This window comes from Calypte anna, chromosome 23, assembly GCF_003957555.1.
Source record: "Calypte anna isolate BGI_N300 chromosome 23, bCalAnn1_v1.p, whole genome shotgun sequence".
In the NCBI taxonomy this organism is placed as follows: domain Eukaryota; kingdom Metazoa; phylum Chordata; class Aves; order Apodiformes; family Trochilidae; genus Calypte; species Calypte anna.
The window spans coordinates 4163653-4295968 of record NC_044268.1 but is presented as its reverse complement, the minus strand read 5'-3'; the positions used below and the strand labels follow the sequence as shown (position 1 = coordinate 4295968).

At 51.5% G+C, this 132316-nt stretch overlaps 11 protein-coding genes across 20 annotated transcripts in view; 6 read left to right on the top strand and 5 right to left on the bottom strand.

The window, feature by feature from the left end:
* DCDC2B (doublecortin domain containing 2B) overlaps positions 1–3090 on the top strand; it is a 3596-nt gene extending 506 nt beyond the window's left edge. Inside the window, exons 3-7 of the mRNA XM_030464247.1 lie at positions 382–491; positions 865–938; positions 1105–1230; positions 1660–1806; positions 2993–3090. Of these exons, the coding sequence (XP_030320107.1) occupies positions 382–491; positions 865–938; positions 1105–1230; positions 1660–1806; positions 2993–3071 (536 nt within the window). The 3' untranslated portion in view covers positions 3072–3090. The remainder of the gene's footprint in view (positions 1–381; positions 492–864; positions 939–1104; positions 1231–1659; positions 1807–2992) is intronic.
* On the bottom strand, positions 2520–6014 carry TMEM234 (transmembrane protein 234). Of its 5 annotated transcripts, XR_003988501.1 has the most exons (6): positions 5615–6014; positions 5161–5227; positions 4888–4980; positions 4106–4206; positions 2850–2942; positions 2619–2738 (listed from the first exon to the last, which is right to left on the bottom strand). XR_003988501.1 is itself a non-coding variant. In XM_030464319.1 (5 exons), exons 1-4 carry the CDS (start codon positions 5852–5854, stop codon positions 4145–4147), a joined length of 462 nt encoding a protein of 153 aa, XP_030320179.1. In that variant the 5' UTR covers positions 5855–6014; the 3' UTR covers positions 2619–2738; positions 4106–4144. The 5 variants fall into 5 exon arrangements, 4 of the variants coding, with proteins under 4 accessions (XP_030320178.1, XP_030320179.1, XP_030320180.1 ...); XM_030464319.1 differs by lacking the exon at positions 2850–2942; XM_030464320.1 differs by lacking the exon at positions 2619–2738 and having other exon boundaries at positions 2754–2942.
* Positions 6015–6203: 189 nt separating this feature from the next.
* Positions 6204–10586, top strand: EIF3I (eukaryotic translation initiation factor 3 subunit I). The gene is made up of 11 exons (XM_030464313.1): positions 6204–6284; positions 6642–6734; positions 6843–6930; positions 7470–7535; positions 7904–8053; positions 8145–8272; positions 8716–8826; positions 9215–9304; positions 9486–9559; positions 9754–9846; positions 10190–10586. Exons 1-11 carry the CDS (start codon positions 6282–6284, stop codon positions 10269–10271), a joined length of 978 nt encoding a protein of 325 aa, XP_030320173.1. The 5' UTR covers positions 6204–6281; the 3' UTR covers positions 10272–10586.
* A 1-nt stretch (position 10587) lies between these two features.
* On the bottom strand, positions 10588–15394 carry LOC103527649 (myotubularin-related protein 9-like). The gene is given in 13 exon segments (XM_030464311.1): positions 10588–11447; positions 11555–11706; positions 11904–12124; positions 12215–12356; positions 12437–12598; positions 12943–13007; positions 13009–13161; positions 13249–13422; positions 13538–13663; positions 13943–14051; positions 14566–14812; positions 15102–15191; positions 15302–15394. Coding segments are annotated over 11 exon segments (1665 nt in total). The 5' UTR covers positions 14763–14812; positions 15102–15191; positions 15302–15394; the 3' UTR covers positions 10588–11283.
* Positions 15395–15706: 312 nt separating this feature from the next.
* Positions 15707–17697, top strand: FAM167B (family with sequence similarity 167 member B). 3 transcript variants are annotated; one of them, XM_030464316.1, is made up of 2 exons: positions 15707–16651; positions 17064–17697. In XM_030464316.1, the coding sequence occupies exons 1-2, from the start codon at positions 16379–16381 to the stop codon at positions 17412–17414; spliced, it is 624 nt and encodes a 207-aa protein (XP_030320176.1). In that variant the 5' UTR covers positions 15707–16378; the 3' UTR covers positions 17415–17697. The 3 variants fall into 3 exon arrangements, with proteins under 3 accessions (XP_030320176.1, XP_030320177.1, XP_008491047.1); XM_030464317.1 differs by having other exon boundaries at positions 15708–16651; positions 17148–17697; XM_008492825.2 differs by having other exon boundaries at positions 15711–16651; positions 17151–17697.
* Positions 17698–22082: 4385 nt separating this feature from the next.
* LCK (LCK proto-oncogene, Src family tyrosine kinase) lies at positions 22083–26412 on the top strand. Its single transcript, XM_008492828.2, has 12 exons — positions 22083–22184; positions 22283–22364; positions 22451–22541; positions 22679–22777; positions 22896–22999; positions 23111–23260; positions 23447–23599; positions 24276–24455; positions 24771–24847; positions 24951–25104; positions 25529–25660; positions 26088–26412. Exons 1-12 carry the CDS (start codon positions 22083–22085, stop codon positions 26288–26290), a joined length of 1527 nt encoding a protein of 508 aa, XP_008491050.1. The 3' UTR covers positions 26291–26412.
* A 717-nt stretch (positions 26413–27129) lies between these two features.
* Positions 27130–40967, top strand: HDAC1 (histone deacetylase 1). The gene is made up of 14 exons (XM_030464365.1): positions 27130–27240; positions 30985–31097; positions 31518–31635; positions 34258–34332; positions 35480–35618; positions 36304–36445; positions 37564–37656; positions 37965–38073; positions 38195–38335; positions 38800–38908; positions 39014–39144; positions 39905–40051; positions 40176–40224; positions 40501–40967. Exons 1-14 carry the CDS (start codon positions 27192–27194, stop codon positions 40526–40528), a joined length of 1443 nt encoding a protein of 480 aa, XP_030320225.1. The 5' UTR covers positions 27130–27191; the 3' UTR covers positions 40529–40967.
* A 3290-nt stretch (positions 40968–44257) lies between these two features.
* MARCKSL1 (MARCKS like 1) lies at positions 44258–46368 on the bottom strand. The gene is made up of 2 exons (XM_030464375.1): positions 46226–46368; positions 44258–45665 (listed from the first exon to the last, which is right to left on the bottom strand). The coding sequence occupies exons 1-2, from the start codon at positions 46301–46303 to the stop codon at positions 45042–45044; spliced, it is 702 nt and encodes a 233-aa protein (XP_030320235.1). The 5' UTR covers positions 46304–46368; the 3' UTR covers positions 44258–45041.
* A 14482-nt stretch (positions 46369–60850) lies between these two features.
* Positions 60851–68621, bottom strand: TMEM39B (transmembrane protein 39B). Of its 2 annotated transcripts, none has more exons than XM_030464562.1 (9): positions 68569–68621; positions 67192–67392; positions 65254–65473; positions 64886–64969; positions 64102–64256; positions 63188–63524; positions 62201–62388; positions 61555–61675; positions 60851–61229 (listed from the first exon to the last, which is right to left on the bottom strand). In XM_030464562.1, exons 2-9 carry the CDS (start codon positions 67317–67319, stop codon positions 60993–60995), a joined length of 1470 nt encoding a protein of 489 aa, XP_030320422.1. In that variant the 5' UTR covers positions 67320–67392; positions 68569–68621; the 3' UTR covers positions 60851–60992. The 2 variants fall into 2 exon arrangements, with proteins under 2 accessions (XP_030320422.1, XP_030320423.1); XM_030464563.1 differs by lacking the exon at positions 68569–68621 and adding an exon at positions 67962–68181.
* Positions 68622–74207: 5586 nt separating this feature from the next.
* KHDRBS1 (KH RNA binding domain containing, signal transduction associated 1) lies at positions 74208–90674 on the bottom strand. Its single transcript, XM_030464443.1, has 9 exons — positions 90196–90674; positions 83226–83353; positions 82533–82649; positions 81365–81511; positions 79326–79462; positions 78279–78495; positions 77960–78027; positions 77554–77612; positions 74208–75478 (listed from the first exon to the last, which is right to left on the bottom strand). The coding sequence occupies exons 1-9, from the start codon at positions 90521–90523 to the stop codon at positions 75381–75383; spliced, it is 1299 nt and encodes a 432-aa protein (XP_030320303.1). The 5' UTR covers positions 90524–90674; the 3' UTR covers positions 74208–75380.
* Positions 90675–91435: 761 nt separating this feature from the next.
* PTP4A2 (protein tyrosine phosphatase 4A2) lies at positions 91436–113392 on the top strand. 3 transcript variants are annotated; one of them, XM_030464291.1, is made up of 6 exons: positions 91436–91518; positions 100791–101464; positions 103036–103128; positions 107934–108064; positions 109741–109815; positions 110941–113392. In XM_030464291.1, exons 2-6 carry the CDS (start codon positions 101369–101371, stop codon positions 111047–111049), a joined length of 504 nt encoding a protein of 167 aa, XP_030320151.1. In that variant the 5' UTR covers positions 91436–91518; positions 100791–101368; the 3' UTR covers positions 111050–113392. The 3 variants fall into 3 exon arrangements, with proteins under 3 accessions (XP_030320151.1, XP_030320150.1, XP_030320152.1); XM_030464290.1 differs by lacking the exon at positions 91436–91518 and adding an exon at positions 92722–92986; XM_030464292.1 differs by lacking the exon at positions 91436–91518 and adding an exon at positions 99987–100042.
* The last annotated feature ends 18924 nt before the right edge of the window (positions 113393–132316 follow it).

The following is a 132316-nucleotide window of genomic DNA, read 5'->3' as shown; positions in this document are numbered from 1 at the left end:
TGCTTGATGCTGCTCTGCCCCATGCTTGTTTTGGGGTGTGTGGGAGGTTCTGCTGCCTTAACACCATCTCCACTGATAAATACTTTTGGTTTGATGTTTTGTTGTTTTCTGTAATTACAGCTTTTTCAATTCATCCCAAAATACAGAGGGTTAAAGAGGTTTTGTGGGTTTTATTTGGCATCACTTAACTCTTGGGGATCTGACATGCTCTGTGGTTGGCTGGGAATTTCTTAAAGGCACCAGACTTTAATTCAAAATGAAGTTCTGGGAGACCACAAGATGGGGCACCTGCTTTGGAAGTGACCCAAAAACGTGACCCACACTTCTGGCTGGTGGTGCTGCAAGGCTGAGCAGTTGGGTCAGCTCCTCACTGATCTTCAGCTGGCCATGTACCCCCTTGGTGTGTGGCCATGTTCTCATCTTGTTCCTCCAGCTATTCACATCATGGAAGGAAGCAGCTCCGTGGGATGAGGAACAGACAGGGTCTGCAGGTGAGTCCCTGAGCTGTGGGGACACAGGAGTAGGGAGGTGCAAGAGACATCAGGGCTGGTGCTAAAAAAATGAAGTTGAGGTTTAAGGCTACCAAGTGGACGTGAGGCTGCAAGGCCCAAGGAATCAGACGGGTGTGTGAGGCAGCACCAGGTCTGTGAACCTTTGTCCTCTTCAGTGGTGAGGGGCAGGATCCGTGCTCAGAGCTTCTGTGGGGATTCTGGAGCTGTGTGAAGGACCTCTCCAGCACTGGTGTTGCTGACAACAAACCCCACATGGCAGCAGCGAGTGTCCCCAGGGCAAGGAAGTCCTGATGGAGAAGAGGGGAGTGGGTGGCAGGGCTGTGGCTGTTCCTGTCTGCTCACTTGTCTCCAGCTTCCTCCCGCAGCTCCCTGGAAGCCGAAGGCCCCGGGGCGATGGCAGCAGTGCCGACCCCCCTGCACCATCCAGTGAGTGCCCCGGGGAATGTTTTGGGAGGAGGGAGATCCTGGGAATGCTGCCCCACAGGGACAATTCCCAGCAGTTGTTGTAATCATTGCCCAAGGCACCACTGCCTGGGTTGGTTTTTTATTCCCAGGAATACTGATGGCATTCTCTGGGTTGTTCCCACTGCAGTGTTTTCCGGAATGGGGACTTGCTGAGCCCTCCTTTCCCCCTGCTGCTTTCCAGGAACACTCGGCTGCAGTGGGACACACTCCTGGCTCTGGTAACAAAGAAAATCCACAGTGGAGCTGTTCACAAGTGGGTATCCAGACAAGACCCTCCTGGCTCCTCTTCCCTCATGCCCAGAGCTCAGACTGCCACTCCAAGGCTGCTTTTTGCTATCTCCTTTGCTTTTCAGGTTTTCCTGTCTTTAAATGAGAAGGGGGGTGATGTTGCTGATGGTCTGGTGAAAAAGCAATAAGTGAGCAGGAAAGCACAGCATTAAAAAAATGGGGCTTATGTCTAGAGGGGTTTCGTCCCACAGATGCAGCCCACTTCTCCTCACACATCTCTTTACTGACCCCCAAGGAGAGAGATGAGATCTACTGCATCTCCCTGATCACTGGGTGTTATATTTTGTTGTGCTTCATTGACTGATCCTCTATGACTTGTCTGAGCCCTTTTCACCCTGAGGGGTTGTTCACAGTCCCGTGCCAGCTCCAAAGCCTTTGCTGTCTCTCCCTCGAGGCTCTGCAGGCTGGATGGGACCCAGGTGTCTGCAGGAGAGGAACTGCTGAATGGTCATCACTACGTGGCAGTGGGAAAGGAGGAGTACAAACAACTGCCTTACTTGGAACTGCTGGTGCCCCAGGGCTCTGCCTGCAGGATGCTGAGGTGGGTGGACTGAAGCTCTAAGAGTGGTTTAAAGAGTCCTCTCCATGGTGGTCTTCAGCTAAAGCCATCCCTCTGGAGCCCCCCAGTGCTGTGGTGGGCAGCAATGGGAATGTGGGTGGCTGCAGAGGATGCTTTGCCCTTCCTGAAGAACAAAAACTCCTCGTGGTGCCACTGGAATCTCTCGGTGCTGAACGTTCTGCACAGCCACCTCCAGGAGGCAGCCCATGACAGCACAACCAAGAGTTCACAGCCATTGCTTGGGAAAATCCTTCACTTTTCTCACATTTTCAGTCGTACTGGTGTACCACTTCTCTCTACAAAGTGTAAAGATTAAAGTACCCACCAGGGGGAACTTCAGGAACCAGAGGACACTGAAATCTGATTTGTCTTCTGGGTAACCAACATTTCCCTCCTGGAAGGTGGGAGTTACAGCTCCCACTGCAGGAAGGTACCAAAGGCTTTCCTGGATTGTTTTAATTATTGTTTTTCAACCTTAATCCTGCTCCAGAGTTGCAGAAGAAATTACAGCAGAAGCCAAAATGCTACAGCCCGGGAAGGGGTTAATTCCACCTGATGGCTCTATGAAGTGTGTAAAATCCTTCCTGGCTGGGTTCAGATTTCTTACACTAAAAATTCAGTAACTTCTCCAGCCTAACTTGCCTGTAGTCAGAGGAAGCTTAGAAGTTGGCATGGAATAAATACATAATTCCTAAAATGACTGAACACCTTTATTAGGTAGTAATAAATTGATACCTTCTTTTTAAGGGAAACCAAAAAGTTATGTGTTAAAAATGTCTCCAAGATGCTGTTTTAAAATTTCCACAAGACTGTTTACCACTGGTGTAATGGGATGAGGGTGCTGGATTGTAGGTGATTCCCAGCTCTGCCCAGGTAGCCTCTGGATTTATTAGAACTACAAAGGAAAACAAGTCCTGTGAAATTAAATTAGAGAAAGCCCTAGTAAAGAATTAGCTGATGGTTGTGATTCTTGGCTCAGTGTGGAGCTGGGTGAGCACTCAGTCACTGAAATGTCATTAAAATACCTTTTGACTTGAATGTGGAGACCCAAATGTGGAGCTTACCAAAGCTGTGGTAAGGCTGGGAACAGAATCCAGGAATTTAGTCCCAGAATCTTTCTGTAACAGCAAAGTGCTACATTAATTATTGTATTTCTTTCTCCCTGCAGAAAGGCAGAGAAGTCACAAAAGACTGTGGCTGTTGTGAGGAGTTCACAAAGGGACCTGACAGGGACAGTCTGCAGGTAACCAAAGCATCTGAGTCCTCAGCCTCTGCCACACCTCAGCCCAAGGCCAAACTTTTTGATGAACTGAATGATGAATTCTGATGATTGAACAAACTCTGAATTCAAGCACTCTCATGGATTTCAAGGGCTTGAGAAGCAGAGCATAGGTGAGCAATGAACCCAACACTGGTAATAATGAAAATCTCCCTCCTCTCTTCATCTGGCTGTTGTGATGATGTGGCAGAGGAGGTGGCTGCCTTGCTGACACCAGATAAACTGGTTTTGAACGTGACCTTGGGAAGGAGGAGTCCCCACCCAGAACTGTTGCCTTGATGACAAAATCCCTGCCAGAAGTTTGTTCTGTGTAGTTCTGTGTCAGGTACTTCTTATAAAGAAATTTCATCCAATCCTTCTCCCTCTGACTTGGAATGCTGGGATAATATTTGCAGCAATCAAACCTGTTCTCAGAAAGATACACAGTTTGGTTTTCTTGGTTTATGAGCATTCAGGAGAAGTCACAGTAATAAACAGCTCTGTGTGCTCTCTGTTTTCCCCTCCCTGGTGTTCCTGAGTAATTGTAAGGGGAACAAAGATTTTTTTTTATTATTATTTTTTTTTCCTGTGATCCACCTGGTGGTTTTGATCTGATAATTCCACTGAAAAGGAAATCATCCTTCCTAGAGAGGTGCTCTACAGGACTCCAGGGGAGAAAAGGGATGAAATGACCTCAGCATGAGGGGAGAGTTCCTCATCAGATTCCTTCTAGGGAAAAACCAGTTGGCCCCAGAAGCTCCCATTGAACCACTTAGGAACCATTTATTATCCTTCCAGTGCTGAACAAGACAATTCACTCTTGCTTTGAAGCACCCACAGACAAAAAAATCCCTTAACTGAAGATGTTAAATGGGCTCTCCTGGCAATGTGCCTTGTTCCAGGCTGCAGCTTGGGGAACACCATGCGTGGGGGTTTTGATATCTGTATGTCAAAATTCAGCTTCCACCTGAGCAAAGAGTCTGCTGTAGAGCCAGGATCCCTCCTGTCAGCCAGAGGGGTTACCTTCAGACAGGTTTTCTTCCTCTGCTTCTCACCACATCTTCAGGACCCAGCCAGACAGAGTGTGACTCCTAAGGCAGTGAGCAGCATCCCTGCCACAGCCCCTGTGGGATGAACCAGGAGGTGTTGGGAACTACAGAAGTCAAACCCCCCCAGGCAGATCTTCCCATGGCTACACAAAAAATGCTCAGATGTGATGGAGAAAACCAGAAATGTCTGGGCAGACACAAGCTGGAGCAGCTGAGCTGTGGGTGTCTGGAATGCCCCTGCAAATGTTCCTAAGGAAATGCTGATCCTGATCCTGGCTAGGAAGAGCCAAGCAGAAACACCAAACCCCTCAGGTCTGTGCATTCCTACAGCTCCTGTGCCAGGGCCTGGTGGTTTTGAGCTTTCCAGTTTCCCATCATTTCCTGGGCAGAGTAATGCTGCTGCAGGTCACAAGGGCAAGAAGGGCTGGATGCTGACATTTGGGGCTCACAGAGCATTCCTTTTCCATGGTGTGGGAATCAATCAGTGCTAATATCCACTCAGATAAAGGTTCAGGCCTGCAAACTCTGTCACCTTAGAATGCCACTTCTGTCTTGACATTTCCTAGCCCTGCCCACTTACAAGTCAATTTTGCTTTCTTTTCAGCCTCCCTAGCAAGAGCTCCTTCACCAGGGGAGTCCCTCCCATGGGTATTTAACTCTTTTTCAGGGTACCAGAGGATCACTCTCACTGCTAAGTCAGCAAACAGGCAATGGATACAGCAGACAAGGGGAGGAAGCATCTTAAGTGTAACTTACTTTGACCACCAATGTCCTCTCCCAGCATCCTGCCAGTCACCACGGTGACAACCAAAGCCAGGGAGTTACAGAGTGGCACTGCCAGGGACAGATCTGCAGGGGGATGGTTTTAAGACCAACAGTTTAAAGTGGAGAACCTTGAACACATCACCAGACACTCATTTTGCTGGCCCTTATTATTACAAGACAGATAGCTGATGTTGAGCTGGGTCAACAGCTAGGGGATCACACTGCTCCTTCCAAAATCCTCATCAACCCCCTCTGTGAACTCACCTGTGGAGGCCAGGGTGAGGTAGAAGAGGAGGGATCCACCTTGGTTGAGCAGAAGGGGCACCATGTACTGCAGGAAGAAGACAGGGCTGTCAGCTGCTGCAGCCCAGAGCCCAGCCCTGCTTGTCCTGTGCCGTTTGGCAGTGGGATGGTGGCACACTGGTGGCATACTGGTGGCACACTGGTGGCCCTGCTGCCAGTCACCAGCTGCCTAAGGCCTCAGCTCCCCAGTGTGCAGAGGGCAGGCTGAGCTGCCTGCAATTAAAATGTGAAAGTCAATGACCTCCTGTCAGGCTGAGCCAGGCTCAGCCCTGCAGAGGAAGAGCAGTGCTCCAGGCAAGTCAATGAAATATGGATGGAATATTTACCAGTTGAAACCGGTGTATCAGGTCCAGCTGTGAGCAGGTGGGAGTGATCCCCACCGTGCTTTGACCCCCAGGCCCGGACGTGTTCTCACCTTGTAGTTGAGGCCGAGGAAGCGAATCTCTGCCCGCAGCTGCTGCAGGCGGCCTGGGCACCGCAGCTCCTCCAGCCCCGCCGCGCCCGCCCGCAGGAAGGGTCCGGTACCGCCCCACAGCACGGCCACCAAGACCAGCACCGCTGCCTGCCCTGCAGCACGGCCCGGGGGCACCAGGAGGGGGGCCCAGCCCCGCTGACACCCCCGCTTGGGACAGTCCCACAGCCCCTGCTCTCCCATCAGGGAGATCCCGCTCCGGCTCCGCTGTCGCACTCCCCTCAGGGGGGAACCCTACAGCCACCACCCCCCGGGACAAAGCCCCTGGGGCACAGGGCCCCGGCCGCGCTCCCTGCAGGAGACACCATGGCCCCCTTCCCCCCGCAGCGGGCCGGGCCCGTGCCCGTGTTCCCCCGCAGGGAGGACCCCGCAGTGCTCCGGGCCCCGGCCCCTCTCCCCCCTCAGCGAACCCCAAGGGGTCACGATCCGCGCACCACCCCCCCCCAGCCCCGGGCTCCCCTCGGCCGCTGCCTCCCCCCCCAAGGCCGCAGCCCCTCACTCATCCCGGAAGCTCACCCACGGGCACCATGGTGACGGTGACGTCACTTCCGCTTCGATCTCCCTTTCACCCGGAAGTGGTGGCGCTTCCCTCTGGCTGTGCGCGTCCGACATGGTGAGAGCGGGGCTGGGACTGGGAGGTGGATACAGAGGGTCAGGCGGTGCCTGGCCCCGGGAAGGGGATGGTTACAGGCGGTCAGGCGGTGCCTGACCCCCGGGAAGGGGATGGTTACAGGCGGTCAGACGGTGCCTGACCCCCGGGAAGGGGATGGTTACAGGCGGTCAGGCGGTGCCTGGCCCCGGGAAGGGGATGGTTACAGGCGGTCAGACGGTGCCTGGCCCCGGGAAGGGGCTTCTGGGCCGCGGAGGGGATGGGGGGGGGGGTGCTGTGGTTCTGCTGTCCCGGGAGCTCCGTCCCGGGGGCTCAGTCCGCGCCTCCCTGAGGCATTGAGTGTCCCCTTCCCCCCGGCAGAAGCCGATCCTGCTGCAGGGCCATGAGCGCTCCATCACTCAGATCAAATACAACCGGGAAGGAGACCTTCTCTTCACCGTGGCCAAGGATCCCGTGAGTGCGCAGGGCCCTGCCCCCAGCCAGCCCCTGTAGCGATAGTTGGATGTTCAGCCCCGTTAATTAATCCCTCCGGTAAGACCCTGGGTGTTTGTCTTCTCCCAGATTGTCAACGTTTGGTATTCAGTGAATGGGGAGAGGCTCGGCACCTACAATGGCCACACGGGAGCTGTCTGGTGTGTGGATGCAGACTGTATCCTTTGATCATGGAAACCAGTTTGTCTGTCCCCTGTTTCCCTTTGGAATGATTCATTTGAGCTGATTCCTCCCACCTGCTGCACAGTTTGCTCTTGAAGAGAAGCAGGGGGGCCACGTGTTGTGTTTGAGTCTCCTTCTGCTTTTCTCTTACTCCATCTTTTGAGTGTTCCTCCTCCCAGGCTGTTGTTTGGGATAATGTGTGCATTTGTCCTTTTGCTGTGCTGGCCCTGGCAGCTCAGGGAGAGTGTCTGAGTGGCACAAAGGCTTCCATGGGCTTCCAGTGGGTAGAGGAGGCAAAAATGTGCAATGTTTTTGTTAACATGAGAGCTGAATCCTTTTCCTCTTTCAAGAGGAACATTGGGTTTGTAATGGGGGTGCTTGGATTCCCTGTCCCTTGCTGCTCCTGGAACATGTCCCACCTCTGTAGAATGTTTATGTGTGGGTTTTTGGTGTTTTTAAACCTTGTGTGTGAATATTCTCTGGGAATTCAGGGAGCAGTTTGTTGGTGCTGCTGTTCCTTACCTGCTGCCCCAGGGGACACTCGACACGTGCTCACGGGCTCTGCAGACAACAGCTGTCGGCTCTGGGACTGTGAGACAGGTGAGGTTCTGCCTTCCCTGCCTTGGTCACAGCTCTGTCCTGTCCTCAGGTTACTGAGCAGGGCCTGGGGGGTGGCAGCCTGACAAGGGGGTTCCCCCCCTCTGAAAGGGGAGGCCCCACATCCAGGCTGCTGGCAGGGAGGGGTTGTGGATGTGCCTGGTTCTTAGGGAATATTGAGTGAATTTCCTCACTTTACCACCTGAGGAGCCCTTTGTGGGTCACCCAAAATACAACTCAGCAGCACCCAAACCCCTCCACCCCTCTCCAGACCCCTCCAAGCTCCCCACCTCCCTCCAGTCCCCCCGTTCTGGTGCTGGTTCCCATTGATCCCATGGGGATGGGGCCTGAGGGATCTGCTGTGTGTGCAGGGAAGCAGTTGGCCCTGGTGAAGACCAGCTCAGCAGTGAGGACGTGTGGCTTTGACTTTGGAGGAAACATCATCATGTTTTCCACTGACAAGCAGATGGGTTATCAGTGCTTTGTGAGCTTCTTCGACCTCCGGGACTCCAGCCAGATCGGTGAGAGACCCAGTGCTGCCCCAGGGGAGGAGGGGAAGTGTTGATCACTGGTGCCACTCTGTCTGTCTCCTGCCTTCCTTCCTTCCTGCAGAGAACAACGAGCCTTACATGAAAATCCCCTGCAGTGACTCTAAAATCACCAGTGCTGTCTGGGGCCCTCTGGGAGAGTTCATCATTGCTGGGCACGAGAGTGGGGAGCTGAACCAGTTCAGTGCCAAGGTCAGTCCCACCAGGAACAGCCTCTCATGGGGGAGGACAGCACAGGATCATAAAGGTTGGGAAAGACCTCTAAGGTTATCAAGTCAGCCCAACACTGCCACGTTCCAAACTGCCATATTCACGTGGGTGAACAGCTGGAGGTTTGAACACCTCCAGGGATGGTGACTCCACCACCTCCATGGGCAGCCTCTTCTTCCACTCTTTAAGTTAAAAATTTTTCCTTATACTCAGTCTAACCCACACAAGTTAAAGTGAGAGGATTTCAGGACCAGCTCCGGACTGGCTCTAGGTTTTTGGCTCCAGCAGCTCCCTCAAGCAATGTTGAGTTACCAGCAGCTGCCCTGCTCCTGGCAGAGACGTCTCCTAAACAATTTTTAAGGGAGGAGCTGCATGTCTGCTGGCTTCACTTCCCAGCTTGCTGAAACTTCTCCTTTCCCCTCCAGTCAGGGGAGCAGCTGTCAAACATCAAGGAGCACACCAAGCAGATCAATGATATCCAGACCTCCAGGGACATGACCATGTTCATCACTGCCTCCAAGGACAACACAGCCAAGGTGAGGCCTCCCCTCAGGAACATGGAGTCCTGCAGGACCCCTGCTCAGAGCCACTGCTGTCCCACAGCTTTGCTCCTGAGGGATCTGAGGAAGTGGGAAGCTAAAGCTGAGTGGGAAAGGGGAAGCACAGCCCCAATAAATTAAGAGCCAGGCATTGGAAACAACACTGCCAAAATTAAGGCTGCAGTTTGCTCCCTCTGGAAGATTGGAGGTGAGGTTTATCTTGGGCCAATATTTTGGGCTTCTAGGGGAATGTTTTGGGGATTTGGGTGCCTGTGTAGACCAAACAACTGCCCAGGCAAGGCCTAGCAGACAGATATCACTGAGTTAGCCAGGCTGTCAGGCCTTTTGTGGAATAACTTTCTGCCTTTTGCCTCTGTTTTTCCAGCTGTTTGACTGCACAACACTGGAGCACCTGAAGACGTTCCGGACAGAGCGACCTGTGAACTCTGCTGCACTCTCCCCCATTTTTGATCATGTAAGGAGGAGCTCTCTGGTTGTAACAGCCTTGCTGTGATTCCTGCTTTGTTCTGTGTAGCTCAGGAGTTTGTGGGATCTGCTGGGTTGGTCAGAGGCTTCCCCAAGGCTTTGGCTCCCTCCTCTCCTGGCTGAGCATGATGTAAGCAGCACTGAAGTGGTTTTCCTTTTCTCCACTGCAGGTGGTGCTTGGTGGTGGGCAAGAGGCCATGGATGTTACCACGACCTCCACCAGGATTGGCAAATTTGAAGCCAGGTTGGTCTCTTTCCTCTGGCAGAGCTGAATCCTCACCTGGAGGACTCCTACAGCCCAGAGGTGCCAGAGCACTTTTCTCCTGGCAGTGCTGGGGGAGTCACTAAACTTGCATTGTTTTTCTGAGGAAAACCCCATCATGTCCCTCACCAGGATCCTGACTTCTGTGACCATTTCAATCTCTTTCCTTCTCTCAGGTTCTTCCACTTGGCTTTTGAAGAAGAGTTTGGCAGAGTGAAGGGTCACTTTGGTCCAATAAACAGCGTTGCTTTTCACCCTGATGGGAAGAGGTGAGGATCTCTGCCTTTCCTTAGGATACAGCTGGGCTCACAGTAGAACAGAGCCAGCACCTCCCTTAATATTCCTGTGACCCTGAGGGGGGTGGGTCACAGATTCCCAAAATGTCTTTGTTTGGAAGAGACCTTCAAGCTCACCCAGTCCAACCTTTGACTTGGACTTCAGCCTTTCCCTTAGGTCCTGTTGCACATTTTGGCTGTGTCACCATGATCTTTTTTTTTATTTTGTCTTGTGACACCTGTAAGTTTCTGGAGGGGTTTGTGGGCATGGGGTGTGTTACAAAGCAGGGTTCTGGGACACCATCACTGACTCCATCTTCTCTTTCCTCCCCTGCAGTTACAGCAGTGGGGGTGAGGATGGTTACGTTCGCATCCATTACTTCGATCCCCAGTACTTTGAGTTTGAATTTGAAGCTTAAAGGAGAGGACTTACTTCTCCTCTTCCCTCTCCTCTCCCCATCCTGACTGCAGCCCTTCTAAGGTCTGAAGTTGGTCAGCTCTGCAGGAGGCATCAGGAAGCAGTGAGCAGCAAACTTCAGTGCTGGGGGAAGGGAGAAAGTCAGGAGGGCAGTAAGGGCTGCTACAGGAGGTGGGGAAGGCAAGGACAGGGAAAGCTGCCTGCCTGCCCCTGGGGGTCTTTCCTGCTCTGGTGAGCCTGTTTATACATCAGGGGAGAAAAGAAATTAAAAGGAAATAAATATAAATCTTTTATAAACACAAAGAAAAACGCCTCTGTGGGGGTTTGGGTTTTGTTTTGTTTTGTTTTTTAACAAAATTAAACTGAGAGCTTTGCCCTCCCGGCTCTGTTGGAGCTGTTAACTCTTCCCTAGGGAGGATCTGAGGGTCCATCCCAGGGTGTGCAGGGGATAGCAGCTTGTTTCCCAGGTGACATGCACATTCCTGGCTCTTGGTGCTTGACCCTGGGCCAGCTTTCCTCATGGAACAGTTATTTCCTGCACTGGTTGTGTCACAGAGCCTCGTCCTCACAGCCCTTCTCCTGTGTCTGTTTGTCTGGGGGGGGTTGTAGATCTTTCCTTCCTCAGGACTGGGTTCAAGGGCACATTTCCTGCTTGAAATGCTGCACCCCTCCAGCCCACCCACTGTGGGGTGGGTGCTGTGGGTTTGCTGGGTTCTGCTGCTTTGCTTTTGCTGTGCTGAGAGCTACCAGGGGCTGGTGCTGCTGGGTCCATCGACCTGCCCCTGCCTGCTGCTCTGCCAGAGGTTCTGATCCACCCAGAACCTCAGCAGGAAGGAGCCCCGTCTGCTTCTGCCCCGACATCTGAGCAGAAAAGCAGGCGTGGGCTGGGAGAGTGGGTGCTTTACTGAAACAAACCTAGGGGCTGTGAAGGGGTCTGTGCCCCCTCCTGGAGCCATCCTGGGGTATGTCCTGTACAGCTCCTCCCACAGGCACCGAGCTGCCCACACTGCTGCTCATCTTTTGTTCTCTGTCTGGGCAGTGGGGTTGGAGAGGTTTTGGTTCAGGCTGAGCCCTCTGCTCTCCTTCCCAGGGAGGTGGTTGCTCTCCACTAACTGCTGGATCTCTGCCCAGGCCTCATCCAGGTACTGGGATGAACGGATCCATCGGAAGAATAAACCTGGGAGAGACAGGGCTGTGTGTTACTTGAGGGAGGGAAAAGTGGAGCAGCAATTCCTCACCCAGCCCTGCTGGGAGCTGGGCTCTGGAGTGCTGGACCCAGCTTACCCTGCCATAGCTGGATGCTCTGGGGCTCAACAGACGGCCAGATGACCAGGGGGTTGGGTGAGTAGAGGGGGTTCAGGTACTTCTTCTTCTCCCCAGGCTGGTTCAACCAAGCCCAGAGGGAGTGTGTGCTCTCCTTCACTTTACACAGACACCTACGGAAGAGCCCAGACCCTTTTCAGTCTCTGGCAAGGGGCCACATTTGACCCAAGCTGTGATCTGGAGGGCTTTACTCTGCCCTGTCTGGCAGTGTGGTGGCCCTGCCCTGGCCACAGCCCCAGGGTCACGGTGGTGGTGTCCTCAGGGGATGGTGGTGTCCACAGGGGACAGTGCTGTCCCCCACCCCACTCACCTCTCCTTCTCATTGTTGCAGAGGAAGGTGCCATAGGCAGAGGCGTAGGCATTGTCAAAGAGGGTGAGCAGGAGGTGTTCACCAAACTCGAGGGAGAAGGGGAACTGTCGGCTCAGCTGCCACACACAGTCCAGGAAGAGGAGGAAAAGTGGTGCCTCCTGCTTCAGCCGGGCCTGGGGGGTGGCAGAGCGGGCGCAGCGGAGGTGGAAGGGGTGTCCAGCCTGCAGGACCCCAGAGGGGGCAGAAGAGGGGTGAAGGGAGTGATCACCAAGCCGGGAGGCTCGTTCCCTTTGGAACCCCACTGCTCTCACCTCGATCCACTCCCTCTCCAGCAGTCCCTGGAAGCCCAGCAGCGTGCGGCAGGATGGGTCCAGGATCACCTGGACCAGTGCTGTCACCAGCAGTGTGGTGTCTGTCCCCTCTGCCCCGTGCACCAGCACACTGCTCTCCTCCCTGCGGGTGATGCTGGGGTGACTCCTGAGGTCTCAGCCCCACTGAGAGTGGGGGCTGTGGGGCAGCAGCCCCCCCGTTACCTGTCCATGCACTGGGCAGCCAGGCAGGCTGTGCTCAAGGCTGCCTTGATGTGGCTCAGCCAGCGGCAGCTCTCCAGCCGGCTCAGCCAGCGGTCCATGCTGAGGGAGGAGTCATTGCAGGCTTCCACCAGTTTCATGAAGCTCTCCTGCAGTGGGCGGCCTCTGGGAGGGGAGGGAAAGGGGGTGTCAGGGGCCTGAAGAGTCAGAGAATCATCAGGGTCCACCTTAACCACTACATCATCTCCTCAAGCACCACATCCCCCTGAGTTTTGAGTAACTTCAGGGATGGCATCTCCACCACCTCCCTGGGCAACCTGCTCCAGATATCTCTTTCAGTGGAGAAATTTTTCCTAATAACTAATCTGAACTTTTTTTTTTTTTTTTTTTTTTTTTTTTTTTTTTTTTGGGGGGGTGGGGAGGAGAGAGGGCTGGTGTCCCCATGTGCTTGGCAGGGTACTGTGAGCACCTGTGTCATGAGCCTGCCAGGCCTCAGCTCAGCCTCTCACCTCTCCAGGGGCCGATGCAGCCTCCTCCATTGTGGGTAGGAGGATTTGGGCTCTGTTCCCCCCCCCAGTCATCCGTGCCTGCTTTGCTGCCTGTGCTGAGCGTGTGTCGATGACAAAGCCCCGGTGCTCCTCGTCCAGAACCGCCCCCAGCAGCCGCTCGTCCTCCCGGCAGCGCTTTCGGTTGGGTCCGGTCAGTGGCTGACTGCTGCGGAGCAGGGCCTGCAGAGGGAGGAGCAGCTCCATGGGATGGGGGGGTGGGTGGGTTCCAGACCCCTTCACCCCGCTACGGAAGAGAAATGGACTTACGGTGCCGTTCTCACGGTGGTAATAGCTGAGGACGGGGAACCGCCCGCCCTGCCGGTACCGGGACGCCTTTTTCAAAGAGTCGTCGTCCACCCCCGCCGGCACAATGACAGCGGGGGGGTACGTGGGGCAGGTGGTGAAGTCTTGGTTCACCTCACTCAGCCGCCACCGGTTTGTCTGAGGGAAAGGTGTGAGGGGGGGGGTGTTGGGTGGATGTCCCCCGGCAGCCCTGGTGTGGGTGGGGGGAGCTGTTCCCCCCCAGCCCAGCCGGGTCACTCCCCTCCGGGCTCACCTGCGAGGCGATCTGCTGGAAGTACCTCTGCAGGGGGAAGAGGCTCCAACCTTCCTCCAGCTTCAGGCTCTGGGGTCTGTAGAAGAACGGGTACATCATCATCACCGAGTCCACTGAGGAGAGGGCCTGGAGCAGGAGATAAAGGTGGAAGCTGAGTAGGGAGACGGCCTGGAATGTCCCCAGGGACTCTACAAACCCCATCCTCCCACTTGGCCACATCCCGGTGTGGGTTGGGCAGGCAGGCACCAGCACCACCATCCCCAAGGGCTCCTCGTGCCAATATAACCGGGAACTGAGTGTTTGCCCACAGTATTGACAGACCCAGAGCAAACACTGCTTTCTCCTGCCAACCCTTTGTACCCCAGCAGGGCTCTGGACGGACTCTCCAGCCACCCTGGAGCTCACCTCGATGGAGCTGGCGACGTTCAGACACTCCTCCGTGCCCGGGATCTCCAGCTGAAGCACCTTCAGATCTTTGCAGTGGAGCGTGATGGTGCCAGAGGAACCAGTGAGCCTAAAGGGAGGAGGAGGAGGGTCAGGGCTAGCTGTCAGTCTGTGTAGATAGACAGACAGACAGACAGACAAGCTCAGAGCTACCCTCTCCCCCTGGGAGAGCCAAGCAGGGTGAAGCAGGAGGGCTGTGCCATTGCCGAATCACAGGCTCTCATCTGGTGCTGGGGGCTGGAGTTTCCATCTCTCCACCAGGGTGGGTGTCAGTGGGAACCGTGGTGGTCAGCACAAAGCCCAGAGAGTGTTAAAGGCCAAACCTGGTGTCTGGTGGGGAGTCCATGGGGGCTGGTACCAGCCTAAATTCTGCACACTTAGGCATGGAGGAAAAGAGGAGGAAAAGAGGAGGTCAACGCCCGGCGATGCCAGCATCCTCTGGGCCGTGGAGAAGAGGAAGGATGGGGCTCCATGGGTGGGGTGGCTGAGCTCTGGGGTAGGCGAGTGTCAGGAGAGCAGCAGGGAATCTCCTCCAACTCAGGAAGGGGTGAGGCCGCTAAAAGGGGGTGCAGGGCAGGACCCACCTCTTCTCCACAGCATCCACGTTGCGAATGAGCAGCCACAGCTCCAAGGTGCTGGGCTGGGCATCCCCCCCGGGGCAGGAGGAGAGGAGCAGGTGGTGGCTGGTGATGCACAGGGTGCCCTTCACTGCCGGCAGCCCCACACACGACAGAACCACGTTCTCCACCGTTGCTGTCTTGATCAGTTCCGAGAATTCCATGGCGGCAGAGACCGCCGGCAGACCCTTGGCTGGGCACAAGGGATCTGTGGCTGTAGGGAGAAAGGGGAAATCCTGCACGGCCCAGCCTGCAAACCCCGTCTTCCCTCTGTGTCACACGGGGCCCTACAGCCTCACCCCCCTCTTGGTGTTTACTTTGTCACCTCCAGCATATGGAACTCCCTCACTGCAAAACGCAGGGCAGGGGCACAGATTTCCTCTCCTCACCTACTGCTCTCCCCCGACAGCGCTGTCATTGCACATGGGGAAACTGAGGCAAGGTGAGGAGGAGTTGGGTGAGTGACTGGAAGCACTGCCCGCCCCGGACACCCCTGGGCTTACCTGATGGGGCAGTCAAGAAGGGGGACGACACCTCCGGGTGCAAGTGGGGGACCTCGGGGACGAAGGGGAACTCAGGGTGCAAGCAGGGGACTGTGGGGTGAAAGCAGGGGATGTTGGAGTGCAGACCGGGATCGTGGGGTGCAAGCAGGGGACCCCAGCATTCAAACAGGGAACTGCTGGGCAAAAGCAAGGAGGCTCGCGGTGCAAGCGAGGAGCTCTGGGTGCAGGGAGGGAGCTCGGGGTGTAAGCCAGGGGGCTCAGGCTGCAAGCAGGGAGCTTGGGCTGCAAGGAGGGACCTCGGGGTGCAAGCAGGCGAGCTCAGGGTGCCAGCACGGAGGGGGCGATGACCCCCCCAGCCCTGCCTGCCGCCAGGGGGGCGGCTCGGCGACCGGCGGATGTCGAGTTTAAGGTGGCCCGGCCCGGGGACGGCTCCGCTGGCTGCATCGGGTGCCGAGGACGCTCCCCGGGCAGGCGGGAGGGGATGGGAGCGCTGAGGTGTGGGGGGCACATCGCGGGGGGAGGAGGTGACACACAGCGAGGGGACACCTCAACAAGATCTCTGGGGACGATCCCAGAAGGGCTGGAGGAGATGGGGGGGATGTCCCCGGGGCAGGGGGCCGTAGGGCAGCCGGGGTAGGCTCGTCCCATCCCTCCCCTGCTCCCGGAGCGTTCCCGGGCAGAGCTGCCACCCCCAGAGGGGTGAAAAAGGAGCAGCGGAAGGATCCTAACCCGGTTCCACCTTAAGGGCCCGGTCGGGGTGTGGGACTCCGGCTGCCCCCCGGCTCCTCTCCCCGTTCCCCCCACATCCCCCCCACCCCGCAGGGTTATTTTTCCTTCCTTGGGTTTTTTTTGGCACCCTAGCCTCGGGTGCAGGAGGTGATAAATCATCCCCTTGCCAGGACGTCCCGGTGAAGCCTTCTTCTCCGGGAACAGGGAGTCTCCTCCCAGCTGGAGACAACAATGCTAAAAAAAAAGGGAAACAAAAAATAGACATAAACCCGTCACGAACAAAACTTTAAAAAAACCCAACAACCTCCTTTGCACTTCGCTGGATAAGGAAAGTTCCTGACGGTTGGAACTGTCCTCGGCGACCCCGACCTTTATTGTTCCGGGGGTGGATAAATAGCCGGGACTCACCGGGGGGCGATGTGTGTGTCTGTGTGTATATACATATATATATGTGTGTGTGTGTATGTATAGCAGCTCCATTTGCACGGGGGCTTTGAGGGTAGGGACAGGTCACTCCCGGGTTTAGCGCTGTGGCTGTGGATGCCACCATGCCCTTGGACCAGCTGAAGTTCAAGGAGCTGGGTGAGGAGGAGCCCACCTGGGAGGAGGAGAGCCTGGACAGCCTGAAGGCTTTGACGGCCAAACTGAAGCTGCAGACCCGGAGACCTTCTTACCTAGAATGGGAAGCCCGGGTGCAGGGACAGCCCTGGCGCAGCCGGACCCCCGGAGGGGCAGATCAGGGCCCTGGGGACGAGTGGGATGGTGGCATCTGTGGCTTTGCCACCATGGAGGCGGCTCTGGAGTGGCTAAGGACGGAGCTGGTGAGTAGCTGCAGGGGGGACAGGGGGCACCAAGGGTGGGCGAGGACGGAGCCCAGCAGGGGAATGGGGTCACGGGGCTTCTCGGTGCAGAGGGAGCGAGTGCATCCCCACCTCACACCATGGGGATGGGATGTGCTGGGGTCAGGGTGCTCCTGCCTCAGCGCCCTGCTTTGCTCCTTTGCCCGGGACAACTGCTGGACCAGGACTTTTGCAAGAGGTGTGTGTGGCTCTGCCATACCATGGCTCCTGCACCATGCTAGGGGGTGACAGCTTTGTCACAGTCTCACACTTGTCACTCCCTTCTGCCTGCTCTGCTGGTGGCACGGCTGTGGGGGGCATCTGGGGGCTGTCACCTCAGCACAAACCCTGTGCATGGGCTCTGTGCTGATTCCAGGGCCACTTGTGCTCGTAGTCCCAGGTGGGTTTGTGCCCCGACAGACCCGCTGGCCGGGTCAGTGGCTGTTCCTGTTCCATCCCTGATGCCCATCTCCCCAAGCAGCAGGAGATGCAGGCTGTGGACCAGCGCCTGGCACAGCAGCTGATGGGCCTGCGGGCACGGCTGCACCGGCTGAAGGTGGAGCAGGCCTGTCACCAGCACAAGGAGATGCTGGACGATGCTACCTTCGGCCTCGAGGGCTGCGAGGAAGACTCTGACTTGCTCTGCAACATCCCTCCCAAGGCTGCCTTCCTGCTCTCCGTGCCCCTCAAGCACATCGGTGTCACCCGCATGAACATCAACTCCCGAAGGTTTTCCCTCTGCTGAAGGTGCTGGAACCTCTCTGCTCCCAGCCCGGGTGGGTGTGTTGGACCTGATGGGGCTCTCAGGTCCCTCCCAAGATGCCTCGGGGACTGTGGAGCTGCTGCAAGGGCTGAGATACCTCAGGACAGGGGGTGCTGAGTTGTGGTGCAGTGCCACACCACGGTGACATGGGAAATGCCACTGTCCTGTTGGGCATGGGGTGTTTTGGGGCACCCAGTACCTTGTCCCTAGGGATGTCAGGGCCAACCACAGTGGAAAATGTAAGGAACAGCACTTTGAGGTGGAATAAAAGGAGGTGAAGGTGAGAGCTGATGTTTTTCCCCTTTATTGCAATCACCCAGGCACATGCCTGCACCTCCTGGTGTGGCTTAACTGGGAGTGGCAGGAGGGACCATGATGCCATCACCCCTTCCCTGGATGCTCCCCGGGGCTCCTCACAGGCTGGGAAGCTTCTCATCAGTTTCTGCTGCAGGACAGTGCCATGTCTCTGCTTTGGGGACACCATTGCCAGGCTCTCCCTGGGTGCCCTGGCAGTGGGTGGGTGCTGGGGCTGTGACAGAGCAGGAAATGCTCCTCACCCAACCAGCTGCAAATTGTTTTTGAGGCTTGAGACCAGGAGGTGATGGGGATGATGTTCAGGGTTCTGCAGCTCTGGGACCATGTCCTGCCCTATCTTCTGACCCATTGCAATACTTTGTTGTATGTACTGTTGTTGCTGTCCCTCGGGTTAGTGCCAGCCAGGGCTGTCAACACTGCCCTCACCAGAGGGTTTTGCTTTTGACTTTTTCCCTTCCTCTATCCATCCCAAAACATTCACAAAGTAAGTTGTCCCTTGGGGATATGACTTCACACTGTGCTGTGTTTCTTTGCAACCAGTGCCTGGAAAGCTGTGGGGTGACCCAGGCATAATTCTGGAGACTGCTTCTCCTTTCCAGGATAGCATCAGGACCTGGGGAGAGCCCCACAGGCACCCTCAGGCCGTGGCACACCCCAGGGCCTGGCAGCTCTCCCCACCACCCCTTGCTCGAGGCTGGGGAGCACGATGAGGAATGGGCCCGGGAAATGTCCCTGCCAGGGTGGATGCTGCATCCGCCGCTGTGTCCCCTCCTCCAGCACAGCTGCGCTTCCTGCCCCTGGCTCCGCAGAGCAGCCGGCAGGTACCTCTGGCTTCATCTTTGATCGACAAAGCCAAGGCAGTAGCCTTGTGGTTGCTCTGCTCCGAGATGTCTCAAAAAAAAAAATCTTCAGGGCTGGCAGCCGGGCTGGGGCACAACGAGTCCCCTGTGTCCCCTGGGCTTCAGCCGCTGCCACCGTGGCTCTCGGGGTGCTGGGCTCAGGGGTGACCCGGTGCTGACAGCCAAAGTAGGGCTGTGGGTCCCACAAGCTGCAGGGATCAGGGGTGGCGGGGGGATGGTGTCACCAGTCTGCCCACACCCAGCACCAGGGAGGGGGCAGCACAAGGGACCGGGGATCTCAAGGGGTCAGCACTGCCCAGGCAGCAGGTGACAGCCCCCTGCCTGTCACCCACCCCTTGCACCACACCTCCCCTGGGTCCCCACATCCCACCGGCCAAGGGGCTCAGCATCCCCTTGCCCTGCTGGTCCCTGGGGACTGGTGGCCAGGGCACCTGTAGCAGGGACCCTGGGGGCCAGGGATGGCAGGAAGCCATCGGGGTTTGTCACTCGCTCTTGCGGTTGTGTGCGAGCTCTGAACCAACTTCTCTCGAGTTTGCTCATGAGGCAGGAAGCCAGGGCAGGCAGGGAGCAAGAGAGGGTGTTGGCAGGACACAGGGGGCTTGTGTCTGCTCTCCAGAGGGTCCCCAGGCTGTAGCTGGGGATGGTGAGGATGTGAGCAGGAGACAGCACCATCGCTCCTGCTGCCGGGCCATGGGAGTCTGAGACCACCAAGAGGTAACAGGGACTGGGGGAACAGAGGGTTTGCACCCCCCGGGTAGGTGCTGGGGACCCCCCGGCTGCCTGCTGAGGGCAGGGGTCCTGTTGCACTCTCTGAGGTTGCCCCTTGGGGGGGTTTGGGCTCATCACTGCGGGGGGATGTGGGTGAGGGATGGGGGAGCAGGGCTATGATCTCCATTCCTCTGTGACCTCCCAGCAGGGGAAAAAGCTACTGCTCTGATGTCTTCTCCCCACCCAGGGTGGGAGTGGGGGGCTCTCCCTGACCCCCTCTTTCCAGGGCAAAGCAGTTTTGTCCCCAAGGCCAGGCTCTTGCCTGCCCGCTTAGGGACAGGCAGTGGTCCTGCTTCAGGGGACCACTGCCCAGTTTGGGGGGTTCAGACACTGCCATACACTTTGTTTCAGTGCTGTCTCAGCCCCAAACATCCCCCCTGCTCCATGGTGGCTCTGGGGCCATGGTCCTTTGCATCTCTACAAGGCTATGCCAGGCATGGGGGTGACTGTCCAGCTGGGTCACCCCTGTTTTGGGGACACTCAGGGCACCAGGGTGAGCCTTGAAGAGGGACAGGGTCAGCCTCAGCCCTCCTCACACCCACCCATGCCAAGGCACCCAGGTCTGCCCAAAGCAGTGTGCGTGGAAGGGCCAGAACGGGGGCAGCTCCTCCAGGGAGGATCTGGGGGGTCCCCACACGCTCCCGAGCAAAACTGGGGAGAGGCACAACCATGGTGGTGCAAGGATGTGTGTGCAAACCCCACGCACACACACACACGCACAGAGGGAGCATGACAAGGGGTGCCTGTGCCCCTCCTAAGCTGCCTGCACACATGAAATTCAGTTGCACAGATGCAGGCACAAAACCCAACTTCAAACACCCTTTGTCACTGGTGTGGCCCTCAAAACCAGGCAGGTGACAGGGCTGCTGGGTGGAAATTATACTGTGGCTTGGGTACAAAAAAAAGGAAAAAAAAAAGTACAATGGCAGCATCTCCCTCCCCACCCATGCTTTGAGCAGGGAGGAAAAAAACACTCTCCAGCAGCAGTCCCTGTTATTAAAGGTGTTTGAAGGACTGGGGGGAAGGTTTTGGAGTGTGAGGTCAGGTTTTGGAGAGCAGGAGCAGCCTCTGCAGGGCCAGGGTTGTGCTCAGGGCTGGGCATGGGCTCTGCTGCTGCCTGGGCACTGCCTGCTCCTGTCTGTGTTGGGACACTGTGGTGAGGCCAGGCACATTTGGGTGCAAAGTGTGTTCCTGAATAAGCATTACTAGGAGCTGGAGACACCAAAGTTTGTTTGTTTTTTTTTTTACCATTTAAATCCCAAAGCAGCATTACATGGTGTGGAGGAGACTTGCTCATCTGCTCTCTCCTTTCCAAAAATCACCTGCCAGCTGCCAGGGCACCCCAGCGTGGCACTGTGGGGGCAGTCCCCGTGTCCCTGCTCTGGATGCTGAAACAGCCACATCAACCCCAAGGGAAGGGGGCTCCTGGCCTGCCAAACCAGGTGGATGGTGGCACTGGGGCTTGGTGGCAGCTTGAGTAGTCCTCAGCTGGCCATGGGAGTACCCACTGCAGTGAAGCCCCCACTGAAGCATGGGGGAAGGTGGATTTTGGTGGCTGCTTGTGAAAACACAACAGCATGATGGCTCCTGGGTAGGAAACCTAGAAGAAAATGATGGTGGCAGCACTGGTGGCCCAGGACTCCCAGCAAAGCAGCTCCCAGTTCCTGCCAGGGACCTGGGATGAGGATCCTGGCAGCTGCATCTCCTCACTGCCAGATAAAAGCTCCTGCTCGGTGGTTGCCCAAGCAGCTGCTGATTTTGGGTGCTGGGGCAGAGACACCCGGGCTGGCTCCTGGCTCCTGGCTCCTGGCTCCCGGCTCCCAGCCCTGCCTTTGGCACCTGATGCCTGCAGAAACCACACTGGGACCTCCCAGAGAGCCCCCAGAGCTGCTGGGAAGAGGGTTTGAGAGCTGAGGCTCAGTGGAGATAAATCCTGGTGGTGTAAGCATGGGAGGTTCTGTGGAAGAGCTTTTTCAGGCCTGTGGGCTGCCGTTTCCTTGTGACACATCAAGTGGGAAGGTGAGAGCTGCTAGAGTGGTTTGCAGAGCCCATATGACATCGGTGGCATCGTCCCCTCCATGTCAGGGGCCCTGGGACACAGCCCTGTGCTGGATTGGTGTCGGCCAAGGCTGATGCTTGAGGTTGGGAGATGTTTGATATTTCAGAGTGAGCTGCTGAGGATGAGGCTCCCAAGCAAGGGTGAGGGTCCCCGAGCAGGGGTGGATGTTAAAGGATGCAGGAACACAGTGATGGGGATCAAATCTTTGGTGAGAAGCCAGTGAGAGTCCCAGGGTGGGCAGAAGGAAATTGGAGGTGATGCAGCATGGGTGGAGGAGCACTCACACCCACCTCTGACCCCTGGAGCCACTTCTAGGGCTGGGGAGGTGCCTGGTCCAGCCAGACAAGGTGAAACGTGGGGTGCAGGGCAGGGATCCCAATGGGATGTTTGTGAGGGAGAACAATGGGACACCAAGGGAGCCTCAGGCTGGGGATTAATTGTCTTCAGTGTTTTTTAATTAATAAAGTCAGAAGAAAATTAGGAGGAAATATGGCTGGGGGCAGGGAGGCAGGGGGTGCCCTCGGTGCAGCAGAGTCTGGAGTGTGGACCATGAGATGTGGGCAGAAGGATGTGGATATGCTGGAGTGGGAGGAGAGGCAGAGCAGGAGGGGTGAAGCTGCTCTCCCTGCCTCACCCCCTGCAGCCACCATGGGCTGCTGCTGCAGCTCCCACTACGATGAGGACTGGATTGAGAACATCGACATCTGTGAGCACTGCAATTACCCCATCGAGCCCGTCAGCAAGCACCAGGTGAGGAGGGGGAGGGGAGCAGCCCCCCATCCTGGTAGCCAAATGCCTCCAGTAGGTGGCCATGGGATGGCCTCACAGGGCTCCTCATCCCCTGGCAGAGGCTGAACTGCAACAGCTCTGAGGTGCAAGACCCCTTGGTGACCTTCAAGGCCCCATCCCCACCATGCTCCCCACTGCAAGGTAAGATCCAGCTGCAAGCAGGGAGTGGCTGGGGACAGCCCCACATTGGCCACCACCACCCTACTGCTCTCTGCTTGTCCTCCCAGATAAGTTGGTGGTGGCCCTGTACAACTATGAGCCCATGCATGATGGGGACCTGGGGCTGCAGAAGGGTGAGAAACTTCGCATCCTGGAAGAGTGAGCGAGAGCTGATGGTGTCCCAGCACCCACACCAGCACAACCCCACAGCTCCCTGAATGGTGTCCTCGTGCTGCCAGGGAGGGCTGTGGGGGTCCTGGCATCCAGGGGGTTCTCACCTCGCTGTGTTCCTGCAGGAGTGGGGAGTGGTGGAAGGCACAGTCGCTCACCACCGGCCAGGAGGGATTGATCCCCTACAACTTCGTGGCCATGGTGAACAGCCTGGAGCCCGAGCCGTGAGTGGGAGATGAGCTCTACCCTGGCAGGAGCTGTGCTGGTGGGGGTGTGGGATGGAAAGGTGCCAGGAACATCTCCTAAAGGTGTCCTGAGCCCAACCCTGCCCTGTGTCTCCAGGTGGTTCTTCAAAAACATCAGCCGCAAGGATGCGGAGCGGCAGCTCCTGGCATCGGGCAACACCCACGGCTCCTTCCTCATCCGGGAGAGTGAGACCTCCAAAGGTACCGTCCCATGGGTCCCACCATGCTGCCACCTCCTGCCACCAGTACCGGGAAAGGTGCAGGACAAGAACTAGGATCCAAAACCCACCTGCTTCCTCCCGATCTCCTCAGGCTCTTACTCACTGTCAGTGAGGGACTTTGACCAGAACCAGGGTGAGACAGTGAAGCACTACAAGATCCGTAACATGGACCGTGGTGGTTACTACATCTCCCCCCGTGTCACCTTCAGTAGCTTGCATGAGTTGGTGGAGTATTACACACGTATGTGCTGCTGGGGGGCAGGGAGGGACCCAGGCTGGTCCTGCCTGCAGGGGATGGAGATGGAGATTGGGATGGGATGGAGACTGGGATGAGCAGGACACATTGCTACCTGTGCCCCAGCTTGTGCTGGATGTCCCATGCCCTCTGCCTGCACTGATGGTGGCTCTGCCTGCCCCTGCCCTCCAGGCAGCTCCAATGGGCTCTGCACCAGCCTGGCCAAGCCCTGCCGGACCCAGAAGCCACAGAAGCCGTGGTGGCAGGATGAGTGGGAGGTACCACGGGAGTCACTGAAGCTGGTGGAGAAGCTGGGAGCAGGGCAGTTTGGAGAAGTCTGGATGGGTGAGTCAGAGTGAAACTGGGGTGCTTCCTTGTGGATGAGGAGATGTGGGCAGCAGCAACCAGGCCCTGCAGTCTCCTTGGCCTGGGGAGGGGTCTGGCTGGGGTCTCACATGGAGCAACCAGCACAGCCCTAGGTGTGGGACCTCATTTTTTCACAAGGGCCCTGGAAGAAGGGAGAAAACCAGCAGCCCAGAGGAAGCTCTGGTTTATCCAGAGCAGCCTAAGCTTCCCCACTCATCTACTCCTGTCCACCCAGACCCCTGCATGGGTGCTGGCTGTCCCCAGAAGTCCGCTCTAGGAGCTAGGCTTCAGCACACTGCCCAACTCCCCCAGTCACCCCTCCTGTTCAAAGCCCAACACCCAGCAACTTCCTCTCCTTCTGAAAGCCACAGGTAAAGATATCTGCCTGGTGGGTTCAAATGTGGTTATAGATTTTTGCCCAGGAGGTGGCCAGCACTGAGCTGTGATCATCCCAAAAGTCCTCTGTCTCCACTGCAACAATCCACTGGGCTGCAAGGGTCCCTCACCAGCCTTCACTGCCTCTGGGCTTGGTCTTCAGCAGTCTTTGCAACCTCCAATGTCTCTTGCTTGTGCATTCTTGGCTAGGGATGTTCCAGACCCACAGAGCCGCCTCTGTGCTTGCCCAGCACCCCTATTGCCACACATTTCTCTGCAGGTTTCTACAACGGCCACACCAAGGTGGCCATCAAAAGCTTGAAGCAGGGCAGCATGTCACCCAGTGCCTTCCTGGAGGAGGCCAACCTCATGAAGAACCTGCAGCATCCACGGCTGGTGAGGCTCTATGCCGTGGTGACGAAGGAGCCCATCTACATCATCACTGAGTACATGGAGAAGGGTGAGGGCAGTGGGGAGCTGCCCACCATGGGGGGGGGGGAGGCTGTGGTCCCTTCAGATCCTGACTGTCCCTTCCCAGTGCTGGGTGGGTGCTGGTTTGTGTGTCTCAAGCTGCTTTTGGCATCCTTCATCTCCCCATGCTCTGCATCCCGGGTCTGGGAGCTCGGAGGTCAGCCCTGGCAGGAGGCAAAGGACCATGCAGCCAGGGTGGTCTCCTGCCCACCCCCTCTTGCCTGCTTTTTCGGGGTCCCCCCCGTTGGGTGGTGCTTGGGGGAGGGGAGGCAGCTCCTTCCTGCTGCTGAGACCTTCCTTGCAGGCAGCCTGGTGGATTTCCTTAAGACCTCGGAAGGAGTCAAGCTCAGCATCAACAAACTGCTGGACATGGCAGCACAGGTGGGGAGAGGAGGGAGCGAAGCCTCGGGGGGGCTGCCGGGGGCCAGGGATGGGCCTAGTGGTTTCTGCTAATGGCGTTAATTGCAATTATCCCGGAGGGCAGATCGCCGAGGGCATGGCCTTCATCGAGGCCAAGAACTACATCCACCGCGACCTGCGGGCTGCCAACATCCTCGTGTCTGACACCCTGGGCTGCAAAATCGCCGACTTCGGGCTCGCCCGTCTGATCGAGGACAACGAGTACACAGCCCGAGAGGGTGCGTGTCCCCCCACGCCGGGAGCTGCGGGATGCCCCGGGGGAGAGGGACAAGTGAGGGGTCTTCTTTCTTCTCCCCCCTCCATCTCTTCCCCCCCCCCCCCAGATGGGTGGGGGCTGTGGGACCTTGCACACCCCCCATGCTCTATGTTTGGTGGGGTGACAGCCCTACCTGGTGGCTACTACAGGAACCGACGTGCTGGCCCACTGCAGGGTGGCTGTTGTCAAGGGGGGGTCGGAAGGCTGGCTGTCACCTAACGAGCTCATCCCCAGACGTGCAGCAGGGACAGAGGCTGAGCAGGGTTAAACAGAGAGAGACTTTCCCAGCCCAGCTGTTAACATCTCTTCCTCCCCTCCAGCTGTTTTGTTGATTTGTTTTGTGTTTTTTTTTTTGTTTTGTTTGTTTGTTTGTTTGTTTTTTCCAGGGGCTAAATTCCCCATTAAGTGGACGGCGCCGGAGGCGATTAATTACGGCACGTTCACCATCAAGTCCGACGTCTGGTCTTTCGGCATCCTGCTGACAGAGATCGTCACCTACGGCCGGATCCCGTATCCAGGTCAGGATTTCCCAGCAGCTGTGGGTGACAGAAGGGCTTTGGCACCCCACGCAAGCGCACAGCCCCGAGTGTCTGCATGCACTCCTGCACGAACACACACGCGTCCTGAGCTGCCCCGGCTGGCTCTGTGCCCCGCCACGCCTTTCACCACGCCTTCCTCCATCCCTTCCTCCATCCCTTCCTCCATCCTTTCCACCATCGTTCCACCACGGGTTCCACCATGCCTTCTTCCATGTCTTTCTCCACGTTTTCCACCATCCCTTCCACCATGGTTCCCACCGTTTCCCCAAGCAACACGGTCAACCACAGCCCAAAAATGCCACTGGGGGGTTTAGGGTTGAGGTTTACAGGGAGAAAGGATGTTTTTCCCCACGGGATTTGCAAGCGTAGGGTGCGAGCTGGTGGGTGACTCGTGTTGTCCCGGCAGGGATGACCAACCCCGAGGTGATCCAGAACCTGGAGCGGGGTTACCGCATGCCCCAGCCCGACAACTGCCCCCAGGAGCTCTATGAACTGATGGTGCAGTGCTGGAAGGAGCAGCCCGAGGAACGTCCAACCTTTGAGTACATGAAGAGTGTGTTGGAGGACTTCTTCACCGCCACCGAGGGCCAATATCAGCAGCAGCCATGAGGGACTCCGGGTGTTGGGGTGTCTGGGGGTGCACCGGGTCCCTACAGACTCCATCCACATCGCCCTGGGGTGCTTGGAGAACGCTCTCTGGACCTCGGCAGTAAAGATTTGAAGCTCTTCAGGTCTCTGGAGCAGTGGGGTCCAGCTGACAAGTGGCACTGAAGAGCGGAGGGATGGCACATGGGGGGCTCTGGTGGGTGCCCCCCAGGCTGTCCCCCTGCTTGCCAGGGGCCACACCAAACCCCCTCAGCCTGCTGCCTCAGCTCCTGCAGCCCCCGTGGTGGCAGTCACCCCCCCACAGCCATGCCTGCCCCAGCCCTTGGCCAAGGGGTCTGCCCTGGACCCTCCGTGGTGTTTTGGGGACAACAAAGACTTTTGCACCGGTGGCCACGGGGCAAGTGGGGTTTAGCCTCAGGGGATGGACTCACACTGACCCCAGCCCAAGCTCCTCTCACACAACCCTGGCTCAACCTCCCCAGGAGGGAGCAGGTGGGGTCTGGGGTCTGTTAGAGGTCCCCATCATCCCCCCCCCGCCTTGCCCCAGGATGGTTCAGCCCCACCTGGCAACTCCCCCCCCCCTGCCCCCCCAAATGGTTCCTCCCCGCCCACCCGGACCCTCTCCCCATTCCCCCCCTCCGCACAGCGATGGTGCAGTCTTCCCCTTCACCCCCCCCCTCCAGCGGTGGTACAGCCCAGCACCCCCTCACTATCCGCCTATCCTGCTGGCTCCCCCACGGCTCTCTATTGGTCAGTGTAAGAGAGGGGGCGGATAGGCTCGCTCTGATAGGCCAAGGGCCGCGCAGTGGGCGGGACTATCGGGGCGGCGGGGCCGGGGCCCCGGGGCGGGCAGGGTTGGGTTGCGCGGAGCGGCGGCGGGGTCTGTGGTGTGGGGAGGAGGAAAATGGCGCTGACGCAGGGGACCAAGAGGAAAGTCTGCTACTACTATGATGGTGAGGGGCTGGGGGCACTGAGCGAGGCGGCCAGCGGCACCGCCGGGCTGGGGGAGTGTGTGTGTGAGGGGGGGGGGAAGGGATGCGGAGGGGTTGGGGGGTGGAGGGGGCGGTGGGGGGGTGGGGGGCAGAGGGGAGCACTGGGGGGGAATGGGGGGCACTGGTGTTGGGAGGAGAGGGGTTGGCTGAGGGGTGATGGGGGTCACTGGGGGTGAGGGAGTGGCTGGGGGAGGGGAATGGGGGGGTCACTGGAGGGTGTGGGGGCTGCTCTGAGGGGTGTGGGGGCAATGGGGGTCTCTGGGGGTAGAGGGGTGGATATTGGGGGGTTTGGCGGAAGGGAGAGATGGGGGAGCAGGGAGCAACAGGGACATGGGGAAGGGGCAGGGGGGATATGGGGAAACACGGGAGGGCAGAGAGGGAAGAGTGGGGGGAGCTGGGGGTAGAATGGGAGGGGGAGGTGGGGAAAGGCCATGGAGGGTCCAGGATGGGCCATGAGGCTGAAAGAGGTTTTTGGAGCTGTGCTGAGGTGTTCCTCTGGGAGGATGGGGAGGTCCTGGGGGAGAGGACAGACTGTGGGGAGACAAAGCCTCCTTGAGCTGTGTTAGGAGGCAGAGGCACCCCCGAAGCTGCCATTTGGGTCAGCAGCCAGGGGAGAAACCCAAAGGTGTTGGGAGGCAGACCCCCTGCCTGGTCGTTTGTAGGGAGTTCCTGTGTCTAGGAACTTGTTCTGAATCTGGGGTTGTAGGGGCTTGTAGACTGCTTTATTTTTAATTCATTTTATTGTTTTCCTTTTTTTGAGGCTGGGGAAGCACCGATTTGGGGCTATATAATCACCCCACAGGGGTAGGGGAGCAGCAGGGTGTTAGAGCTGGTCAGACCCCAAGTCTTGTGGGACTGCCTCACTTCCACCCAACAGTCTGGGGGAGACATCGCAGTCACCTCAGCACTGCCCTTCACAACTCTCACTCCTTTGGAGGGGTGACTTGATACCTCAGTGATGGGTGAGCTTGTTTTTAATAGCAGCTGTGATTGCTCTCAGGGAGAGGTACTGTGCAGTTCTCTGGTCATGGTTATTAGTTTGTGAAATCAAATAAAAACTTTTATTTGCTGCTTTTTTCCTGGTAAGTGGATGTGCTCAGTGCTCAAGCAGCAGAGCAAGGTCTTTTCAACTGCTCTGTGTGTCAGGCATAGAGTGAGGGCTTCTATTTCTTTGGAGGAGTAAAGCCAAGCAGTAGCTTTGCAATGACAATCCTGATGGGTCTGTCACTCAACCACTGTCTTCTGGAAGGCAGGGCCAGGAGGAGTCTGGTTCAGAGCACTGGGTGCAGTGAAACTGAGCCTGATTTCATCACACAACCCATCTCAGTGCAACAGCCATCTTACCAAAATATACAAGGGGTGCTGGAGCCCTGGGTGTTAAAATGCTTGGTTTAACCTCAAAGTGTGCGTGTAGGGAGGGTCAGAATGCTCATGGGACCTAGGGGCTGGGAGAAAATGGTCTCTGTGTCCAGACTTATCCCTGCCCTTGCAATACAGTGTGTTCACAAAGCAGCTTGTCAGTTTGTCAGCAAGCTGTAATCCTTCCAGGCAGGCACTGAGGCCTTAAATATGAAATAACCATTCATTTGGTTTGAGAGTGCTGAGCAGGGATGCTGTCCTTGGAGCCTTTATTGCATGGTAACTGCATGAAGTTAGCTTTGCACACTCCTGCCTCTGGCTGCCCTCACTAATTTACTCTGTGGTGAGGTTTCAGTGCCTCCTTTCCCCCTGCTCATTTGTGAGCCTCTGGCAAACATCCACAGCACCACATCCTAGGGAGAAATGGTGCTTCTCTTGTCAGGGAAGGCATCATTTGGGGTGGTGGAAAGCCAGCTTGTTAGGGTCTTGATTTTTATTTCCCGTGCAGGGAAGTTAAGAGCAGCAGAATCCAGGGCAGTCATTCCCTGCAGGTCCCTGGGCACTGTTCTGTGGGGATCTTTCCCTTGAGCCATCCATTTCAGGTGGCAGGAGGACATCCAGTCCTGGAGAAGGAACCTAGGATCCTGGAGAAGGATCTAGGTGGGATGCAGAGGATGGGGAAAGGGTAATTGGAAATGATAAGGGTCCTTCATGGAAAGCCTCAGGGGTGCTGAGGGTTTGAACTGAAGCAGTAACTTCTCCTTTGTCAGCTGGGACCTGCTTAGCCCTGGCAGGCAGAGGTGTCTGTTGAGTTCATACTTAATCTGTGCTGCTGTCCAGGAGCAGACAAGCTGAGCTGCTGCACTGCAGGAGTGGTGGTGGGGTTTGTTCAGCAGGGTGCACATGAGCAGGGTTTGCTCAGAGCATTTCACTGACCTCTCCTGAAGTGAGGATGATAATTCCTCATGTCTGGTGCTGTTCTGTGCTTGCATTTTCTAGGCAGGGTCTTGAGCATCTCCTATGGAGTTCCCCAAAGTTTGGTTTATAACCTTATTTTACTGTAGGGAAAATTGCCCCAGGGAAATACAGTGGTGCAGAGAACACAAAGAGGAGAACTGCAGCAGCAGAACTGTTTGGGTGTGGGGTTTGCATCTACTTTGACTGGAAATAGTCTGTAGGAGGAAAGAACTACAGCTGGGTGCTGTGAGGAAGCAGCAGCTTCTCCTGAGTGGTAAGATCAGTGATGAAATATTAATACACCCCAAGTGAGTCACCAGACAGACAGGATTGGGTCTCCTGCTTCCTAAAGTGATCAGAAGTTGTACAACTACATGAACAACTCAGCCTGATTTCCCAAGAAAATGATCCTTGCACTGCATTGCTGGGGCTACCTCTGTGTTTCCTGCTCTTGAGAAGTTTTGTGTCTGTGCCACTCACAGCCCAATCAGGCAGGATGCAGAAATCTGAAAGTTAAATTCTGTTGGTTTCATAAAAATAATTACCCTGGGAGAGGAAGGGGGAAAGAACCAGTTTGCAGTGCCTGCTGTGGGGGAGTGCAGTGTGAGCTCAGCTCCTGACAGGTAGGGGAAAAAAAAAATGTGTGGGGAGCTGAGCTGTGGGATGTGTTTGCAGGAAGGTGACTTTATTAGTGCCAGCAGGACAGCTCCTCAGGCTCTATGTGGGTGCCTGGGAGACTCTTCAGAAGGATTTCAGCTGATCATAAAAACTATGGGAGCTAAAACTCCTAACTACAGCTATGGAGTAAAGCTCCAGCTGGGGGGGTGGTTGCTTATTGACAGAATGGGCTGCTTTGTGTCTCTGTTGGGTGAAGAGAAAGAAACTGAGGTGAAGAAGTGATGTGCTCTGTCTGTGGAGTCATTGTCTGAGCTGGGATTAAACTCCTGTGGCTCCCAGGCTGGGTGCATTCAGGGAAAGCTGTGAGTTCTGCAGATGTGAGGTGTTGGAGGGGGTCTGAATCCCCTGTAGAGAACAGGGGAGGGCTGAGATGTGGTGCCCAAAGCTTTCCTGCCCAAGCAAACTGCTGCTCCCACCTCTTGTCTTCCTCAAGAGTGATGTTAGTTGCTTAGGCTCTGCAGGGATTGTCTTCCCCAGAACTTGCATTAAAAAAATTCCTTATCTGGTCTCAATTTCCAGATGTCTGTCTGTCTCTCTTCAGTCTGGAACAAATTTAGGAGCAGGATGGGGGAAACCCTGTCCCCTGTGGACAGAAGCACTGCAGGACAGATACAGCAGATGACCTAATGGCTCTTGTGCCTTTAGCTGTGATTCTGTTTGGAGAAGTTGATCATTTTCCCTGCTGTAACAAATACCCTTTTCTGCTCCCAGGTGATGTTGGAAACTACTATTATGGCCAGGGACATCCTATGAAACCCCACAGGATCCGGATGACCCACAACCTACTGCTGAACTATGGCCTCTACAGGAAGATGGAGATATATGTAAGTGAAGAGAAATACATAGGAAAGGTCTTGTTTTATTGCTGATGCTTCAGACTCCTCAGTTCTCTGTTGACAAGCCAAACAGGAAAGGAAAAAACAATAAACAGTATTTCTGCTTTTTTTCTGATTGCTTCTAGCAAGATATTCTTTGCTGCAGCTAAGCTTTAGAGGCTGGAAAACTGCATTTCTCCTGTAACTTAAATATTTTCTTTGTCTGGATATATAATCTGTTCCAGTCTCCAGCAGTGGCATTCTTGCCTTTGGAAAGATGTTTATCTTGTTTAAAGCTGCTGGTTTGAGGGCTCTTCGTTGTTGTTGTTGTTGCTGCTGTTGTTTCTGGGAGTAAATCTGAGACTGGAAATGGGAACTGGGGAGGGAGATGTTTCAAAAGAAGCCTTGCTCTTTTCTTTGTCCTTACAGCGCCCTCACAAGGCAAATGCAGAAGAAATGACCAAGTACCACAGTGATGACTACATCAAATTTCTGAGATCTATTCGCCCAGATAACATGTCTGAGTACAGCAAGCAAATGCAAAGATGTAAGCAATGCCTCTAGTTCCTGCCAAGGTTAAAATTTGTGGTTCTGAGCATTCTCAGCCAGCTTTAGGGGTTTGTGATAAAAAGAGTAGGAAGAACCATGGGAAATGGTCTTTCTCCTGACTTTGGTTTTGATTTATTTAGTAAACCAAGCATTTTAAAAGTGCTCACTCAAGCCAAGAGATGCCAGAAGAGCTGAGGAAAAGCTTTTGACCTGGCTGGTTTGTTGTGGTTTTTTTTGTTGTCTTATGTGTTGATGGAAACTCTTCTAAATTGCCTTCCTGGCTCAGAGATAACTGAATTACTCCATGTATCAGCTGCCAGTGGTTTGGTTTTTTTTTTTGGTTATTTTTAACCAGAGGTGGGAAAGGGTTTAAAACAAAGCAAGCAAACAAAAAAACACCAACTCATTTGTAGTGTCCAAAATCTGAAGTTACTCTGAAGGATTTAGAGGGCAATGACTGTTTGGAAGTGGGGAGGGTTGAGATGCACAGTGAAACTTGTCCACTTTTTGTTGGAATGGTTTATTTTCTGAGCTGATCTCTTGTTCTGACCTCTCCAGTCCATGGGAAGGCTCTTTAATACTGACTTTAATATTACAGAAACCTTTTCTTGGTCTCTGCAGCTCAGAGCTGATGTTCTTTGGCAGTGAGTGTGGCAAACTAGGTTTTTAGCAAGTCTAGATGAAAAGTGAGGAAGGCTCAAGGTTCATCTGCAGTCCCCATGAGCAGAGAACAATTGTGAGCCTCTGAGGTTCATTTATGTAGAGTGTAATCTCCAGTTTAGAGGAAATACATCCTGAGCCTGAGGCAGAGGCTCTGGGAAATCTAATGAGCTGAAGGGGACAGATATTAAGGCCCAAACATGTAAGAGGAATGGGTAAGCTGGTTCATGAGTAATATCCACTGAAAAACTTCCTACAGTAAATGCTGTGCCTGAGTATACCCAGTGACATACACCTAAGTACATATTGACACAAACTGAACTGTTTGCCCCTGGAGCAAATAGAAATCATCAACACCCACTCTGCTCTCTCTGGTAGTCAATGTTTTCTGTACTGTACTTCCACAGAACTATTTTTACTAAATATGAAAGCTAATCTTAAACATGGAGAGGACAAAGCTTTTCTTCAAGCAGACCTGCAGAATAGCAGCCTCTGTGTAGCTGTGATTTCTGTAGGGAGGGTTCCACCTGGAATGCTGAGCTCTCTCTGGTTGTGCTCTGCCTGCTACAAAGCTCCTCACCCACCCACTGCAAGGAAGGAGCCTCTCCTCTTCCACCAGAGCTTTGTGCCTGTGCAGTGACAATTAACAGTAATCCAGATGTTATTAACATCCCTATGTAGTAGTCCAGACTGCTTTGAATCTCCTGGTGGGAAAAAGCCCAGTACAGCAGCTCCTGTCTGAGCCAGGTATTGCAGAGGATGCCCTCAAACACTGTCAGTGCTGCCCACGAAGTTCTCAGGGCAATAAAGGGAATGAACAGTCTCAATTTCATTCTGCTGATGCTGTGCTGCCTGCCTGAGGACTTGGGAAGTCTACTCTGTAACCTAAAGGGCAAGAAGTTTAATTTGTTGTAGTGGGAAGCATACAGAAAGCAATGTCTTAAATTCTCCTCACTGAACAGGGAAAGCTTCCAACCACCTCTTTGAATTAATTATTCAAACTCTGCAAGTTGACAGGCCCTGCTGAAACAATTGGGAAGCAGGAAAAATTGCTTCCTTCTGGGTCTCCTGAGGGGTATTGTCCTTTTCAGAGATCCCTTTCCCAAGCTGTGACCATTCACACTCCCTTATCACACACTCTTTGTGGAAACTGCACTGAAACTGTTTTGGGGGCTGCAGGAACTGTGCTGTTTGTGCTCTTCTCATTAAGCAAAAAGAAAACGTTTGTTCTGCAGATGTTAGAAAAATAAAGATTTTGTTTGCTTGTTTCTAGGAGCAAATCTAGATTCAGTACAAGTCAGCTGCAGGATTAAAGATCAAAACAGTAACACCTGACAGCAGGAATTTATCTAGGTGATAACTGCAGTGCTGCTGAGAACCTTAAACCTGCCTGTCCCATGAGAAGCCACAGGAATATACAGAGAGGGGCAGAAGAGCTGTGGGTGTGAACTCCTTTCCTCCAGCACACAGTGAGGGGTGGGGGCTGCCCCCCATTCTGCACAGCCTCCCCGTGCCCCTGGCACCAGCACATGCTGCTGGGAATGTGCCATCCCCCCAGGCACTGCTGGAGCTGCCGAGGAGGAGTGTTGGTATCACAGAGCTCTCACTGACAGCATCTCCTCCCTGCCCACTCATTTTCTTGCACACTTGCCCGGTTTCTAAATCCCTCTCAGAGCACCCCAGCAGATGGCGTGCAGCTCTCACCAGAGCTCCTGGGACCTGCTTCCCTCTTTTCTTACAAATCAGGAGCATCCTCCCTACATCCTCCCCTTTTTGCCTCAGCAGGCAATGCTCAGGTTGATTGCTTTAATGTTTTATTATTCCTGTGTGGTATTTTGTTGTTTAAAAGTATTGATCACTTCCCAGGTTAGCTTTTCAAGTCAGAGTGATGGGATAAGGATTGCCATTTTCTGTGATTTATTTGTAGTTTTGTCTCACTGACTCTTGTGTTCTTTTCAAGTTAATGTTGGGGAGGACTGCCCTGTGTTTGATGGGTTGTTTGAGTTTTGTCAGCTCTCTGCTGGAGGCTCAGTTGGTAAGCTCATGTCATTTTCTTTTCTCTCAAAGTAGATGTATGTCATGGAGTTCTGTTTAGAAAATGCATTTGTTGTAGGTGGGGGGGGGGAAGCCATGTAAACCTATTCCTGGTTTCCTTAGTTGGCAGATCCAGATTGCTTCCCAGGTGAGTGTTCAAGCCTTGCACGTTGACAGATCCCTCTGCATTTGTGAATTTTCACTAGTCTGGGTAACTTCATCAAATATACAAAGGACTCAAAGTCCCATAACAGCGTTGCCAGCAAAGACTTAAAACTGCATCAGCAACAAGGGTTTAATTGAAAAAAAAAATCAATGTGAGATTTACAGGAGGGCTTGTGAAAACCTTGCTCTGGGCCTGCAAAGGAAAGAAAAAGGGTTACTTTCCCTGTTGTTTCTCACAAAACGCCACTGTCTCTGGACACGAGGCAGAATAGAACCTGAAGGGTTGCAGGAAGCTCCCTGGAAACTGGAACATTTAAAATGTTTTCACTCTTTTCAGATTGTTGCAGAACTATTTCTCCTTACAGGTGTTAAAGCTTTGTGGCTGCTACTCCCATCATGACATCTAGGAGTCTTTATTTTCTGTAGCACAGTTCAGTGGTGTACACAAGTACTGACTGCAGCATCTTTTGAAGCAGCTGTCCTCTCTGGTCCCATGGCTGTGGATTCCACAGAATATTTTCATTTGTTTTGGTCCTGGGACTCTCTGAAAACTTGCAGAAAGTTTACGAAGGGGCTGGGGAGAAGAGAACTTCCTTTGCCTAAATGCATAGTCAATGAATGACCTAAACTGTGAATGTACTAAACCCTTTCATTTAAATCTTTTGTTGAGGGTACTGAAAAATCTAAACTGTCTTCAACTGTGACCCCAGCCAGAGTGCTGAGGACTCCTTTGTGCAGATTTTGTGCTCTGTGGCAAAAGCAGGAAGAAAAAGCATGCAGACAAAACAGAGCCTGCATTGCTCTGCCTTTGGTAGTTTGTTGAGATGTCCAATGTTCACCCCTTGGGCTTGTGCTTTGCAAAGTACTCAGATGCCCCCCAGGTAGTGATGTGATGAGAGGGACCCCGTGCTTTGTCCCTTTGTCTCTCTCTGTCTCGGGGCCTTTGCTCTCTTGCTGACATTTTGTAATTCTTCTCCCAACAGCCAGTGCTGTGAAGCTGAACAAGCAGCAGACAGACATTGCTGTGAACTGGGCAGGAGGCCTTCACCATGCTAAGAAGTCAGAGGCTTCTGGTTTCTGTTATGTCAACGATATTGTGTTGGCTATCTTGGAGCTCCTGAAGTACGGGCAGTACTGTTTACTCCTTTTGTTTGTCTGTCCTGCTGCATTTCCTCCATGTCCTTGGCATTTTTTTTCCAGTCTGCTCTTTTTGTTGGCTTGGGGGTTTTGATTTTTTTTTTGTTTGTTTTGGGTTTGTGGTGGGGGTTTTTTGTTCTTTTAATTTTTTTTTTTTTTTTTTACTTTTTTTTTTTTCCTTCTGAGCTGTGGTCTCCTGGGAGGGTTTAATCACCTATCTTTTGTGATGCAGTACTCTCCCTCCCAAAGGGAGTTGTGTCTAACTGTGGCACTGTGCAGGAGGCAGAAGGCTTGGAGCACTGTTTGGTTGCTCTTGGGCCCTCCTCTCTACCATCCACCCTGAAAAAGGAGGCAGTGCTGTAACATCTGTCAGCTTTTGGCTCAAGGCAAACCTTGGTGAGAGGCTTGAACACAAAAATACAGTCTCTTGGCTGAATCTGAATGAACTGAAAAGATCAGTTGTTGCACCAAAGCCACTTTATTTTCCTCTGTGGTTCTCCTTCATGGCTGGCCAAGGCACAGCTCTCTTCTCCACAGCTCTTTTGCCTGGGGGGAGAGCTGGCTGATGTCTGGGGGTCAGCACCACCTTCCTTGCTCTCCTCACCTTTGCTGCTGAAGGCAGTTTTTGCTCTGAAGAGATGCAGTTATTTTGACTCCTTTCTGATCCTAGGTATCACCAAAGAGTGCTGTATATTGACATTGATATTCACCATGGAGATGGGGTGGAGGAAGCCTTTTACACCACAGACCGTGTCATGACTGTGTCCTTCCATAAGTATGGAGAATACTTCCCAGGAACAGGGGACCTGAGGGTGAGAATGAAGGCTTAGCAGAAAATTACCATGAAATTTAGTTTGCTGTCATGCTAATTTTAATCACAGCTTTCCTGGCTTTTCCTGCTCTCAAAGCATCTTCCTTTTTCTGAGGGCAAAGGTATATTTGTGAGGCTGCTGGGCTCTGGGGTGTTCCTGTGACCATGGCCTGTGGAGTTATAAAGCCAAGGCTTTGATACCAGGCTTTTAGCAGCCTCCTGGTGGGATTATGCTCAGAAAAGTGACCCTGAAGATGTTGGTCAGCTGTAGCTCCTTTGCAGGCAAAGTTTGATCACCCCAAGCTGTTGGCTGCAAGTTTATGAGTGAGGATTGGTGTGTGTGTTGCTTTAGCCTGTTGGCATTCCTACTCTGAATCAGTTCTTCGTGTCAGTGAATTGTGGTGTTAACTGTGGCACTCTTTAAAGTTAGATACAGGTGTGGTTCACTTTGGGGCTTCTGACATTGCCAGAATGCTGTTCTCAGGGTGGAAGGTTCTTTACTTTTGTATTTTTTAAAATCTGCTTTTTGGTGGAGTTTCATTTTTCTGATCTAACTTCTCTTGTCTTCCCCTCCTGAGTTGTATTTTTACTCAGCCCTGCCCAGACTTTGGCACTTGTGATGTGAACTTGCATGCAGCCCCAGCATTCTTCCCTGATGCAGTGTAAATGAAATTAGTATTTTTTATAAAACACAAGTATGAGAGAGATAATGGAAAGGTGAAATTATTTATATTATTTTAAAGTAAAATAGAATCCTCCAGTTACTAAACTGCATGGTCAGCCCAAACTGGGCTGTGCATCCATTCAGATGTGTGGAACTGGCATTTTGGCTGCCAGGTTTATTGCTGTGCAAGGGAGTGGATTTTGCCAGTGCAGTGAGAACTTGTGTGCTCACAGCAACCTGGAGAAAGATTTTTCTTTTTGCACTGAGGGCAAAATTCACCCACCAGGGAGTCAGCTGGCTCTTCATGCCTTCTGCCAGGACAGGATTTGTCTGTGACATCCTGGGCTTACATTCAGGTTACACCAATGGAATTCCAGGCTTCCGTTCCTAAGTTTGGGCATCACTGACGTGTTGCTGTTGGTGCTCTGCTGACTCCTGATCTCTCACTTGGACAGGACATTGGTGCAGGCAAAGGGAAGTACTATGCTGTCAATTACCCCCTGCGGGATGGGATCGATGATGAGTCCTATGAAGCAATATTCAAGCCAGTAAGTTAAAAATCTTTGCTGAGTGATTCTTTGTGGCTCATTGTCACTGTGTGGCTCGTGGAGCCCTTCTTTGAGGAGATTGATTCAGTCTTAGCTGATAAGATTGGTCAGGGGCTATGTTCCTGCCAAACAATTGCAGCCTGTCATCAGTAAGCTGCTCTTTGTAAGAGCTTCACTGTCACCAGCACAGGGGAGTCAGCAGCTGTGGGAACACTTGGGATGTCTTCGTGTCACTGCTGACGTGGACATGAGTGTGTGGCTGTGACACTGTCCTGTGGAGAAGCTGTAACAATGAGTTTCTTGTTTAGGTGATATCTAAAGTGATGGAGACGTTCCAGCCTAGTGCAGTTGTCTTGCAGTGTGGGTCAGACTCTCTGTCAGGGGACAGGCTGGGTTGTTTTAACCTCACCATCAAAGGTAAGAGCCCTGTGCAGTGCCTGGGTGTCAAACTAGCATAAATATTCAAAAATTTCATTGAAAACTTTTGTTCTTCTTAATGCCATGAAGCTTTGACCTTTGCCCCCTGCTTTTGCTGCAGGTCATGCCAAGTGTGTGGAGTTTGTAAAAAGTTTTAATTTGCCTATGCTGATGCTGGGAGGAGGTGGCTACACGATCCGCAACGTGGCGAGGTGCTGGACCTATGAGACTGCAGTGGCTTTGGACACTGAAATCCCCAATGGTAATTCTCTGCTGGAGCCTTTGAAGCAAGACAAAGGGACAGTGACACTCTAGTAACAGCTCAGGGAAATGATGTCGTGGAAGAGGGAGCAACCCTGAGGTGTTTCATCAGCTCTTGGTTATTACTGTGGAAGAGCTTTTGGATGCCAGGGTTTGTAGCAGCTGTTAGTGTTTGCCTTCTAGTGCTGTAAGCAAAAGGTACCCAGCAGCCTTCCTGCCTTACTGAAATGAAATGATGATCCCCTGAAAACTTTTGTCTGCACTGATAGTGTTTAACTGCCAAGTAAGCTTTGACTCCACTGTTGCTAAGTTGTCAGCTTTAGTCTGAATTTGTGTCTGGAGGGCTTTAGCCTGTGCCTGGGCAAACACAGTTGTGCTTTTCTGTAGAAGTATGACATGCTTGTGATATGTTGTCACCACTCTAGTGGTAATTTGGTGTTTATTGCTTTTTTAACTTGCCTGCAGAGCTTCCATATAATGACTATTTTGAGTACTTTGGACCAGACTTTAAGCTCCACATCAGCCCCTCCAACATGACTAACCAGAACACCAATGAGTATCTGGAGAAGATCAAGTAAGTGTTTGCTGCTCTTGGGGAGACTGACACCTTCTGCTGGGGGCTTCACAGCTGGAGGTGGCACCTTGCTGACTGAGCTGTTCCTCTCCTGGCTGGCTCTAGGCAACGGCTCTTTGAGAATCTTCGTATGCTTCCTCATGCCCCTGGAGTCCAGATGCAGCCAATTCCTGAGGATGCTGTTCAGGAAGACAGTGGAGATGAAGAGGAAGAGGATCCTGAGAAGCGCATTTCGAGTGGGTGCTTGGTTCTGATGTGGTTGGGTTGCCCCCCAGCCTGTGCTGTTCAGAGCATGGGGGTGCAGAACACAACAGGAGCAGTCAGCTGGAGAAACATGCAGGCTCTGAACTGAGTTCCTTTAGTAAAGAGAGGAGGATGTATGATTTAGCATGCTCTGTCTTCTGGAGTCCCCTCAGTTTGGGTCTGTTCCCACCTGTGTGATTCTTGAGATGAAGCAATGATGGGTAAGCACTGCAGAGCTGACAGATTTCTTTTTGCATGGAGAAACAGCACCTTTGCCAATTTCCATAATGGGAGAACCTAGGCTTTAACGTGAGAATTTAAATAGTTCCTGTGATGCAGGTGCTATAACAGAATGCTTTCGGGGAGCCTGTCAGGTTTGATCCCACAAGTTGTCATCCACAGTGGAGATGCTGTTTTCTCTCCAGATTGGTTGGAGGCCCTTAGATCTGGCAGACAGATTTTCTTGGTGTGAGGCTGGTTAACCTGCTTATGCTGTCAAGTCTAGACATCCCACTGTACCTACTCCAAGTCACACATGTGATCTTGGATCTTGGGCAGGAGCAGTTTAGGAGTGACGAGTTCAAAGCCACAGCAGGTAAAGTGTAAGTATCAGATAAAGTGTTTTTATGGTGGGCTGATTTTGACTCACGTTAGTTAATTTCAGTGTGTAGATGTAACTTGGAGGAGCTGGTGCTTGGTGTGTCTCCTGTGTCTCTCTCTGTTCACACCACCCCTTGTCCTCTTTGCTCTCAGTCCGCAATTCTGATAAGAGAATATCCTGTGATGAGGAATTCTCTGACTCTGAAGATGAAGGGGAAGGAGGGCGCAAAAACGTGGCCAACTTTAAGAAAGTAAAGCGTGTGAAAACGGAAGAGGAAAAGGAGGAAGAGGAGAAGAAAGGTAAGCATGAGAGCTAGGACCAGAAGCCCTCCCAGCTCTGTAGAACTTTTCCTGGCATGTGCTTTCCTACTGCACTATTGTGTGTCTGTTGTGGTTTTTTTTTAATTAAATTTTTTAATCCTAGATGAGAAAGAAGAGGAAAAACCAAAAGAGGAGAAAGCAGAACCCAAAGGGTGAGCCCTGTTTCCTGGTGTGGTGATTAAATGGCTGTGCCTGAATTCCCATCTAACCATGCCCCCAGGGGGATGTTCCACAGCTTGAGGGGTTGGAGGAGAGAGATGGTAGTTTGGATGGCTTTGTCAGGGGCTCTTAATGGGAAGAAGTTACATGTTTTAGATGCAGATGGGCCACATAAGCAGCATTTTTAAAGTTTGTGGCCCTGGCCTGTTACTAAAGCTTGGGCACAGCCTGAGTTTATTGTTTAAATTCATCACTGCTTGCTTCCACAGGGTGAAGGAAGAGACAAAATCCACCTAAGATGGCTGCAGATGGACAGTACCTGTCAGTGTGTAGTTGTCATAGGTTAGCTTCTCTGGTTGCCTCCCATTCCACAGGATTTATATTTTATATATGTTTCTGTATATATTTCTATATAAATATATAAATTACTTGAGAACTGTAAATTATTCGTTGCTGCACTCCGCTGGGAGCAGAGAGGGAGGATTCTGCGGAGTAGAGAGACCTGCACTGCCCAGATTTGGTGACTGGGAAGTTTCACTCTTGCCTTTCACTGCCTCCTTAGTGTGTCTTTAAAAAAAAACCACTCCCTTTCTTGACTCTCCCCTCTGAAATAACCACCCTTGGAAAAGAGTAGAAGTAGTATCTGCATTTCAGGTTAGGTGGAAAGCTCACCATGAATTATTTTTTTTCCTTTTTTTTTGTTTGTTCTTGGTTTGGTTATGTTTTGGGATTTTGGGGGTTTTTTTTGTTGTTGTTTGTTTGTCTTGGTTTGGTTTTGGGTTTGGTTTGTTTTTTTTGGAAAATAGGAATTCCCCAGTGAAGCCTGTGAGAAACTGACTGTTCCTTTGGTCTTCAGTTTGATTCCACCATGACAAGTAACTGCAAGCTGGTGTCACTTCTCAGGGTCAAATAGTGCAGTTCTTGAATAGAGTTGGCTACCTCCCTGCAGCAGACTTGTGGAAAGAGATGAAGCAGCTTAGAAGCAATCTGAAGAGTGCTTTGGTGAATCTGCAGGTGCAGATCTGGAAAATGCAAACTGAAACTCACCCACATGTGGTGGTGGTGAAGGTTTTCCAGTACGCTGCAGATTCAGTTAGCGTGGCAGCGTTACGCACCTCGAGTAAGAGAAGGGATGACATTTTTATACCTTTTTTCCTATGGCTAAGCCCCTTCGTATGGGGGAAAGTGAGTTACTGCCCTTTTGGCCACCTGCATTGCTTTTCCTGCTTATTCTGCCCTGGGCTACACGAGCCCTGATGTTCTTTCTCAGTACTGATCTGTGTCCTGCGCTGAAACCACAGCAGAAATTCCCAGCTTGTCTCAGAGCCTGGCTGAAGCCTTGTGGTGATGTGTATCCTCACTGAAAAACTCTCCTCTGAAGTGAAAATGTTTTCAAACTGAACCTTTCCTTTTGCTTGCTCTCAAGGCCAGTAAACATGGAGAACCTTTTTATCAGCCTGCTGAGCTGTTATCTTTAGGAGGAAACAGCAGATGGGGCTCTGCACATTTTTATAGCTACTCCTCTTCCTGCTCCCACGCATTATCTCACACCCAGGAGCCTTTTGTGACCAGAACTGGCCCATCTTTTGCATCTTGTTTTGTACAGCTAATCATTAGATGAGCTTTTGGTGAAATAAATGCTTTGCAGAATTTTTCAGGCAGTTTTGACTCGCTGCTCTCCTTTCTCAGGGGGATTCCTCTGTCCCTAAGAGGATCTGTACCTCCCACAGAGCGCTGCTGATGGTTTCAACTCTTAATAATGCTGCTAACTTAACACAGGTTATTTTTAAAACGTTTTATTTTTTTAAATACTTCTTTTTTCCCCCTTTTCCACCGTGAGTTTTTTAGTCTCTTTGGATCCGAGTGAGGTGTCACTCCTGCTCTTCGGTGTTTGTATGTGAAGCGAGAGAGATCAGTGTATCTTTGTGTCTCGGGGGGTGGGGGGAGCATATTGTGGTTTTTTAAAGATGCTTTTATTTTGAATTTTGAGAATCTTTGTAATAAAACTGGTACATTTCTATGGTTGGTGTGAGTTTTTACTGCTTTCTACTAAGAGGAAATGCTCGTTGGGAGTGGGAGCTCAATTTGTTTTCATAGCTATGGCTACAAAATAGTGCAGTACCTTGGTCGTGATGGTGATGTGGTCTAGGTCCCAGCAACAAAGCATGACAGCTGGAATAAGGCTTTGGAAAGAAAGGTGAGGTGAGGCATGATTGCTTTTCCACAAAGAGGGCTAAATGTGTTGGTACAAATGCATCCACTGAAGCATTTTATTTGTGGCATACTCAGGGCTGCATGGGGAAGATTGCTTTTATGAATGTTTGGTGGGTTTTTTTTTCCCTTTTGTTTTACAAAATGACTTGGAAATTCTGCTTATGACCTGTCTTTCCAGAAAAGGTAAGTTGAATTGCCATGAGTTTTGTTTGCTCTTTTGCTAAGGGTCACCAGGGCAGTTCTGTCTCCTAAATTACAGCTGGGTTCTCCTCCAGCAGCACTGCTGATCCTGATTGGGTTTGTGGTTTGTGTGGAGCTACAGAATTCGGTGCAGCTGATGCTCTGAAAACAATGCTAATCTGGGAAAGGAATAATAAATTATGGGAAGGGAGTATCTTTTGGATGAATTTAAGTGGTTTTCTTTAATCTGGTGTTCAAGTGAAAAAAAATTATGTAATTAGGAGCAGATTAATTCTACAACTGAGTTGTGGTCACACCTGAAAGATACAAAAGGCTCATGAGCCAGATCTGCCTTTTATGTATTTTATTTAAAAAAGCCATGTGGCACAGTTGACTTCCATTGCTGTAATAACCCTCCAGGGAACTTGATTATCTTCCCCTCCCCCCAGGGGACAACTCAAATCCTCTTCTCCTTAAACAAAACCCAAAGTGCAGAATTCAGGTTAGCCCTCCCAGATCAGACGTGCCAATGTGCATCTGCATGCAGCCCTTCTCCTCCCCATGCTGCTTAAAATGGCTGCCACAGGGCTGTGCAGCAGATGCAGCCTCCCTGGAGCCCGGGCAGGGCACAATACAGCTGAGTCTCACATAACAGACCCTCACCCAGCTTAAAAATAATTTTCAGACCACAGCACAACGTTTAAAACACTTTTTTTTTTTTTTTCCCCCCACACCCTCCCCAAATCGGGTCAATCCCTGCTGCCTCTGGAAGCAGGTCACTGGGTTTAGCTTCCCACTGTGGTTAAGGAGGATGTGTAGCAATGAAACTACAGAGTTTTGGACATTTCCACCTACCTCAAGGGTCTCAGAAGAGCAGCGAGGATCCTTGCCCCAGGCCCTGCCTTGCCAGGGTGGTACCAGTTGGGCAAAGAATGGTCTTTGCTTTTCTCCATCCTCTTTGCCAGCGTTGGGCAGGTGATCTGCTGGGAATTGTTAGGAGCCCGACACGAAATGGAGGGGCTGAGCACCACTGCTGCAGCCTTCAAGCTGCCGGAGAGGAGCAGCATTCCCTCCTGCTGCACGCCTGGCTCAGGAAAGAATCACCTCCATCCCTGTGCAGATCACAGGAGAAACAATAGAGGCAGCCATTGTGCCTTCCTGCTCTCTTTGGAAGGGGACCTTTGTTCCCAGGGAATGGCTCTTGTGCTCTAGCATGTCTTTTCAGGAATCAGAAGCCAATGCTACTCTAAAGCCACTAAAAAATGAAGACCCTGAAATTTTAAAACCCACAGACTGAAAATGGGAACTTCACCCAGCAGCTCTCCTGTGTCTTCTGTGGAAGTTGTTTGGTTTGTATTTTTTTTCCCCTTCACATCCACCACCCCCAGGAAAAAATGGGTTAGATCTCTAAGAAAACAGCTACCAAGCAGCTAGCTGAGCAGTGATCCTAAGGTAGGGACAAGAGCCTTGTGTGAGAAAGTCCTTTGTGGCTGTGCATCTGCTGCGAGGGATTGAGTGTGAGCAGAGCCAGGGCTGGGGTGATGAACTGCAGCAGCTGTCCAACTAAATAACCAACTGCTGTCTCTCTCCCCTGGTCGGGCACCCAGGACAAGAAGAACTCAAGCTCACCCATGAAGGGGTCACCATTTATTCCTTTCAAATGTTACAATAAAGCCCATACAGCTCTCTTTTTTCTTTTTCTTTTTCTTTTTTTTTTTTCCTTAGAAGTTAGAAAATTGCAAATCAAGTGTTTTGGCCATTAAAAAATTATTTACAGAGAAAACAATGTTGCTTCACATTTTACAGCTGGCAGGCTCCCTCCCTCCACCCCGCACCCTAAAAGTTATCCCTTAGAAGCAGAATCAAACACAGCAGACTTACAAGCTTTATGGTTTTAAGCCAATAGTAAGACATGATTAAAAAAAAAAACAACCCAACCAAAAAAAAACCCTAACCAGATTAGCTTTTAAACCATTGATTTCTATAAAAAGCACAAAAGACTTTAAATGGAAGTCAGAACCAGGAATGTAAACTGAGAAAAAAAAAAAAAAAAAAGAATCCCTTGAACAGTCACTGGCTTGCTGGGGGGAGAAGGGACAGTCAGCCAGCAGAGATACCAGAGCAGGCTGGAACAGCTGGGTTCTTACAAACTGTAAATTCCAGTTATGTCCAGGATAGTCTTCCTCCACGCCTCAGCTTTGGGTTAAAAACTACTCCAAGTTGTGGTGGTGGGAATCCAAACCAGCTTTCTAACAGGGGAGGGGAAGAAATAACTCGAGGGAGGGGGCTCTGTGTGTGTGTGTGTGTTGGCTTTAGAAAGTGTTGTCAGTGTGTGGGCAAGGCAGTGAGTCCGTGGTGTGACCAGGATGGAGAGGATGGCACAAGAGTCTCAGGTGAGGACAATGCCAGGTGGGCTCTACTCTTCCTTCTGCTCCACCACTACCGGAGCTGCTGTAGGCTCCGTCCCCACAGGTTTTGAGGGCTCCTCTGGTTTGGCTGTATCCCCGTGGTTTTCCCTCGGTTGTTGTTTTTCTTCCTCCTTGCTTCCCCCTGCTTCAGCATCCTCCCCCTTGGGCTCAGCTCCCTGCTGCCCCTCCCCAGCCCGGCTGCTCTCGGTGGGGCTGCTCTGCTCCTCTGCTGTCCCCTCCTCGGGGGGAGCTGAGGGCTCCGTCCCGCTGGCTGAGCAAGTGGGGGTCTCCTCTCCCTTGGCCTCCCCCTTGCCTTGGTCCTCCACGGGAGAGGACCCAGAGGAGTCCCCAGCTTCTTTCTTGTTCTTCCTAAACGAGATCCCGCTCAGCTTGAAGGATTTCTTGAATGAGAACTTTTTCTTCTTCTTGGGGGTGTCCTTGGGGACCGCTGCACCTTCGGGTTTATCATCCCCCCCTTCGGCGGGGGGTGCGGGCTCGATGGCATCCTCCCCGCCCACCTCATCCTTGTTCTCCTCCTGGAGGGGTTCAGCCGAACCGTTCCCGTTTGGGGGGGGCACTTCGCCCCTCACCTTGGGTGTCATGTCCCCGTTGAACCACAAATGGCCGTTCTCCTGCGGGAAGGGGGGGGGAGCAGAGCACCGCGTCAGACACAGCCCAGGACTCGACGACTCCTCCCCAAAACCCCACACCCTGCTGGGGCAGGGGACTCCCACCCGGGGAAAGGGGGTGCATTGAACCGGAGTGAAAGGGTGCACCCAGGGGTGAGAGAGGATATACCGAGCCTGGGTGAGGGGGTGCACCGGGGGGAGTGGGGTGCACTGGGGGGGAAGGTAGGATGCACCAAGCCGAGGCGTGGGGGTGCTGGGGTGAGGGGGTGCAGCGGTGGGGGGAGTGTGCAATGGGGGATCTGTGCGCTGCCACCGGGCGGCGCCCGCGTTCCACTCCCGGTACCGTGGTTCGGCGGCGGACGGGGCCCCCGCCCGGTGCCGGGAGGGAGCCCGGGGCACGGTGCGGGTGGGGCCGCATCGCTCGGTGCCCACCGGGCAGAAGGGTCCCTCCCAACACCGCCACTGACCCCATCCCCACCGAGTCACCGCCTCCTCCTTTGTTTGCCCGCCCGCCCCAGCGGGGCGCACGGCGCGGCTCCCCGGTGCCTCACCCCGGTACCTACCTGCCCGTTGGCTTTGTCGGGCTCGGTGCCGGCGGCGTTGGCCTCCGCTTTGGCCGTCTTGGAGCCCTGGCTGCCCATGGTGCGGCACGTCGGGCCCTCCCCGCCGGGGCGGCTACGCTCGGCGGGCGAGCGGCGCCGAGAGGGAGTGGGCAGAGCCCCCCGCAGCCCCGGTAATAAAGAGCGGGGCGGAGGCGGGACGCAGCCGAGACCGCCCCGGGGGCGGGGGACGAGGATGGAGCCACCGCCCCGGCGGGGGACGGGGGGTACCGATCGTGCCCTTCAACCTCCCCAGCTCCGCGGCCCTGGAGCCGGGGGCAGCCCCGGGAGGGGCGTGGGCGGTGGGGAAGGGGAGCGGGGTGGTGCTCCCCGGAGCCCAGACACCCCTGAGGTTCCTCTGTCCCCATCGCCGTCACCCCTTGGAGGTGACATCCCTGTCACTCCATGGTGCCACTCGTCCCAGTCCCAGCACCCCCAGGACAGGCTCACGGGTCATCTGACCCAAGGGTACTCCTCACCCCTGCCCCAGCACCCCCCGGGCTTGTGCCGTGGGTCACACCCCGCTCCCAGCCCTGCCCTGGGACCTGCCCGGTAGGTTTTTCCCGTCTGGCTTTTTCCTTCTCTCTCCTTTTCCGGGAAAAAGAGAGCTTAGAAAAAACAGAAAATGGAACTAAACCAAAGGGGATGGTGATGCTGCACCAGTCAGCAGCTGCCATCGAGGACTCAGTCCCGGGGGGACTTCTTGCCACCCCAGCACAGCTGATTTCACTGGGTGCTCCCAAAGCCCAAACCCTTTTGTGCCTGTCCAAGCCCCCAGTGCTCCCTGGCCAGCCCACACCGTGCTGGTGGCTACTATGGGCCATGCTCCTGAGCTCTGGTGCCTTCCAGGCACCCCACAACCACTCCTGCCAGACCCTCCTTGAGCCACGGGGGGCAGGAGGGACCCTCCCTCAGCCCCCAGCTGTGCCCCAGAGCCCGCTTGCAGGATCAAGGCCAGCATCTCCGTGGGGAAAACAATGTGCTGCTGTGTGTGCTCCACCAACAAGGTCATGTTTTGTCTCTGCCCTCCCTCCTCCTCCCCTCAGCACACATCATCTCACCCTCGTTACAGCAAAATTTCTCTGTTAATTAAAACAGGCGGCATCTTCCTTATTGACTTTTGGTTGCCAGTTGATAAAAGCCTGACTGGCTGCTGCTGGCCTGGCTGCCTGCTGGATGGAGAGCTGCCCAAGTGGCCTTCAGGACTGTGGAGGGGCTGTGTGGGACATACCTGGGTTAAAATGAAGCACGTGGATTTTCAGAGTACGGTGAGGCTGTTTGCTTTGGGAAGACAAATGCTCCATTAAATCAGTCAGTAAACATGCTCTGTCCTCTGACAGTTGTTCCCCAGCTCCAGCTCCAGCCCACTGTGCACAGAAGTTCCTCCTGGGGAGCAAAACCAGGCAGAGTCATGGATGGCGAGTCCTTCCCTCTGCCCCAGCAGCCACCCAGCTTCTGTGCCAACCCCACACTTTTCTTCTCACCTTCATGTTTTCTGTCTTTCTGCAGAGGTTCCCGTTGTCCTGCCTCGTCTCCATGGGGGTGTGGACCTGTTTGTTGGTGCTGTTTCATCCCATCCCAGAGCAAGCACCCGCTTTCCCACTGCCTGCCCGAGACCACCCAGCCATGCCGCAGCTCCAAGATGCTCCTGTCCTGCACCAGAGCCATGGGGGGAGCCACTAAGGTGAGCAGCACCGTGACCCATCAGCACCATCCCCGCTGGGGCTGCCACGAGCTGGGAGGGGACTCTGAGGAGGCAGCCTGGGGGGTGACAGTGGCAGTGTAGGTGGCAGAGGGGCAGCTGTGGTTACACCAGGAGAGTAGGCAGGAAGCATGGTGGTGGATTACAAGCATAAACCAAACACCAGCCTTCCCAGTGCAAACCAGTCTGACCACCAGCCCCGCTTGCCATGAGTCCCATCCCTCCACCACCATCTTGGCCATGGGTCGGGGGCCTCTGTCCCCAGGTGTCAGCCAGGAACTGGAGCAGGGCAGGGGATGCTCTGGCTCCACGTGGGCTCTCTGGTGGTTCCTGGGGCTTTGGCTGCTGGAGAAGTGATGGGGATTTGCAGGGGAGAGGCAGACGGGCAGATTAGGGGTCTGGCTGCTCCTCCAGCAGATGGACAGGCAGACAAATCTGCTCCTGCCTAAAAGGCCTCAGAGACATGAGATCTTTGTGGATGTTATTTTCCACTTTCCAGACCTACTTAATCGGTGTGCTGATTATTAATTTATTAGGTGTTAATTGCTAACAGGCTGCATGGCAGAGCAGTGAGTGCAGGCCCTGGGCCAGGGAGTTGGTGTGGGGCAGGAGGGTGAAGTCCCCATCCCCATGCCCTGACCCTGCCTCCCAATGTATTCCTCCAGCCCTTAACGAAGAATTAATGCTATTATTTATTCATGTACCTGGAGCCATTCACAACCCTCATCTACTCAAGGATTTGCACCGAATCAGTAGGGACCCAGCTAGGGCAACCAATGGCACTGGGAGTATAGCAGAGTGATTTCCATATTGATGTATAAATAGCAAAGGAATTAGCTAATTAGGTCTCTCTGGGGAGAGAATTCCAGCAGGGAGAGTGAGGGGCTGGGTCATATGCAGGGACTGGTGGCTTCTACCACCACGGCAGCTCCAGCACAGGAACAGCCCTTGCAAACAGCCCTTGGCTAAAACCAGCAGCTGTGGTTAGGGTCTGGGATCTGCCTCTGCTGTGGCTACCCATGGTTTGACCCGTGTCCCAGCTTCAAGACATGGCCACCTGTTTGGCCCCTGCTCTGGCTGAGCATCTCACCAGGGGCTGGGGGACACCTGAGGTGCTGAGTGGGACCATCCTTGGCTGCAGAAGGAAAATCTGCCGGGGGATTTCTGGGCAGAGTTGGGCAGGCAGGAGGAGGAGCAGGACAGCCAAGGGGGTCTTTCCAGACTGTCAACCAAGCAGAAGTTGGTTGCCACTGGACCTGCTTGTGGCTGCTGAGTCAGTGCCAACCGTCCCTCTGACATTTGCACCAGGAAAAAGTGTCCTGAACCCAATCAAGGCTCTGTCTGGGACTTTGCCGGGAGTCTCCTGGCTGCTCACACAGAGCCGGTGCTGCACTCACCCTCCCCGAATCCTTCCTGCCCTGGGAAAAGCTCCAGCCCCGGAGGCTGCGGAGAGGCTCTGACTTCCCATAGAAACACATAAAAGGGACCGTTCTTGTATTTGCCAGAGCCCCGTCATTTTTGGTTGTGAAGATCCCATGGCAACCGGTGCCTTGTGTGACTGTGCTCGCTATTTCAGGGCTCTTTTTTCACTCTGGTAACATCTTCCCCACATCCCACCGTCCCACACGGGGGACAAGACCAGCCCCCTCTCCCACCCCGGGATCTTTTTACCCCCACCACCCCCTTCCCCTCACTCCAGAGTGGCTGAGGGCAGAGGTTGGCAGCTGTGAGTCATGGTGGAGGAAAGAGCAATCTGGGTCTCTTATCTCAGGGACCATCTGCCCTTCTTTTCGGCCAGGAGCTGGAGCATTTGCAAACAAAGCCAAGCCTTTAACCTAAAACCCTTCAACCTCCCCAGCCAGGGTGGTGGCCTGCCCTGTGCTGCCCAGGGCCCCCAGCCCTGTATCACCCTGGAACGGTGATGAGGACGGTTGTGGGATGTGGGCTGTCTCAGATGCCTCCCGTCCTTGGGGGAGTTTCTGCAGGACAGGGATCAACATTCCCGGGGAGCCCCTGCATCGCCTTTCCCAGCCCTCTGAGCTCTCTCGACTCCTCTCAGGATGCTCATCCCACGCTACTTATCTTCTGCATCCCGCCGCAGGCTGCGTTTCAGTGCTGATAAAGGACTCCCTGACCCTGAGCGAGCCCAGCGCTGCCAGAGTGGTGGTGTTAGAGGAGCAGGAAGGCTGCCAAAGGCTGTCCAGAGAGAAAAGGGGCTGCAGCACCCATCTGGCAGCAGATGGAGGGTGGGTAGGTGCTATCATACACCCTGCTCTGCTCCCTCCCTCCCCATCCAGGGGTGCTGTCAGGGTCCCCCAGGCAGGGGCTGAGTGGGGAGCATGTTTCAGAGCCTCCTTCCTTGTTAGAAGGGAAGTTTATAAGTGAAACAAAAGCGGCTCTTGGTCCAAGTGGAGCTCTTCCCATCCCATTTCCTCCAGGGCTGCCTGAGGTGCCACAGGAGGTGTCTGCACACCATGCAGGGGAGTGTGCTGGGGACACGTGTGGTGTGGGCATCACCTTGTGCTGGGTGCTCACCACGTCCATCCTCACCACAGCAACACAGCCGGGATGCAGCGGGGTCTGGTGCTGCCACAACAGAGCTGGGATGCACCCAGGGTGCTGCCCTTCCCTTGGGGATGGGGATCCAGTGGGATCTGAGGGTTGTCCCCAGGGTGGGCTCAGATCCCTTCATCCCTCAGGCCACCTGTGTCCTATCCTGGTCACAAATGAGATGACAGAGCTGTGGATTGCCCTGTGCTGGTGGTGGCTCCTGGTAGGGTTAGGGACATGTGGTGGCTCTCAGGCTGCCATGGGGACATGGGCTGGGGACATGGGACAGCTGTTTCCTCAACCATGCTGTGCCATGCTCCTGCCCCACATGGAAGGCATGGTCATGGGTGAGTCTTGGGTCTCCTCGGGGTTGCAGGAGTTGTAGGAACCCATGTGGACAAGGTCAACATGGTCCCAACCCACGCACACCCCCACCAGAGTGGGTGCAGTGAGCACCTCACACGTGTGCAGCCACCTTGCTGATCCCCAGGACCTCCCTTGGTGGTGGGGCACGGGCAGACCCTCACCTCCACCACCTGCCCCCTGTAGCCCCTTTTTTTCTGAGTCCTGGGGCCAGTGGCAGCCAGGCCACCGTGTGTTGGGGCAGGGGGAGTGGGGACAGGAAAGCAGAAGGGCTTCGGGGGTGCTGTGGGGCAGTGGTGCCTCCCCCGGAGCAGAGCAGGGGATGTATGGGCCTCTTTCTCCCAGCAAGTCAATGTGTCTTTTTGTTGCGCTGCTGGGTTTTGATGCCGGCGAGCAGGGTAGGACAATACGTGGCATTGTTCCCTTTCAGCAACATCTGACGGTCCCGGGCAGAGAGAGGGCAGTGTGTGTGGAGGAGACCGTGGGGGAAGGGACGGATGGACGGACAGGCAGCAGGACAGATGCAGGGACACCAGGGCCAGGACTGGCTCTGCTTTGCCAGGATGATGGGATGGGGAGAGCTGGGGGTGCTGGGGGGATGTGGGAGCTGGGGAGGGGGCTTTCTGAGAGATGTAAACCTCCATAGCCCCCCCCCTCATCTTAATGGATTATTAACTTCAAAGCCTCATCAGGAACCTGGACTTGTCAATATCATTAAACTTTTCCTTGCTGCTCTCGGCTACTTTGCTGGGGCCATGCAGCTGGGGGTGCTGGCTGCCCCCCCTAAACCCCGGGGTGCCAGGAAACCCTCTCCCCAAAATCCATCACAGGTGAGATGGGACAGGGGCTCGGTTCCTGCTGGGATGGGCTGTGAACGGGGGAGGTGGCAGCGGAGCTCAGCGGGTGAATCACGGCAGCGCTGGGATTGTCTGCAACTTTCCATCAGAAATCCCCTCCTCCCCTCATCCCCTGCTGCCTGGATCGCTCCAGTGCCAGGAAGAGAATTCCCCTCTGCCGCAGAGCAAAACCGAAAGTGTCCCCAGGGCCACCGCGGCCGTGGGCAGGGCTGGCTGGGAGCCCGGGGGCCGGCAGAGCCCAGAGCGCCGGTGATGGGCTCCGGGGAGGCTCCTTCATGAATCGCCCAAGGGTTTGGGGGCACTCTTTGTCTCCCAGACATCCCAACCATTCTGTCTCCCAGGAACTGATGGAATGTCCGGGGGGTGGGGGGCACATGGGGGCTTCACACCTACCAGGGGCAGCCCCCATGCTTAGACCCCCCACCTCCCTGGGCTTGCGGCTAAACCTCCTGCCATGCTTTCAGGGTGGGGGTAACATGGGGGGTCCTTGCTTTGGTGTGCCCCATCCCACCCCAATGGGGGTCTGCAGTCCCTCTGTGGTGAGGGCCCCGCACTCCTCTCCTCCCGCGATGGTTCTGTCTCTCGGCAGAGGTTCGGGGAGGGTTCGGCAGCTGGTTACAGGCTTGGTGGGGTCTGGGTGCGGGGGGGTCTGGCAGTGTGGTCCTGAGAGCGTAGAGCAGCGGTGCCCTCCCCACCCCCACGGCTCGGCGGGCTGCAGCAGCACCAGATGCATCTCACCCAGACTTGCATGGCCGTAACCATGGCAACGGCTGCGCGGCGGCGGGATGCGGAGGGCTGCGGGGCCGTGAGGCCGTGCATCCATCGCTGCCCGTGCACCCCACAGCCTGGCTTCACCCCAGGTTTGCCTTCACCCCAGATTTGGCTTCACCCCGACAGCGATGCCGTTTGCAGGGATCTGGGCGTGTGCTGCTTTGCACACGCGTGTGCAAGCATGGAGACTGGCACTGAGGGTGCTCGGGGAAGGCAACGCTGCGGGGAGAGGCCAGACAGGGTGGGGAGGGAGCCGTGCACCCCCTTATCGGGGCTGGGCTGCCATAAATCCTGGCTGCTCCCACCGCCCGACTCTGCTTTGTCTCCACGTTAACTTTTAACCACTGCAGCTTTTCCTCCCCGCCAGCCTTGCCCTGTGCCTTGGGGTGCTGGGACCCCTGCGGCTTGCACCTTTTTTTGGGGGGATGCAGTCCCCTCCAGCCATAGTGTATCCCTGCCTGCTTCCTGCTCGCTGGCTGCATCCCACTCCTGTCACATCCCGGGTGCCAGCCCTGTCCGGACTTGATGTGGGCAGCACCTCGCTGCCACAGTGCTGGGCTCAGCTGCTGCCTGCACCACTGCCTGCACTACTGCCTGCACTGCTGCCTGCCCCATTCCCTCAGTGGCACGGTGCAGGCAGCCGCCAGCCCGGATGGGTTTGGCAGCAAAGCAGCTCAGCTGGAGAAAAGCCTCCAGCGCTGGAGTGACCCACTAACCTTGTTCTTCTTAAAAATGCATGAGATGCAGGCAGCTGCCTACAGGGACTTGCACACTCGCAGGCGGGGGCACGTTTCTGGCATGGCACGCACCATGGGTGAGTGGCAGAGGTGGCAGAGGAGCCCACTCGCTGCCCCGATTTTGTGGTATCTAGAGGCAGGGTGTGGGCTCTGCTCTCCCCATGCTGTTGCTGTTTGATGTCCTCAGCCCTGGCAAGGGGCTGGCAGGCTCAGGTTTGCCGGGATGGGATGGGCCATGGCACAGCCCTGCTGCTGGGTCCTGCCGGGGCCACCAGGGAGGTGCAAAGTCCACCTGGCACGTCACCTCGTTGTCCCCAGGAGCCAGCTGCCACAGTGAGGCTTGGCCTTGCTCCAGGATCCCATCAGGGGACCGAGGACAAACCAAATAGCCATCCCTTGTGCCACAGCTGGAGTGGTTGGAGACAAAGCTGGTGGCAGGGTGATGCTGCTGGGGTGGGTGCAGGTATCCCCTGTCCCCTGGCTGCCATCACAGCCCTGACCTCGTTTCTCTCTGGCTTCTCCATGACTTTAATACACCCTGACCAGATGGCTGCGAGCCAGGGGTGGGGGAAAAGTGGCTCAGCCCCACGGCAGGGGCACAGACCCCCTCCCCATGCCCGCTGGCTGCTCCCAGCTGCAGCCCCGGTGGGTGCCACGTGGCCCCGGCAAGACTCTCACCACCACGGCAGTTTCCATGGGGAGACTGTCCCCATCCTCCTGGCAGGAGTTAAGGGATTTCTCTTGCATGCGGCTGATTTAATTTTGTCTCATTTGCAGAGCTGATTTGATGGCTGCAACACCTCGGGAAAGACGCGGGGGAGGGGGGCGAGATTTGGGCTTGAGCCAAGCAGCCTCCAGCAGCCCTGGGGCAGTGTCCAGTCCCAGCATCCCATCGTGGGCACCAGGGAAGCTGCAAAGGATTTGCAGGGTGAAGGTTGTGAGGGGGTTTTTTGTTTGGTTTTTTTGTGTTGTTTTACTTGTTTGGTTGGGTTGTTTTTTGTTTCTGTGGTGCAATCCTGTTTGAAGAACAAGAGCCCAAACCCAGAAGCCAAGAGCAGCCCAAGCTGCAGTGCCCATTAGCCTGGATGGGATAAACCAGATCCATGGGTACGTGTGTATGTGGGTGCACAGGATCATAGGTGTGCAGTATCATGGGTGCATGTGCTTGTGGGTGCAGGGGTGGTCGTGCACGTGTGCACACAGACACACACACATCACCCAGGTGTACACACACACAGATACACACACAAGTGCATCCTCACATACACCAGGTGGCAAAGGAGTCAGTCTCTCAACTCCTCTGGCTAAATAACATAAATTGACACTGACTAATTAACCATCCCGGCTAATTAGCTGGGACCTGGATGCTCCATCTCTGGGAACAGCAGGCTGCCGAGCCCTGGCTGATGAAGCTCTGTGTCCACACTCTGCTTCATGCTGGCCACTGACCACCTCTGATCCTCCCCTCTGGGGCTGTTCCTCTCCCCATCCCCTTGCCCAGGCTGCTAGCAGGGATAACAAGATTGATTCTTAATCCACTTATTCCTGGCTGGTGCAGAGGGCTGGGGACAACCTGATTCCAATGCCTGCTGTCCAGTGAACCTCCCCAGTCATGGTGTCATCGGTGACCCCAAGGTGGCCAGGAGCTTGGGGACCAGTGACACCATGGGGAAAACCTTGGTGGTCTTGTCTGAGCATTCATGGGGCTGGGAGTGATGCTTGGAGGGGTTGAAAAGGATGTTAGGAGGATGGAGGGATGGTGGCATCCTCCCTGCTCTGCCCGTCCAGGGAATGTGGGATGTGGAAGGGGAGGTGGCACTGCCAGCGTCACCTGCCCTGCAGCAGGGTGGCCCTGGGGAGCAGCAGCGAGGATCAAACGTTGCATCAGCCAGGAAGGGAGATAAGGAGCCCTTTCCAGTCCTCACCCTGCAGGGTGCCCAGGGGAGGGGTGGCTGCATTAGAGAGTGGGGTGCAAGGACAGGTCACCCCCAGAGCCGTGACACCCGCTCTGCAGGAGGAAGGAAAAGGACATTTCTCCCTTCCCCCTTTGCTGAGAGCTGCTGGGGGAAGCAGGGGCCCCCGTGCAGGTCCCATCCTGCTGCCGCACCCCGTGGCCTCCCCCGGCCCCCCCCCCGGGCTTGCTGCTGCACGCTGCCTCCCGCTCCGGGGCTCGGGGCTGAGTCACTGCTCCGCACGCCCGACCGGTTTGGGGGAGACCCTTGGGCTGGGCGTGGGAACGGCCTGACCTCGGCAGTGCAGTGACACGGAGCTGGGGCCAACTCTCCCCCCCCTCCTTGTTCCCCCCTCCTCTCTCCTTCACCCCCCCCGGCCCCCCTCCCCGAGCTGCCGGTGGGACTCTCCCAAAAACAAGGGCAGGGGGTTGCACTGGTAAGGATGCTCCTGGAAAGCTGTTGCTCATTCCTGCTGGCCCAAAGTAGCCCTGCGTGCGGTCACTGCTGCTTAAAAACTAGGTCAGTGGGGGGGGGTCCCCAAAAGTGATTGTCAACGGGGGACTGCCAGAGGGTTGGGGACTCGCTCTGGTCGATGCTTTTATCACTGAGCTGGAAGAAAGCGGCTGGTGAAACACAGACCCCCGGGAACCACCCACCCAAACCGGGTCACTCCTGCAGCAGCATCCGAGACACGTCCTGGGTGGAGGTTTGGGACCGGAGCCCCCAAGGAGGGCACAGGGTCCCGGGGCAGCTGCTGGAGACAGCACGGCAGGGCCAGGTCCCCATGTCTGTGGATAGACACGGAGCCACGGGGAGGATGGAGGGTGCTGGAATGGCGGGGAAAGCTGGGAAAGTGGGAAGAAGGATGAGCGTGAGGTGGGTGGAAGCCTGGGGAGGGGACAGGAAGCGGGGCCAGGGCAGGAAGGCGACCGGCGGCCCCGGGGTGGGCGGAAGAACGGCGGAAAAGCTGCGGGGCTACGGGCGGGAGGAAGCCTGGCCCCGGTGAGGGGTTGTCCTGGTGCCACGTGTGTCCCATGGGGACACCGAGGTCGTGCCTAGGCACCTCGAGGAGGAGCACCGGCCATGCCCGCTGTGGGACCGAAACTCCCTCGGTGCCGGGAAAAGGCCCTTCCCGGGTGAGCCCAGGCACTTCTGCCGCCCGGGGGGCTGCAGGGTGCGGCGTGCCCCGCAGCAGCCCCGTGTCGGGACACGCAGCCCCGCGCCGGGACACGCAGCTCCGCGGTGCAGCCGGGGAGATGCCGCAGCAGCCTCTGCACCGCCGCGGCGGGGGACGCACATCCCAGCAGGGGCAGAACCCACCCACCGTGCTGCAGGACCCCCATGTGGTCCTGGCTGGCATCAGACCCAAGAGCTGTGTTCCCCCCCACCTGACTTTTGGGGGTACTTATGGCCCCTTGGACCTCCAGGAAGGTTCAGGGGTGCTTGGTGTGCCCAGAATGGGGCCACCACAGAGTGTGACATCCCCCACCCACCCACCCCGGGAGGTGGGTGACCTGCCTGGCTCTGCCTGACCCCTCTTGTCCCCAGCTCCTGGGAGATGTCCCTGAGTCCTTCAAGGTCTCTGCTCGCCATCTCCAGCCCGGCTTGCTGGCGTCGTGTAGCTCAGAGTGATGCTGCGGGGAGGAGGATGTACCCTTCTCTGTGCCCACCTCTTGGGGGGGCTCAGCACAGAGGTCCGCACCGCAGTGTGAAGGGGGCTGTAGGGGAGGGAGCTGCTGTCCCTTCGGCTGTCAGTTCAGTGGTGGAACAGAGGGTGATAAATATTTATGGCTGCTGCTGGAGCCGGGTGGGTTAAATGGCGGCAGAAGCAGGAGGGGGGGTGTGAGGGGTCGGCTCTGCTCTCCTGCAGCCCATCTGCCCCCTCCGTGCCGGCAGTGCTGTCAGTCACCATCTGCTCCCCCTGCCCAGCACCGAGCACTGGCGGGGCTGTGGGTGCTGCCTGCAGCCTCTCTGTTCCACTGCATAAATGCAATGAGCTTGGAGGTCTCAAGTGATGAGGAGAGGGGGGGGGGGTTGGGGGTCTCAGCCTGGCTCCGGAGTCCCCATCATGGGCTTGTTGAGCTGAGAAAACGAGGGCATGTGTGTGTGATTGCTAATGAGGATGTGTCTATGCTAATTGAGGGTTGCCAATTAAGGCAGGTCTTGCTGGCTCAGGATGGGGTCTCTTGGGCCGTGTCCTGCCCTGGTTTTGGTCAGGTAGGCCCTGGGCAAGGTCAGGCAGGGGCAGGGGTGGATTTGGGTACCTAGGCCCCATGGACACCCCACAGTTCTGGGTCTGGGGGAGAGTGTGGCCCCAGGTGCTGCTCCGGGGCCCCCAGCCCCCCCCCCTGAGGGAGCAGGGATGCTGGTGGGATGGGCACTGGGATGATGCTCCCACCACCCCTCTGGGATTGTTTTCCCCCAGTTGCTCTCACACCAAATCACAGGCACGTGAGAGGGTGGTGGGGAAACGAATCCTTAATGAGCCACTTTAGGGATTTGGCTTTATTAATGGCATAAAGGATTATTAAGGAAGAATTAAAGCTACCAGACTCCAGATAAAGGCTGGCACAGCCTGGCTGGGATTACCCACTCACTGTGTGCCCAAGGTGGGGATCTTCAGCCCCCTGGGGTGCTCCTGTCCCACTCTGTCCCCTTGTCCCCATCCTCGCATCAGCAGCTGCTGGATGCTGGACCCCTCAGGGACAGGCTGGTGTTTTGGGGGTGTCTGTTGTGCTCCTGGCAGGGTATAGCCAATCTGGACTCACCCACCATCCTGAGACCCCCCATGACTGAAGCATCAGGGTCCTGAGGAGGGTCTGCAGCCTCAGGTGAGGAATTTGCTGACTCTTTCTGTTCCCCTCCTCCCCCCCCCCAACATGCTGAGGGAGAGAGCTCAGTGGGGTGCACATGTGGGGAAGGTCTGGGGGTCCGGGGCTGCTGGCAGCCCTGAGCTGAGCAGCTGGAGCCTGTGGTGTCCATCTGGGCTGAGCTGGGCTGGGAGCTGACTGGAGGGCCCAGGAACAGGGATGGAGGTGGCAGATGTGGCCTCCCAGGAATGTTGGGACTGGCTCTTTGGGGAAAACATCCACTTCCCATCAGCTGCATCCGCTGGGAAGCAGTGAGGGGATTCCTGGCAGGCAGTTTGAGGCCACAGCTTCTCCCCTGCACATGTGCCCTATTTTGGGTCTGCACACACCAAGCCCCAGGGAGAAGGTTCTGCCTGGTGCTTTGCCCCATGCCCCACCAACACAACTCTTACCCCACACTTGGGGGCAGCTCAGGATGTGTCCCCAGCACACGTGGGCTCCCTGTCCCCCCCCGACTTGGGGGCCCCAGTGTGGTGCTGGCAGGGTGCAGGCAGGACAGCTGCTGGGGGGGTGGGATTAGCAGTAATTGCCTGCACTTTGATCTCCGTAACCTCCTTCCCGCGGGATCCTCGTTACCTGCAGCAAACCTGTGCCTGGCATCTGGCTGCTGCTAATCCCGGGATTAATGGGTGTGGGGAGCGTGGCAGATGGAGCACACTCAGGCCAGGACCCCCGGGGGACAGCACCATCCGGGTTGCTGGGGACCCCTGGGGTCACCAAGGCAGCTGGGTCCCCGATGAAGCCACTTCCAAGAAGTGCCCAGCTGCTTTTGGGGGAATCCCCACCCGGGATCTCCCCTGGGGTATCCGTCCTCTCCAGGACCCCTGGGAAAATCCCTGTGTGCTCATTGTCAGGCGATTCAAGGGAAATGAGAAGTGTCCCCACTCCCCATGACAGCCCTTCCCAGCTGCAGGAAGAGCCTTTTCTGGGAATCCAGTAACCTCTGTGTCCGGGTCAGGTCCCTGCAGGGAGGAGGGGGCTGGGGGTGCAGACACCCATCAGGGCTGGGAAGCTGTGCCTAGGAGCAACCAGCACTGAGGGTCACATTACTGGACCCAAGGAGACCTCCAAGACCCCCCCAGCATGGCTGGAACCCAAAAAAGTGCATCCGTGGGGAAGGAGAGAAGGAAATGGCTGCAAATCTCCATCCTTAGCCTCCCAAAAAGGGGCTGCAGCAGATCCCAGCCAGGCATGAGGAGGCCGGGTGGAGGGAGGGGGGGTGTCCTGCTGGGAGCTGCACCCAGGGCTGTGTGTGTGTTGAGGGGTCTCTGCCCCCCAACCTCCTGGCCAGCCCCCCTCCATCCTGCCCCATGGCTGCGTGCTAACCTCAGGGTCCCTGCTGAATGGGAGGAAGGAAATCCTCATCCTCGGGAAAGGCTGGACACGGCCGTTTCCTCCTACTGCTGTGGGGAGGGGGCTGGGGCTCAGGCACACCCACCCATGGTGCCCTGACATTCCCCCCCCTCCCTTAGCAATCCTGTCTGTAGACTGGTTCTGTCCCTGGAGAGCCCAGGGACCAGCTGGGGGGGGGGTCTCTCCAGCCCCCCATAATGGCTGGGGGGGGTCCTCAGGGGGCTTCTTGAAGCCTTCCCACTCTGGGAGCTGTGGAGCCCCCCCAGCTGTCACCTTCCCCGTGCCAGGGTGGGGGCTCAGCTCCATCCCTGTCCCCTCACTCTGCCGAGGTGCTGGTTGGGGTTTGGGGATTGCATGGGGGGCACAGTCCTGGGGGCTCATCTCACCCCAGCCCTGCAGGGCTCCCTTGACAGCCCCCTCCCCGTTTTTCCCTCTTCTCGCCCTGCCCACAGGGCTGATCGCCACCGGCTGAATGGTGGCACCGGTGGCTTTGCTCCAGGTCACCTCTGAGCCCACGGTGTCCCCACGCCGAGAGCCAGCAGGCTCCGTGTTGGGCTGTGGTCCCACCACGTCCTCACCGTGTCCCTGCCAGGGGCCAGGGGGACACTTTGCTGCAGGGTGGGATGCAGGGGGGGCTCTGTGGGGTCTGCTGGGGGTCACCTGGCTGGCATGGCCGGGTCTGTCTCCCTGTCCCCACCCCGTGTCCCGGGAGGATGCTGCTGCCATCCCGGAACGTTCAGAGGTCGGTCCCGGTTCGGTATTTGATCTTTGGTTTTATTGGCAATAATCCCCCCGGGGCGGGGGGATCGGGATCGGCATCGGGATCTGGGTTAGGACTGGGAGAAGGAGCGGGAACAGATGAGGACCGGGATCGGGACAGAGACCACGATCTGGATCGGGACCATGACCCGGATCGGCCGCGTGCCCCTGGCGCCGCCTGGCGGTGAAGCGGGGCGGAACCAAGACCGGGTCCGGCGGAGGAGCCGACACCGCCCGGGCAGGGACCGATCCCGGTCGCAACCGCTGCCCCTCGGACACCCCCCTCGTCCCTCGGGCCCTTGGCCCAGGGCAGCCCCAACAGGAGGAGACACCGCAGACTCCACCCCATCACCTGCTGCAATTAAACCCCACATTTTATTGAGCTATTGCAGCCTTCCCCTGAAGGAAAAGGGTCAGGGGGTGCTGCAGGGGTTCCTTTGGGGTCCCCAGAAAGACAGAATCAGGGCTCATCCCCTCCTAACAGGACCCAGATGGAAGTTGTGAGCCATGACATTCCTGTAATTCTGTAATTTTTATCTTCCCCCTCCTGAGCTCCAAGTCCAGAAGCAGCAGAATCTGCACCTCTCCCAGTTAATAAATCATTGCCCTCAAACACTAACAGGAGGTGGCCTTCTGGGGGAGGACTTTATCGGACAACAAACACACAAACAACTGTTGGGAGTAAAAAAATATGTTTTTTCCTTTTAATTACATCAGTTATCAAAGAAAAAAAAAAGCAGTGGTAACAAAAATACAAAGCTCTGAGGGTTCCTCGTTTTGTTTGTTTTGTATTAAGCTGAGCATCAGTGCAATTGTTTTAATTTAACTTCTGCTCTGAGTCTCTGCTGGCAGAGTAGGAGTAGGCTTTGCCCAGCACCAGACGGTCACGCAGCAGCTTGAAGAAGGCGTAGTAATTGCTGAAGAGGATCAGTGCCAGTGAGATGGTCTGGTGCCACTTCTCTGAAGAAATCAGTGAGTAAAGCTGGTAGAAGATGACAGCTCCTTCCAGCAGGATCAGGATGTTGAGGATTCTCAGTGGTTTGCTGAAAAAGAACTGTAGGAGATGATGGTAAGGCAGTGAGCCAGGCCAGAGCCTTCAGGGTGGGTTTTTTTGGTGGGATGTGGGAGGCCGATTCCTCTGGGGTTCCCCACTGGAGACATAACACTTCCCCACAGATGGCTCAGGATAAAACCACCTCTCTGGCAGCACAGACTAACGTGAAAAGCTGTCCCAAAGCCTGCTGGCTCCACCCCATGGGCAGCCCCAGGTCCTGAGGACAAGGGGAGGGTGAGGCTGCTGAGGTGCCACACCTGTGTCCCCAGGCAGGAGAGTGCCACACCTGTGTCCCTGTGTCCCCAGGCAGGAGATGTGATCTTACATGAAATCTGAAGTGTGAGACATCCGAGGGCACTGCCACATTGTAGTGCCCCACAGCTTTGTACACATTCTTGCTGTGTTTCACCAACACCCCCTGTGGCCACATGCACTCCTCTGTCCACCTGCAAGGAAAGAAGCAGAGTTTAATTCTACCTCCCCAGATGGACATGGGGGGTCTGCTGCCTTCTTACCACCACCCAGGACAATATACAAGCTGCTTCTGCAGTGCTGGCCACAGCACCCACTTGATGTCACTTGGTGGGCAGAATTTGTCCCATGGAGGCACAGAACCAAGGCAGTGACAAATGGCAGCTAGCTACAGCCAGAAGCAGCAGGCATCTGGCCCAAAACCAGACCAGCTCACCATGCCTGGCCATGGAGAGTACAGACAGTGTCTGTGAGCTGCTGGATGTGTCATCTGACAACTCCCTGGCAGTGTTCCAGCCCAGGTTGGATGGGGCTTGCAGCAACCTGGTCTGGTGGGAGGTGTCCCTGCCCATGCAGGGGGTTGGGACTGGATGAGCTTTAAGGTCCCTTTCAACCCAAACCATTCCATGATTCTATGATTTTTCTCTCTCTCTTTTTTTTCTTTTTTTCTCTTAGTATGACAGCTAAGAGAAAACTCCAGGCCCAGGAGTGTTCCTTACTGATGCTGGAGGACATTGGAGCAGAGGGCTGGATCAACCTTCTGCCAGCAGCCCAGGTGTGCTGCAGCTTTGTGGAGCAGATCACAGTAACGGGCAGGCAGGAGGTACTGCATGAGGATCACTGATGTGCTGATAGACACCAGGAGGAAGAGCTCACACGACCACCGTTTGTCATAGTACTGAGTGTTCTGGGGGTGGAAAACACAAGAAGAATGTGTGACAAGGTGTTGGCACAGCCTCACCTAACAACACCATCAAAGCACAAAGCTCTCAGGCAGGTGGAACGAGGGCTCTGCACAGAACCATTAATCCTGGTTGAAAAGGAAGCACCCACATAGGATGGCTGCTGAACTCCTGAACACAACACAGTGAAACATTTACATCACCAAAAATAGGGGGATGGTTCCTGAGGCACCTCTAGCATGGCTGCTGATGGGTGGGAGTATCAGTCCCTCAAGGGAAGGGACTTGGGCTCATCCCTGAGGTCTGACAGATTCACTGCAGGACACTCCTCTCACTGTTCAACATGTTGGTAACTTAAATAAAGCAGCTAAGAACCCTAACAAGGTTCATCCTCCCTCATTCTGCCTTTTATTAAAGTCAGTCTCCTCATCCTGGAGCTCTGTCCTCATGGAGAGTCAGTGTGGGAGGGAATGGTCAGCCTGGAGTCCCTCTAGCTTCACAGGGAGGCAGGTGGGAGGCACCATTACCTCACAGATGGACACACATTCTCATGGGCAGTCAGAGCAGGCTTTACTAGGATAGTGCTGTCCTCTGGTGTCTGCAGTTCAAGCAAAGCTAAACCTAGATGGTTTTGCTTCTTGCTTTTCAGGAGTAAATGGGTTTGGTGCAGCTGCACACACAGAGCAGCCCCCTGACTGACCTCTCCCAAGTTCTGGTTAAGGAGGAAACAAGAACCAGAGCTCCTCCATCACCCAGTGCCCACCTCCCCACATCCCTCCCCAGCCAGCCCCGTGCCTGACTCACCTTCACAAACCAGACAGGCACAAAAGCCACGTAGTAAGCACTGAGCATGGAGCTCACCAGCACCTCTTTCATCCGCCAGTTAAAGTCCATTTTCAGGTATTCCACCTCATTGCGGATGAGATCTGGGGAGAGGCAGCAGGCATGAGTGGGCATGGCCTCCATGCCATACATCTGCCGGGTGTGCTGCTTCCAGGTCTCCTTCAGGACAGTCAGGTAGTCCCTGCCCCTGGAGGTCACCTCGCTGGGCTCCCTGGGACCGATGTTGGCCACCTGGGAGAAGAGTCCCACCTTCCGAAAGTCACAGTTGAGCTGAAGGAAGGGAATGTACATCCCAAACCTGGAGCAGCAAGTGCAGAAACGTGGTTACTCCCTCAGCAGCTGCCCTGGGCTGGGGCTTTGCTGGCAGATTGGCCCCACCAGCACTTCCCCCTCCTAAATGACACCAATACCTACAGAAACTCCAGAAAGGAGCCTCACCAGGCTGACCTGGCACTAGCACCAAGTCTCAGATCTTTATTAGATCCTTCCTTCTGCATCTATCAGGGAGAAGGGAGCTATTCCCATGACTTGACTGGAAACAGAACCACTTCCTTCCCTTAGTTGACAGGAAGCAGGGAAGTTGTTTGGTTCCTGGCAGAGGCACCTCAGGGCTAAGGCAAACTGGAGTCAAGGTTTCTTTGAATACAATGAAAGAAATACATAACCCTTTCAAGAGGACCAAGCATTCTAAAAACTGTAATTAATGCTTATACTACAACTGGAATGTGGGCAAATGTTCACAGTGTGCCCTGACACAGCAAGAAGGAAAAGGGTAGCTGAGGTAGTTGAGTTCTTCCAGGTCTCATTTCAATTGAGCAACACCCACTGCACTGAAACCACATCAGAAATCACACACAAGTGCCAGAAATACTTACGGGTAACAGAGGAAGAGGAGATTAAGGAAAGAGTAGGTCCTGAAAAGGTGAATGATCGACCGACACAAACTCCAGCCTGTGCCAGTGAGAACAGCAAAACGAGTGACCACCAGGAACACAGAGCGTGGCAGGGAGACTTTGCCACTCTGTGAAGCCTGTGGGGAGAGAAGAAAGAGTTGGGCAGAGGGGAGGAGACTCCTCCACTCTTCCTACAGGAAGCAAACAGTAAAGCAAGCAGCACTCCAATCTGTAAAATCAACTTCACATGCATGAAGGGTTAGTGAGAGGCTGCCTGACTGCCACCAGGACAGGGGGACTCCTAGAGGCTGGAATTGGGATTTGCCAGAGCCCGGGGCCTCATTTCTCAAGCTGTAATGAGAGCTCTCAGAGTTTCTTCTTAAGGTCTGGTAGTTCCCAGTGTGACCAGCCCACCCCTGTGGAGCTGCTCACCCCAGCAGGCAGCAGAAACCAACCTACACTGGTTCCTCCTTGCAGAAAGCCAAAGAGAAAGAACAGGAAATGAGCCAAATATTGTTCTTCACAAGGGAGAAAGCAGAATTACTACAGTTGAGTTGAGACAGTGATTCCCAGACAATCCCATAAGGACAGGGAAAGTCAGGAGCAGTGGTTTGAGACTCTCACTTCTCTGCTCTCCCTGTTGGAAGCCATGCCTGTGTTTCTGACTGGGACACAGCAGAAAGGTTTGACACTGCAAAAGGGACACACAGCTACACACTTTGCCTGTGAGGAAAGAACAGTTCTGAGGTCTGCCTGGGGACTTTACCTCCTTCACAATAGCCCCGATCAGCCGGCGTGCCAGGACAATGGTGGTCACTGTCAGCACGTTGAAGTCAATCAGATGAAAGTTCTGCAGTGACAAGAACAGAGGGATTCATTCCCCTTTCCACCAGGCAGCAGAAACCACGACTCAACAGAAAAGCTCCCAAGTTATTCTCTTCTCCTCAGACTCTCTCTTCTGATATCAGAAAGGAGAATGCCAAGCAGACAGCCAGTGCCCAAAATTTGCCCCCCAAAATTTGCCTCTCTGGTTCTGCAGAGCCACATGAGGTTGGCACCAAACACAGATACACTTTATGAGTCAAGAGCCCGTGTGTGACTACCAGAGGAGAGCAGCTGCCCTGAGGTGCTTACCAAGGAGGTGTGTGAAGGTGGGTGGGAAGGTGGGTACCACCACACGGTTTTGTAGATGTTGATGTAGTGCACAAAGAGAGCAACCAGATGGCAGAAGAAGAGCTGCAGCTCGAACAGGACACTCCTCTCCATGGGCAGCTCTGGGATCTTACAGTGCCTGAGGGGGACGACTGTCTGAGCTGCCAAAGGTGGGCTGGAAAGGCCTGTACCTGAGCCACTCCTGCAGAGGGAAAGCAGAAGCCAGCAGTCACCTTCCTGAGATAAACACAGTGTTTGCCTCCAGCAAACACTCAGATTTTACAAGTCTGTGGGGCTGATACTGAGTGAGAAACCTAAGCTGACTGTCATGGTCAATGGCTGCCACAAACCCCAGGTGTCAGCACCCCAGGATGTCTGGGCTGAGTGCTGCAGGCAGAGAGGAGCAGGAATTAGCAGTATTTGGAAGCAGGCCAGCACACAGCACCAGGTCACGGGGGATGAAATCCCTCACGTTGAGTCAGGTTCAGAAGCTGTGGCTGTGTTTTGCTATTCAAGGGGCAAACAGTGGCCCTTTTAATTAATTGGAAGCTTTTAGGCCTCAGAGTTGCTATTTACATTTCTAAGAGTGCTTGAAGGAGAAATGCAGAGCAATTAAACACAAGCCTGTTCTCATTCTTCAACTTCTATTCAACTATGAAGGAAAAACAAGTTTAGTCAGAGGTGTGTGTTCCTGTGTCAGCATGCAGGCAGTCCCAGACAGCAACCCTTTGAATCAAAGGGAAGGGAATGAATATATATCAGATAGACCTCTCCTGATTTGCAATCTCTAAATAGCAACAAAGGAATCTGGGTGTGGGTTTCAAAGGGAACTACAGAGCACAAACTCCTATTGAAAATCCCAAAATGAAACCACAGAAGTCTTGGGGAGTGTGACTGCAGAAAGACTTCCAGCCCAGGAGTGGACATGGGTGGAGCAGTCCCTGTTTAAAACAGAAGACTGAAGCCTGAAACAAGGTTGATGCTGAGGGGAAAACTTGAGGAACTCTGAAACCCACAGATTCCCAGGCTGACAAGATTGATTCAGCTCCTCAGGACTCATAAATCCATAAATTCATAATGAATTCTGGTTCTGTACACACAGCAAGAGTTCCTGTTCCAAGCCTGTAGAAAAAAGGCTTGAAATTTAACCACAAAACCCTTGTTGCTTTGAGCAGTCACACTGGAGCTGTAGATGCTTTCACAAGAGCAGCAGCCAAGGCTCTCACATGCAAAAAGCACTTTGGGACACCTGGGCCTGGATCAGAGACAAATCACTCAGAGGGAAGCTGTGGTGTGGGGTTGTGCTGCATCACCTCCTCATGATAAGGACCTCTGTGCACATTCCCAGAGCAAAGTATGTACAAGGTGGATTGCTCCACCTTCTGTGGCCCTGCAGTAACTTGTCTGAATAACTGTATCCCTAGAAATTCCTTGGCCTAGGGCCTAGGCAGGGAGTTCATCAGGCACCTACTGCTTAGGCACCGCTGTCAGGGCTCTGCTTCTCCTTTCTCCTCCCTGCCACAATGACAGAAAAACAACCAACCAGCTGGGCTGGAACCTGACAAACACCTGGAGCCTACACATCCTCTGACCTGGCTGAACTCTACCCCAAGAATGCTTCACCTGACGTGGGCTTCAGGGCACAGGAGACACAACAACCAGAACCAGGCTTTGGCTAAAAAATTGTCACTATTCTTCCTTTCTGTCTGATGGTCACTCCTGGCAGTCTGTCATGGTCAGATGAAGAACAGCCTCAGCCAAATCAGAACCTTCCTATCCCACTTGCAGCCAGACAGGGACTTAACAAAACCCCTGAATCACAGGAAAAACAGCAATGTGAGAGTCAGGGAGACAGAGGTGGCCTCAGCCCTGTCCTGGCTGGCTGTGCAGGGACAGACAGACAGACAGACACAGACGTACCTGGTGCGTGAGCGCACCCCTGTGACAGAGGAGGTGTTGGAGTGTCCGGAGCCGCCAGCAGCTCCGGGCTCACAGAGGGGGGTTCTGCAGTAGGAGGTCCGGTTAGGGCCCCGCCTTCCCCCTGCCATAACAGCAGAGGGGTTGTGCTTCCTCCTGCCTTCTCTGCTCTTCACTGCGGGGCTGCAGCTTCGGGCCTGAAAACTGAAAAGGCAAAGGGTGAGCCCTGAGGTTCCTCTGCTCCTCTCCTCTCCCACCACGCAGGGGAGGGGATGCAGCTGCTCAGCCCCTTCCTGCACCTCCTGGGTTTGTCAGAGGCTGCAGATGTCACCCCAGAGCTCCTGGGAGCTGCGAATTCACCGAGAGCCTCCAGGCAGGGTTCCACAGGAGCAGGAAGGGGCTTTTCCTGCCTCTCTCCCAAGCCAAGGCATTTATGAGGAATTTAATCTGCATTATCCCTGTTTTGAGGCAGAGCAATACACTTGTGGAGATGCCAAACAATTCTCCCAAATGATTCATTTCATTTGGGGGTAGCAGCACAATTGTGTGCTGGAATCAGATACTCAGCTCTTTGAAAGGGACACCACAAAAGCACAAAGTGGCTTTTTCCTTTCTTTTTTCTCTCCTTTAAGGTAAGCTAAAAACACCTCACACGTTTAGGGCGTTTTTTGTTATTTTTGCTGGATGTTTGCCTGGCACAGAGCTCAGCAAGACGCCAGCCCAAAGTCAGGTTTTCTAGTGCTTGCTTGCCACAGTGTAAACCACAATAGTACCGAAGTTTGAAGGAACCTCCTCTGGATCCCGTTGACAGAGGAGCTGAGGCGGGGGCTCTGAACGGGCACTGGGGGCTGCAGGAGCCACAGGAGAGGAATGGGCAACCTGGGGGCACAAGTGACGACTACAGAGGCAGAGTGGAGGCCACGGGAGCTCTGGGAGAGCACCCTGAGTGCCACGGGAGCTCTGGGAGAGCTCTCGGGGTGCGGGCCGGGGCTGGGGAGCAGCGGGAGGCACGGGGAATGCCGGGGGGAGAGCAGCGGCGGGGACGGGGACCCCGCCGGGCTACAGGAAACCTCCGGGGGTGCACCAGGGGCTGCAAAGCCGCTCGGAGGGAGCTCCTGGAGAAAGCAGCGAGGCCGCCGGAGGCTGCGGGTCAGGCCGCGGGGCGAGAGCCGCCTCCCTCGGAGCGGCGGGGCGGGACCCGCCGGTCCCTCAGCGCCCCGCCCGCCGCCGCCGCCCGGGGCCTCTCCCCCAAAGCTGTGGGCTCGGCTCTCCCCTCTTTCCCTCCCTCCTTCCTTCCTCCCCTCCCTCCCTGTCCCGGTGCCCGGGGTGGGTGCCCGGGAGCGGTGCCCGGGCGGGTCCCGCCGCTCGCTCCCCCCTCACCCATCTCCGGCCGCCGCTCCGCCTGCGCCGGACACAATATGGCGGGCGGGGCCGGGCGGAGGACGGCGGCCGACGGAGGACAAACCTCCTGCGGGAGTGCGCGCACACCACCGTGCCACGCCCACCCCTCCCAGGCCACGCCCCCTCCAGCACCCATGTCGGTACCGGTCCGGCCCTGTCCCGGGAGCGGTTCCGGGGGCTCCGCTCCCCTGCCCTCCTCCTCACATCTTCCCGGAACTCCTCTGAGGCCGTAAGGGAAACCCAATAAAAATCCGTCTTTAGGTTTTTATTCCGGGGCCCGGCGGGTCCCTGCAGACACACGCAGAGAGCTGCGTGCTCAGAGCCAGTCCCGCGGGCTCCTCCGCTTCCTACACAAGTTACATTAATGCTGTGATTCACCTGAATCCGTTTTCCCCTCTTTACCAACCGTTTGCAGTGGTTTTTTTCATCGGTTGCCTTCACTCGTGGGTGGTGGGTGCCGTGGCACAGTGCCAGGGACCACCCCAACCCGGGCTGGAGGCATTGCTAAAATGAATGAACTTCCATAAGGCCACTCTTCCATTTCTTAATGGTTTTGAAACCTGAAGTGCAGAACCATCAAAAAACCCCAGGAATATCCAGGCACGGGTGGTTTGAACAGAATCTTCCGTGTGCAGCTGTGAAGGTACCAGGAAGGATGGAGCACCCAGGTTTGTATCTGTAACAGTGTGATCTTGGGTTCAAAATCAGCAGCAAAAGTTAACAGTTTCATTGCAGAACACTCTGTATTTCAGTAATCCAACACAGAGCAGCCAAGTGAGGCTGTGGTGTCCCCCAGCACCCACCAAGCGCTGGCAGGTTCTGAGCCACAGCAGAACAAAAGGCACCTTGACTGGATTCCTTCATCAGATCTGAAATCAGCTCCCTGGAGATTCATCCCAGCTCACCAAAGGAGCAAAAACGAGCATGGAAACAAACACTTGGGTTGCAACACGTGGCAGCAACAGAAGGTTCCACTGAGCAAAGGTTTCTGCTCTTTGCTGGCAGGAACTCAGCTTCCTGAGAAGCAAAAAAAAAGAGGAGTAACATGGTCCTTGGCTGGCCCTGACTCCCTGCAGGAATTAATTCCTCCCCCTCAGAGCCTTTAGATCAACACCTCATCCAAGATGTTGGTACAGCTTTATCAGTTCAAGAAGAATTTCTCTAAGCTCTGTCTTCTGCCCTGAAAGCACCACATGTACGTGGCATGGGCAGCTGTGAGAGGAGCTGGGTTATCAGCAGCTTCTCCTCCTCTCCTCTCCTCTCCTCTCCTCTCCTCTCCTCTCCTCTCCTCTCCTCTCCTCTCCTCTCCTCTCCTCTCCTCTCCTCTCCTCTCCTCTCCTCTCCTCCTCTCCTCTCCTCTCCTCTCCTCTCCTCTCCTCTCCTCTCCTCTCCTCTCCTCTCCTCTCCTCTCCTCTCCTCTCCTCTCCTCTCCTCTCCTCTCCTCTCCTCTCCTCTCCTCTCCTCTCCTCTCCATCTCCATCTCCATCTCCATCTCCATCTCCTCTCCATCTCCATCTCCTCTCCATCTCTACCCTCTCCATCTCCTCTCCTCTCCATCTCCATCTCCCAACAGACAGGTCAAACTTCTTATCCTCTCCTCTCCTCTCGAGGCTCTGTCACAGGAATCGCCCTCTGCCCAAGAGTTCTTTAGGAGAGAGGGAACATGGGCTGTGGGAAGGGAAGATGCCCACATTTCAATTGTTTTTCTTGGCTCTGTGGGTGACAGATGCTCTCATACAAATTTGAAAACGTGTTCTGTACAAAAGGAATCATCTGCTTTAACAGCTGGGCAGGGAATCCAGTTACTAACCATGGAATGTACAATGGGGCATATCAAGGTGATGCCTTAGCAAGCAGTTAACCAGAGAACCACCACAGCTGAGTTATAAAATAAAGCTTGTAGCCATTTGCTTTACATCAGCAACTTGAAACCAGGGGTAAGGAACAGCATCCTTCCAGGAAAAGCTGCTGGGAGCATCTCTGCCATACCAGTTGGAGAGGTTTTCCTCCTGTTCCTGTCCAAGGAGGATGGTTCTAGAGCCCAAGCTTCTCTTGCAAAGAGCAGTATTGCTGGGAAACACCCCACAGAGGAGATGTGACCACTGCTGGACATCATGCTGTACAGCACCAAGCACAACGGGGGCTTTTATCTTATTTATGGCCTTTACCAAATTCCTACAAATAGGAAGATGTGGTTTATTCCTTTGGGGAAATCCAGAGATGAGACATCACTGGTGCTCACTAGCTCACAGCCAGCAGAATGCTAACTCCAGGGGCTCTGTGTCAGTGGAAAAGGGAAGGTTATTTAGGTGACTCAGACTCTAATACTCAAAGGAATCTCTACCCCTGCCATTTCAGTGAGTCCTGCAGCATCCCTGGAACGTGTGGCTAATTAGAGCACCTCTGAGAGGCACATCCGATGGTGATGGCTATTTTGGGATCTCAATTTAGCTCTTGCAGACTCCAAGCTAAAATCTGAATGTAGTCATGCTATGAGAGGGAGGAAGATGTTTGATGAAGGGCACGTTTTCAAAACATGTTTGGCACGTACAGTCATTTCCAATGTATTAACATTTACATTCCTCCATAACATGAAAATCTGTCACACAACACATGTGACAAATGCAATGCACAAGCAAGCTGTGTTACTACAAAGGCAGTGCCACGAGATCCATTTCTACTGGTAAAAAACTGCATCATAATAGATGATCTCTATCAAATCCTTTCCACTTGACATAAAAGCTGTGCCTATTAAGAAAGAAATGGGAAAGATTGGTACAGCACCATGTAAATTGATGTTCCAGTTACATTGTAAATGAAGATGCATTTGATAAACAGGTCACAAAGCCAGACTTATGATTTCCTCCAGCAGAAAACTACAGATCCAATTAAAGTCAAAGAACTGAGGGTAATCTCTCTCTGTTGAAGCATTTCCATATATTACTGCTTTCTTCTTCATAATATTCCTAAGATAAGAGAAGCTCGTTTGGAAGCTTTACAATTCCATATAAGACTTATGTCCTTCTAGAGTCCTGTGCCCAGGGCTTTTCATGGTTATCTTTTGAAGCCATTAGACTTCTTCAGTCTTCCAAGGCTTTATTTCTTTGTTATTTATGGAGCTCAGACTTTCAGTGGGTTTGAGATTTGAGAGAAAGAGATGTGCAGTCCCCAAAGGAAATGCTGATGGCTGCTGCCTTTGGGGCTGGGGGGGAGATGTGTCCTTGCTGTGTAAGCAGGTCACCCCACTGATGTCTGATCCTCTCCCCAGCCAAGGCACAGCTGAGTTTGCAAGCACTGCTGTGCATTTATTAAGGTATTTCTTGGAGAACAAGTGAGCCAGCCAGGGCAGAGCACCCGCCAGAGGGAGCCCTGGCACTGGGGGTGCTGCCTGGCACCAGCACCCAAAGGTGCTGCAGCTCCATCACCCCAAAGTGCTGAGGGGTCCATCACCCCTCCTGAGGATCCAGGGTGTGTTTTGAGCTAAACAAACCCCAGCCAGGCCGGCAGGACGACTGCCTGAGCCATCCCTGGCAATGACATCAGAGAAAAAGCCATACAAGTGACAGCCAGCAGCCAGATCACATTCCAGAGCCCGAAGGGACTGTGGAAGGGGGGGAAATAGCAAGGTCTGGGTAGGCAGCATCTGGTCTAAAATCTGCCCCCTACAATTCAATACATTCTGGATTCATCTGGGAACTCCTGTGGAGCTGTTCCTTGGGCTTCTAGAGGTTCCAAGAGACCCATCTCCTCATCTCCCTTTCCTCAAATCCCCCTAAAACCTTTCTCCACAGGATCTGGGTGGGAGAGCTGGAAGCTACTGAAGCCTCCTCCCCCCCCCTGACCTCTGCAGGGGTGTCAGCCGTGTCCCTGGCCCCTGGCAGGAGTGGTTTATTTGTGGGTATATAATGCATGGCTTTGATTCAGCAGCTCAGATGGTGCCACCCCCCACCTCCCACCCACAACCCTTTAGCAGCTTGCAGGAGGGTTGCAAAAATAAACAAACTTACCCACTGTGTGCTGCCCCTGCTTGGCTTCACCCAAGGGATTGGTGGTGAGCTCCTCTTGACCCCTGCAAATTGAAGACATTTGTGAGACTCTTTTGTGTGAGCAGAGATCCAGGAAAATAATAATAAGAAAAAAGAAAAAAGAAAAAAACAAACCAAAAGAAAAAAGATTCCTGCATGCAATTACACAGGAAGGAAAACATGCAACTTAAGCTGAGCTTCCAACATTTCACAGTAAATAGCAATACTGGGGTCTAGGAAGGGCCATCATTTTACATGTTTTACATAACTGAGCAGAATTTCTTGGCTTTGGCAGTAGGACTATCTATATTCGTTGTCATTTTACATCTCTTGATCTTTAAGCTTGCCGATTCCTTTGGGTTTTGCCCACATTAGGTTGCATTTTCACAGGGCACATTATTAAAGTTATTGCTGATTTATGCAGAAGCACGTGGGGATTTTTAAATGTTTATTTTAAACATTTTTTTTTCCTTTTTTTTTTTTTTAACATTAAAATTAACATCTGAAGAATGCTCTCAATAAAGTTTATGCAAGTTGCCATCAGGGTTTATGTAAAAGAGAAATGTGCTATTAAAATCAGACATTTATGTTACCTTTTGGGTTTTGCGATGCATGTTAGAGCTTTACAGATCCTGATTCTCCTGCGATAACTTTCCTTTAAAAGGGGGGGCATGGGGTGATCTTTTCATCAAGCAAGACATTATGCCCTGAAAGCTGACTCCAAACCATTGTTGAAAATTCAGTTATTTACACTTTAATAACAATCTACAAAGACAACTTTTTGTTTTTAAAGTATTCCCCTCCATCATGCACTGCTGCAAGCAGCCTGGCTCCTAAGGCTCTATTTTTCACCCCCGAGCAGTTTAAATCTCTCTCTCTCTTCCCTTAGGAATGCCAGATTCATTTGCTGCAAATGGGAAATACAAACCATTTCTCATGTCTCTCTGAGCAGCAGTTCACTTTGAACTCTTGTATTTATATATATAAATACACAGACACCCTCTCAGAAGGATTTGAGCAGCAATGCAGCAGCCTTCCCAAAACAAAATACATTTTTAAGCAGTTATCCAAGCAGGAAGGGCATCACCTCAGCCAAGGGGGTTTGGGGTGTTTGTTATATAAAGCAGACAAAGGGAACTCCCTCCTCCTGGCAGCAGCTACGCCGGAGGTTTTTCAGCATTCATTTTGTCACACTATGTTTAAATCAGCCATTCCAGACTCAATCTGGAGTCTGCAGCCTGGAATACTCTGTCAGGCCACTTGAAATTTGAATGGGTAATTCAGAAAAAAAAAATAATCACCATTTGCTAGTGGTCAGATTTCTGCCACTGTCCAGGATCAGACTCTTTAAATAACTTCCAGGGGGTGAAAAACAAATTTTTTTTCTTTTTTTTTTTTTTATTTTTAAAGCAATCATGAAGCTCATTTAATGAGCTTGCTGAAACTTGTTGTGAGAATTACAAAACCCACCATTTTTAGAATGTCTCCATGTTTTAAAAAGACAATTAGCTTTAGCATTAATTTAAATTTATTTGAAAAAAAAAATGGCTATTTTATCGCTCCACAACAAAAATGACAATTCATCACATTTACTTTGATTAAAAAAGGACTAAACTTTATTGACAAACTGCGGCAGACATTTTGACAAGTTTTAGCTACCTATTTAGGCAGACTTACACATGTAGCATTTAGGAACAGAGTGGGAGGACAGTGTACAAATCCAATTAGGACTTTATCCTATGTACAAAGTGAATTTTTTCCTCATTTTTTCAGCTGCAGTGTCCCTTTTTATGCAAAGCTAGTGCTGAGATACACTTGAACAAGTCAATGGGATTGCTAATATTGACAGTTCTGTCCAGTTTAAATTTGCACTGTGTTATCTGCCCCAAGCACTATAAAAAAAATAAGACTAATTTTACAGACCTACTTCTAATATCAACCACTGGGCAATCCGAGCCATGCTTGAATTTGTTTTTCCCTTAAAAGTTCTTCATACAGAACCAAACTAAGAACCCCTTTACACTGGAAATCATCTTCTTCCCAAGCATCTCTCAACACATTTTCGGGGCTAGATTTCAAAACCCACATAAGAAAAATCAATTTTACAAACCTAATTTGTTTTGTTTTAAGTCAATTAGCTTTAAAAATGCTATTTAAATTTGTTTGAGGATCCTTCGTATTAAAATTTAAACTTAAGATTCACCAGCAATCTGCTTTTTAAGGAAAGTTTGGTATCTGAGGTTGCTTTTAAACGGTGGCAGCTACTACCGTTACATTCTGATTTTAATTCTTAAAAACAGCCCTGAATTTTGAAATGTAGCCTACTTTGGGATTCTGCAACTACAACTTTTATGGGTTCCTTAAAACCAAACTTAAAAGGTTAACAAAACCTTAATCTCATAACTGCTAAGCAAAGCATGTCACTTTTGAAACTAACATTTTTAACTCTTTTTTTTTTTTTTTAATTAAAAAAAGGTACAGTTGTTTTTTACCTAAACAACAAAGAAAGAAAAGCCATCTAACACACTTAAAAAGGAAAAAAAAAAAAAAAAGTCGGTCCTCTAAATCTATTTAACTCATTTTAAAATACTACGTACAGAAGCCAGAATGCAGGGTGAGGATGGAGTGGGAGAAAAAGGGCCACGAAGAAAAACAGTTAGACAATTACTTGTCTGGTGTGGGTAAAGCAACGGGAATCCCGGGAGATACAAGAATCAGTAACAACTGTTTTGCTCATAACTGCTATTTTTCCCTCATGTTTGTTTCTCAGTAACGTCCGTATGGGTGCTCTCTGTAGGCTCCCTTCACTGGCCTGGCTGGAGGGGCTTTCAGGGAGGGTCTGGTTCCATTCCAGTCATCTTGCCCTGCAGAAAAGAGAGGGAGAAGTCAGGGGTGGGGGAGTGCTGCCAGCCAGGTTCCCCTCTGGGGGTTGATGTGGAGGCACAGGGCTCCTGGTTTCACCCCAAAACCAGGCTGCAAAGTGCCCTGTGGTCCAGCAACCCCCCCCCACATCTGCAGCACGTGGTGGGGAAAAAGCCACTGGGGTGGGATCCCTGCAGCTCCCCCGGCCTGGCTGAGTGCTGACCTGGAAGAATCTGGTGCCTCTTAGGAGTAATTAATTGCTGCAGAGTCAAAGCCAATTCCTGGGGCAGCTCTGGGGAAGGTCACAGCAGTCATGGCCCCAACAGCACCTCAAACCCCAGGGTCTGGCTGGGGGCACTGCTCCTCTCCATCCTGGGTGCCAGGAAGGCAGCTCCTGGGTAGCTGTGCCAAAACAACACAGCTCTGGGACAGCAGCACACCGGACTGGAGATCAGACACCATCCTCTCCCTGACTCTGCCTCACTCCAGGAATCCAGGAGTTGGCATTCCTGTTGTCCCTGAGCAAGCTCCAGCCCCAAAAATCCCAGCTCAGCTTTTGTGAGCTGGATGCCTCCTGCCTGCAGCACCCTGCCACTCTCACCAGGGTATGGGAACAAATGTCCTGAAGCCTAGAAGATAGCAGAGGCTGTTCCTAACACCAGGAAGCACGTTCCCATTTTCCCTACACTGTCTCCAGCCTGGCTCAACAATTTTATTTCTCTAATTCTGTTTTCATGAAAAGGAGACCAAGGGAAATGGCTGTGGATAAACAGATCAGCTGGGGCAACTTCATGCCAAGTATACAGTGAGCATTTTGGCCTTCATATCCCAGACAGCACCACTGCTCTCCTACCAAGCAGGAGGCACAAAAGCCTCTTTGTGCTTCATGACTGACACAAGCAAGAAACCCAACCACTGAAGGGAAGAGACAGCCAAGGTGACTGACAGCAGCTGTCTATTCAAATGCATCTTGGACTGGAAAAGCATTCCTGGGCCAGGCACCTGAATCTGAACTTCTCACAGCTTCAGCTCAGAGCAGGAAAGACACTGGGGCTGGCAGAGGGACAGTCAGCATATCAACAACTTTGAATTAACAACTGTGCTTCCCTAATACCAGCATGACACGGCACAGGGGATTCCCAGCTCCTGAGGATCCCAGAAAATCCCTCTTGCTGGTCATTATCCTCCCTACCTGCATTCACTCACAGCTGCTCTGCAGTTCTCAGCACAGCCCATGAAGCAGCTGGCTGTAACACTTTCCTAACTGCTTATACTTCAGCTTGTTTACAGCCAGAGGAAAATGAATCTTACTCACTGCCACGTGCAGATGCCATTGATAAGCTCAGATATCTCAATTAAAAAAAAAAAATAAAAAAAGAAATGCTGGCACTCAATCCTTTACTGCTGGCACCTCAGCTCTAGGGCCCATTGTTTTCAGCAGTTGGTGATTTACACAGTTGTGGTTAAATTGGTCTCCCACATTTCTCTGTCTAGCCCAAGTTGGTAGCCTTACATAACTCAAATTAGCTAAAGCTCATAGACTGCCAGTCACACTGACCAAAATTGTTCCACCTAGTCAAAGGGAGGCCTCATTTAAATCCATTTTTCAAAAGATGTATGGTGGAGAGTCAGTATCAGATAGTGGGTTTTTGAGGATAAGGAAGCAGATGGGAACATGCACTCATTCTGTGAAAACCAGACTGCAGTAGAAGTAGTGCTGTGGGTGGAAAGCCAGAGCTCTGAACATATTTTAAAGCTACAAGGAAATGGAGATATTTCTGTAGTTAAAAAAATGTACTTCTAAAAGCATTACCTTTGAGACAAACAAGTTAGATAAGAATCTAAGAATCAGAAAATGCCTTTGGTTGTTCAGACCTGGATAACCTGAAGGGTACAAACATTTTGCCATGAAAACTACTCCAGGTTCTTCTCAGTAAATTTCTGCTCAGCGTGTGGAGTGGCACTGGAAAACAGTTAAGCTGCCCACAAGCCATTCCAGCTATGTGCAACTGCTGCAGACAATTCCCTGGTACATGCAGCCCCTTCTCTGTCACAAGAACAGCATTCCCAGACATACCATAAGCTTCATAGGTCTCCTGTGCATCCCCGTGTCCATAATCATAGTATTCTGTGTCCCTGGAAGAGCAATCATGCTGGTTACACACAGGGCTGAAACCAAATGCCTAAACTGGCACAACTTGCACAAACACTTGAAAAGCAAGGATGCCCAATGCTGCCCATGGCTGTGGTGTGTCTGATCACTTCATTTACAGAATTGCCAAGGACACTGGGACACTCCCAAAAGTTAAATCCCAGGCACTCCTGGATTCCAGCAGAACAGAGCACTTTCCCTACAACTCCAACTCAGAAATGAGCATTTCCATGCCCTTAAAAAAAAAAAAAAAAAAAAAAGAAAACACAAACCAACATCAAAAGATCATGCATATTTTTCTCCACCACAGTAAGGAGAGAAGCAAACTTACCCTTGGCCCTGGCTGTAGTAGCCTTCATACCCCTCATAGCTCTGGTCTGCATAAGCATCATCGTAGCCCTGAAACAGATGATGACATCACTGGTGTTAATGGAAGGACCTGACCATGAGTAATGGCAAAGCTGAATTCAGGCCACAGCAGAGAAGGCTGGGAGTCCTTCCCTGCCATAGGGAAGGGGCTCAGTCATAAGACACAGGTGGCTAAAATCTGCTTGTGTCCCGTGGCTTGGGAGGATATGCAGAACATCTAAACCATCATCAGCTAGCTGGAGTGAAAACCAAAAGAAAACAAAAGGTATTTTGTTTCTTACATATTCCTCATAGGTTTCCGGAGCAGGAGGAGGAGGAAGGGGTATCCTCTGAATGCCAGCTGCACGTGCTCTGGGGGCAGGAGCCCCCCGGACCGCTGGGGGAGGAGGAACCCCCCGAGTGACAGCAGCTCCCCTGGCAATGGCACCGCGCACCGGGGCTCCTCGCACCAGGGCCCCCCGAGGAGGAGGAGGAGGGGGAGGACCAACACCACGGCCCCTGAAAGGGAGAGGAAAAGGATGGTGAGCATCTCCTGAGGATGGTGAGCACCTCCTGCTGCACTGCTTGTGTGCTGGGCACTGAGGGCAGCACATATGCTTCTTGTGCCTACTTTAGAATGCAGCAGCTTGGTGAGTAAATGCAGTTAGCATTAACTAAGCCACGGATTCTTTATCTAGAAGGGAAGCATGAGAATTGTTGGCATTGTTGTACTGCAGGATTTACCAAAACCTCTTCTAGTGAGAACTCTACTGCATTACACATTGTACAGACAAAGAAAATCTGATACAGAACTTTTAGCAAGTAAATTCTCAGAGTCCATTTTAAACAGCCATCTATTACTGACCTAGAATGACTGCCAGACACTTTTGGGCTAAACACTCAGAAGCAAAGATTTTTCCCCTCTCTGAAATAGGTAATGAAGCAACAACTATAGGAACAGTTTTATCACCAATTTATCCCAATGCCTTCACAGCAGTGACAGAATAATGCCATCCTATATATCTCCAGGATGGGAGATGCTTTTTCTGCTGAGGGCTACAGAAGCAAACAGGACACATCAATCCACATATGATTTCATAGGCCAATTTTTGAAAGGTTACTTTACAAAGCTACTGATTCCAGATATTAAAAATAACCCAGAAGCCACCCACTGTGCTAGATTACATCTCAGAACACATAAAACATTTGATGCCAGCTTGCTAAAAGGCTAGAAAACCCTGGCCAGAAGCCAAGGTCAGGGCCAAAAAGCTGATGTGCTTAACCTCATCTGGCAGGACAGCTCTGAGCAAGGTGCAGCGTTTCCAAGTCTGTGCTTTTGGGAGAAATACCTTGGAACGGGTGGAGGAGGTGGTGGAGCTGCTCCCCTTCCCCTCACGGGGACTCCTCGGCCTCGGGCTGGCTCTGGGACACCATTCAGATAGGAGAGTTCCAAGAATTGCTCCTGACAGATATCATCCATCATATCCTAAAGAGGGAGGAAGAGTCAGCTCCAAAGAACAGCTAACAGCCAGTCTGTGCTCCAGGGTACCACAGTGCTGGGATGAAAACAACCTGATGGATCTAAATCCAAAGGTGCTGTCTGGCTGGGACTTGCTCAGCAGGCAGCAGTGTAGCACTGACAGCCAAGAAGGGCACACACAACACCTCCAGGGGAAACTCCAGCTGGTCCCTGGGAAGAAGACCTTGCTGATAGGAATTCTGGAGGTACCTGATTGATGTTTGGCATCCCAGGGCTGTTGGGAAGATTTATTTGCAAATGTTGGGGAGTTCAAAGGTGAAGTCAGGTGAGACACATCTCACCTCCAGCACCTTACAGCTCCTCTTTAAAGGCAAGTGGCTGCCAGTGAGCTCACACAACATAAAATACTGCTCTGTTCCTGACAGAGGGCTGAAGGAACACAGCCTAACAAGGAGCAAACACCCCGTTTGCAAATCCAGGCTGTGTTTTCAGATTCTCAGGAAGGCAGTGTGTGAGTCTGGCTCCCTGTGTCACCACTGCCCCAGGGGATCCAGCTTGAAGAATTATCCCAGATCTCTGGTGACCCTGCATCCCTCCCCATCCCTCCTCTCAACACCCAGGCAGGCTGGGCCTCACACCCAGGATCCTCCTGGTGCCATGGCAACATCACAAGGCAAGGAGTCTCCTACCAGATGTGTCTTCACAGCACTGCTGCCTTCCATAGTGACTCTTCTGTCAATTTTCACAAGTTTAACACATTGTTTGAAGGCAGTGACAGATAAAGACACTTTAAATGGGAAGGCTGCAGGCTCGCTTTAGCAAACTGAGGTTTTGTACATCCCAGGGGCTCCTTGAAGATGACCTCTTTCCTTCAAAGGCACTTCACATCACAATTTCTCCTCCTCTCTGGCTCAGACTCACAGAAATCCCTCAGCACCAATATGCTTTTCCACACTTCCCTACTACTCACTGCCCTCAGGTTCTGCCCACCCCTGAGATTTCAAACACAACTTCTGAGCTCTGCAGGCTCAGCCACTGAGCACAGTGCTGGGGTGTATCCAGCTCATAACCTGCCAGGTCCCTGAACTACAGACTGAGCTCTTCAGATGCAAGAGGCACTGCCTGCTTCTTCCCCAGCTCGTTTTCCTCATTTAGAAAGCAACACTGCTGTTTCAATAATGTGCAGAAGACTCCTTCAAGCTCTGCAGTTCTTGGAGGCAATACTCCACCATGGCACAAAGTTGAGCAAAAAGGTCTCAAAGGGTTCAAAAGTGTAAAACATCCCCAGAGGGATAACCAAGGTCGTCTGTATAAATGCCTGGTTAGCAAAGGGAGGTTCATTCACACCAGCTGCACTGAAAGCTGTAGAAACATTAATTTAACAGACGTGTCTCAAAAGAGCTACAACACTGAATCCTACAATGAAGTTGCCTGGGCAGTCACCCTCTTCATCCTCACAGCACCCCTTTAGAGCAGAGATAACAGTAAGCAACTTCTGATCTGATCAATACAGTTTTCTAGCCCAATTTCCATGCTCCAGTTCCAATTCAGAGGAACCCATCCAACAAGTCTCTCTTATGCCAAGCACAGCAAAAATTATTCTCCTGCTAAAATTGACAGATGGAGCCAGACAAGCTGCCCACCCATCCACCCACCCCAGCATCCACAGCTTGTACTGGGAGAGAAATGCCTGCTCCAAGTGCTCTGCCCAACTGCCACGTAAGTACACGTCCTTCTAATTATGGTTAGGGGACTAATTCATCCCTTCATGTCAGATGAATGGGGTCATCTTCAGCTGCCACACACACACAATGCTCCAGGCTTCCTCAGCTGCACCATTCCTAGAGCATGAGCCTGGCACCCTGCAGGTCTCACCCAGACTCCCAGCCCCTCTGCCCCTCCACATACCGGAACCAGGAACTTTTTGACTTCTTCCATGGCATGAGCCATCAGAGCATATGCTTCACAAGGGGGACCAAAAACTTCAATGAAGACGTGCAAATCCATATTTAGGTGAGCATATTTAGGATCTCCCCCTTTACGCAGCTCTTCCTCCTGAAACAAAGCAGATTGGAGATTTTTTAAAGTAAGAAAGATGCAGAGAAACCATTTTTATTAATCTGTTTTCTAAGCCTGAACAGGAAATGTCTGTAAAAGCATTCTGACCACGCCTGGATGCAGATCATGGTAACACAGTAGGCAGAGTTTTATAAAAAGCCACATGAAACCTGCACCTTCCATCTTTTTATAGCTGCTCTTTCAGGTGACTGATATTTTTGCTGGTGTGTCAATGCCAGCCACTTCTTTCCAGAACATTAAGCACGTACAAGCAGTGTTCTTCCTCTTTTACACCACCTTTCTGCCTGAGGTGCTCTTTACTATTCTATCAAATCCTAATGCCTCAAACAAGCTTGCTCTTTAACTGCTCTTAGACACCTGTTTTATTCAGATGGCTTGAAGAAGCTTCAAGTAAGCTACAAGTGTCAAAGCTTTTCATGTTGCTAAAGTAAAAAGCTGAATTCAGTTACAGGTCAGTTGACTTTCAGCTCAGTTTTGGGATTAAGCAGGAACGAAAAAATTTTCATTTTTTTTCTGCTCAAAAAATCCTCCTGGCACTTTGTGATTCACTAAAGATTATCAGGAACATACTGCTCCAACAGCTTCAGTGAACCATGTGAATTTAAGAATTTCAGACAGAACAGCTGGAAAAAAGCTTTTTTCTTTGGAGGGGAAACACATTCCTCTAGAGAATGACTTTTCATAGGAGCTAGAATTAATTCTTATTTTATAAACTTTGTACTTCACCTTTTATCTAAACATCTCTGTATCCAAAGCAACAGGATATCACAAGATGAGTGGCCTCTAAAACATGATCACAAAGCAGACATCCCACTCCTGCCCCAGTCAAGATTGTTCCCAACATGCTCAGAACAAATGTGGAACCACGACTCCTTACTGCCCTTGCTTTTGGATTTAATGGTTTAATATTTTATAAAATGATTTGAGAATCACTGCTTCTCACAGCAATGTGTATTCCATCGATCTGTGTGTATGTGTTCAAGGGTGATGCCCTCACCTTTGCTTTGTCTCGCATTGAACCCTTCCCAAGCACAGATATCTTAGCACCAGTTTCTTCCTGAAGTCTTTTGATGGTGTTGCCTTGAGGTCCCAAAATCTTTCCAACAAAGTTGAACTGTAAATGAATAAACATCAAATTAGCTCTAGAGCTCAGCAGCCTTAACAAAAGCTTTTCTGAATGTTATGCTGGCTGACAACAAAAAAAATGTAGCCCCTCCATTCTCTCTTCACCTCAACAAAAAAATACAGACCAAAAATCAAGGGAAAAATTAAGTTCCAGAATGTTCTTTCCATGGAAAAATGCTCTATCTGGAAATCAAGCTACACTGACTCACACAAGGTGTTTAATTCTAACATCTACTCTCCAGTAGTTTTACAGGCATCAAGACTTAAGAGTTAAATGAGTTCTTAGCTGCAAAACACAAAGCTCTACACATGAAAGTGTCTATTCTGGTAATAAAAGACCAGAGCTATGCATCACCATTTATCTTTATCCCAAGACATTCTAGAAATGCAATATATTAGAAATAAGATCCTGCAAGCCTGCAGAGGAAAAATTCCATAGTGATAGTGGAACACTGGTGTAACTTCTGCTGACACTTTGACAGCCACTATCTCTAAAAGTCAGCCATAAAATCCACAGAAAATCAGCACATCACAGAGATTCAGTAAGCTATTTTCTGGCCCTCACCTTGGGGTACTGTTTGACAGGTATCAGAACTCGTTCTTTCAGTTTCATATTCTTGTGGGAAAATAAATCCAGGTAGTTCTCTTCCTCATCCTTCTTTGTTGTTTCACCCTTCTGAATTTTTTCAATTTCTAAACAAGATAAAAATAGGGCTGCTTATATTCCTCAAACAAGCATCATTTTAGAGTTGGAATTATGACAGGACATACCACCCTCATTCTCTGTGAATATGTGAACGCTTAAAATTGCATCAATGGAATCTGGATAGTCAGGCCAGCTCCTTAGTGCCACCTCAGCTTGCCCCTTCCTCCCTTCCCATCTAGGGATTCCAGGAGGCCAAAAACCAGGATAATGAGTAAAAAATGAGTAAGAAAAGATTGCTCCACACATAATCCAAACAGGTCAGTGTAGGGAACTCTAAGTATGATTTTGTGTATCACCTCTGCTGTGCTTTCCTCTCAGTCCCCAAACTCCTGATGCCACCAGGAATGCAGGACCTGGGACCTCCAGCTCTGACTGCACAGAGCTCAGCAGCACACCAGGGAACTGCCTCATTCTTCAAACATTATTTTCCATCTGTAATTTAAGTAGTGGCACCAAAGCCTCCTGACATCCTGATCTGCAGTTCAGTTGAAACCATTCCTAACAACCAGGAGCCCAACCAAGCACACCCTGGAGTGCACCATGGCTCATGAAATTCTTATAAGCTTAATTTCATTAAGTGAATGCACTTTTATCACAAAAGCAATCCCTAGCTTGGTTTTTAAGTTGTATGCCTCAGGCATACAGCCAGAAAAGTAAGTGTCAGGAGTCCTGAACATGATGCAGGCAATGCAAATACATGTTTTTGTCTCTCCAAATAGGATTTGGATTTTTAATTGCATGTGGTGAATTAAGAGTCTTGGGAGAAAAAAGCAGTGGTGTCCTGGGGGAGCTGAAGGCATTGCTGCAGCCTGAGGGGGATGTGGAACAACATCCAAATAACCTTCTGGAAATAGGTCATTAAGGTGGGCTAATTAGGAACTAGTACACAAACACCTCAAATCTGTCCCAAAATTAAACTTTCTGTGTGAGATGGCAGGACACAAGTCACCTCATGGAGAAAACCCACATGGAGAAGACTGAAGATCACCTGCAAGGCACAGTCATTGATCACCTTCCCATGTACAAGAACACCACCTTCCACTTCACAAAAGAGCACAGCCCACAGTGGGCTCTTCTTTTCCAAGGATTTCTAATGTACAACCTTAATTTAGTGGCCAACAACTACATGGCAAGTTCCCTCAAATCTGGAGGCAACCCATTATTACCAATCCCAAATGACTGATGAACCATTGATGGACTCTTTGCTCACACCCTGCCTGCCCTCAGGAATTATTATTGACCATGCTATCAGGGGGAGAAGCGTGAGCCTTTCTTAGAAGTTAAACTGTGCCATTTCATCAGCAAACCCAAGACCTGTCAATAACTCTTCTGAGTTGAAAGCACTCTAAATACAACTTCTCACATCTCAGGGGAAAGAGAGACACTTTGACAAGACTATACATATAACTGGATGAAAGCTGCAAGACAGAACTGAAACTCAGGACTGCTCAGTCATTACCAGAACTGAGGGCAGGTGTCCCATCCTCTGCTTCTTCTCATTGGGGTCCAGCTCAGAAACTCCATGTTTCAGCCTAAATGTTCATGTTTACAGCTCTAGAAGACTGGCACACCAGCTGCTTACCCACCTACTGACATTCCAGCACCATCCCAACAGAAATGGGAGCAATGGGGTTCCCCTCATCCTGCTGAGGGATGGGCAACCACAGCCTCCTGGGCTGAGAAGTCAAGCAGCTACATGTGCAATCAAAAAAAGAAAAAAAGCCCAAACAACCCAAATGATCAGTACTTTATCTTTTCAGTTATGGATACATATACACTGCTTTTTAGTTTAGACATTTAAATACAGAGCTTGGAGACTGCATTGAACAATCATGGAAAAAAAGCCTGAATTTTGTATTTTTACTTGCAACAGCACCTTGGCTGCCTTAAAGAAGTGTTACCATGACTCCTTACTTTAAAAAAAAAATAATTACTGGATCTAATTGCTTTGGAAAAGTTAGCTTGATTTTTGCTTTAAAAATAAATGATTTTTGAAAGACACTATGCAGAAGTAAAAAAACCCAGAAGCTCAAGCACTGTCAAACTTATAAAACAAAGAGAAGAGCTTATAATTGTAACAAGCTGCCTTGATTAGTTTTACATGTATTTTCTTTTATTTCAGCTATAAAAACATATCAGATAATTAAGATTTGGAAACTAGAAACTGCACTGGTGGCCTTACCTCTGGTTAGGCACAGCTTTAGACCCTGCACTACAATACCCAACCTTTCTGGTTCTCCAAAGACAGTGAACTTCTGAAATGCACCCTGCACTTACCAGGAAGCATTCCCTACACACACAGCAAGAGGCAAAGCACCCCACGACTTCCTCGATGCAAACTGAACTACAGAGAGACATCTTGCACCTTGTCAAAACACAACACAACCACCCTGAGCCTCTGCACACCTGGGGATCAGCACCAACCACACTGCAAGAGCCACTCTGCCTCCTGACACGTCTGGGAGTCAGTCTGTGAGGGTAACAAAGAAAGGATCATTTGCTGGGAAAAGCAGCAGCTCCACCAACACCCAATCTTCCAATGAAATCCAAAACATACAGAAAAAACCAAACCAAACCAACAAAACAACCAAACAAAAACCAACTCTGCCCCAGCAGAATAACTCAAAGTTCTTCAGGTTCTGCAATTTGGGTCAGACCTCAGAGTCCCCTTCACACCCTCAGAACAAACTCCCAAGTCTGGGCATAGGTGTGAAGGAGGGCTGAGAACACGTCCTGTGTGTCCTGCTGCTCAGGGGTCAGGCTGGATGCACTCTGGCAGGTCAGGGACATGAAGCAGCAGTGAGTGAGGTGCTGAGGGGCAGCAGTTTGTCAGACCACTTACTGATAGGAAGGAGAAGGGTACCTGGAGGGGTTAAGCACTCCTCAGTTCAGTGCTGATTTTTTAAAGCCGTGTCAGAGGAGCAGCAGAAGGTTACCTTCTTGCCACGGGGAATGTCAGCAGTCTGGCAGCATGTGTGGCAGTGGTTTCCAGGACTTCATGAGGGGCAGTGACTGCATTGTCTCAGAAGAAATCCTAAGGGGTAGGTAAAGGGGGTTGGTAACACTGCTGCTTCACAAGGAGGAGGCTAAAGCAGCCACAGTGCTACTCCTGAGCTAGGCCCAAGCTCTTCCTTAACAACAAAAACCAACACATTAAGCACTGTTCTGCACCACACTTGTGCTCTGTAGGCAGAGACACAATCTGTCTGCTCACAACCCTGAGAGAACTATCTTGGCAGTTGGAAAACACTGACCCCGTGCCCAAAAAGGACCCCAAAACCAACACACAGAACCCCCCAGCAGCTTGGGGACAGGAGCTGCTGGAGGAAAGCAGAATTCCCTCCCTCCTATGCTACTCCTCCCCAGGTGGTTTGATTTCAGAGGAGAGGAAGCAGGGAGCTGCTCCTGGGTGGACTCTGCCAAGAGTGGTGGCTGCAGAATTTGGCAAGCCAAACCCCACTGTTCCCTCCTGCTTTCTGCTGAACCCCCCAGCCTGTGTGCTGGGACCCATCTGCAGCCAGCTCTGCAGGGGAGAGAAGGGACTGCCACCAGCACAGGGAGAAGGGGAAGAGGAGAGACACTGCTCAGGCATGAGGGAAGAAAGGCTGGAGGCGAGCTGGGACACAGCAGAAGGATGGAGGAGGCAAAGTCCCAGCAGTGACAGGCAGGGCAGCAGCAGGGAATATACCATGGGCATGGCTTAGCAATAGGGACATTAAAAACCCCATGGTGAAAAGGCAGTGGCACATCAGTCTGTGACACCTGGGCACAGGTTTGAGGTGGCAGTCACTCCTCTGGGGTACACTTGGAAACAACTCCAATTCAGATCCTCTTCTCCATTTCAGGACAGCCTGAACTCCACACTAAGCAGCTGCATTGCTCTAGGACACACTTTCTCACCACCCCTGTGACCTCAGCCCATCTCTAATCCCACTGTCTGCTTCCCTGGCACCAGCCTGGCCACCACCCATCCAGCCACCTTTCCCACACAGCCCATTTTCCTTCCTGGGAAAAATCCTGGCAGGAAACCCAGCAGGGGATGCTGGCAAGGACTCCTCCAGCACCTTGAGATGCTCCCCAGGGCTCTGCCCTCACTCCAGCTCCTGGATGCTCCCTCCCTTCACAGGCTCTGCATCTGCTCATTGCTTCAAACCCACCCTCAGCACCCATCCCCACCCCTCCTCACTCCTGGGGGGTCTAAAAAGCTCCATTATCAATCACACAAGGACCAGCTAGGTGCTGGCTGCAGACTGTGGGATGGCACAGCTCCCAGACCTGTGAGCAGCACCAGGAGCCTGGAGGTGACCAGCCCCTTTCACTTGGCTTCCTCAGGAAATAAAAATAGCTAAGATTACCACAAGCATTTGAAAAAAGCCACAACCCTATGCCTGGTTAACACACCAGTGGGTGCCTCCTGCCCTCCCAACACAGAGAAGCAGAGGGGACTGTGCCTGTCAGGACACCAGCAGCATCTCCCCCTCCCACAGCAGAAATCCAAGTGAGGAAAAGGGCTTTTCCTGTGCCTATGGGAGAGGAAAGTCACACAGAGCCTGAATCACAGGAATGAGGAAATGCAGATGGTGTTCCAAGATGCAAGAAAGCCCAGTTTTCCATTTCCACTCAGGGTGCTGGGTAACAGAACCCCACAATCCAGACACTTTGCTGCCTTATCCCCACACAGAAAATAGCTCAAGATTCAGTATATTGTATCACTGTGCTGCCCTTCATCTTCCTCCTAAGCAATCCTTATTTTCTCTAGACATGCAAAGCAGCTTCAGAACCACAGAAGTATTTTAGGCTACTTTTTCATATTTTTTTAAAGAAGAAATAGAAGACAAACCAGGTGCCTTGAGTTGCCAAAGAGTGGGTGTGAGTCCACCTGTGCCTGATTAGGACAGGCCCCTATTGGGCATGAGCAAGACCAGGGGGCCAATAAAGGTGGAACACACACCCACAGAGAAGACCTCAGCTCACTCTGGTGCGAGGCATGGAGAGGCCAGCAGCTCGTTGAGCCTCTGGAGCAAGAAAGGCTCTTCCTGCTACACTTCTACCCTGGAAGCGCTGTGTGGTGGCTGGAGTCCTGGAAGAGACCAGCAGCTCGTTGAGCTTCAGGAGCAAGAATGGCTCCTCCCGCTACAAGAAATCTTAAGTTTCAGTGCAGAACTCCTGTGGGGTTCCCTCCCAGAGGCAGCAGGATGAGCAACTTCCAGTCCTGGCAAAAAGCTGGTATGGGAACAGAGCTGACACTCAATAATCAGACATTTTATTTTGTCTGGAATTTGGTTTGGTCAAGTTGTGCTGGCTGTATGCATTACAATCTTTGGACCATCCTTAAATCCAACAGCAAACTTTACAGAAGCTTCTCCAACATGACATCCCCAAGCAGTAGAGAAATGAAGAGTCACCCAGATCAGTTTCGGGTCATCTGTGCAAAGATTAAGCCAACTAAAACCACTGTTTTAATTCAGATTTTCTCCTGAGCTCCCTACTCAGCCCATCAGGATGTTGGACTGTGAGCAAACCTTCCCAAAGGACAGCAGTTTCCAAAAGATCCAAAGCAAGCACCTGGAGCTTGTCCAGGGATCAATCTGAAGTCTCACAAAGCTGCAGTCGAGTATCAGCAATTTTTAAATTAATGAAATACATTTTTAAAACAGCCTCATGAAGCCTCATTACACCACCCAGGGTACAAAGCTTTCCTAAGTGGGCTCAGCACCGTGTTCTGTGGCAGGGAATTAGCCAACTCCTGAGGTTTCTCCTCACTGGATGGCATCACCACTGAGCTGCCGAGCACCAGCTGGCTAAAGGGCTTTATTAATGAAAAAACCCCACATTAAATTGATGGTAAATCGGATTATAAAACTAATATACTCAGATGGAGATGTCCACGAGTGATGCCAGGAGGCTACACCTCAGTTACTCAAAGGGGAGGCAGCAATCCTGAGAATTATAGGGAATAATGTTAGGAGGAGCCAATAAAACCTCTCTCACTGCACCAACCACGGCAACACCACAGGTCTTAAACAAAATAATTAAAGTGTCTAAGAGCAAAACGAGAAGCAGCAGAGAGCACAAAGCTCTGCTCAGCTCTTAACCTCCTGCCCGGCACCTCCCAGCTCTCTGCTGCTCCGGGCATAGAGAGATGGGACTGAGGAATATGACAAACTCCTTCCCCATCTGAAGCTGTCTGCATCGTCCCGAGGCAGCTGAACCGGCTGCACAGAGGCAGCAGCTGCACGGGGGAGATGGGGAGAAATCAGAGCTGCCCGGCGATTGGAGAAGGGCACAGAACAAAGGCTGCCATCCCCATCCCCATCCCCATTCCCATCCCCATTCCCAGCCCCTCTGGAGCTTCACCAGAGGCGTGAAACCAGCTGGAACACAGATAACCCGAGTGGGAAATCAAAGCTATCACAACCCACGGCTCCCAGGGAACTCAAACAGACGCTAAGAGGAAAAAAATAATCACAAAACCCCACATCTTTAGCGTTCTCTGCGGCCACCTCTGCCCCACGGATGACAAGGGACAACACAGAACGTTGTGGAAATAAAGTTCTGAGGCTGCGTTTAACCAGGCTCAGGCGCTGAATGAAGCGGGGGTCTAAATAAAGAGAAATATTTCACTTCCAGAACCTTGGGGGTCGCCCTGGCAGGGGGTGCAGAACCGTCGGGCCCAACGGCCACGTCCCCGGGCTGTCCCGGGGCTCCCGGGAGCTGCAGCAGCCCCGGGGATGGGGGAGTCCCCGCTGCCCCCAAACCTTCCCCCGGAGCCGCCTCCCGGCCTGCCCGCTCCGCCCGGCTCGGAGCCCTCCCGCCCCGCAGTCGGTACCTGCGGTGAGGAGCTGCATGGCGTGTGTGAAGGACGGGTCCAGGCTGTCCTTCTCGGCCATCAGCTCCGGCAGGTATTTGTTCTCAGGCTCCATCTTGGCGGCGCCTCCGGACAGCAGCGGGGACGGAGAAGCCCCGGAGCCCTGAGCGCCCGAGGCAGCGCCCGAGGCGTTGGACGTCAGAAGCGGCGGCGGCGGCTGCGCTCCCCCGCCGGACCCGCGGCCCCCCCCGCCCCGGGGCGGCCGCCGCTGCTGAGACGCTCCTTGCCGGGCACCGCCGGGCCCCGGCCCCCGGCCCATGCGGCCGGAGGAATCGTCGCGGCGTTGCATGCGATGGGGACGGGGCCGGGGGAGGGGGGAGGGAGGGGGGAGGGGAAGGGGCGGGGACCGAGGGTTCGGCGGCAGCGGAGCGGATCGGGCCGGGCCGAGCGCTGCAGCCACACCGACCGCCGCGGCGACACGGCCGGAAGTGCGGGGCCGGAAGTACCGCCCCCTCCGCTCCTCTCCGCCCCGCCGGTTCCCGGCGCTTCTGCGCATGCGCCCCCCGCCCGCCTCTCGCCCCGCCCCGCCCCGGAGCGCGCGTGCGCAGCGCGGGCCGTGCGACATAAGTCACGCGGCTGCCGAGAAAACCGTCCCGCTGCCGCCTCACGGCGCCTGCGCAACATCCGGGCCCTTGGGTGCCGCCGCACATGCGCAGTGCCCGCCCCGACAGGCGGTGCCGCTGAGGTGCGAAGCGGGGAACGGGACCGGGTGCGGGGCGAGAGCACCCGTGACGTGACCCCACCGCACCCGTGACACCGCCGGTGCCGTGACACTGCCGGTGCCGTGACACTGCAGAGCCTGTCCCCAGGGCTGGGCCTAAGGCCTCCCGTCCTCGCAGAGCTGCGCTGCAGCGCCTGGGCAGTGCCCGCTGGGCAGATAAGGGCTGAGGCAGCGAGAGGAGCCCCGGGCTGGTCAGACCGAGCAGAGCAGCGCTGAGGGGGCTGCAGGGGGAGGGATGTAAAGATGTAAAAGCTTTGTGTGTAGGGGGTCTGCTGCTGCGGTTTGTGGAGGCAGCAGGCTCCTAACCAGCACACAGATGCCCTTCAGGCACTGCATCTCCCTCAGCACCAAACGTGGCTCTCTGTTAATAACGTGACAGGTACACATGAGAAGACAGCAGCTTTTATAACTCGTGGAATTAGTTTTATGCTTTATCCTCTAAAGCAGCACGGGGTTCTCACAGATCTCTCCATATCTTGTGACAGGCAGCTGCCTGCAGCAGCCCCTTCTGTGCAGAGCTGAAGCTGATCTTCATGGACAGCCATAGCCTGCCACATCATCAGGTAACACAGCCTCAACCTCGCCCTGTCCCTCTTGCTATTTCCAAATAGCCGCCCCTCCAACCTGTGCAGCCTGGTCACTCAGCACTCAGTGCCTTTCTGCTGCACAAAACATCTCCCTGCGTGGAGCAGCTCCTGCGTGGGTCACTGATGCGTGTGCCTGGCCCGCTCCCTCTCTCACCTCCTTCTCCTCCTGCGTATTTCCTTTCACCTCCGCCGTGTATCTTCAGCGTCACACACGTTTCCCTGCCTGCTGTCCCTGTCCCATGCTTACTCACAGCTGCCCCCCTGGTAAATGCCAGGGCCCCTTCCTGGAGCCACAGGGAGCTCTGCTCCTCCTCATGAGCTCTCCCTGCCCCCGTCTCCACCCGCTCCACACACCTCCTGTCACCTCACAACCCCCGGGGTGCTCATGGAGCTTTGGGATCCTGCCCCACATCGCTCCGAGTCGCCGTGCCCGGAGCAGGGAACCGGATCGGGGGATCGCTCACGCATTTCGGTGTCGCCGTGAGCGGAACCTGGGCCGTGCGTGACTCTGCCCTGGGCCCCGCTCCCCCCAGGGTTCTTCCCCCAGGGACGCTCAGCCCTCCCTGGCCCCGCAGCTCCCCGGACCGGTCCCGTTTCCCCGGTCCCGCTGTCCCCGGGCGGGCGGAACCACTGAGCGGAGGGGGGGGGGGAGGTGTCGGGCGGTACCACTGCGGGTGCACGGGGGGTGTGCGTGAAAGGGCCCCGTGCACGTGCGGCGGGAGGGACAGACCAAGTGCTCCGGGGAGGGAACCGGGTTAGTGGGGACGTACCAGGTGTGCCAGGGGAGGGCAGGGCAGGGCCGTTCCGTGCGGTGCTAACGGCCCGCGGGGCAGGGCCGAACCGAACCGCGCCCGAGCTGGGACGGGCCATACCAATGCCCAAGAGAGGGAGGGGGGGAGGAGCGGCCTGTACCAGTGCCACCGCTGTTACAGGGCAGGGAGGGAGGAAGCTGTTCCCCGCCGCACGGGGAGGCGGACCCGGTGCTCTCACGGCGGTGGCGAACGAAACCTCCCCGGTGCCGCTCGCGCCGCGTCGGCATAGCCGTGTTGGAGCCACCCCCGCAGCGCAGAGTGGGCGCGCCCGGGGCGGGCTGGGTGTGCGTGGGGCGGACCGAACCATTGCCCGCTGAGGGGGTGCTCCGGGCCGGGCCAATCGGCGCCGTGCGGGCAGTACCACGGGGAGCGGGCGGGGAGGGAGGGAGCGGCCTGTGCGCGAGGAGCCGTGGGGCGGCGCGCGGGCTCTCGAGTGTCTCCGCGCAACCGGGCCGGACCGGGTCAAGCTCCAGCCCCGACACGGGCCTCGCCGACACCGGGCCGGGCCTGACGCCGCTGCCACCGCCGCCACCTTCCCTCCCGCCCCCTTCTCGCTCCTCTCCGTCCGCCGGCCCGGTGTGTGGGAGGCGCCGGGCCCGTTCCGGAGAACGCCGACGCGCTCAATGCCCGGGGTGAGGGGCCGCGGCGGGGAGGAGCTGGGGGGGGCTCCGGGTGAGAGCAGGGACAGCGGCAGGCGGGAGCCCTCGCCCCGGGACGGGCTCAGGCTGCGGGGAGGGGGCAGAGTGCGTCCCGTGAGGGTCCCGCCCGGCTCGTTGGGACGCTCTGAGGGGGCTCCCCGGCCTGTGGGGCTGCTCCGGGGAGGGCTCCCGGGCCTAGAGAGTCTCTCTTTGGGCCCTTGCGGCTGATCTGAGGGGGGTTTCGTCCTCTGGGGGTCCCGGCTGTTTTGCGGGTATGGTTTTGAGGGGCTTATTGTTGGAGCAGGAAACTGCTCTGAGGAGTTGGTTTGGGGAGGTTCTTCCTGGTCTTGGGGGTATTTTCAGACCTGCGAGCCTTGTCTGGGGAATCCTTCTGGGCTTTTGGGGGCTCCTTTGGCCTGAGGAGCACTCTTGGGGGCAGCTCGCCTGTGGGGTCCCTACTGTACTTAGGGGTTGGTTTTTAGGGGGTGCCCCTTTCCTGCAGGATTGGGCTGCTAGGAGGGTCCCCCGTGGCTGTTCAGGCTGGTTTTAGGGTGCTGCCTTTGCCAGCAGTGTTGGGCTGCCTTGTGGGGTGTCCCTTTTGCTTCCAGGGCTGGTTTGTATGGGGCTGGGGTGAGCGGACCCCAAAAGGATGGTTTAGGGGAAGGGGTCTGCCTCGTACCTAGGCTGGGGGGATGAAGAGGGATGTTCAGGAGGGGTGTTCATTGCCTGTAGGATTGCAACAATGGGAAGATAAAGGACAATGTGTGGGGGGGTGTCTTGCTTATACCTGGTATGGGGGGCATTTGGGGGGCTTGTTTGAGTGGAGAGAGTGTTACTTACTGTGTGTGTGGATGGGGAAGGGGTTTGAGAAAGGGTGGAAAGGTTGTTCTGGGGAAAGGGGACCTTCCTTCTTCCTTGTGCTAGGTGGCCTGTAAAGGATAAAGAATTCTGTGGGGATCTGGGGTGGAAAGTGGAGGAGGGAAAGGCTGGGAGTGGTGTTGGAGGGGATCTTCCTCAGGCTGGTGTGGGGGCACATGGAGCTGGAAAGGAAGGGTGTCCAGGATGTGGTGGTTTCCCTGGAGTTTAAGTGGGGGCAGGGCTGTGAATGCCGAGGCTGGGTTGTGTAGATAGAGGCTGCCCTCTGGGATTTGGAGCTGCATGGGTTGGAAGTGGGCAGTTGATGAAATCTCTCCAGGGCAGTGGCTAAAGAAAGTCCTGATGTGGCTGAGGGTGCTAGGAGTGACCTGCAGGAAGGCTGGAGACAGGGAGTGGTTTGTCTGCTCAGGGTGTGCTGTGCTGGGTGAGGAACCTGATGGAGAGCTGGAGGTCTGGGATTGGGGGCACGGGTGAGGCTGTGGGGATGGTTGTAGAAGTGGCCTCTGCACAGCTGTGCTGGTGTTTCCTTGGTGTGGTTACTCACCATCTGCTTGTTCTCTGGGGGCATCTGTGTGCTCGTTGGTGTGAGGAGGAGTGAGGCAGAAAGTTGGCTTTTAAAGGGTACTGAATACATGGAAAGATGGTTCAAAACTCCCCAAATGAACCAGTCAGGTTCTGACTCAGAACTGCTGTTTTTCAAGAAAGAAAAAAGAAAAGACAAACCCACCACTGCCAGCAGCCAGAAAACTCTATCTCCTGATGACTCAATGCGTAGAAATACTTAGATTTTTGTTAACTATTGGAAAGAAAAGCTTGGTTGGAGTTAAGGTAGGAGTAGGGATCTGTGCAGGGAGCCTGAAGTGTTGGGATGTTCCTACTGATGTCTCTCAGACACAGGTGATTGGCTTCAGGGTTAATTTCCTGCAAAGATCCACGGATCTCTTCCACACAGCAGTACTCAGGGGTTCTTCCTCTGTCAGAGCAGAGCTGAACTGTGATCACAGCCTGTTCCTTGGCTCTGGACTTTGCCCTGCAGTGGAATGCTGTGTTGGTTAACTGTTGGGAGGCCTGGGAGGGGCTGGGCCGTGCACATTTCTGCCCTTTCAGGGGGATGATCTGATTTGTAAGTGGTGTAAGTTGTGTATTTTGATAATATATCAGTGATGTGCCCAGACTGAACTGGCAGAGGGGAGCTTGGTGTTGTCTTCTGTAATTGGATTTGTTTAACACCACCTTTGCTGGACTTGGAAATTTAAAACAGCTCTGCCTAAACATTAAAAAACTGACTAAATGGATCAAGAATTTGTGCTAGAAGTTACTGTTTGTGAATTGCTGGCACCTATTTGGGCCAGGATCTGGCTGATGCATATAAAATACCTTTCCAGTAGCTGCTGACTTTGGTGTCATCTTGGGGCTCGTTTTGCTAATTGTGAAAGGTAAAGGAGCCTTAAATCTCTGGATCCTTTTTTCTCTTACAACACTTGAGCTTCTGGGTTGCTGTCTGTTTGGGTCACTGTACCTGTGCCTTTTTGTTGCCCGTTGCTTCTCTCTGTTTTGCACTAAGAAGTTAAATTCTTTTTGCTCTCTTACACTCCAGCTCTGCTTGAAAGAATGGGCTGGGGGGGTTTAACAATTGAGACTTTGTGGACGTGCAGTGAAATTTATCAGTGAGCTTTGGTTTCAGTTGTCAGACTGAATTCAGTGCCACAGGAGCACAGAAAAGGAGCCAACTCTCCACTGAGTCATTTTTCCAGCAGAGGTACAGAGCAAATTCACATCAGTGAGATGAGTAACATACATGTAATTCAACTCTGTGACTGCTTAGAGTAATATTCCTATTGCTGTGTGATTTGAAATTGCCTTTAGTCTTGCTTGACTTGTTAATGGGGTTGTTTTGATTGTTTGTTTGTTGGGTTTTCCTCTGATACTTCATCCTGAACTGTGAGAATATTTAGTCTCAGTTGTCAGGGAAGCTGATCTGGCAGGACTCTGTGTTCAATAACCCAAAGTAGATAAGGGCTTAGACAACTCAGCATTCTGATTTTTGGGGGTGAGTTGTTAGTGTCACAGACTCATGACTGTTGTCTGAAGTGATAGATTTTATTGAAGTGCAGTTCTGTGACTTAAACAGGGTGATGGCTTAAACTTCTTTTTTTTTTTCCTCTTAATGGGGCCATTTGGTTCTGACTTCACACACTTTTAGTTACTTTAAACTTTTTGGGCATGGTATGTAAATAACATTCAAATATGTCCTCTGAAGGGATTTAAAAATCTAAATGGTAGGTGGGGAAGGCGTTCAAAAAACTCCTGTGTCAGAGCAGCATTTTTAACTGTGAAACAGGTTCTGTTTCACAGGGAAGAGATCTGAAGCTTAAAGCATGCATGCCTGTCAGCTCTCTGGGAGATGGCTAATGCAGTGTCTGCTCTCTTCCCACTGCAGGGCTCACAGGGATGGGCTCTGTGCATCACTGCTGCTTTGACCTCACCCAAATTTAGGGATGGCAGCTGAATTTCTGTGTAGTACTCAGTTTTGGGTTTTGTTGCAGGATTCTGCTCTTGCTCAGTACCTTTGACAATTCTTACATTTTCCTGATCTGTCACTTGTGACTTAAGACTTCATTAACCTGGTTTTCTTTTTGTTTTGTTTTTTTTTTTAATTTACCAAGGCAGATCTCTATCTGCTGCCCTGGGTTTTATGTCCCAGGACAGAGCCACTGGGTTAGTGCAAAAGGAAACGAATGAGTCACCCAGAGAACTTGTGAGGAGGCTGGGAGGGAGCTCTGAGGCGGGGGTGGGTAGGGTGGAACAGTAAAATGTTTGACCTCACCCCTCCTCTCTAGGCACGTGTCATTCTGAGCAGGCTTCCTTCAGAGAATGCTCAAGAATTTTTTCCAGGAATGTTGGTTCCAGAGTTTTGATCCTCACTATAACTCGGAGAGGATATGTCAGAGAAGGCTGCTGCTCTGGTTCTTGCTGATGTGTGTTGCCACTCTGTTAAGGCTGATTTTGGACGTCTCGGTGAAATTTGTCACTTGGAAAGCAAACTCTGCTCCAGACCAAACAGGACATTTTAGAATCAGGTCACACAGGAGGGCAGTGCAGGAAGGGGAAGTGAAATGTGACATCCAGAGAGTGTCAGGAAAAGCCTGGCTGGGGCTGCAGGGTCAGGTTGGGTACCCCCAGTCTGCTGTGGGGCTGAGTGCACCTAGGTAAGTGCAAACACAGTGAGGTTTTATAGAACAGGGGGGAAAAAAAAGAAAAAAAGAAGTTGATGGGGAGAAATTCAGCAGCTCATGACCTGACTTTGTTACCATCGATACGGAGTTCCCCTTACAGGATAGAAATTAGTTGAAGTGATTTGAAAATACTGATTTTCAAAATACTCCAGTATTATTTATTTTTTTTTAATACTGCCTGACAAATTAGCAGGCTTTGCTCTGCATCCTGTGCCCTGGGTTGTTTTGAAAGGTGATCCAAGTGACCTTTCCAAAGGTATCTGTGTTTTGGGAAGCTGCAGCTGTTCCAGGCTGTTGCTCTGCTGGGTGTAGCTCAGGCAGCACTTTTACTGCTGTGCATGGGGGTGCAGCTGGGGATTCCTCACCGTGTTACTAGATGTTTTTTCACTAGACCCGTCTCCCTGAACTTGTAGAGCCTCAGAAATCACCAGCAAGCATTACTGAAGTCTGTAATTTAGGAGTCAATACAATTATAAATGAGGTGCAGCCAGTGTTGTGAACCTTGTAGGTGTGTTGGATTTTCACTTGGCAATCTCAAGTGAAGTTTCAGTCAAGTCAGGAACTGGTTTAACTGTTCTCCCTTAATCAGCCCATCACCCAGATTTATTTGTGCTACTTAATAGGACAGCCCCTTGCTAATGTTTGAAGCATATCCTTGTGTATTAATGGTATTTTGAAAAGCATTTTTCTCCAGTTGGCCTCATGAGGTGGCCCTTGGCTGTGTGAGTGTGAGGTAGGGAGCTCAGTGCTGTTAGTTATAACTTGAATTAATCACCTCTGAAGGTGCAGAGACTGTCACAGCTCATGAAGCCTGGTGGTGTAGATAGGCATCTTGATTGATGCTTATTCCCTGATAATTAGGTTAAACAACATCAGGAACTGCCTCCCAAGCATATCCAAATCTTTTCAGATACAGAGTGGCTGTTGCTTGGCTCCTGCTGCTGCTGTCTCTGCTTTTTCTTTTTTCCCTCTTGCATCTTGATACTTCTGCTCCTGTTCTCACACCAGCCACATAAAACAGTAGCTTTTTGGTTTCTCTCCACGTGCTATCTCACTTCCTAAGCATAAGAAGTTGAAGGTTAATCAGCTGAAAAATTACTTCTTGGTTTATGCTGTTCCCAGACCTGGATACTCTTTATTGTCAGTTTGATAGTGCCTGGTTCTCCTGGGATTTTGAAGTGTAGATTTTCTTGCTAACAGAAGGAGGAAGAAATGCAAGAAGTATTTGCTTGGGGAGATCAGAAGCTGTAGAAAATAGGGTTTTTCCTGGGTTTAATTTTCTTAATTAGAAGCCTGGCTTTTCATTTTAATCTTGAGCTCAACATAGAGCAGTTGAAAGACATGGGAAGAAGGGGATATATGTCTGTAACCAGACTTGTAGAGAGGGCTCTGTGCTACGTAAACTTCTTATCCTTCTGGAAATAATTTTTCAGACTTAAATACAGCACTTTTACGTTTTTAATCACTCCTTAGCTATTAGCTAATTAAATGCTTCAGTAGCACTCCTTTGGGGAAGGCAAGGTGGTGTCATTCCTGTTCTGCAGAGGAGTTGAGCTGCTGAAGGTGGCTTGGCCAAGGTCAGACCATGAGCAGCAGCAGCTCTGAGAGCAGGACTTGAGCTGGTGTCTCCCCCTTCATTTACTGGAACATGTCATCTCCAGGTGTCCTTTCTTAATGTCTTGGTAAATAGTTTTTACAAAAGACTTTTAAGATAATTGGGTTGAAATTCTCTCTTTGATTTGCTTGAGGGAGGAGAAGTGTAGCTGTAATGACCTGATCTGATACAACTCACAGTGCAAATAGCACTGGATGAGGCTCTTCCAACCAAATTATTGGTGCTGAAAAGAAAAATGTTTAAAGGTCTTGTTTCAGTACGACACAATAGCTCTTCCCCTCCTGACGGTGTACTTTGTAATGCTGTAAGCCTCTGGTACTCTGGATCCAAGTTTTGATCTCCTGTGCTGAGATCTGTTGACCACTGGTTTTATTTAAATGACCTTGCTAGGTCCTAAAAAGTTAGTTTTGAAACTGTTCCTGTAATGGAAGTCTGCAGGATGTGTCAGATGACTGGGGTGTATATTTAAATGGGGGAAAAACAAGCCAGGATTTGCCTGAAAGAAGTTTCTTGCATCAAGTTTAGCAGGCGTTGGACACGTGTGGATGCTACAAGTTTAGTCCTTCTGTTCCTGGTACATCACAGCTCCAGCAGGCTGTGATAAATGTTAAATCCTCTGCTTTGAGGTTTGGGAGTATGTACCAGAGAGTTGTGACAAATGTGCAAGAACTGACAAGTGTAGGGACTAGGATGTGTTTAGATGGGACTCTTCCATCTGGGGTGAGACTGAATCCTGTAGTAATGTAAATCCATTTCAGTCAGAAAAGATTCCAGGGTTTGTTTTTGAAATTGGTATTTCAGTCACTCAGAGTTAAGAACCACGTTAGGGTCAGGGGAGGTTATTGAACACGTCTTTGTTCTTACCTCTGGTAACCTAATTAATGTATTTTTTTGGCATTGAAAGCTGTCCCTTAAGGAAATAATTGGTGTTCTTTGGGTGATTTTTGACTTCATGTCAATGAAGGTGGTAATTTTGCAGGACTTAATTTGACTATTTTGAAGTGAGGATCTCATTAAAATGCTGTATTCACCAGAAGCTTGGGGTGTGAACTTCCATGTGTGTGTTTTTCCTTAATTGTGCTCACTTGAGTGTGCCACACTGACCTTGCTGCTCCAGTTACAGGTTTGTGACTTCTGGCTGCCAGCTGACAGTTTATTTAACTGATAGAAACTTCATAAAAAAAGAATTGTCAGCAAGGACTCTTTGGCTTTGTGCTTTTGAAATGCAGTAAAAAGCCATGTTGCTTGTTTAGTGTTTCAGCCTTAAATTAGCTGAGCTGGTTTAGGTCAGCTCCATTTTCATCCCTTCTGGACTTCACAGAGGTAGAGTTACATTTTCCATCTTTTACTGTTGTTGCTAAAACATCTGTATTTTGAATCCTGTGTGTTAGGACTGGAGGCTGCTGCTGTCTTAATGCCCGAGTCTGTAAAACTAGATAAGACTGAGAATAACTAAGAGTTATTACTGCTAAATGACCATTTGGTTGCTTGTGAAATGCCTGCTTTCTGGAGGCTTTCTCCTTAATACTGTTGGGAGTTTGGTGAGACAACACCACCGGTGACTTCTGCTAGGGAAAGCTCATCTGTGGGACAGCTACACTCTTATTTCAGCTTGTACTGCTTATTTTGCTCAGAAAATAAAGCTGGGCCAACAATATTTTTAGATATTTGGGCTTCAGCCAAGCAGGTATGACTGTACTGACAGACACTTTGAAGCCTCTACTTGGCTCTGTGCTATTTTCTCCTAAGGCACCTGGCTGGGAGGGAGGGAGGGGCTGCAGACCCACAGAAAGATTTCCTTGTTCTCTGTTCCGGTGCTTGGCTGCCAGGAACAGCACTTACCAGAAGTCCCATGTCCCTGGGCTGGAGCATACTCAGTGCTGGAAGAATATTTGGGATTACATCTCCCCAGTAAAGATTGGGTTTTGTTTGATTTCGGGTTTGTTTGTTTGGAAACCCAGTATTACCTGGTCTAATCTGAGTTTTCCTCTAGGAGGGTCAATATTTGGCATTTCTGAAGGTAGAAGCAACAATTCCTCTGATCAGATTCCTCTGTTTTTCTTCTCTCCAGGTGTTCTGTTGGAATATACGTCCCACATTTATGGCGATTCTGAGCGTGAGGGCAGACTTCTGCCAGGCCCAGCACAGCATCCTGGCTGACAAGTGAGCTGAGCACAGGGGGTTCTACGTGCCATAGTTACTTTGCCTTGAAGACTCCAGACACAGCAAACACACTCAAATATATGGGATATCCTCTGCACATTGGAAGCCTATTCTTTTTACTGACTCTAGCAAAACTAAGCATCAAGAAAACAAAGTGGAGAGAAAACCTGCCCCTTACTTTTTTGCCTCACCAGTGCCTAAATGTAGAACAGGCTGCCTAGTCTTGCAAATAGTCAGAATTTTTGGAGTCTGAAGGATACCACCTGCAGTAATTGAGGCTGAAGTTGAATTCAAGTGGATTCTGAAGCAAACCTGCTTTTCTAGAAGTAAATTCCTTAAGGAACAAAACACATCAAAGCAAGCTCTGATCAATCCCAGGCGTTTTAGTGGTCTTTTTAATGTTTTCTGCTGTGAAACGTTTCCAAGGTTATTGATTTATTTTTTTTAAGTCATTTTTTTGGCCCCTGACACTTTTTGTTTGCCATTATGAACCGTCCAGCCCCCGTGGAAATTACTTATGAAAATATGCGTTTCCTGATCACTCACAACCCCACCGACGCGACCCTCGGCAGGTTCATAGAGGTAAGGGAGTCTCAGCACCAGCCTTTTCTCCTCCTGTGCTCATAGTTTCTATAGAGGTACTCAACAGTCATTCCTCACACTTGTTGCTCAATGCTTTGCTCTGTGTTACCTGGAACTCTAAGGCATTTCCATCTGTAATTTTTCATGTTCTCCTGACACTATGAAGACAGTCCACTGGTTACTTCTTCCAGTCCTGCACTTCTTTCATTGCAAGAGGCTGGATGAGCTTTCATTTTAGAGTACAGACACACACCCTTGCCATCATTTATCTCCTGGTTTCTGAAGAACTGCATGTTCTGCAGTGCTAAATGTTATTTTTCATTAAATAATGCAGTGCTTCTGATATATTGACCTATTGCTCATCTTCTTGGCTTTTAAAGAAGTAGTTAACAGAATTGTAGCTGGTTTCTGACCTTTCTTCTCCCTTAGAGTAGGATTAAGTGCTATACTTAAACTGATGTTTTAGTTGACAGGGTGTGTTCTCACATTGCCCTGCCAGTCCCAGAGTTGTCAGAGATTTCAGGTGCCAGAATTTATCTTTGAAAAATGACAACTGCTGGGTAGAGCTGTGGGGAGAGTCAGTTCCTGTGGGCACTGTATCACACCACTACTGACACAAGATCTTTACCACAAAATTAATACTCAGTTTTCTGAGAAAGTAACAGAAGGTATAGTGAGGTATAGTTGGATACTTCTGAGAAGTAGCAGTAGAGTGTATTTCTGCACTCTGATTTGTTCCAGACCTGCCAGATCTCTGTGCCCTTATTTGTTTGGAGGACTTCTGTCTTGTCTCTGTATGCAGGTCTCTCTCATTCCAGTGAGATGCTGTCATCTGATCCTGATGTCTGACTGTGGCTATTAACAGACTTCCATCATCTAGCAGTGTGCTCTTCATCATGAATCTGCTCAGATGTTAGTGATTAATTTTGTCTGAAAGCCACATTCTTTTGGTCTTTATATAATTTTTCCCTCCCATTACTATAGATTGGCTTCCTTTTTTTTTGTTCAAGAGCCTTGACTCTGGAATAGTTACTGCTGATAGAAGTGATAGTGATTCAGTCCAAACATGAGAGGAAATTCTGCTTTGCAGTATGAACTTTCACAGTGACCTGGAACAGCTTTTGTTTGATCTTCTGATTATTTATCTAGCACAATGTGCTACTTATAGTACATTACAAGGAAGCTAGAATATAGTGGGGTGTGTGTTCTGTTCCTCCCTGCCTCAAAATGTCAACACTGGCTGAAGCAAACAGTTCCAGGCTTCTATTTAAAGAGAAGCAGCAGCTGCATGGAGACTATAGGCAGCTATTTTAATTTTGCTCTTATATATGCATTTTTTTCCCACCTTGACATTTCCCTATTTCAGTTCAGAGGAGTTTCATGCTGCTTTCTGTCACTTGTAACCTTTGTTCTAAAGGGGCCATAACCTCCCTCTCTGAGTTGGCCCTTGCTCCTTCATTTTGTTCCCTCTTGAAGCTGTGCAATAGACTGTGGAAAATGTTAAGTTTTGTAGCTGATGAGGTTCTTCAGTTCACCCTGTCCATGTGTTTGTGTTGTCCTTTTTCTTCAAGGAGCTGAAGAAGTATGGAGTGAGAACCTTGGTGCGAGTTTGTGAAGCCACTTACGATAAAGCTCCTATCGAAAAAGAAGGAATCCAGGTTCTAGTGAGTTGCCTTTAAAACTGTCTAAAAATGAGGAGTCCCCTGTCTGGGAGTGGTGGGGATGGCCTTCACTTTGGGCAGGAACCTGGGACTGTTTCAGATTGGCTGAAGCATCCTGATTACCTGCATCAGCTAAAGCTGGTTTTGAGCAATTCGCTGTACTTCTGTGAAAGGTACCTGCAGGTTCATTACCATTGCCTGAGCACTTAAAAACCTGTTTGTTCCCATATTTCTGGATTTGTTGAGGTGTTTTGGTTGCCTTTTAGTGACTAGGTCAATGTTAATCCTGTGTTCAGCCTTCTGGTTCACACAGATGGGTTTGATCCTTTTTTCTAGACACAGCTCTCCTTGGCTTTACTGTTGACCTCCTCAGGATGCAGACAAATCTCCCTTCTCTCACTCTTTCAAAATCTTTCACCTTTTGAGACCAAACTGACACCTTGATACAGGCTTTGGTGGACTGGCTGGAGCAGGATATTGATCCATAGCCTCATCCCTCTCCCCTCGAAATGGAAACTGGTTGCTGGTGGCTTCCCCATTCCCCATGTGGAATTCCTTTGCTGCTGCTCATAGTTAACATTGTGCAATGACTGACTCCATCATCTACTATTGCTTGCTGTTTTAGGGGAGGTTTTTTTAATAGGTGTGTGCTCCTACTGAGCTTGCAGGCAGTATTTTTCCAGGCAATACTTCTGAATTATTATAGTGTGGCAGATATAATCAGTTTATTTTACTGGAGTGAGTAATACCCTGTTGGGAGGCCAGAAATGGCATCTTACCTTCTTGTTGTAGGTACTCAGCTTTCTATCACCCCTTGATTTTTATGGCTCAAGTCAGAGGAAAACTTCTGCAGTTCTCCATTAGGAGAAAAGCTTTTATCTTGGCTGTCTGTGAAAACCCCAGGTACAGGTCACTCAGGTTTCTTGGCTGCCAGCCTTAGTAAGCATTTATTCCTGTTCCAGGCAGCTCTATGTGCCTCAGTGTTGTTGGAAAAATCAGTCATTACAGGGCTACCTGTGCTCTTAGGGCTGTGCTCTGGATTAGTATTTTTGGTCACTCTAGAGCTTTCTTGGGCATGGCAGGATTTTGGGGTGCTCTGGAGGTTGCCAGAGATGGGAGGATTGAACTTGTGGTGTGGAAGCCCTCAGAGCCCTGATTTAAACTGGGGCTTTGTCTATTTCTGTGTTCTGTGCCAAAGCAGAGATCTGAGTTCTTCCTAGAAGACTCAGGGTGGTTTTGCAGGTGGTCCAGCTCTGCTCTGGCAGGCTGGTGACATCAGCTTCTGCAGCTGGGAGCAAAATCCACCTTCTGCAGCCCCGGGCTGAGGCCCTGCAGGAGCCCCCACTTCCAGAACAGTTTGGGGGATTTTGGTTCTCCAGAAAGTTTAAAAAAACCTTGGTGTTGGCTGGGTTAGAACTGAAAGCAGTTTGTTTTGTTTTGTTTTGTTTTTGAGGAAGCTTTTCTAAAAACTGGAAATGCTGTTTGTGCCAGAAACTCTCTGCTGGAGAGCCTTTGAGTAACACATGGCAGTCTTGTGTCTGTACACGTTTGCTTCTCCATGCTCAGTACAGACCCATTCTTCTTAGTGTTCTCCTGCTGCAGAAGGCAAACCAGAAGGGAGCATAAATCCACCAGGCTCACAGAAAGCAGGAGGTGACAGGGATCACTGATCCTGATGATCCCTGTCATGGGGTTGTCTTAGTAATTTACTGTATTGCAATCATGCTTTGCTGTGTGAGAGAAGTTGAGCTATGTCCCTGACACAACAGCCTCCTGCACAGCTTTCCCTCCCAATGAACACTTGCTTTTTCAGAGTCCTGTTGCTGCTTAGAAATGGTATTGAATTGCCATCTGGCTGAGGAAAATAACACGTCACTATTTAAAGCTAATATTTGCTTGCAAAAATAACAGAAGATTAAAAACACAGCCTGAGAGAGATTAATGTCTATTTTAAAACCGTTGAGGTCAAACGTAGTGAAACCCCTGAAAAAATGAGAGTTTTTGAGCAAAGCCTCCCCTCATGCCATGCTACAGGCTTGGGTGCTGGCAGGATGGGCAGAATGTGTCAGCTCGAGCTGCTTTGGCAGATGGTGTAGTGTCAAAGTAGAGAATTAGATGTTCTGTGTTGGAAGTAGTACTATTGCATGCACATGTTTGTCAACAGAGATTAAATCCAGGAGACAGCAGGCAGGGATGGATTCAGTTTCTTGTGGGTTCCTGCAGTTCTTAGTTATGTTTATAGAGAAGGTCTTGTCACACAGAAATTCTACAGCATAAGAACAGGTAGGGTTTTGGGGTTTTTTCTGTGTTTTAGCACTGGCTGGCTACCAAGGAGGCTGCAGTAGTTTTGTTCCTCTGCAGGATCTCAGACACGTGTTGTTCTGCTTCTCTCAGCCCTTCACTTACTGCTTATTCCTGTATCCAGCTTTCTGTATTACCCTTTGCCCTTCAGGCAGGAGTGCCCATGTCAGATGTGGCTTTGTGGCCATTTGATCTGTCCTGCCTTGCCATGGGCCCTGGTGTTGGAGGTGGGAAAGTTCCATGCTGGTGACACCACGCTGCCATCCCATCCCATCCCAGGCAGGTGCAGGCAGCTCTGGGCACATTTTCCTGCTGTAACTTCAGTGTGAGTCGCACACAGGTTTGGGAGCATGGGGTCTTTGTCACTTCAAAGTCCTTTTACTGCTTCTTGAGCATCTCAGTTCTGCATTACCAGTCCTGCAGTCCTTGCTGACTGACAAACCCAGAGCTGTTCTGCTGAGCAAAGCTGCTCCAGGTAAAGTGTTAATCAGAATAACCCTTTTTTGCCTCTCATCCTTCCCAGCTGCTGCAGGGTGGCACAAAAGAGCTGTATTTTCAGTTTCTGCAGTCTCTGTGCATCATCCTGGTTATTAATGACTTTATGATCATGGAGCTTGGCAGTTTTTCTAACCTGTCCAACAGGAATTGGGAGGTCAGTCTCAGAGAACTCTTGATCAGGAAAAAAAAACCTGTAAAACTTTGCTGCAATTACTCCTCTAGTCCCAGAATTATTCTTGTTCCTCACTCTGGGCAGTGTCCCATGCAGCAGTGTTTAATCAGTGCTAATTTAATGTCTCTGGTCCACCATTCCTGGGAAGGTGATGGTCTGTGGGGAACTGATGCCTGTCATTAATTCAGGTCAGCACCAGCCTTGTATGAGTGTGGTGGTTGACATGAATGCAACAGGAGTGTGGTTACCTCCTGTATTTGATCTGGAGGAAAGGATTTCATTTAATCCAAAACTGGGACACACAACTGACATGTAAATCTTGTTCTCTGCAAGGTTCTCTTGCAGTGGGTAATGCTGCTTCTCTTCCTGGGACAGTGGATGACATTAGGCCTTAAATAATAATTGCTTGCAGTGTGTGAGTGAGTGGAAAAATCTCACAAAAACCTTTTAATAGAAAGAACAAGTTTAACTTTAGCATTTTGTTTCTGTAGTCTTTCACTTTACGGTGTTGTCCCAGATATTTTTAATTTCCCATTTGCTTGAAAAAACCCTCTGCACTCTTGAGACTTTGTGTATTCGTCTGAATTAATTACATGTGAAGTTATTCCAGTAACTTACAAGCTTTCTGGTTTTATTGTTCTGAGATGCAGATTTCCACCTTGCAGCTAAGACATTTATTAGGTGTTCTTGAGCTGAGGTCTGTGCTAAGCTGTTCTTGTTATACAGGAAGTATTAGGGTAGCAATAAGACTTTTCATTTCAAAATGAAAAGTCTGGCAGTTTTTACCTCTGGTTCTATTTGTTCAAAGCAGAACTTTGCTTTCAGACTTCCAAGACTTATTAGTCTGTGCTGACCTGTTCTCAAGGTACATTAAAGACTTGTTTCTAACCAGTAAGGGAAGAGGAGGCCTCATTAGAGAGGTTATTGAATAATATGAAGCTGGCTATGAGTCTTCCTTGTAAAACACCTTGCATTTGCCTAATGAAAATTGTTAAATAACTACAGAGTTTTATTTTTCATCTTCCTGCAGCACTCTGTGTCTGAGATGATAGCATGTGATGTTGTGCTTGGTCTGGAAAGGTGGGATGTGTAGTACTGAACTGAGCTCCAGTTCCAGGGGAGAGCTGTGGCCCCAAGAAAATGGGAAGCTTCTCACTTGTGATTTCAAGTGACAACCATCTTGATGACTTTAGAGGTGGTCTGGGGAGTCTAAATGTTGGCTACACTTTTATTGGGCAGAAATAAAACTGTAAAAGCTCCTTAGCTGTTGACTCTGCCTTTGTCTAAGCTCTCTTCTGTTTTGCTTGTGAATGTGGGGGTTTTGACCTGGAATTATCCTGGTAATCTTAACTGTCTTGCTTGTTGGATTCATGGCAGCTAAACAAGTTGATCTGTTTGGGTTGCTGTGAAGTCCCTTCTCCCCTCTTGATCCCCTTGTTCTGTTATGAAGCAGCTTCTCTGTACAGAACCTGGAGCACAAATAGTGTTTTGAAAGGTTGACACAACCATAGGCAAAAGTCTGCAGAGTTCCCATCTTTCAAATGTTTATTTGAAATGTTTATTGATTTTTACATATTTTTAATGAAATGTGATTTCAAGGGCAGCTATTTTTCTAAAAATTCTATACTACAAAGGAGTTTTATTGAAATGTTACTGAGAAGTGCTATTAAATGGTTGTTAAGCATTTAGTGTTGCATTATGATATTGACTTGCAAACTTCAGTGCAACCAGAAAAATGCCCACAGCAGCTGGTGTTTTATGCTCTCCTGTTTGAATGCAATGTTTTCCTTCTCCCAGTTGAAATCCATGTAGCTAATGTCCTTTTTTCCCTTCCAAGGACTGGCCATTTGATGATGGAGCACCACCCCCTAATCAGATAGTTGATGACTGGCTAAACCTGTTGAAAACCAAATTCCGTGAAGAGGCTGGATGCTGTGTTGCTGTTCACTGTGTTGCAGGGTTGGGAAGGTTAGTACTGTGCTGGCTGCCTCTGCTGGGCTGAAAGTTTTATTTGTTTGGGAGGGAAGTCAGGAAAGGTTTTCAGTAAATGCCAATTTCTGTCTTTTCTCCCAAATAGCACTTTAAAGCAGTAGCAAATTTGTCTCAGTGAAATCAGAGACTTACTGCAGCTTAAAAAAATCTTCAATAATTTCATCACTGATCCAGGATGAGAGGAAAAATACACTTGTACAGCACAATTTTTAAGGCTGTACAGCTCTTTTTAAAGTTTTATCCTGTTTTTTAACTGATATCCTATTCAGCAGATAGTACTAAAAAGCATTTAGGAAAACTGGTTCAGTTCCTTCTTCTAGAGTGGCTTCACTTCATTGTAGGAGAGGTCAGGCTTGTATTTCTTGCTTACATGCAGACTGGTTTTCTTTTCACCACTCAAAATATAACTTCCTGCTTTGGCAAGAACTTCCTCTCAGGTTGGGAAAAAAAAAAGACTGATTTGGGAAAGCTAAATGCTACATTCAATTTCCCAACTGTAATTTCTGAATGTTATATTTATCCTATGGGCTGGGAGGAACTGGAGCTGAAGTGTCAGTGTTCTTACAATAACCATGGGACAGGTAATATTTAAGGACACGAATGAGTGGGCAAGAATTAAAGAAGTCATGCACAGAGCTGGAGTGTGTCAGGTTCTTCAATTTCCATCTCTAGAGAGGAGAGGGAGGAAATTAAGAGGAGAAATGGCCAATATTTAAAGACACAAGAACCAAAACCCCTAAGGCAATTAACATTTGTTTATCCATTTCTGCTCTATTTTTATCTGGGGAACAGCTTTAGGGAGGTGACCACGTGTAACTCAAGTGATTTTCAACTCTCCTGTTTCTTGTATAATAGCAGGCCAAAGGGTACCAGGAGCTTCCCATCTTCTGTGTCACACAAACTCGTGTTGTGTACCTCCTCCTTACAGGGTGACCTTTCTGCTCTGCTCAGGCTGCTTCTGGCAGAGGGAAGAGAAGCAGCTTTACAGATTTCGCTTTAATCTGGAAAACTGTCTGCTTGTAGTGAGGGATCAAACTTTATAGGAAAAGAGGATTTAATTTTTTTTTTTGAGTGACTTTTGAAGTTTCAAATTGTTTCCTTTGGAAAGTGAATAATTAATTCTGCTTATGCAGGTGCAGCCTGTCAGTGACAGGTATTTCATCTCAGGTGTAGTTTTGTTTCACCATGAGTACAGCTTGTCCAGATGCTGGCATCTGTTTAACCCTTTATTCCTCTACTGTCAGAGGTGCCCATTGCAACTGTGCCTGTTCAGTGGGCTGAACACCAGTCCAGGGAATTCAGTGTGTGCTGTGTGTTGTAAGAAGCAAAGTGCACCCCAAGAGGTGTTACATACTTGTTCTATTGAAGTAGAAAATCATGTTAGAGTGAAATGAGAGAGCCTGAAAATCTAGAATTACTGTTTCCTGGCCCAGACAGTAAAGAGCTATTGATTTTTGTTTTGTGTGTGTGTGTTAGAAGCAGAGCTGTCTACTAAAAGAAATCTTACATTAGGTACTCAGCAGGCAAATGTCTGTCTGTAGGTAAGGCTTAAAGATACTTCACCTGTTTGGTTAGAGATTAATTTGATGTGGCTTGAAGGGTTCAATGTATTGTTTCTTCAGATCTTCCTTAAATATTGATTTCTCCTTTAGGGCTCCTGTCCTGGTTGCACTTGCGCTCATCGAAAGTGGAATGAAGTACGAAGATGCAGTTCAGTTTATAAGGCAGTAAGTTAAACTTCCCCATTCTCAGGAAATCTCCTTGTTGATGTTGCATGTGAACAGCACGTGTCTGCAGCAGAGCTTGAGATTGCTGATCTGTTTTGAAGTAGCAATATCCTGACAACACTGGGCATGGCTTTAAGATGACTGCTGAGGCCTGTGCCCTTTCCTCTGTTTACACAGGAGGGTTGAAAGGTGATCTCTCATCTCTTTTGGTTTTTATTTAAATCTGTGTTTCTATATTAAGTCATTGACCTGAGACTCAAAGATTTAGAACTTGAGAGGAAAGAAACCATCTAGGCTGGAGCTGCAGGAATTGTGGATGATTTGAATATGGTCTAATTGCTCCTAATTAAAAAACAATAAAAATTCTCGTGAGGTTGGGCTCCCAAGCAGAATTTCTGCAGCAAGCAGGTGAGCAGCAGCACTCCTGCAGGTGTTGTGGGTGAGTGAATTATCCACCTAGGAAATGTCAGCAACCACCCTGCCTGGAAAATAACAAAACTGGTGAAGGATGAGTTCAGAGCTCTGTTGGCTTAGTGATAACATCAGATCTTGAAATGAAGCCCAGCAGGTGAGATTATGTTGAATGAGCTTTGCCAAAAAGCTATTCGTCCTTTTATGGCCTCCCAGGGTCTTCAGTTATCTTTGTAAACTGTGTTGCTGTCAACAGATTTTTCTGGTTTTTTTTTCCTTAAATTCCTTTTTTCTCTTCCTGGGTATGGTGCCTTCTATCCTGAGAAGCTTTTCTCTGAGAACCTCTTCTGTATTTGTATCTAAATGTCCTGGTCCCACTTAACTGATGTAATAAATAGCACATGCGTCTGTGAGGAAAGGGTGACCTTGGTTTTGTTCAGTGACTGCTGTTGGGGTTGGAAATAAACTCTCCCAGTGCAAGAAAAATGCACAGAAATTTGCTAACTGGAGTTTGATTTTAATATTGGCAAGCAGGAGCTGAACTCTGTGTGCTGGGCTTGGTCTGTCCTTCCTCCCAGCATCCAACGGAGCCAAACCAGGAGGCTGCTTTAGAGAGAAAAGCATTGCAATGAGAAATGATCTGCCTTAGAATGTGTGTGGTGATGGAAGCAGTGCTTTTTCCATTGATATTAGCCTTCATTCTCTTTGTTTTAGGAAAAGGAGGGGAGCTTTCAATTCCAAACAGCTGCTTTACCTTGAGAAGTACCGACCTAAGATGCGATTACGCTTCAAAGATGCCAACGGTCACTGCTGTGTTCAATAAAAACAAAATAAATCTCAGTCGAAGGCAGAAGTTAGCATGGCTGTTTTCTGGACTCTTGGCACCTGGAAATGTGAATCTGGAATCAAACTACGTCATCAAATAGTGGTGGAGTCAGTGCTCCTCAACCTCTCTCCTAATGGTGGTGATGATTGAAAAAAAAAAAAAGAATTAAAATAAAAAAAACCAATTAAGAGAAACATTTCAGTGAAGGATCATTTTCTCCTTTAGCTGCAGTTTGAACATCTGCAAGGAGAAAATAAGTTTCTGAACCTTCTGTATTTTTAACTTTTTAAGAAAAGAAATAAAGTAAATTTTATGTCTGAGGAAAACCAGTAGAGCATTGGCTTGTGCAGAAACTATTTTCTTGATTGGAGGGAAGTACCCCACAGTTAGGGCCTGATCCATTAATTCCTATGGAACTCTCTTAAATGGAGTTGCCTTTTTTTAGCCTTGCTGGGACCTGGCAGAGATGTGAGGAGGAGCCTTTGTTGCTGTGCAGTCTGACAGCCTTAAGCCCAACCTGGGCGTGTTCTAGAGGTTCTGTGATGTCTCTGTCTGTGTGGTGTTCAGACTCTGCAGGTGTGAAAAAACTTCCTGGTGGGCTTTAACAGAAGACTCACTGTCTGATATCTTTGAACCTGCTAAAAGCCTTTTCTGATTGATGAAAGTGCTTTTAACTGTGTGAGTGTGTGTGTGTGTGTGTGTGTGTGTGTGCACACGTGTGTGATCTCAGGTGTCTGTGTCAGTCTTTTTTTTCCCAAAGAATTTGGCTGAAATGTTAATTGTCTTTCTGTTCTTACAACATCTGTCCCAGCAGAAGACTCATGTTCAGAAGTGTCCTAAGTGAGCAAGGGACAGTTCAGACAAGGATTTAAAATTAATGTACCTGTCACAAGAAAGAAGAAAAGGTGCTTTGCTGCTGTCCTGATTCTGGCTGGATGCAGTGAATCAGGATTTGGAGGGAGGGTCTCAGCTCCATTGTATGTGAGGTGAAGGTGTGAACACAGGAACACTGAGCATGGGTAATGCCTGGTGTGGGTGTTCTCCCAGACAAGCCCTCCAGTACAGTGCAGTTTAACCACTGATTGCCTTGTAACTTTTTTATTTGGCTCGTTTGGAGGGAGGATCCCCCAGTCAGACACCAACATGCCTGTCATGTGCTCACTGTTGGCAAACAGTAAACATGCTGGTGTTTGGAGTGTGGACTGGCACCACGTTCTGTTCATAGGGCCATTGGTGGTGTGAGTTAATGAAGTCATTTTACAGCCTCTAATGAGCAGTTTCAGCCAGGCTACTTCTACCAAACACGTTAACTCAGTGCCCTGCCCCACGAGTGACCTCATGCTTTCAACTTGACATCATGTCTGTAGTACTCAGCTACTGAAGGCTTTGAGTGGAGGTTCAGGGTCCTGCTCTCTGGTGACCTGGTTGCTGTGGAGCACCAAAGGCTTTTGCTGCTCTGTGCCTGTGGTGGGCACAGAGTGGTGCCCATCTCCCCCCAGTACCTCAGCTGCTGCCTTCCCAGGCTGTGTCCCTGCTCTCAGTCTGCAGCATCACTGCACAAAGGTTTTCAGAACACACAAGGAGTGGACTTTCAGAGTTCTGTCTCTGGAAGGGGTTTTTAAATGAAGGCAAAAAGGATTGGTACTTGTCAAGCCCCTCACTTTACCAAGAGATCTGTTTGAGGTCCATGGCTAGAAAATACCATGCTCCACAAAACTCTGTACCCTGGCTCGAGCTGTTCTGTTGTACCGAGTTCCTTCCTCCCTTGCAGATGTGTAATGTTTCTGATTCCTTTCCTAGATAAAGGAGACGTGAAAGTGTTTGTGATGTCAACGTCTACATTAGGGAAATAACAGATCTGGTAATGTTTGAGCCTGTGTGGAAGGTAGATGATGCTGAAATGACCTAATTCTGGCCTTTACCTTCCCCTCACTAGAAGCCTAATGTTCTAACTGTTTCTGCAAATGAAAATTGAAGTTTTGAGTAAGATGAAATAGTAGTAGTTAAAGCTGTTTTGATGAACGGTGGAAGTCAGATTGGAGGGGAAGGTGTTGAGCTGGATTAAAAACCAAACCCCTGAGCCCTTCTGAAGAACAATAAAATACATTTTTCATGCTCTGTATAACTTTGCATTCTTCCCCCTAGTTTTACTCTGATTTATAATGTGCTAATTATCATATACTATGACTCTGCAGCCTTAACTGAGGGACAATAGTGAAAAGTGCAGACTCAGTACAGTGTAGACACAAAGGGGGGGAACATAATTGTGACCCATGTCCCATAGGCACAATACTTGGTTCAGCACTTGAACGTAGTGCAATAAAGTTCTTGTAAGTAAAATGTCTTCCCTCTGGCTCTTGATGAATTTATTGCAGCTCTTTAATGTTAAATGCTCTTCTTTAATCTGGTTTGCAAAGGGCTTTGGACAAGTTTGCCCATGCCCCTTGTATTGCTGTGGGGGACTGCATGGCTTGGAGCTGGTGGTGGGGAAGACTTCTGCATGGGAGGAGAGGGAATGGTGGTGCAGACAGGAGCAGTTCTCTTTTAAATTACCTGTTTTAAAAAAAAAAAAAGTCTTCTTGCCTTGAAACAAACCAAACAACCCCCCCCTCAAATGAAACAACAGCTCTCAACTTTCCCAAGAGCCATCAAAGTTCTGTTGCAAAACTTTCTGTTGTACCCTGGACAAGATCAGACACCATGCACCTGGCAGGGCTTGAATGGGTTATTGTTTTGGGGTAACAATGAGTGAGTTTCTGGAGGCCTGGATCCCAGTCAGTTCCCCGTCCTTGGGAGGGGAATGCTACTGCATTGATGGGTATAATTTATTTAAATAATACTAAGGTGCTATTTTCTAGGCTTTACAGATAACAATCCAATCAGCTTTGCTTTACTGCCATCAAAGAAATATGTTACTTGCAAATCAGTATCGTGTTTCTAATATTTATCAGATTTTTCCCACTAGTGTACTAGAACAAATTTTTAGTCCCTGTTGGCAAGGAGATAATAAACCACTTTGACTGTGAGACTGGCAGCAGTAACTGTGAAGTTCTTCTCCTCTTTGTTTTGTAGTTTCTGGGGGGTTTTAAACACCAAGCTCTTGCTTTGTTTGTTTTTCCAAGTTCCTACCATTTTTGGTTACCAGGCACAAAAGTGAAATGTTTTGCTAATCAAAGGTTGCTTGGTATAAAAAAAAAAAAAACAAAAGCAAAACCCTGAGATACTTGAATACTGGAGCTGTGAGATTTGTGTGTGATTTGAGTTCTTTAAGTTTTTTTCACTAACATTTCGGTGGCTTCAGATACTTTGTGTGGAGGTAACACAATCACATCATATTTATACCAGTTAAGATGCTGCTTTTGAAGCAATTATGAATGATAAGCAGAGTGGACTCTGCACGGGGAAAGAAACTGCAGGAATCATGGCTGGCACTTCTAAAAGTGCATATTCTTTTAGCTAAAACATTATAAATCATTTATCTTTGCCTTAATGCTTGCAGAGAGCATTTTAAATACATGTTTCTCAGGGAGAGGGTAAGAATACCTTTTTGTCAACAAACAGGTCTGCAGTAATATGTTACTTTTAATCACAGTTGCTGTCTCCTTAGGTCTGTGTAGTGTCACTGTGCTGGGTTGTGATGTTCCCTACCAAAGACACTTGAGCTGAGGCATGTGGAGCACAGGGTTATTTGCAGCCAAGCTCTATACTAGCTCTGGTCAATGTTCATCTCTCTGTTCTGAGGCTGGTTTGGCTCAATTTGTAGAGGTGCAAAGTTGGGGGTTTTAGGTAGTGCTGTCATGAAAATGGAGATGTCAGGGAATCCTCTCCAGAACTGGGCTGATGTCTGATGAAGTCCCAAAAGGAGATACCAGGTAATGCTTTTCACAAGTGTATCCAAACACCCTTCATTTCAGCCCATCCAAGGGTTATGTGTTACCTTTTCACTCCTCTGTTAAATATTTATATCTTTGTTTTGCAAAACCCAAAAGGTGAGGCTAAATCCTAGAACAATCTTCCCTTGTTCTGACTGCCTGTTTCATCAGAACCTGGAGCTCCATCGTCAGTGAATGAAGTGATGTAAGTGAAATCTTAATTGCATTTCATGCCATATATTCATCTAGATCCTGTGGTGGGACAGCACCAAAAGAAGGCAGCAGTCTCCCAAAGTTCCTGGCTCTCTGGGAAAGCTGCTGGTGCAGTTGCAGGAAGTTGCCTGCATACCCCCCAAGGCAGGAGCTCCACTTCCTTTGGGACCACTGAGCAGATCCTGGGCTGTGGTTGGTACCAGGAGCTTTGGGGGCAGTGGTGTGACTGGCCAGGAGCTTACAGCTGGAGGGAGAGATTTAGAGGTTGCTTGAGAAGCTGCTTTCTTTTGACAGAGGCTGCAGTGGTGCTGGCAGGGTAGCTAGAATTTGAGGTGGCTGTCTCTACCCTTTCTTACAGGGCTTAACTCTCTGGATGGAGATAAATGAAGGACATCAGGAGCCAGCATCAGAGGAGGATCCCTGATCCAAATCTCAGGATGGATTAGCAGAGCTCAAGACAAGGAAAAGAGCAGGTAAGGAATAATTTCTTCTCTGTCCAGCAAGGGAATCCAAAAGCACTGAGTAATAACTCCTTTAGGGCTGCACAAAGTCAGCAGAGGGAGGGAATCTGGGCCCAGGATGTGGGACAACCTCTGTGGTTTGGGAAGCAGGGCTGAATGCTGAGGACTGGAGCCCTTTACTGAAACAGTTCTGTGACTGACAAGCACCCTGAGGGGATGCACATGCAGTCAGTTGGAGGATAGGATGTTGTGAAAGGCCCCCTGCTCCCATCCAAGCAGGGAGGATGGGGCTACTGACATCTGCAGTCTTGTGCAGAGAAGGGAGAGCACAGCATGAACCCCGGGCTGAAATAATATTCAGAAAGCCCTTGGGTTGTCTTTGGCAAGGCTGTGCGTGTGGAGTTGGTGACCTTCCTGGGCTACTGTTTTGTTTCTGTTTTTTATTGTCCTTGTTATCCAGAAGGCTGTTGGATCATTAGCTTGCTGGGTGGCACGGCCTTGCTGAGCTGGTTATTCCAACTGACTGGACTCAGTGCTTTGGGGTACCTTTTGCTGCAGATAATTCTGCACGCAGGCTGATTCTTGTGCTACTTTGTGATTTATTGCCATTTCAGATTTCAGTTTCCAACAATAAAAGGGAAGTGGACGTTCTTGCATGGAATATAAATGGCTTTAGGACTGAAAGGAGAGATTTTCCTAGAGAAAAGGGCAGCAGAACCCATCAGGCTGGTGCTGAGTGAGGTTGGGGGGAAGTGTTAAAATAGCAGTGGCTTGTTGACATCTAATCCTTGCTGCTGCTCAGCCTTGCTGCCTGCGAGCTGGAAGTGCTCGGAGTGCAGGGAGAGCCTCCTGGTTTTTTAGAAGGATGATAGGGTGGATATGTTCCTGCAGAACGCTTCCATCCCATCATTTCAGCATTTGGAAGAGGGAGGGGAGCATCTGTTCTGCTGGGAGATCTCTGACTAGCCCTAATAATGAGACATGCTTTTTTGTTCCTGTTGCTGGAGGGCAGTAAGCCAGTCAGTGGGTCTCCTGCCATCAGATCAGGCGAGAGGGAGATAAAATGCAGATTTGCTGAGCTCCCTGGGGCTGGCTGGTGGGTTGGAGGAGTCAGCTGGAATGAATTGTACTGCAGAGCACCTGCTTGGTGACCTGTGCTGGAATAGCTGGTGGGGGGGTGGGTTATAAGCTATAGATTTCCCTTCTCCCTCGACAGTGAAAACAAGATGAAGAGTAATAAAATGTCAGGCTACTAGAAAAAAAATCTGGAGGAAGAACTGCATCATGCATGACTTAATGATAGTTGCTGACAGCCTGACTGTTGCTTTGGCTTCTCCACCCCTGGTCACACTGCTAGCTGCGTGGGACAGGGACCTTGTGATACAGAGGGGCTGCTGGGGTGTTTCTTTTAATATAATCTGATTTGTATTTGTGGTATCTTTGCAACTGAGATTCAGAGCCAGGACTGATCTTGCAGCCAGGGAGTAGGGGGGGGGGGGAAAAAAAAAAAAAAAAAAAAGATTCCATTAAAAAAAAAATGTTGTCAAGGAAACTGCTCTCCCAGTACCACTGCACACAGCCAATAAGGCACAAAGAAACCTCTCCCCACAGCAGAGCTGCGTGCAGCACGGGGTAGGCTCCACAAACGTAATTGAGACAGCGGGAATTCAGTGCTAACTACAAAGCCTTGTTTTGATTGCTGTGTGGGCTCCATCCCAACCTGCTGTAGTTATTCTTTGTACCTTCCTTAATGAGCCAGTCTTGCTTTCCTTTCTGTAAAGCTAGCCAGAAATTTTTAAGTAGGAGAAGGGGTCAGGAGGAAGGTGACAGAAATTACAGCAGACTCGCTTTCAGTAGCGGTATTCTTCCTGCAAGAATAATTACTTAAAGCAAGACAAATGCTCTGCATTTCAGTTAACTCCTCTCCAGCCTGTGTTAAATCCATTACAGGATGCCTCACGTTTGACATTTGCGTCTTTGTCCTTAATGATGACAGTAAATTTAAACTCCTCAGGAGGGCTGGGGAAAGCTGCCAAGTCTCAGGATGCTGCTACTGCGACTCCTTCACCATCACCCCACGGGTGAGGCTGCAGTAATGAGGGAGCTGCTGTCTCCCACACACTCACATCACAGGTGAAAGCTGCACTGGCAGGAGCCAGATGAGACACTGATAACCAGTGGCTGCTTCCTGGTTACTAGGTAATAGCACTGTCCCAGGTGAACCTTTCATGCCTGCAAAGATAATTTATCATCTGCCTTTCCTGTTTGTGTTCTGCTAAGCTGAACTCAAGCCTTCCATTTATTTCAGGACCTCAGTGAGAAATCAAAGCAGGGTTGCCAAAGGGCAGCAGAATTAAACAGTTTGCCTTTGCTTGGAAATGGCTTTAAATTAATTCTGGGGCTCACAGTGCCAGTGGTAGCTGGGGTGGGAGGCAGCTGTTTTGCAAACAGCACTTGCACTTTTCTGCCTTCCCTTGCCCTGCAGCTGTGTGACAATGGGGACAGTGCCAGAGCCCCCACAGCTGCTGGAAGTGCTGACATGCATGAAGCTCCTGGGACAGTGAGGTCTGAGACAGCTCTGCTGTACTGCCAGGGCACTGTCCCCCACCTCTGCTGAGGGTCCTGCTCTGCTGGGTGGTCTGCAGGGGACCTCGTGTCCAGCTCTGCCCCGGGATGCTGCAGTGCCAGTGGGGCAGGGACAGAGCTTCGTTATGAATCTGGGCTGTCGTGGCTCTGAAACAAAGCTGCTCTCTAAGCCAGGCCTTCAGGGCAGTGAGATGAAATGCCAGCTTCCCTCTCGCTCTCATGTTTATGTATATGTGCTGTATACACTTCTATTATTCCACCTGTTTGATGATAATGGGTGTTTGGGATAGAGCAGCTGCTAAAGTGGCACACGGGGTGGATCAAATCAGCAGGTGACATTTTTCACTGGGTTTATCTTTGGGACCAAGCTGGGCCTGCAATAAACTGGCTGCTTCTTCATTTACTAGAGGACAAAGCTGCCATTATTCAGGGGCAGAAGAAAGCAAAGCCCCAGGAGATGAGCTGAGTGCGTGTGTGATATCCCTGTTCTGACTGTGTGCAGGCATTAATGCAAGAACTCAAGGTCAAAGGCTGCCCAGCTCTGAGAGTTGGAGGCAGAAAGGGCCTCCAGAAGGAAGAATGGTTTATTTCTTTATCTCATGGAGTCATGTATCAATTATCCATGGCGTCTAACAGCCTAGGAAGGGAATAGATTTTCTATACTTTTAAGAGAGGCTTTGCCTGTGCCGCTCGTTTGCTGGGCAGCAGATTTAAACTCTGCGTGGCTCTGGAGGCAGGAGGCTAAAAGCAAAGGCATCATGTCAGCTGTGAGAGGGGAAAACCCAAAGGGCAACAGCTTTCCTTTTAATCTCAGGTGGTCCTTCTGTGGTTCATGAGGCAAATGGCGCTGGTAATGTGAATTAGGGAAATCTGCTGTGCTTTGTTCTAGAGGGATTGCTGAGGAATTGCAGAAGAAGTTACCAGTCCTTTGTGGCAGAGTTAAAAAAGGAGAAAACAGATCAGCTCAAAACCTGCAGGATTTAAAAAGCAGTTTCATAAACCTTTTCTGGTAAGAAACTGCTACCTGCCTGCCTGTGCTGCAGTGATATATCATGATATGACCTGCCAGTCTCCTGACACCAGGCTGCTGCCCAGCTGCCTTGAAGCTCCTGGGCTCTCCAGTCTGCATCCTCCAGAGAGGATGCTTGTGAAACGCAGCTCCTATGTGATGAGTGCTGTGCAGACCTTGCTCCCCACAGCCTAACAAACCAGGGCTGTGGCAAAACCCATCCTCAGCAGCAGGGCAGAGCTCCAGCAGAAACAGCATTTCAATGCTGAGCATTGATCCCAGCCTCAGCTTGTGAGCTGGGCCCCCATCATCTGTGGTGCTAAGAGGCAAAGGAGAGGGTCCTGTGGAATACAAATGGGTCTGGACTTCAGCACAGGCATCTTGCACTTTGCCTTGCACCCAGTCGAGGCTCTGCTCACTCAGCAAGTTGCTGGGCCAGCTTTCTCTTGATGCCTGCTGCCAAGTCCTCCTTGATCCAGAAATGCTGGGGCTGGAGAGAGCTGGCCCTGGGCAGAAGGGGCTCCGAGGGGTTCCTGGCAGTTCTCAGGGTCCTGGCTTCTCTGGGATAACAGGAGACTGTTCCTACCTTCGGAACAATTGAAATCAGCTCCTTGTTTGGGGGAAAAAAACATGTTCTGTTGTCTAGTGGCCTCGGTGGTGAATTGATTACAGGAAGCAGTTGCTGTAGCATGAAAGAAATGCCTCTTAGCTAGACAGCAACGAGCAGATTTGTTTCACTGTCTCTGCGATCCGTGTGCGTGCCGCTTGCCTTGGTAGATCAAGGCATCAAAAGCACTTCAGCAGATTTCAACCCTCCCCTGCCACCTCCTGCCCCTTCCAGCTCAGCTCTTTGAGCTCTGGAAACGTGTTCATTTGGAAGCAACTCATGGAGCAGCCCACGTGAACAGGGAGGTTTTTCTGTCCTCTGACTCTCTGGTGTTTGAGTGCTGGGCACAAAGTCCTGGCTGGGGGCCCTGGTGGGATGGGAGCTGTTTGCCCTTTGCTGCCCTCACCATCACCTCCTCAGTGGCCTCAGCTTGGGTCTGGTTTCCAAACTGAAGCTGAGTGGGAGTGATTCAGGTCAGAGGGAGGATTCACAGGGGATGACGATGCCTGTGGCTGATGGAGGGGATGTGTGCCCGGGTTTGTTACAGCTGCTGAGTGCAGGAGGTGTGTGAGCTGCTGGCAGGACTGGTGCTGGGTGATGCTGCTGGGTGAAGACCATTCTCTTGACCTTTGCTGTGATCAGTGGGGCTGTGATCTGGGCTGGCAGCAAGGAGGTAACAGGGAGCTGTGAGTTGGAGGGAGGAATATCTCAGCCTTTTCTCCAGGGGTCTGGCTGGCTGTGCTCTCTTCTGTCACCCACCAAGGCCTCACCTTTGGTTTTCTGATTCTCTGCAAAGAGCAGGAGCTGGGTCAGAACATTCTGCTGATCACCTGAGCTGGGATGTGGGGTCTGCAACTCTCTCTTCACTTCTTTTTGAAAGGACATGAATTCTTATCTCTAGCGCTTCCTAAAGTCTGGAATCCCGGACCTCTGTCTAAGAACACTTCTCTGCAAAGGCACCATCTCTGCACATACTGATTACACCCTTCTGTTCTCTTCACACCCTTCCCTGGATTTCCTTCTTTTCTTTTTCAGTTTTGCTCCTTGCAATAAGCCTGCAAAGCCCCAGGTGACAGGGGAAATTGACAGTCCAAGCAGATGGAGACCTTGGGTTATGAATCTTGAGTTTCCACTGCTTGAGTGCTGTGGTGTGAACCATCTTGCCCAAATCTGAAATTTGATGTGAGATGAGGGTGGGTCCTTTGAGGGATGGGTCCTTTGGTTCAGCTCCTTCTCTTGACACTTCAGAAGTTATTATCTGGTCACATTTATTGTGTGCTTTGAGAGTCTGGCAGCTCCCAAGAGAGTGGCCTCTTCCCTCCCACGTCCTTATGGCGAAGCCAACAGTCACCCTGCTGCTCTGCCCCATTTTGCTGGGGTTATTTGCAGATCTCCCTCTCTGCCTGACTGCTGGGGCTGTCGTTCATCCTCTGAGCAATTTTTGACGATGGGAACAAATGTAACCTCTTAGAGATCAGTGTCCTATTGAAAATGCAATCATATAGAAAGCAATTGCTCTTTGAGTCAGCCTTTGAGGGCTTCTGACTGCTGTCTGCAGGGCTTAATGCAGCACAGAGCTTCTTCCTAATTGCTGAGAGCTCTCTGCTCCTCCAGAACACCAATACCTGATCAATACCCGGTAGAAATGGAGTGGTGTTTAAATCTGTACCTTTTCAGGACCTCCCAGGAGAAGTGGAAGAAATATATTTGCAGCCTTGTAAAGTGATTTCCTGGCTGGAGACTGTCAGAGCAGGCTCTGTACGGGGCTCTGCAATGCTGCCTTCCCAATCCCATCCTGTCACTGTGGATCCATCCTGATGTTATATTCCATGCTTCATAAAATTTGCGTTATAAACTCGAATCTCCCTCGTGTTTGCTGTGTAGCTGAGGCAGAAAACTGATGAGATTGGTTCTGGGAGCTGAAGGCTCAGGGGGAATGTCTGCTGTTAGCCTGGAGTCCAGCACTGCCTCTCGAGTGAGAAAAGGGTCATAAAACACCAGGGGTGTCCATTTAATGGGTGTTTGGCATTCGGTGCGAGACAAAGAGATTTTAGATGGATGCCTTGGCAGAATTCAGGCAGGAGATGATTCGTGTTCCCTTCACAAGTTTGTTTCAAGGGCAGACACTTGGTGATGCTGAGGACGGTGACCTCGGACATCTCAGGTGTGTGCCCCACACCAGTGATGCTCCCGAGGAGCTCCTCTCACTCGTGAGGGTGCACCAGGGCCACGAGCCCCTTGCACCTGAAGCATGCTGGGGGGAGATGCTCTGCTGGTGTTGCCCGTGTGTGGCAGGGCAATTCCATCACCTCGTGCAGGGGAGAAAGGAAGCAGTGGTCATTCCTGGCAGTCGGGGCAGTGGGACCCTGGGCTGCAGACTGCCCCTGGGCAGGAGCTTGCAAAATGCAAACTTTGACTCCTTCAGACAGCTCCTTCCTTTCTTGGCAAGATCATCCCGGGGTGGCCCTAGAGCTGAATGTTGTGAGAGAGGTTTATTTCACCAGGGTGCTGACTGTACCACTCCTTGATCTTTGTAAACCTCCCTGTACAAGCCACAGGAGATGTGTCACAGATCAAAAGGTATTTTAACTTGGCTGCCTTTGTTGCCCTTAGACTTAGAGTGTAATTAAAAACACAATCCATCCCCTGTGCACCAAGTGACATCCCAGCCTGTCTGGGTTCTGCAGCTATATTTTGTGATTACCAGTGATGCTGATGCTATTCCCAGTTCAGCTGCAGCCTGACTTACCCATCTGCTGTCTGCCTCCTGCAAGCAGAATGCAGTCCCAGAGGGGGACAGGACATATTTGTCACCTGGCTGAGCATGACAGGTCCAGACCATTGAGGTCCCTAGATGTCCCTTAGTGGGATGTCTGTGCTAGCTAAGAGAAGTGAGGTGGACGCAGGGGTGGTGGCAGAGCCCATTCTGGGTGGGTTCCTGGCTGAAAAGAGGATATCCCCTAAATAACTTCTTGGTTGTGGTCCAAAATGGTGTGTATCCAACAGGGAGGCTTGTGGGCTCAGACTCCTTTAGTTTTGATGCTGGGTACATCCTAAACGTTCAGCTGAGTTGCTGCCATCTGGTAGCGTTGCTGTGGCCAGGCTGTGCCCTGTGCACCTGGGGCAGAAACACAACCAGATTCCTCAGGTGTGGGCTGCACTTCCCAAAGCCCATCCGAGGGAGGCCAGGCTGCTCTTCCAGGTGTTGGAATGGACTGCTCTGCAAATAACTTGCAAAACTCCACGGGGATGAAACCTGAGGATTTTATGACTCTATCCCTGCTCTTGCAGGAAGGGCTCTTTGCCAAGGCACAGCTTGCTGGGCTGCAGTGAAATGGGATTTTCAGGCTAATGTGTGTTTCTGGGAATCTCCTGTCCTGGGAGAGAGGAGCCCAGTTCAGCCACGTTACTGCAGCTCTCAGGTTTCCTTCTTGCTGTTTCCCAGCTGACTTTTAAAGACCTGTTGAAAACATCAGAGTGTTTCTGCAGTCACATTGTTGTATTTCAGAGAACACACTGGAGAGTGCATCAGCCTGAAAGTGTGATGGGAACAAATTTTGAAGAGCTTTTGATGAGAGAGGAAAGAGTAGAATTGGCCTGGAAGGGTCCTTGGCCACCACAGCACAGAGAGCTTTAAAAAAAAAAAATTAAAATTCTGCAGTTTGTTTAGCTGTTTCCTACCCAGTTTTCTCACATTCCTAGAACTGACTCATAAACCTGCTGCTCTGCATTTCTGATATTCAGCCTGAGGGCCTCACTCATGTGGTGCTGGGTGTCTGGTGGCTCTGTAGCCTCTCTCTTCTGTTGGGGAGCACATGGAAGAGCTCAGCAGAAAGTGCTCCGTGTCCTACAGGATTAATCTCAGGGCCCCTTGGTCTGTAGCAAAGTTTTTTCCTATAGCAGCAGACAGCCAATTGCCATTTAATTAGCAACAGTTAGCATGTTTGTTGGAGCTTTTGGGAAGTGTCCAGATGAGCTTTGTTCCAGGATGCTGCTCTCTGTGGTTTACCCCAGGGCTCGGGTGAGTTGTTCCTGGGGATTCAGACACTGCCCTGACTGGATCTGGGCCTTTGACTCCCTCAGCAGTGGCTGAAAATATGCTTTGAAATTTGGCCGGGATAATCTGTAAATACAAAGGGAGCTTCAGCAGGGTCAGACATAAATCCATGACATTTTGCATCAGGGAGAAAACAGAATTTCATCCAGGGTTTTATTCAATAAAGAAACTGATAATAAACCTGCCTTCCTCAAACGGGTCCATTGCTATGGCAACCAGCATGACATGCCAGGATGCAGGGATGGATGCAAAGTGTCTGTGAGGAGGGCTGCTGCCTCACACAGCATTAAATGGCTTCATCAAGGCAGAGATGAAGCAGTGGGGCCTCTGCTCAGCCCTGCCCCCGAAGGCTCAGGTTAGTTCAAGGACAGGGGGCTGGGGAATGTTGATTTTTGGCTCAAAGCAGCGAAATGCAGCTGGACAAGGTTGGGTGAGTTAAATCTGCAGCAGCTCCATCCCTCTGTGGTGCTGGCACTGCCTGTCCCACCCTTGCAGAAGGGGGAGAGAGCCCTGTGCTGGGGGCTGCTGTCTGCCAGGGACTGTGCAGGATGGAGCAGGGGATGAGCCATCTACAAGCAGTCTGGTGAGGTGGGAATCTTTGCTCTTCTTCTGTCCAGGAGGAAGAGGGTCCTGTGGTTCATCAGTCACACAGTGTGCAGCCCCTGGGCATCGCTGACCTCGGGGGTTTTTTATTTGCATTATTTTCACCCCCAGGAGGAGCAGGCAGCAGTGCTTTGAGGGCAAACTTAGCACTTGGAAATCTGATCCCTGTCAACAAGAGCAGTCATCTTGACTCCAGGTATCCAAGAGCATGGAGCACTTGTCTGGGATGTGGATCTGAGTCCCTGCTGTGAGCTGACATCCCAGTGCTCGATTCTGTCAGGGCAGCTTCACTGCTGGGGACCTTGACATCAAGAAATGGTCACTAGGTGAGAGAGAGCAGGAAAAGGACTTAGCAAAATGTTTTATCCCCAAGGAGAGGGTGCTGGAGGTGGAAGGCTTCCAGCCTGGACCTGCCTGCCCTGCCCTGGGATGATGTGGGTATGGCAGGGAGGGCAGTGGGACTGAGCCAGCCCTTGAGGCTCCCTGAGAGGGAAGGCAGCTTTTCTCTGGGCCTGGTTTTTGCCTAATCTTTCTGCATTTTAAAACCTGCTGGTTTCTCCTCCAGAGGCTGGCTGGGGGGATTGCAGAGGTGGAGGTCTCAGCCCTGCCTGTCACCACAGAGAGTGGCTGCAGGAGAGGTGACACAGGGGACCCTGGGCTGGAAAATCAGAGCTGGAAGTCGTGCAAGTTGAATTCCTGCCTTGTAAGTGGAAACTGTAAATCTCCTGTCTCCTGGGGGCACGTTGATGAATGTGGCAGACATTCCTGGTCATTATTTCATAGCCTGCAGGCCTCTTTGTGACAGCCTTCATCCCCCCCTCCTCTTGTCCTTGTTGGTCATCTGGTTTGGAGAGTGAATCTCTGCCCCCTAGCCTGTGCTGGGGAGAGGGCTTTGCAGAGGAGATGTTTGATCTCCTGCAGAGACAGTCACTGTCATTTAGCCAGAGTCAGGAGGGGGAGCAGATGGTGACCTGCTTTTGCCAGTGAAAGAATGAGGTTGGAAAGTCACTGTGCAAGTGAGGGCACAGGGAAGGGGATGTCTGGCAGTTGCCTTGGTAACCAGGTAAACCAGGTAACCAGGCATCATTTTAGCTGGCCTCAGTGTGAGGCTCAAGACCTGCCTCTTCCATGCTCAGGGAGGAAGATGTGCCCTTGGTGATGGTTAAAATGCAGATTTTTCTGGTCATGGATTTTTAACCTACAATGTTATGATTTCCTTTTTTGATAGCTGCATGTGGTGGGATGGGAAGAAGTTGGTCATCATGTGTCTGCTCACCAATTTTTCACACCAAAAGCTCTACCCCACACTAGGCAGTCCTCTCTGTTGGTGTTTCAGCCTGCTCCCTGATAAAGATTTGTCCCAGGCAGGAAGGCTGAGGGTATTTTCCCCTTTGTTTTCTTGTGTGTAGTTAACTATTGTAGGATGATTCACTATTGTGCATATAAACATATGCTTCTTCTTGGAGTGTTGCTAATTTCTTGGCTTCAGCAGCTTCTTCTGGGAGTTTGGCCACGTTTGGTTCATGTCGAGTGAACAAGTGTTGTTAATGCCTTTTACTTTGTGCACGGTTCTGCTACAGGGGAATTGTGGGCTGAAGCTTGGTCCCTGCTCAGCATTCTTCTGCCTTGAAGACAGCTTAATTTCTGGCAACTTTTGCTGTAGCAGAAGGTGCCCAAGGCAGAGCAGGTTGCCCCTCTCAGAACTCAGCACTCACCTGAGGTGCAGGGCTGGGAGGTGCTGGGGGAGTTACCACAGGGGAGGGATTTGCTGATTTTTGAAGCATTTTTGGGGTACTTTGTCCTTCGCTCTACAGCAGGAGGTGTGGCTGTCACTGCCTGAAGGAAATTATGTGAAATAATAGAGGAAAGATTTGGAGGGTGGATCAGTGAGCCCAGCTCTGCCAGAGCCATCCTGGTCAGTGGATGGGTGTTCCTGTACAAAGCAGGGATGGTTTTCAGGTATTTGGGAGATATTAATGGGAGGAAGAGAGTGTTTGGAGGCCGAGGGAAGCAGTAAAATGGGCTGGAACGGTCTTGACACCAAATGTGGATGTGCAGGGAGATGCTGTGAGCCAGAGGCTGAGGAGAGTTATGGTAATTAGGACAGGGGATACAAGGAGGCAAATGAGTCACTTGGAGATTAGGTAAATCCCAGCAGGATTATTATTATAAAGGAAAATCCTGCAGATGCTGGATCTCAACAGCTTGAGGAGTCACCTTGCAAGGGGAATTTTCCAGGACACTGACCCTGGAAAAACACATCTTGGTTTTAACCAGGATTTGGGTGCAGAACTGTGGCTCCTTTGGGCTGATCCATCCCTCTATAAAAGGGATTCAGACCCTTTCCAGCCCACATGGGAGGGCAGATGGCACAGCACGTGGGTCAGTAATGTCCCCTGGATGTGGACAATGTCTGGGTAGCCTGTCTGTCCTCCACGCACCCCATCAGGTCCTGCTGCTCCTTGCAGAGCTGTGGGAGACTGCTCTGAGCTGCTGGGCTGGAAATTCCCCGTGGGTTTCCCCTTGCTGGTTTTGCAGGACACGCATCAGCAGCAGCCAGTGATGGGGTGGAAGTGATACCACCCCGTGGACTGAGTGCTCCTGGCTCTGCTCCAGGGCATGTGGCACTTGGGGACACCTCGTATACCCCAGGTGACAAACATGGTGTGGCTGTGACCCCCTGTCCCATGGGGTGACTCCTCCTGGGGCTGGGCTTGGAGCAGGGGGTTTGCTCGCAGGGTGTGATGGTAAAGCTCAGAGAGGCAAAGGGTTTGTTATCTGGGTAGGACTCCCTGGTGTCTGGGCAGCTGGCAGCTACTCCAGTCCAGTCTATGATCCTTCTGGTTGAAATATTAACTTCCAGAGCGTGAAATGTTTGTTAATCAGGCAGCAGTATTTGGGCTGCAGCTCCGAGATGCAGGAGCTTCCCTTTTTGTGTGTGTGTGTCAGACTATCAGGATTCTCAGTGCCTTTTGATGCCACAGGGAGGAAAGGGGTAACAGGGTTACTCAGGTCACTGTGGGGGGGATGTGCTGTGATGGATTTTGGTGTAGGGATGGACTTTGGGAGAGCTCTGCAGTTTAGTGTTCTGTTAAACTCTTTCTCCCGCAAGGCTGTGATTAACCTGGTGCAGGCAGTACAAGGTAGATCTGGTGGCCCTGTAACAGTTTCCTGGTTTCTCCCAGGCATTTTTGGAGCTGCTGAAAATGCTCCTGAGCAGCATCCATCATTATTTCAGGTCATGACTGAGGTTTGTGAACCTCAGAGCTTGCAGTCTCTCCTTGAGTGATCTCTGGACAGGACAACTCTGCCAAAGCCCTGTGTTTGGAGGCTGTGACAGATCCCTGTGGGCAGTCTGTGACCTCTGCTCACTGCTCCCATCCCTTGGGATTAGCAGGACCTTGTTAGCACTGCTGCTGTACCACCAGGATCATTATGGCTGTGCACAGTGTGTCGGGGCTGATGGACTCTCCAGGTACCATCACATATCAAATGGGCTGGTAGGTCAAGCTGAGGACTCTCCTTCTTGCTCCCACAGCAATGTAGGAGTCAGAAATCGGTTTTCTTTGCTGGCCAACGTGTCACCCAGACTCTGAGAGCAGGCTCTGCCTCTGCTTAGTGCTGATGATAAAGGTGATGTGAACCAAGTGGTTTTGGTGCAGCCTGCTCTGCCCTTGCCCTCTCTTCTGCAGGGAAAATGGGTATGAAATGCTGGTTCTGCAGCCCTGCCTCACAGCAAAGGGTCCCCTGGCTCAGTGGGGACCTCTGCAAGTGCTGGGCCACTTCTCCTTCCTGGAGAAGGAGCCATCCAGACCTTCATCATCCAAGGTGTCTGCATCACCCCAGCTGCTGGCTGGTGCTGAGAGGATTTGTTCCATTTACCTGAGCTGCCTGGCAGTGGGGAGTCACTGCCCATGAGGGGTTGGTGACTGTCCCCAGGGTGAGCCATATTTGCTGGCACCACTCCTGTGGTCAATCTCTTGCCCTCTGGCTGATGGGGAGGTGACCTTTGTTTTATTTATAATCACAGCCCGGTAATTCCCCAGGTAGCAGATGAGCAGCAGTCATGTCCCAGAGTGCAGTGCCTTGGCTCTCTATAAATAGATTAGACCTTAATCCCAAAAAGATAAAGCAGTGCTGCTGCTTGGGCAGATTAAGTGGTGTCAGGGGGAATTTTCCAGCCTGTGGAGCAGGAGGGTGGAGGTCAGGAGCATCGCTGCTTCACAGCAGTCCCACAGCCAGGTTGTCACATAAAGCTTTTATTCCTGACCCAGGGCATCCACCCTCTGCATTTTGCTCTTTTCAGTGTGATGATGGTACATGGTGCTCTGGGATGCCAGGATACACCCCAGCAGGGCCCATGGACCCGGGCAGCTGACAGCACAGGGAACACGACTGCAGTCACGTGCAGTGATGCTCGTGGACGATGGATATGCTGACCTGGAAAGATATGAAAGGATGTGTATCCACAGCAGATAAAAGTCTGCCTTGTGTTTGCCACAGGCTGCAGCTGCCTCTAAATGCTGTTACACAACATGAGGTTTTTCTTTTGGTGTAGAATTTGACTGTAGCAACCTTGTAATTTAGCAGAGGGATGGGTTTTTTTGCTCTGGTGTGTTTTCCTGTGCCTTTTTCCTGAGCTGCCATCACCCTGGAAGTGCTGTGCTGGCTTTAAAGACATCCTGGAGTTGATGGCATTTGTCCCATGTGTTAGGTGCCAGGTTCTGCTGTGGCCAAGCACAAGGAATGAAGTGGTCAAGTAAGGTGGCATAGGCAGGAATTAAAATAATGACAAACACAGCTTGGTTAGCCAGGTGATGGGCTGCCTCCTCCTCTGTTTTCAGCAAGTGCACACATTAAATAATCACCTTGAGCACCAGACAGGTCCCTTTGTGCCCCTAATGAGAAGGCAGCATTGTCTGGTGGTGTCTGCACCTCGTGTTTGGAGAATGATTTCAGGCAGAAAATTATTCTTGTCTGTTGTCCACATCAGTAGGAACAGGAGGGAGGTCTGGGCATGGTTTTTAATTGGATGCTGAGACTCAGGCATGCCTTGGGTAGATGACACCATGGCCCTGTGCTCCTGCTCTGAGAATGCTCAGTGCTCCTGCATCCCTCTTGTTATTGGGAAGAGGGACTGAGGTCGTGGGGGTTGGTCTCTTGTAGCATGGTGAGGATGAGCAGAGGAGAGGGGAGGCATCTTCTGGGGGAGCATCCATCCAGCAGAGGTGGCTCCCTGGAGAGGAAAGTTGGATTAAGGGCACCAGCTCTGCTGGGATGGTGCAGAGAAGGTAATGTGGGTGAGAGTGTGAATGCCACCAGCTGGGGGCAGGTACAGGAAACCTCTGATGCCACTTTTCCTAAATGCACAGGCAGCAAAGTCCTTGTTTGGGATGTGCCTGCCATGCTGTCAGGGTGAGCTGCTCTGGAAGGAGATGTTTGAAACACATCAAACCTCTTCGTGGTGCTGCCTCCAGGGAGCCAGCTCTCTCCATGAGGAAGTTGTTGTACCCTAAACTCCCCTGGAGCCTCCCACTGCCTCTTCTCAGGGGGTGAAGGCAAAATTCCTGCTCTGGCAATGCCTGGGGGCTGTGGCAGGGTCCCTCACTGGGGATCCCAGTTAGTTGGGACCATGAGGATCAAGGAAAATCAAAACATCCCAAATTATTGCACTGGGTGTCCTTAGGGATGGGCTTTCTCCTTTCCCAGAGTGTGGTGGGACAGAGCCATGGGGACATTTGACATTTTCCCCACTGCAGTGGAGAAAGACCAAAGGCAACCTCTGCTCCCAAGGTGCCTGGGAGATGGGGTTCAGCTCCAGGAGCTCGTGGAGGGGTTTTCCCATGTGTGAGGTTTTTTCCTTTGTGTGTCTTGTTTAGAAGGGCTGGAAAAAGTCTCTCAGCAGCTTGGGTTAAGAGCATTTAACTTTCCAGTGTTTGTTTCTGGTCTGAGAAATGCAAAGCATGTGCCCCAGCCCGCAGGAAGGCCACTTCATAAATGTTAGAAGTAAATAATAGAGATTAACAGCAATAACAGTCTCAGTATTGTGTTGCATGCGTAGGCCTTGAGTAAATCTGAAGGTTATCAAATAAATAATAATGATAATCTTGTGTAGTTTTGCTCCTTTAGCTTTAAAAGCCAGTTTGGAAAAGGTTTCCTAAAGCAGGCTTTACCCTGTGGCTGGATCCTCCTCAAGGCTCCCTGGGAGGATTTGGAGGGTTTGGGGTCAACTGAAGCTGTGTTCCTTCAAAGGCTTTTGCTTTCAGTGCCAAGGAGCTCCTTGGAGAAGGGGCAGTGATGGGAGTGGAGGAAGAGATTGGTGCTCCCTGTAACACCTGGGGACCTGACCCAGGTTAATGCATGGCTGAGGTTTTTCAGTGGCTGCAGAAGTGCTGATGTGAGTTTGCAGCAGCTCTTGGCAAACCCAACTTTGCACATCAATGATGCTATCAGGGACTAATCCTGACCCTGCTCCTCAGGCCTTGCCAAAAAAAAAAAAAAATCAGTTTACTGTTATGATTCTTCTTGGGGCAGTGAAGGGCCTTAGCATCAGCTGGGAAAAGGAAGCGTGGTGTCTCCTGAGTTATTGGAAAGGTTTGGGTTTGGTCTTTCCAAGCAGTTGGTGATTCCATCCCACAAGCTCAGCCACTGCAGTGCTGCCTTATTTTTAGCTGTGGTCAGCCCCACGTCCCAGCTGAGCTGAAGTGACATGTTTGTATGCAGAACCAGCTACATCTCATTTAGAGTGATTTATACAATTAGCTTCAGGGTGGCACTAAGGAAGGGAAACAAGATTCCCTCTCTGGAGGGATGGGCTCTTCCAGGAGAAGCCCTGCAAACACCAGCTGCAGGCTTTGCCCTGTACTGCTGGCACTGGGGACCACTGCAAATGAAGGGGATGGCAGATAAAAAAATGTTATCCTGGTCAGAGGAGAGCACCTGTGCCAGAGCTGTGGGCCAGGACATGCCTGGTGGGGCTCAGGCTCTGCCCATGGGAAATCCCCTTCCTCTCCCCAGCTCTGTGGGGAGTTTCTCAGTCACTCCCTTTGCTCTCCCCACTCCTGAGCCCTTTGCTCTGGGTGTCTCAGCAGTGTGGGTCCTAAGAACCCAAAAAGTTGGTGCTGGAGGATTGCAGAGCAGGATGCCCAAGCTGCCCAGGATTCTGTTCCCTGTTTCTAACTGGGTTTTGAGCCCAAACTGCACAAATTTGTCACTACCAGTGCCGGGCTGGCTTCTCCCTGGTCTCACCCCAGACCAAGCACCATCACCTCCAGCTCCTCTGCTGCAGACCTGCATCTCACAGGGGCAGAGAAGCCACATCACACTGTGGGGCCCCCAAGGAGAATGTGGCTACCAGCACCTGGGACTGGTGGCCCTGTGTCACCAGCCCTGGGAACAGCAGCATTTTGCTGCCCTCTAGTGAGGTCTGGCAGCTGGGCTCCCTTTGGGGTCCCCAGGGCACCCACACCTCCCATTGGGGTCCCTACAGCAGGGGCACAGCCTTGGGGGTCCCTAGGGCAGAGCACATCCCTGTGGGATGGTGGCACTTTGTGGTGGGATCTGCTGTCCCTGGGTGACTGCTCCATGTCCCACTGCAGGACCAGTCCCCAATTAAAAACTGATTGAGCTGGGAAGCAGCTGGGCTTGTCTCCTCCTTCCCATGGCTTCATGCAGTCCCACCATGTCCCCCTGCCATGTCCTGGGCTGCAGGGAACTGTCCCCAAGGTGTCAGCTCCAGCCACCCCTGTTCTTTGGGACCTGCTCTTTGCCAAGCAGTGAGGAGACATTTCCTCTGACTTTTGCCTGGGCAGCTTGTTGCTGTGTGTAAATAATACAAATTAATTAAAAGGAAAATC

What these genes read in the sequence shown, in the direction of transcription:
- TMEM234 (XM_030464319.1), bottom strand. Translation starts at nt 5,854, where the DNA reads ATGGGAGAGCAGGGGCTGTGGGACTGTCCCAAGCGGGGGTGTCAGCGG. An exon ending in CCTCACCCTGGCCTCCACAG is followed by an intron (nt 4,981 to 5,160) that starts GTGAGTTCACAG and finishes ATCCCCCTGCAG; the next exon opens with ATCTGTCCCTGGCAGTGCCA. An exon ending in AGAGGACATTGGTGGTCAAA is followed by an intron (nt 4,207 to 4,887) that starts GTAAGTTACACT and finishes TTCATCCCACAG; the next exon opens with GGGCTGTGGCAGGGATGCTG.
- EIF3I (XM_030464313.1), top strand. An exon ending in GCTCTGGGACTGTGAGACAG is followed by an intron (nt 7,536 to 7,903) that starts GTGAGGTTCTGC and finishes CTGTGTGTGCAG; the next exon opens with GGAAGCAGTTGGCCCTGGTG. An exon ending in TTTCACCCTGATGGGAAGAG is followed by an intron (nt 9,847 to 10,189) that starts GTGAGGATCTCT and finishes CCTCCCCTGCAG; the next exon opens with TTACAGCAGTGGGGGTGAGG.
- FAM167B (XM_030464316.1), top strand. Translation starts at nt 16,379, where the DNA reads ATGCCCTTGGACCAGCTGAAGTTCAAGGAGCTGGGTGAGGAGGAGCCC. An exon ending in AGTGGCTAAGGACGGAGCTG is followed by an intron (nt 16,652 to 17,063) that starts GTGAGTAGCTGC and finishes TTGTGCTCGTAG; the next exon opens with TCCCAGGTGGGTTTGTGCCC.
- LCK (XM_008492828.2), top strand. Translation starts at nt 22,083, where the DNA reads ATGGGCTGCTGCTGCAGCTCCCACTACGATGAGGACTGGATTGAGAAC. An exon ending in ACCATGCTCCCCACTGCAAG is followed by an intron (nt 22,365 to 22,450) that starts GTAAGATCCAGC and finishes TTGTCCTCCCAG; the next exon opens with ATAAGTTGGTGGTGGCCCTG. An exon ending in GGAGAGTGAGACCTCCAAAG is followed by an intron (nt 23,000 to 23,110) that starts GTACCGTCCCAT and finishes CGATCTCCTCAG; the next exon opens with GCTCTTACTCACTGTCAGTG.
- HDAC1 (XM_030464365.1), top strand. Translation starts at nt 27,192, where the DNA reads ATGGCGCTGACGCAGGGGACCAAGAGGAAAGTCTGCTACTACTATGAT. An exon ending in ACAGGAAGATGGAGATATAT is followed by an intron (nt 31,098 to 31,517) that starts GTAAGTGAAGAG and finishes TTGTCCTTACAG; the next exon opens with CGCCCTCACAAGGCAAATGC. An exon ending in GAGTATCTGGAGAAGATCAA is followed by an intron (nt 38,909 to 39,013) that starts GTAAGTGTTTGC and finishes GGCTGGCTCTAG; the next exon opens with GCAACGGCTCTTTGAGAATC.
- MARCKSL1 (XM_030464375.1), bottom strand. Translation starts at nt 46,303, where the DNA reads ATGGGCAGCCAGGGCTCCAAGACGGCCAAAGCGGAGGCCAACGCCGCC. An exon ending in CCGACAAAGCCAACGGGCAG is followed by an intron (nt 45,666 to 46,225) that starts GTAGGTACCGGG and finishes CCCTTCCCGCAG; the next exon opens with GAGAACGGCCATTTGTGGTT.
- TMEM39B (XM_030464562.1), bottom strand. Translation starts at nt 67,319, where the DNA reads ATGGCAGGGGGAAGGCGGGGCCCTAACCGGACCTCCTACTGCAGAACC. An exon ending in TCGGGGCTATTGTGAAGGAG is followed by an intron (nt 64,257 to 64,885) that starts GTAAAGTCCCCA and finishes CTCTCCCCACAG; the next exon opens with GCTTCACAGAGTGGCAAAGT. An exon ending in TCCAATGTCCTCCAGCATCA is followed by an intron (nt 61,676 to 62,200) that starts GTAAGGAACACT and finishes CTTTCCTTGCAG; the next exon opens with GTGGACAGAGGAGTGCATGT.
- KHDRBS1 (XM_030464443.1), bottom strand. Translation starts at nt 90,523, where the DNA reads ATGCAACGCCGCGACGATTCCTCCGGCCGCATGGGCCGGGGGCCGGGG. An exon ending in CTGTCAAACAGTACCCCAAG is followed by an intron (nt 82,650 to 83,225) that starts GTGAGGGCCAGA and finishes ATTCATTTACAG; the next exon opens with TTCAACTTTGTTGGAAAGAT. An exon ending in TACTACAGCCAGGGCCAAGG is followed by an intron (nt 77,613 to 77,959) that starts GTAAGTTTGCTT and finishes TTGCTCTTCCAG; the next exon opens with GGACACAGAATACTATGATT.
- PTP4A2 (XM_030464291.1), top strand. Translation starts at nt 101,369, where the DNA reads ATGAACCGTCCAGCCCCCGTGGAAATTACTTATGAAAATATGCGTTTC. An exon ending in CCCTCGGCAGGTTCATAGAG is followed by an intron (nt 101,465 to 103,035) that starts GTAAGGGAGTCT and finishes TTTTTCTTCAAG; the next exon opens with GAGCTGAAGAAGTATGGAGT. An exon ending in GCAGTTCAGTTTATAAGGCA is followed by an intron (nt 109,816 to 110,940) that starts GTAAGTTAAACT and finishes TCTTTGTTTTAG; the next exon opens with GAAAAGGAGGGGAGCTTTCA.